We start from the raw sequence: 127,727 nt of genomic DNA, 5'->3' as shown, positions 1-127,727 counted from the left end.
ATCTGCAAATTTGTCGATTTTTATTTAAAACCTCTCGTAGAGACTCTCCCTTCATACTTAAAGGACACGACGGGTGTTCTTACTTGCTTTGACGGCGTCTCTGTGGACTCTGACACTTTATTGGTTACAGCGGATGTGGAGACCCTATACACGTGTATTGATCATTTTGACGGTCTGGAGGCGGTCCGCCTCTTCCTCGGGGCCTCCAACCTGGGCGACCCTCTCTGCGATTTTATACTTGAGCTGCTGCGGTTTATCTTGACCCACAACTTTTTCATTTTCAAGGACCAATTTTACCTCCAGCTACGTGGCACGGCTATGGGCGCGGCCTGCGCGCCCTCGTATGCCAATCTCTTCCTGGGGGCCTGGGAGAGATCCCTTTTTGGCGACGAGGGGACGTGGGCCGCCACCCATATTTTATGCTGGTATAGGTATATTGATGATATCCTTTTCTTGTGGAGGGGTACACCGCAGCAGCTCAAAAGGTTTATGAGTGAGATTAACAGTAATGATTTGAATATCCGCCTAACATATCAAGCGGATGCAGCTAAAATCAACTTCCTGGACGTCAGCTTGGAGGTGGATTCTGACCTCTCCATTAGAACTGACGTATTTAGGAAGCCGACTGCTGTAAACTCACTCATTCATGCCTCTTCCGCACATAAACCCGCAACCATTGGGGCCGTCCCGGTTGGACAGTACCTGAGGGTGAGGCGGATCTGCTCCTCCTCTAAGGCCTTTGAAGACCAGGCTAAATCTCTTCAATCTCGATTTCTCGAACGCGGCTATAGTAAGCGTTCGATTAAAAGAGGATATAATAGAGCCAAAGCAACACCCCGCTCCCAACTTCTATATGGCCAGAGAATCAATAGGTCCACTGACAAGCAGACTCGCTTTATCTCTACATATAATACAAAGTGGAACGAGATGCGCACTATCCTTAAGAGACACTGGCCCATCTTATTGACAGAACCTGCCCTGGTGGACACCCTTGGAGATTCTCCGTCCATGACGTCGAGGAGGGCAAAAAATCTTAACGACATGATAGTCAAGAGTCATTACGTCCCTCCTAATAAAACTTTTCTTTCAACATTTCAACCCACTCTAGGGTGTTTTCCATGTGGTCACTGCTTGGCATGCAGCAATGTCCTACGCACCCGGACTTTTGACTCTGCGTCAGGGGATAAACAATTTGTCATCCGACACCGTATCTCCTGCAGTTCCACCAATGTGGTTTATTACGCTACGTGTGGATGTCCACTCATTTATGTTGGTCTTACATCCAGGGAACTCAGGGTCAGAGTCCGGGAACACGTTAGGGACATTGCTGCGGCCAAGTCCGTGACGGACCCCTCTGAATTAAAAACTCTTCCCTGTCATTTTCGCCTCTTTCATGATTGTAATCCATCATCATTACTTATTCGGGGCATTGACATTGTCCATCTCGGGGCAAGAGGGGGTAATGTGAAACGTATATTGGCCCAGACAGAAACTAAGTGGATAGTTACACTGGATACTCTGTCCCCTAATGGTCTGAACGAGACCATTAGTTATGCTCCATTTTTATGAACTTCCCTGCGTGTACCTCCTCCTGGTGACATTTTCTCTTTGGTCTGCTCTGCGTATTTGTTGTATTTCTTTGTAGCAGTTTTTAATTATTAATTTTTTCTTTATTATTTTCCATTTTTTATTCTATTTTCATTTTTTTCTTTGGTGTGGTTTTTATGTTTCTTAATTTTTGTTTTTCCATATTTCTGTTCACTAATTTTTATATAGGTCCTTTCTACCCTCTCAAGATATATAGCCACGCACCAACCTCGTCTTCGCAATCACTAGCTTCGATTCTCTGCATGCATCATAACTAAGGATGGAGATTGTTATATGTATCCATCTAACTCAACGATTTCCCTGTATTCCATGTATTATGAATCATTGGTGCTTCAGTATGTGATTATTATTCAGTGCTAATTTATTGATTTATATGGAGAGGTGTCCCATTCATTGTGATATGCTTCTTTCAACAGAGCGACCCCCATGCTCTGTTCTTTTTAGTGTATCCTCTGCTTTGTTGCCGCCCACATTCTGTGCGCGTGCGCGTGGTTCGACCTTGCCCCGTGCAGCTGCGCCCGGCGTCTTCCCTTCTGCGACTATCCAGCCCTTTGCTGCGTACTCCCAGAAGTGACAGCCATGTTGCAGCTGCGGGACCTGCTTGTTCCACTGCGCATGCGCCGCAGTATGGATGTGATTGGCCACCCGACGGTCACGTGGTGCACCACCTGACCTCCCACATGATGTATTTTAAGGTCCTGTCTCCACATCATTACACCTTCCCTTGAGAAAGCCGATCAATATACACGCGAAACGCGCGTCGGGAAGCAGGCTTTCCCTTCTATTTTTTGGATTACTGACCTAGGGTAAGCATTGTCTAGCTGCTATCCTCCCCTACTGTGGGGTTTTTTCCTACATGCCCCAATGAGGGGTTTCACTACTTTTCCCATTTTGCTATTTGGACTTCCTTTGGCTGACATATTACTTAACCTGGATACTGCCTTAATTTATAGTCCATTTGTAGGGCTCTACTTTGTGGAGCCCCATTGCCACAGTTAGGGGTTCGGGGATTTATGCACTTTATGGATGCAAGTTATATCTATTTGACTCATTTATGTATCATTCCGTTGTTACTAATCCCCCCTCCCCCCCCCCTAGTACTGTCAGTATTCGCTGCTACTGCTCCTAGCCCCCTTGCACATGTCTTTTTATTATATGTTCTTGTGTTGTCTTAAATTTTGTGTCAATAAAATTTATACCTTTTTATCTTTGCTATAAAAGCTCCGCTCTTTTCTCTTGGTGGTATACAAACTTATATCATTAGTAGAGATGAGCGTTGTTTTACTCGAACTGTTCGCCAATCTCAAATTCGAGCTGTTTTGGGCGGTGTTCGAGCCGTTCGGCGAACACGAACAATTTGAGAAAAATTCGGCTGTTCGAGGTTATGTTCGATAAATGTTCGTGCACCAAAATCATAACTGGATTTTTTCTCAGTAATGATGAAAATTAATGTTAATACGCAGTTTGAGTGTACAGCGGGGTGGGGGGAGGGGCAGGGGATGGATCTCTGCAGGAACAATGAAGATCTCCATTTTTTTTTCTCTTTCCCGCATTTACAGTGGGGAGGTGCAATCTGTCAGCCTATCAGCAGCGCACACACGGAGCGAAGTGCTTTTTTTCACACAAGCAAGGGCATGTGTCATTGGCAGTGTATGTCACATGTCCTTGCCCTATAAGACCAAGCCATTTTCCCCGTCGCCACCATTTTCTCACTGCTGCAGCTGCGTGTTAGATGGCACCACTGTTGCTGTGTGCGCTATACCTTGTTAATTTCAAGCCAATTTTCGCACAAATATACAGATAGCTTGGGAGTAGGGAATAGTTGTGATTGCAGTCCTTTTAAGGACTAGGTTACAGCATTTCCTACGACTTTTATCAGGGAGGTCTGTGCTCTTAAATAGATAGGTTGTGGGAGTAAAGACTAATTGTAATTGGAGTCCTTTTCAGGACTAGGTTACATGAGTTCCTATCAGTTTTTGCCAGGCAGGTCTGTGCCAGTGCTGTGCAAGTTTTTTTCACAGCATTTGGCTGAATCTAGCAAAGCTAATCCTTTTTGGCCTATTGCAGAGTGTGTTAGTCAGTGGAGTAGCCTATCTGTGTTGCAAAATATACCACCTGTGTATAGAATACCAATTTTTTTACTGCACCTAGTGATGTAAAATCTTTTGGGCATAGCATCATTCTATTAGTCCATCTATACTGACCTTCATCAGGTTGCAAATTAAAACTAATTTTTATCTGCATCTACAGTACCTCTGAAAAAATATTTGGGCTTCTAGCAGTGTGTGGGACTTGTTCTATTAGTCCATCTATACTGACCTCCATCAGGTTGCAAACTGAATATATTTTTTTCTGCATCTACCTCTGAAAAAATATTGGGCTTCTAGCTGTGTGTGGGTCTTGTTCTATTAATCCATCTATACTGACCTCCATCAGGTTGCAAACTGAATATAATTTTTTTCTGCATCTAGCTCTGAAAAAATATTTGGCCTTCTAGTAGTGTGTCGGCCTTTCTCTATTAGTCCATCTATACTGACCTCCATCAGGTTGCAAATTAAAACTAATTTTTATCTGCATCTACAGTACCTCTGAAAAAATATTTGGGCTTCTAGCTGTGTGTGGGACTTGTTGTATTAGTCCATCTATACTGACCTCCATCAGGTTGCAAACTGAATATATTTTTTTCTGCATCTACCTCTGAAAAAATATTTGGCCTTCTAGTAGTGTGTCGGACTTTCTCTATTAGTCCATCTATACTGACCTCCATCAGGTTGCAAATTAAAAATAATTTTTATCTGCATCTACAGTACCTCTGAAAAAATATTTGGGCTTCTAGCTGTGTGCGGGACTTGTTGTATTAGTCCATCTATACTGACCTCCATCAGGTTGCAAACTGAATATATTTTTTTCTGCATCTACCTCTGAAAAAATATTTGGCCTTCTAGTAGTGTGTCGGACTTTCTCTATTAGTCCATCTATACTGACCTCCATCAGGTTGCAAATTAAAACTAATTTTTATCTGCATCTACAGTACCTCTGAAAAAATATTTGGGCTTCTAGCAGTGTGTGGGACTTGTTCTATTAGTCCATCTATACTGACCTCCATCAGGTTGCAAACTGAATATATTTTTTTCTGCATCTACCTCTGAAAAAATATTTGGCCTTCTAGTAGTGTGTCGGACTTTCTCTATTAGTCCATCTATACTGACCTCCATCAGGTTGCAAATTAAAACTAATTTTTATCTGCATCTACAGTACCTCTGAAAAAATATTTGGGCTTCTTGCAGTGTGTGGGACTTGATTTATTAGTCCATCTATACTGACCTCCATCAGGTTGCAAACTGAATATATTTTTTTCTGCATCTACCTCTGAAAAAATATTGGGCTTCTAGCTGTGTGTGGGTCTTGTTCTATTAATCCATCTATACTGACCTCCATCAGGTTGCAAACTGAATATATTTTTTTCTGCATCTACCTCTGAAAAAATATTTGGCCTTCTAGTAGTGTGTCGGACTTTCTCTATTAGTCCATCTATACTGACCTCCATCAGGTTGCAAATTAAAACTAATTTTTATCTGCATCTACAGTACCTCTGAAAAAATATTTGGGCTTCTAGCAGTGTGTGGGACTTGTTCTATTAGTCCATCTATACTGACCTCCATCAGGTTGCAAACTGAATATATTTTTTTCTGCATCTACCTCTGAAAAAATATTTGGCCTTCTAGTAGTGTGTCGGACTTTCTCTATTCGTCCATCTATACTGACCTCCATCAGGTTGCAAATTAAAACTAATTTTTATCTGCATCTACAGTACCTCTGAAAAAATATTTGGGCTTCTAGCAGTGTGTGGGACTTGTTCTATTAGTCCATCTATACTGACCTCCATCAGGTTGCAAACTGAATATATTTTTTTCTGCATCTACCTCTGAAAAAATATTTGGCCTTCTAGTAGTGTGTTGGACTTTCTCTATTAGTCCATCTATACTGACCTCCATCAGGTTGCAAATTAAAACTAATTTTTATCTGCATCTACAGTACCTCTGAAAAAATATTTGGGCTTCTAGCTGTGTGCGGGACTTGTTGTATTAGTCCATCTATACTGACCTCCATCAGGTTGCAAACTGAATATATTTTTTTCTGCATCTGCCTCTGAAAAAATATTTGGCCTTCTAGTAGTGTGTCGGACTTTCTCTATTAGTCCATCTATACTGACCTCCATCAGGTTGCAAATTAAAACTAATTTTTATCTGCATCTACAGTACCTCTGAAAAAATATTTGGGCTTCTAGCAGTGTGTGGGACTTGTTCTATTAGTCCATCTATACTGACCTCCATCAGGTTGCAAACTGAATATATTTTTTTCTGCATCTACCTCTGAAAAAATATTTGGCCTTCTAGTAGTGTGTCGGACTTTCTCTATTAGTCCATCTATACTGACCTCCATCAGGTTGCAAATTAAAACTAATTTTTATCTGCATCTACAGTACCTCTGAAAAACTATTTGGGCTTCTAGCTGTCTGTGGGACTTGTTGTATTAGTCCATCTATACTGACCTCCATCAGGTTGAAAATTCAAAATAATTTTTTTCTGCATCTAACCCAGCCAATAGTTTTGGCCTAATACCACAGTTTGGCCACTCAGCTCTGCTCGGTTACCATCCATTGTTTTTTTGTGCAAACAACTCCAGAGTTGTGAATTAGTTAACCACCAAAATGAGTGGAAAAAGGCCTGCTGCTGGTGGAAAGGGGAATAGGCGTGTTGGGAAGGGGAAAAAAGGTTGTGTCCGTGGGGTAGGTGTTAAAGCAACAGTAACATCTGCAGAAGAAAGACCATCTTCCAGCCAAACTAAAATGTCTACTTCTTTTAGCGGACAATGTGATAAGATCCCTTTCTTACGGCCACGCCAATCGCTACAAATTCCAGATGAGGCACAAAAACAGCAGGTGCTTCAACGGATATCAAGTGCTCCTTTAAGTGGGCTCTCCTCCACATCAACTTCAACATCACAAATACTCCAGTCCTCAAAGGTGTCACCCAAATCGCACTTGCTTCCTCACAGCTCCCAAATCTCCAGCTGCCCGTCTGAGTATGAGGTAGAACAGATGGTTGAGTCTGCAGAGCTGTTTACTCATAATATAGCCTGGGAATCAGAGGTCGACTCCAGCGCTTCTGTGAATCCAGACGAGGAAATGATCTGCACTGATGCCCAGAATCTTTATGAGTCGGATCCAGGACCAGACGCAGAAGGTTCTGACCATAATGTAGACCCTCATTCCCAAACTGTAACTCCTGTTGGTGGAGACAATGAGGAAGACGATGATAAGACTCAAATACCTGATTGGAGCGACAACTTTAGTTTTTTGTCAGGGCAGGAACAGGTTGGCTCTGAGGACGACGGGGGTGATAACGCACAGGGTGATGATGATGAGGTCGGAGATCCCACTTACTGTCAACCCACAGTCAGCCAAGAGATGAGGTCAGCAGAGGAGGTGGAGGAAGATGCTAGTGACGACGAGGTCAGGTTGCGCCTTCCTGGACAGAGACGTAGTACTGGAAGCACGTCAACAACTGCATCCTCAAACACAACTCTGCCTCTCACCACAAGTCGTGGTGGCTCTTCAGGTCGCATGGGTGCTAAGCCTTGCATAGCCTGGGCATTTTTTCAGATCGATAAAGATGACCCAACTCGTGTTATCTGTAACATTTGTCAGCAAAAGCTAAGTAGAGGCCAAAAAATACATAGTTTGAGTACTTCATGCATGAACCGGCACATGGACATGAAGCATAAGTTGCAGTGGGAAGCTCAGTGTGCTACAATGCGGTCTAGCCAGCCGGGCCAACCACCATCTGCCATATCTTGTGCATCCGCGGCCTCTTCATCCTCTGTGACTGGGGGGACAGCAGTCACACCTGTTTTGGGGCGCAGACCTGCCACCTCTTTACCCGCAACAGCCAGCGTGATTGGCAGGTCATCATTTTCTTTGGAGGTGGTAACACCAGCTGGTGTTGAGCGCTGTCCGACATCGATAGCACCACCTTTGGATGAAGGCAACCTAACATGTCCGCCTGCATCTTCCTCACAGACCGGCAGTTTGCCGGGGACACCCTTATCAACCCCGTCTAAGCACAATAGCCAGCCCTCGGTCCCTCAGATGTGGACAAGTAAAAGACCATTTCCTCCTAGCCATGAGAAAGCTAAGAGGTTGAATTTCACCATCTGCAAGCTCTTGGCTAAAGAAATGCTGCCTTTCCGCCTGGTGGACACAGAGGATTTTCGAGACCTTATGTCCATTGCAGTGCCCCAGTACCAGATGCCCAGTCGGCACTACTTCTCAAAGAAAGGTGTGCCTGCGCTCCACCAGCATGTCGCACACAACATCACCGCTTCTTTGAGAAACTCTGTGTGTGACAGGGTGCATTTCACCACAGACACTTGGACGAGTAGGCATGGACAGGGGCGTTACATGTCGCTGACTGGGCACTGGGTAACTATGGTGACAGCAGGACAAGGGGCTGCTGTCCAAGTCTTGCCGTCCCCACGAGTTGTGCGTCAATCCTCTTTATGTCAAAGTTCCTCCACTGCTTCTGCCTCCTCAACCTCCTCTCGGTCTTCCACCTGCACCCAAAGCCTGTCTGGTCATGCCACAAGCTTTCTAACTGCGCAGAAGGGATTCTGCACACCTCCTTACTATGCTGGCAGTAGGGCTCAACGTCATCAGGCGGTTTTTACATTGAAATGTCTGGGAAATGTGAGTCACACAGCTGAGGAGTTGTGGTCAGCTCTGGAGAACCAATTTCATGAATGGTTGTCTCCACTGGACCTGAAACCAGGGAAGGCCGTGTGCGACAATGCTGCAAACCTGGGTGCGGCCCTTCGCCGGGGCAATGTCACACACGTGCCTTGTATGGCTCACGTGTTGAACCTGGTTGTCCAGCAATTTTTAGCCCACTATCCCAGACTAGATGGCCTTCTGCAGAGGGCACGGTCGCTGTGTGATCACTTCCGCCGTTCACATCCCGCAGCTCAGCGACTTACATCTCTACAGAAGTCGTTGGGCCTGCCACTTCACCGGCTAAAATGCGATGTGCCTACCCGGTGGAATTCAACTCTGCACATGTTGCAGCGACTGTGGCAGCACCGACAAGCCCTGGTGCAATACGTTCTGACGTATAGCCTGGGCCAACGAGATTCAGAGGTGGGGCAAATCACGCTGGAGGAGTGGTCTCAGATCAGGGACCTATGCACCCTTCTGCACAGTTTTGAAATGGCGACGAAGATGTTTAGTGCTGACGATGCCATTATCAGCATGACTATTCCGGTGATTTACATGCTGGAGCACATGTTAAACAGAATTCGGAGTCAGGTGGTGGCACAAGAGGAGGTGGAGGAAGTAGAGGAGGAGGAGTTGTATGCGGAAGGGCTAACATCTGCAAGGTCCAGAAGGTCGGCAGCACCAAGGCGGCAGGCATGTGAGGGTGGGGGAGATGGTTTTACCAGGGCGCATGGTAGCAGCCAAACTAGTGAGGAAGGTGCAGGAGCCCAGGAAGAAGTGGAGGACGAACTGATGGAAGACTCATCAGATGAGGGAGACCTTGATCACATTTCTGTTGTGCGAATTTGGGGGGAGAGGACAGAGGAAGGAAGCATGATTGTTACCTCGCCACCAACACAACAGGGACTTGGTGCTCCTGGATGCGCAACACACATGAGTGCCTTCTTGCTGCACTACCTGCAACATGACCCTCGAATTGTGAGAATTAGAAATAATCCTGACTACTGGGTTGCCACACTGTTAGATCCCCGGTACAAAAGTAAATTTGTAGAAATTATTCCTGCCATAGAAAGGGATGCACGCATGCAGGAGTATCAGCAGAGACTGTTGCAGAATCTTACATGTGCTTTTCCACAAAATACCAGTGGTGCACGTAGTGAATCTCACAGTTCCAACTTGCCAACCGTGGGACCGTCAAGTGTTCAGCACTCAAACCGTAACAGAACCACAGTATCTGCTGGTAACATCAATTTTGCGGAATCATTTCACCACTTTTTTAGCCCATCCTTTGCAAGGCCACAGGAGACAAGAAGTCTGACACATAGTCAACGCCTAGAGACGATGGTACAGGAGTATCTCCAAGTAAACATTGAAGCCACGACTGTGTCACTGGACCCTTGCTCATTTTGGGCTTCCAATCTGGATAAATGGCCGGAGCTAGCCACTTACGCCTTGGAGATCTTGTCATGCCCCGCAGCCAGCGTTCTGTCTGAACGTGTGTTCAGCGCTGCTGGTGGTGTGCTGACAGATAAGCACACGCGGCTCTCCACTGATAATGTAGACAGACTCACGTTCATAAAGATGAACAAATCATGGATCCGAAACGACTTTTCTACCCCTGTGTCATCCTGGGGAGAGTAAAAGCTTGATGATTGGTTAAAATCACCCTACCAAACGTTTTAAGCTTTCAAATTACTAATCATGTTTATCTGTATCTTGACTGGAAAATAATTTGGGCTTTGTAGCAGTGTGCAGCACTGATCCTATTAGGCCATCTATAATAAGCTCCACCAGATTTAAAATTAAAAATAATTTTTAGCTGCATCTAGCCCGGAAAATAATTTTGGGGCTCCGAGATGCGCAAGACACATAAGTGCCTTCTTGCTGCACTACCTGAAGCATGACCCTCATATTGTCAGAATTCGAAGTAATCATGACTACTGGGTTGCCACACTCTTAGATCCCCCAAACTTTTCGATCAACCTTTTCATTTTAATAAAGACCAAAAAAATGGTCATTTTTGAAATTATAAGCATTAGCAGGTTGTTAGAAACTGAAATCAAACAGTTTTCAACTCAAAACTTTATTCTAGGTGATGTTACATTTTCACATAGGACCCCTTGTTCGAAAGGAGCTTCTGAACTCTCTCGTCCATTGAATTTGTCAGGTTTTGGATGGTTTCTGCTTCAATTGTTTTGCATGAGGACAGAATACCCTCCCAGAGCTGTTGCTTAGATGTGAACTGCCTCCCGCCATCATAGACACACCTTTTAATGATGCTCCAAAGGTTCGGAATGGGGTAGAGATCAGGGGAGCATGGGGGTCACACCATAAGTTTGTCCCCTTTTATGCCCATATCAGCCAGAGATGCAGATGTTTTATGTGCAGCATGAGATGGTGCATTATCATGCAGAAAAATGATCTTGCTGTGAAATACACGGTTCTTCTTCTTGAACCATGGCAGGAAGTGCTGTTTGAGAAAATCCACATACATTATGGAGTTCATCTTTAGCGCCTTCAGGGATCCTAAAGGGGCCGACAATCTCTCTCCCCATGATTCCAGCCCAAAACATTACTCCACCTCCTCCTTGTTGGCGCTGTAACCGTGTTTGCGTGGGGTGTCCATCAACCAGCCATCCTCCACTCCATCCATCTGGACCATCGAGCGCTGCACGGCACTCATCCGTGAACAAAACAGTTTTGAAATCAGTCTTCATGTAATGTTTGGCCCACTGGAGCCGTTTCTGCTTGTGTGAAGTGGATAGAGGAGGTCGACAGGATGGCGTATGCACAGCTGCAAACCTCTGAAGGACCCTGCATCTTGTTGTTCGGGGGACGTTGGAGGCACAAGCAGCTTCAAAAACTTGTCTGCTGCTATGACAAGGCTTTTTTGCCGCTGCTCTTTCAACCTGACGTAATTGCCTGTAGGAAAGAGTCCTCAATTTGCCCTTATCAGCACGCACACGTGTGTACTGTGAATCAGCTACATACTTCTTGATTGCCAAGACACTTCATCCTGATCATAGCACAATGTTGATTGTAGTCATGCCTTGACCTAAACACTCCACAATTTGTTGCTTCTCAGCAGCCGACACATCCTTTTTCTTTCCCATTTTGGCAGAAAATGTAGGCTGCTTAATAATGTGAGAGAGCCTTCTTAAGTAGTCTTGCCTTTCATTGGACACACCTGCCAAACTAATTAGCACAGGTGTCTGCAATTGCTTACAGTGATATAAAGAGCCCTGACACACATCACCATCAATGAGTTTAACTGACAAACAAACAAATTCTTCCCTTATCACTCCTAAACACTTTTTGCATAATAATTTGGAACGCGGTGTACATGTGCTTTTCCACAAAACACCAGCGGTTCACGTAGTGAATCTTACAGTTCTAACTTGTCAACCGTGGTCTGTATGGAATTGTTCAATAAAGGGCCCAAAATTAAGATAACATAGATGGGAGAGGTCTCTATGAATAGGAATTCCTAAGTATTTGATACCCTGTGAGGGCCAGGCAAAGGGAAAGTTGGACTGGATGGAATCCTATATGGATTTGGGGAGGGAGACATCGAGGGCCTCAGACTTCGCTGCATTGATTTTAAAATTTTACCATGTAACAAAGTGATCTATTTCAGCCATAACAGCATGGATGGATATATGTGATTGAGTGATATATACTAGGACATCATCAGCAAATAGAGAGCACTTGTACTCGGTGCCTCCCACCTCAATCCACCTAATATTGGGGTTATGGCGAATTGATGAGAGCAGGTGCTCCGTCACTAGGATGTATAAGAGAGGGGACAGAGGACATCCCTGCCTTGTCCCATTGGTGATTGTGAAAGGTGATGAAAATGTTCTGACGCACCCCCTGGGCCTTGGGACACCCGGAGCCGGACCCTTTTTGGTGGATGCTGGTGGTTGTAGTCTTCGTGGCGGCGACCCGGTTCCGTGGCTCAGGGCGGTCAAACCAGTGGCGGAACTATTCATGTGGTTTTGATGTTTAATTGTCCGACTGCGCCACCCGTGGATTGCGGTCAGAGTGAACCGCCGCTACAGGGCAGACCGCTGAGGCTGGTGTTGTGGGTGCAGCAGAGCGTAGCATAACTCCCCACGGGAGGAGTATAGCCTCAGGGCAGTGTATGCGGAGGATGGGGGTGATGGTGCAGGGCAGCAGCAGTAACGACACGGAGTCAGTGATGCAGTCCAGGGCCTTTACTCACAGTTCTTATTATCCAGACCACGTCTGCAGGTGACGGCTGCCCACATCGTACTGTGCTCACCAGGTGAGGGGCTCAGACAACTCCCAGATAACTTTGGAGCACTTCACAGGACCCCCTTTGTGTGTCCTTTGTCTGGCCTTTCTTACCAACACTTCTGTCCGGCTGCCTTGGGCCTCCTCTTGGTAAACTTGGCGCCAGTTTCCCTGACCCTATGTGGTGCCTTCCTAGCGGGTGTAGCGAGGGGCTGCGCCACATAAAATGTCAGAGCCTCCGGTTTCTATCTGAGGGTCGTTTCCTGCCTCCACTAGTTTCGGGGACCGGTCTCCCCCTTTGGCCTGACCCCTACACGCAGGTGGATTCGGGCGTGCGGTGGCGACTCGCCCATCCGCACCCCTGGGATCCCTTCATTCCTCGTTCCTGGAGCCTTCTCCGCTCCTCTTCCTTCCTTCTCCCTCTTCCAGGCCTGGGCCTCTGTTACTAGGCCCGCCTCCGGAGCAGAGCTCATGCAGGGCCCCTGCTCCCTGCCACTTCTGCTCAGACTTCTCTGCACTGAACTAAGATGGTGCCCACCTTTTATACTCCCTTCTCAATGCACCCAGGAACTGCTTCCTCCCTGCTCCTGCACTACAGGGTTCCCCTTCCTCAGTGTTCTCTCCCCCCACTCCAGCCAGGGACAGGGACTGTCGTGCCCATCTCAGGGGCATATTGGTCGCCCTGCCCCACGGCAATGTGGTGTAATGCATGCAGGTGTCGGGTCCTGATCCACACTCCATCCTTACCTGAGAGTGAGATATCACACCTCTGGGTGAGGTGCAATACGTCTGTAGCAACCGAGCCCTCAGGGTGCTACAGTTCCATTTATCTTCAGCCTAGGTGACGTATTGCGATACAGGGCCGTGATTTTGGCTATAAAAGGGTCCCCTAGACCCCTACCCCAAGCTTTTTAAGAGAATCATATATGGCGTGCCTGGAGACTCTATGGAATGCTTTCTCAGCATCCAACGAGAGTATCTAATTACAAATTTTTAACTGCATCTAGCCCAGGAAATACTTTGTGCCTAGTAGCAGTGTCTGCTAGTCAGCGGATTATCCCGGCTGTTAAGCAAGCTACACCACCTGTAGTTTAGACACTTAATTTTTTCAAAGGAAATGCTTCGGGACCATGGGATACTCAGTGAAGAGCATCAGGAGGCACCCCAAGGCATAGGGGCTGGGACTGGCAGTAGGATGCCTTGCGGTGGACAGCCGAGCTCGATCCTTATAAAAGCTTTTTAACTGCAGCAGCTTTAGTGGACGCTACTGGAGCTGGAATTACGCGGCTGCTGGCATGAGACTTGCCCTCCAATAAATCCTTGTAAATGGATTTAAAGTGTATTCATTCAAATTAGAGAGACAATTTAAATTAAAATGCTTAGAGCTGCCTCCACCACAGGGGGGCTCGCTCGACCCACCAGCGGACAGGCACCAGTATTGGGAGAGGGGGGCTGGCCATCAGGGTTCACCGCGGCTCTGGCACAAACCCGGCGACATGGAGGTGGCACGGGCAGGAGCGGACTGGCCGTGTCGGCTTCTCACTTTTTGGATTTTAGAAGGGCATGACATGCCTATATCTGTGTCTCCCCCTCCTTTTACTCCTCCACCTCTTTTATTTTCGCATGACTATATGTACTTGTCAGTTTTCCATGTGTTAGTTGTGTCTTCTGAGCAGTTTGTCAGCTTTTGGACACCTTTGAAGGTGTTTTCTATGTGTTTCTATGTGTTTTTGTTTGCCTGCCATTGGTTTTAACGGTGTTCGAAGGTGTTCGACGAACAGTTCGATGAACAGTTCGGCGAACACACGGGTGTTCGACGAACCGAACCGAACTCGAACACTACGGGGGTGGCTCAACACTAATCATTAGCAAATTTCTGATTTAAATAAGTTTGAACATCTGTATGAGGTAGCGTGGCTGAGCGGTCTAAGGCGCTGGATTAGGCTCCAGTCTCTCTGGAGGCGTGGGTTCAAATCCCACCACTGCCATTTTTTATTTGGATCTAATTTTTACCAAAAATTAGGAAACAGTTGAGGAAGTATAGGGGGTTGAGAATTTAGGAGACAGCGGTAATTTTATCCTATACTTTTGAACTACAAAAGGTGGAAAACCTGCGAAAACTGAGATTTTAAGATTGGACTGTAGAAAGGCAGTTTTTAATGGACTCAGTAAAAAGGAAGGAAAAGTAGGATGTTCTTAAGGAAAGAAATGTCCAGGAAGGATGGGAGATTTTGCTAAATTAAATTCTCACTGCACAATCAGTAACAATCCCAAAAAGAAGGAAGAATGGAAAGCATTTATGGAGACCAGGATGGCTGAATACTGAACTTAAAAGCCTGCTAAAAAGGAACAAAGAAATGAATATCAAATGAAAAGAAGTGTTCATATCTAAAGAAGAATATAATGCTGTCTGCTGGGAAAGGTGGGCTAGCGTTAGAAGAGTTAAAGCCAGTAATGAAGTGAGGCTTGCAAGAGGGACCAAAAGCAATAAGAAAGGATTTTGGAAGTAAGTCAAAAGTTAAAGAAAAGCCAAAGATGCTATAGGATTTTTAAAGGATGAAAAGGGTAAAGTGGTCAATAATGATGTTGAGAAGATTGAACTTTTAAATTCCTGTTTTGCTTCTGTGTTCTCTAAGAAAGCAAATGTAACATCAAGTGATCTTCACTGTGCTGTAGAAGAAAAGGAACATGTGAGCAAGTCATACATAACAATACGGCATATGAATAGTCATGTTGGCTTTAGGCATCAGAATTAATTACATAATTTACCATCTATGTTACATCGATGTCAGTTCAATCAATGATCAACGATTCTCAAAATTTGCCAATATCAATCTTGGTCAAATGAAGTCTAACTGCTAGCTCATATCCCTGCTGCCTTTTTAGGATTATCAATACAGGATGAGCAGAGTGATTAGCAAACATAAACAGAGCCATGCTGCTTCTGCTGCTTTCCAGTAAGTCACCCAAGTGATGGATTCATAGCTACACTGCTCTGCACTGCTGTATAATGTCTTCCTTGCTGCTGCTTCTGATTATCTGTTACGTACAGGCAGGGGTGTAGGAATCCTTCATGTTTGAGTGTCCTGTATGTGGTAGATCATAGCAAGTAATCTATACCACCTAATTCAGTGATATCTAAAAATCAGCAATTGAGCCAACAGAGGAAAGATTAGTTAAATATCTGGATACAAGTCATATGTTTTGGAAAATGGTGCCCCAGAGTCAATGTACAAACAAATCCCTAATAATTACGTTGCTCATGCATAATAACATTTGTATTTTTGTCTAATTAGATATACAATGTTTTCTGCCACTTATATCATTAGCAAATATCTGATTTAAATAAGTTTTAACATCCGTATGAGGTAGCGTGGCCGAGCGGTCTAAGGCGCTGGATTAAGGCTCCAGTCTCTCTGGAGGCGTGGGTTCAAATCCCACCACTGCCATTATTTATTTGGATCTAATTTTTACCAAAAATTAGGAAACAGTTGAGGAAGTAAAGGGGATAGAGATTTTAGGAGGCAGCGGTAATTCTATCCTATACTTTTGAACTACAAAAGGAGGAAAACCTGCGAAAACTGAGATTTTAAGATTGGACTGTAGAAAGGCAGTTTTTAATGGACTCAGTAAAAAGGAAGGAAAGGTAGGATGTTCTAAAGGAAAGTAATGTCCAGGAAGGATGGGAGATTTTGCTAAATTAAATTCTCACAGCACAATCAGTAACAATCCCGAAAAGAAGGAAGAATGGAAAGCATTTATGGAGACCAGGATGGCTGAATACTGAACTTAAAAGCTTGCTAAAAAGGAACAAAGAAATGAATATCAAATGGAAAGAAGAATATAATGCTGTCTGCAGGGAAAGCTGGGCTAGCATTAGAAGAGCTAAAGCCAGTAATGAATTGAGGCTTGCAAGAGAGACCAAAAGCAATAAGAAAGGATTTTGGAAGTAAGTCAAAAGTTAAAGAAAAGCCAAAGATGCTTTAGGATTTTTAAAAGATGAAAAGGGTAAAGTGGTCAATAATGATGTTGAGAAGACTGAACTTTTAATTTCCTATTTGGCTTCTGTGTTCTCTAAGAAAGTAAATGTAACATCAAGTGATCTTCACTGTACTGTAAAAGAAAAGGAACATGTGAGCAAGTCATACGTATGAATACAGCATGTGAATAGTCATGTTGGCTTTAGGCATCAGAATTAATTACATAATTTACCATCTATGTTACATCCATGTCAGTTCAATCAATGATCAACCATTCTTAAAAAATTTGCCAAAGTCAATCTTGGTCAAAAGAAGTCTAACTGCTAGCTCATATCCCTGCTGCCTTTTAGGATTATCAATACAGGATGAGTAGAGTGATTAGCAAACATAAACAGAGCCATGCTGCTTCTGCTGCTTTCCAGTAAGTCACCCTAGTGATGGATTCATAGCTACACTGCTCTGCACTGCTGTATAATGTCTTCCTTGCTGCTGCTTCTGATTATCTGTTACGTACAGGCAGGGGTGTAGTAATCCTTCATGTTTGAGTGTCCTGTATGTGGGAGATCATAGCAAATAATCTATACCACCTAATTCAGTGATATCTAAAAATTAGCGGATGAGCCAACAGAGGAAAGATTAGTTAAATATCTGGATACAAGTCATATGTTTTGTAAAATGGTGCCCCAAACTCAATGTACAAACAATTCCCTGATAATTACGTTGCTGTTGCATAATAACATTTGTCTTTTTGTCATATTGGATATAAAATATTTTCTGCCACTTACATCAAAAGCAAACTTCTGATATAAATAAGTTAAAACATATGTAAGAGGAAGCGTGGCCGAGCGGTCTAAGGCGCTGGATTTAGGCTCTAGTCTCTCTGGAGGCGTGGGTTCAAATCCCACCGCTGCCATTATTTATTTAGATCAAATTTTTACCAAAAATTAGGAAACGGTTGAGGAAGTAAAGGGGGTTGAGAACTTAGGAGGCAGCGATCATGCTATCCTATAATTTTGAACTACAAAAGGAGGAAAACCTGCGAAAACTGAGATTTTAAGATTCTACTGTAGAAAGGCAGTTTTTAATGGACTCAGTAAAAAGTAAGGAAAGGTAGGATGTTCTTAAGGAAAGAAATGTCCAGGAAAGATGGGAGATTTTGCTAAATTTAATTCTCACTGCACAATCAGTAACAATCCCGAAAAGAAGGAAGAATGGAAAGCATTTATTGAGACCAGGAAGGCTGAATACTGAACTTAAAAGCTTGATTAAAAGGAACAAAGAAATGAGTATCAAATGGAAAGAAGGGTTCATATCTAAAGAAGAATATATTGCTGTCTGCAGGGAAAGCTGGGCTAGCGTTAGAAGAGCTAAACCCCGTAATGAATTGAGGCTTGCAAGAGAGACCAAAAGCAATAAGAAAGGATTTTGGAAGTAAGTCAAAAGTTAAAGAAAAGCCAAAGATGCTATAGGATTTTTAAAAGATGAAAAGGGTAATGTGGTCAATAATGATGTTGAGAAGACTGAACTTTTAAATTCCTATTTGGCTTCTCTGTTCTCTAAGAAAGCAAATGTAACATCAAGTGATCTTCACTGTGCTGTAGAAGAAAAGGAACATGTGAAAAAGTCATACGTATGAATACTGCATATGAGTGTTCATGTTAGCTTTAGGCATCAGAATTAGTTACATAATTTACCATCTATGTTACATCCATGTCAGTTCAATCAATGATCAACCATTCTCAAAATTTGCCAAAATCAATCTTGGTCAAATGAGGTCTAACTGCTAGCTCATATCCCTGCTGCCTTTTTAGGATTATCAATACAGGATGAGCACAGTGATTACAAACATAAACAGAGCCATGCTGCTTCTGCTGCTTTCCAGTAAGTCACCCTAGTGATGAACTCATAGCTACACTGCTCTGCACTGCTGTATAATGTCTTACTTGCTGCTGCTTCTGATTATCTGTTACGTACAGGCAGGGGTGTAGGAATCCTTCATGTTTGAGTGTCCTGTATGTGGGAGATCATAGCAAGTAATCTATACCACCTAATTCAGTGATATCTAAAAATTAGCGGATGAGCCAACAGAGGAAAGATTAGTTAAATATCTGGAGACAAGTCATATGTTTTGCAAAATGGTGCCCCAGAGTCAATGTAAAAACAAATCCCTGATAACTACGTTGCTCATGCATAATAACATTTGTATTTTTTGTCTAATTAGATATACAATGTTTTCTGCCACTTATATCATTAGCAAATTTCTGATTTAAATAAGTTTGAACATCCGTATGAGGTAGCGTGGCCGAGTGGTCTTAGGTGCTGGAGAAAGGCTCCAGTCTCTCTGGAGGCGTGGGTTCAAATCCCATTGCAGCCATTATTTATTTGGATATAATTTTTACCAAAAATTAGAAAACAGTTGAGGAAGTAAAGGGGATTGAGAATTTAGGAGGCAGCGTTAATTCTATCCTATACTTTTGAACTACAAAAGTGGAAAACCTGTGAAAACTAAGATTTTAAGATTGGACTGTAGAAAGGCAGTTTTTAATGGACTCAGTAAAAAGGAAGGAAAGGTAGAATGTTATAAAGGAAAGAAATGTCCAGGAAGGATGGGGGATTTTGCTAAATTAAATTCTCACTGCACAATCAGTAACAATCCCGAAAAGAAGGAAAAATGGAAAGCATTTATGGAGACCAGGATGGCTAAATACTGAAATGAAAAGCTTGCTAAAAAGGAACAAAGAAATGAATATCAAATGAAAAGAAGGGTTCATATCTAAAGAATATAATGCTGTCTGCAGGGAAAGCTGTGCTAGCTTTAGAAGAGCTAAAGCCAGTAATGAAGTGAGGCTTGCAAGAGAGACCAAAGGCAATAAGAAAGGTTTTTGGAAGTAAGTCAAAAGTTAAAGAAAAGCCAAAGATGCTATAGGATTTTTAAAGGATGAAAAGGGTAAAGTGGTCAATAATGATGTTGAGAAAACTGAACTTTTAAATTCCTATTTTGCTTCTGTGTTCTCTAAGAAAGCAAATGTAACATCAAGTGATCTTCACTGTGCTGTAGAAGAAAATGAACATGTGAGCAAGTCATACATAAGAATACGGCATATGAATAGTCATGTTGGCTTTAGGCATCAGAATTAATTACATAATTTACCATCTATGTTACAATGATGTCAGTTCAATCAGTTATCAACGATTCTCAAAATTTGCCAAAATCAATCTTGGTCAAATGAAGTCTAACTGCTAGCTCATATCCCTGCTGCCTTTTTAGGATTATCAATACAGGATGAGCAGAGTGATTAGCAAACATAAACAGAGCCATGCTGCTTCTGCTGCTTTCCAGTAAGTCACCCTAGTGATGAACTCATAGCTACACTGCTCTGCACTGCTGTATAATGTCTTCCTTGCTGCTGCTTCTGATTATCTGTTACGTACAGGCAGCGGTGTAGGAATCCTTCATGTTTGAGTGTCCTGTATGTGGGAGATCATAGCAAGTAATCTATACCACCTAATTCAGTGATATCTAAAAATTAGCGGTTGAGCCAACAGAGGAAAGATTAGTTAAATATCTGGATACAAGTCACATGTTTTGCAAAATGGTGCCCCAGAGTCAATGTACAAACAAATCCCTGATAATTGCGTTGCTCATGCATAATAACATTTGTATTTTTGTCTAATTAGTTATACAATGTTTTCCGCAACTTATATCATTAGCAAATTTCTGATTTAAATAAGTTTGAACATCTGTATGAGGTAGTGTGGCCGAGCGGTCTAAGGCGCTAGATTAAGGCTCCAGTCTCTCTGGAGGCGTGGGTTCAAATCCCACCGCTGCCATTATTTATTTGGATCTAATTTTTACCAAAAATTAGGAATCAGTTGAAGAAGTATAGGGGGTTGAGAATTTAGGAGGCAGCAGTAATTTTATCCTATACTTTTGAACTACAAAAGGTGGAAAACCTGCGAAAACTGAGATTTTAAGATTGGACTGTAGAAAGGCAGTTTTTAATGGACTCAGTAAAAAGGAAGGAAAAATAGGATGTTCTAAAGGAAAGAAATGTCCAGGAAGGATGGGTATTTTGCTAAATTAAATTCTCACTGCACAATCAGTAACAATCCCGAAAAGAAGGAAGAATGGAAAGCATTTATGGAGACCAGGATGGCTGAATACTGAACTTAAAAGCTTGCTAAAAAGGAACAAAGAAATGAATATCTAATGAAAAGAAGGGTTCATATCTAAAGAAGAATATAATGCTGTCTGCAGGGAAAGGTGGGCTAGCGTTAGAAGAGCTAAAGCCAGTAATGAAGTGAGGCTTGCAAGAGAGACCAAAAGCAATAAGAAAGGATTTTGGAAGTAAGTCAAAAGTTAAAGAAAAGCCAAAGATGCTATAGGATTTTTAAAGGATGAAAAGGGTAAAGTGGTCAATAATGATGTTGAGAAGACTGTACTTTTAAATTCCTGTTTTGCTTCTGTGTTCATTAAGAAAGCAAATGTAACATCAAGTGATCTTCACTGTGCTGTAGAAGAAAAGGAACATGTGAGCAAATCATACATAAGAATACAGCATATGAATAGTCATGTTGGCTTTAGGCATCAGAATTAATTACATAATTTACCATCTATGTTACATCGATGTCAGTTCAATCAATGATCAACGATTCTCAAAATTTGCCAAAATCAAACTTGGTCAAATGAAGTCTAACTGCTAGCTCATATCCCTGCTGCCTTTTTAGGATTATCAATACAGGATGAGCAGAGTGATTAGCAAACATAAACAGAGCCATGCTGCTTCTGCTGCTTTCCAGTAAGTCACCCTAGTGACGAACTCATTGCTACACTGCTCTGCACTGCTGTATAATGTCTTCCTTTCTGCTGCTTCTGATTATCTGTTACATACAGGCAGGGGTGTAGGAATCCTTCATTTTTGAGTGTCCTGTATGTGGGAGATCATAGCAAGTTATCTATACCACCTAATTCAGTGATATCTAAAAATTAGCAATTGAGCCAACAGAGGAAATATTAGTTAAATGTCTGGATACAAGTCATATGTTTTGCAAAATGGTGCCCCAGAGTCAATGTACAAACAAATCCCTAATAATTACGTTGCTCATGCATAATAACATTTGTATTTTTGTCTAATTAGATATACAATGTTTTCTGCCACTTATATCATTAGCAAATATCTGATTTAAATACTTTTGAACATCCGTATGAGGTAGCGTGGCCGAGCGGTCTAAGGCGCTGGATTAAGGCTCCAGTTTCTCTGGAGGCGTGGGTTCAAATCCCACCGCTGCCATTATTTATTTGGATCTAATTTTTACCAAAAATTAGGAAACAGTTGAGGAAGTAAAGGGGATTGAGAATTTAGGAGACAGCGGTAATTCTACCCTATACTTTTGAACTACAAAAGGTGGAAAACCTGCGAAAACTGAGATTTTAAGATTGGACTGTAGAAAGGCAGTTTTTAATGGACTCAGTAAAAAGGAAGGAAAGGTAGAATGTTATAAAGGAAAGAAATGTCCAGGAAGGATGGGAGATTTTGCTAAATTAAATTCTCACTGCACAATCAGTAACAATCCCGAAAAGAAGGAAGAATGGAAAGCATTTATGGAGACCAGGATGGCTGAATCCTGAACTTAAAAGCTTGATAAAAAGGAACAAAGAAATGAATATCAAATGAAAAGAAGGGTTCATATCTAAAGAAGAATATAATGCTGTCTGCAGGGAAAGGTGGGCTAGCGTTAGAAGAGCTAAAGCCAGTAATGAAGTGAGGCTTGCAAGAGAGACCAAAAGCAATAAGAAAGGATTTTGGAAGTAAGTCAAAAGTTAAAGAAAAGCCAAAGATGCTATAGGATTTTTAAAGGATGAAATGGGTAAAGTGGTCAATAATGATGTTGAGAAGACTGAACTTTTAAATTCCTGTTTTGCTTCTGTGTTCTCTAAGAAAGCAAATGTAACATCAAGAGATCTTCTCTGTGCTGTAGAAGAAAAGGAACATGTGAGCAAGTCATACGTATGAATACGGCATATGAATAGTCATGTTGGCTTTAGGCATCAGAATTAACTACATAATTTACCATCTATGTTACATCCATGTCAGTTCAATCAATGATCAACCATTCTCAAAATTTGCCAAAATCAATCTTGGTCAAAAGAAGTCTAACTGCTAGCTCATATCCCTGCTGCCTTTTTAGGATTATCAATACAGGATGAGCAGAGTGATTAGCAAACATAAACAGAGCCATGCTGCTTCTGCTGCTATCCAGTAAGTCAACCTATTGATGAACTCACAGCTACACTGCTCTGCACTGCTGTATAATGTCTTCCTTGCTGCTGCTTCTGATTATCTGTTACGTACAGGCAGGGGTGTAGGAATCCTTCATGTTTGAGTGTCCTGTATATGGGAGATCATAGCAAGTAATCTATACCACCTAATTCAGTGATATCTAAAAATTAGCGGATGAGCCAACAGAGGAAAGATTAGTTAAATATCTGGATACAAGTCATATGTTTTGTAAAATGGTGCCCCAGAGTCAATGTACAAACAAATCCCTGATAATTACGTTGCTCATACATAATAACATTTGTCTTTTTGTATTATTGGATATAAAATATTTTCTGCCACTTACATCAAAAGCAAACTTTTGATATAAATAACATTAAACATATGTAAGAGGTAGCTTGGCCGAGCAGTCTAAGGTGCTGGATTTAGGCTTCAGTCTCTCTGGAGTCTTGGGTTCAAATGCCACCGCCGCTATCATTTATTTGGATCTAATTTTTACCAAAAATTAGGAAACAGTTGAGGAAGTAAAGGGGATAGAGATTTTAGGAGGCAGCGGTAATTCTATCCTATACTTTTGAACTACAAATGGGGGAAAACCTGCGAAAACTGAGATTTTAAGATTGGACTGTAGAAAGGCAGTTTTTAATGGACTCAGTAAAAAGGAAGGAAAGGTAGGATGTTCTAAAGGAAAGTAATGTCCAGGAAGGATGGGAGATTTTGCTAAATTAAATTCTCACTGCACAATCAGTAACAATCCCGAAAAGAAGGAAGAATGGAAAGCATTTATGGAGACCAGGATGGCTGAATTCTGAACTTAAAAGCTTGCTAAAAAGGAACAAAGAAATGAATATCAAATGGAAAGAAGAATATAATGCTGTCTGCAGGGAAAGCTGGGCTAGCATTAGAAGAGCTAAAGCCAGTAATGAATTGAGGCTTGCAAGAGAGACCAAAAGCAATAAGAAAGGATTTTGGAAGTAAGTCAAAAGTTAAAGAAAAGCCAAAGATGCTTTAGGATTTTTAAAAGATGAAAAGGGTAAAGTGGTCAATAATGATGTTGAGAAGACTGAACTTTTAATTTCCTATTTGGCTTCTGTGTTCTCTAAGAAAGTAAATGTAACATCAAGTGATCTTCACTGTGCTGTAGAAGAAAAGGAACATGTGAGCAAGTCATACGTATGAATACAGCATGTGAATAGTCATGTTGGCTTTAGGCATCAGAATTAATTACATCATTTACCATCTATGTTACATCCATGTCAGTTCAATCAATGATCAACCATTCTCAAAATTTGCCAAAATCAATCTTGTTCAAAAGAAGTCTAACTGCTAGCTCATATCCCTGCTGCCTTTTAGGATTATCAATACAGGATGAGTAGAGTGATTAGCAAACATAAACAGAGCCATGCTGCTTCTGCTGCTTTCCAGTAAGTCACCCTAGTGATGGATTCATAGCTACACTGCTCTGCACTGCTGTATAATGTCTTCCTTGCTGCTGCTTCTGATTATCTGTTACGTACAGGCAGGGGTGTAGGAATCCTTCATGTTTGAGTGTCCTGTATGTGGGAGATCATAGCAAATATTCTATACCACCTAATTCAGTGATATCTAAAAATTAGCGGATGAGCCAACAGAGGAAAGATTAGTTAAATATCTGGATACAAGTCATATGTTTTGTAAAATGGTGCCCCAGAGTCAATGTACAAACAAATCCCTGATAACTGCGTTGCTCATGCATAACAACATTTGTATTTTTGTCTAATTAGTTATACAATGTTTTCTGCAACTTATATCATTAGCAAATTTCTGATTTAAATAAGTTTGAACATCCGTATGAGGTAGCGTGGCTGAGCGGTCTAAGGCGCTGGATTAAGGCTCCAGTCTCTCTGGAGTCGTGGGTTCAAATCCCACCACTACCATTATTTATTTGGATCTAATTTTTACCAAAAATTAGGAAACAGTTGAGGAAGTATAGGGGATTGAGAATTTAGGAGACAGCGGTAATTCTATCTTATACTTTTGAACTACAAAAGGTGGAAAACCTGCGAAAACTGAGATTTTAAGATTGGACTGTAGAAAAGCAGTTTTTAATGGATTCAGTAAAAAGGAAGGAAAAGTAGGATGTTCTTAAGGAAAGAAATGTCCAGGAAGGATGGGAGATTTTGCTAAATTAAATTCTCACTGCACAATCAGTAACAATCCCAAAAAGAAGGAAGAATGGAAAGCATTTATGGAGACCAGGATGGCTAAATACTGAACTTAAAAGCTTGCTAAAAAGGAACAAAGAAATGAATATCAAATGAAAAGAAGGGTTCATATCTAAAGAATATAATGCTGTCTGCAGGGAAAGCTGGGCTAGCATTAGAAGAGCTAAAGCCAGTAATGAAGTGAGGCTTGCAAGAGAGACCAAAAGCAATAAGAAAGGATTTTGGAAGTAAGTCAAAAGTTAAAGAAAAGCCAAAGATGCTATAGGATTTTTAAAGGATGAAAAGGGTAAAGTGGTCAATAATGATGTTGAGAAGACTGAAGTTTTAAATTCCTGTTTTGCTTCTGTGTTCTCTAAGAAAGCAAATGTAACATCAAGTGATCTTCACTGTGCTGTAGAAGAAAAGGAACATGTGAGCAAGTCATACATAAGAATACGACATATGAATAGTCATGTTGGCTTTAGGCATCAGAATTAATTACATAATTTACCATCTATGTTACATCGATGTCAGTTCAATCAATGATCAACGATTCTCAAAATTTGCCAAAATCAATCTTGGTCAAAAGAAGTCTAACTGCTAGCTCATATCCCTGCTGCCTTTTTAGGATTATCAATACAGGATGAGTAGAGTGATTAGCAAACATAACCAGAGCCATGCTGCTTCTGCTGCTTTCCAGTAAGTCACCCTAGTGATGGATTCATAGCTACACTGCTCTGCACTGCTGTATAATGTCTTCCTTGCTGCTGCTTCTGATTATCTGTTACGTACAGGCAGGGGTGTAGGAATCCTTCATGTTTGAGGGTCCTGTATATGGGAGATCATAGCAAGTAATCTATACCACCTAATTCAGTGATATCTAAAAATTAGCGGATGAGCCAACAGAGAAAAGATTAGTTAAATATTTGGATACAAGTCATATGTTTTGTAAAATGGTGCCCCAGAGTCAATGTACAAACAAATCCCTGATAACTGCGTTGCTCATGCATAATAACATTTGTATTTTTGTCTAATTAGTTATACAATGTTTTCCGCAACTTATATCATTAGCAAATTTCTGATTTAAATAAGTTTGAACATCTGTATGAGGTAGTGTGGCCGAGCGGTCTAAGGCACTGGATTAAGGCTCCAGTCTCTCTGGAGGCGTGGGTTCAAATCTCACCGCTGCCATCATTTATTTGGATCTAATTTTTACTAAAAATTTGGAAGCAGTTGAGGAAGTATAGGGGGTTGAGAATTTAGGAGGCAGCGGTAATTTTATCTTATACTTTTGAACTACAAAAGGTGGAAAACCTGTGAAAACTAAGATTTTAAGATTGGACTGTAGAAAGGCAGTTTTTAATGGACTCAGTAAAAAGGAAGGAAAGGTAGAATGTTATAAAGGAAAGAAATGTCCAGGAAGGATGGGAGATTTTGCTAAATTAAATTCTCACTGCACAATCAGTAACAATCCCGAAAAGAAGGAAGAATTTATGAGACCAGGATGGCTAAATACTGAACTTAAAAGCTTGCTAAAAAGGAACAAAGAAATGAATATCAAATGAAAAGAAGGGTTCATATCTAAAGAATATAATGCTGTCTGCAGGGAAAGCTGGGCTAGCATTAGAAGAGCAAAAGCCAGTAATGAAGTGAGGCTTGCAAGAGCCTTCCTTTTTGGCTTCTCTATTCTCTAAGAAAGCAAATGTAACATCAAGTGATCTTCACTGTGCTGTAGAAGAAAAGGAACATGTGAGCAAGTCATACGTATGAATACTGCATATGGATAGTCATGTTGGCTTTAGGCATCAGATTTAACTACATAATTTACCATCTATGTTACATCCATGTCAGTTCAATCAATGATCAACCATTCTCAAAATTTGCCAAAATCAATCTTGGTCAAAAGAAGTCTAACTGCTAGCTCATATCCCTGCTGCCTTTTTAGGATTATCAATACAGGATGAGTAGAGTGATTAGCAAATATAAACAGAGCCATGCTGCTTCTGCTGCTTTCCAGTAAGTCACCCTAGTGATGGATTCATAGCTACACTGCTCTGCACTGCTGTATGATATCTTCCTTGCTGCTGCTTCTGATTATCTGTTACGTACAGGCAGCGGTGTAGGAATCCTTCATGTTTGAGGGTCCTGTATATGGGAGATCATCGCAAGTAATCTATACCACCTAATTCAGTGATATCTAAAAATTAGCGGATGAGCCAACATAGGAAAGATTATTTAAATATCTGGATACAAGTCATATGTTTTTAAAAAGGTGTCCCAGAGTCAATGTACAAACAATTCCCTGATAATTACATTGCTGTTGCATAATAACATTTGTCTTTTTGTATTATTGGATATAAAATATTTTCTGCCACTTACATCAAAAGCAAACTTTTGATATAAATAACCTTAAACATATGTAAGAGGTAGCGTGGCCGAGTGGTCCAAGGTTCTGGATTTAGGCTCCAGTCTCTCTGGAGGTGTGTGTTGAAATCCAAAGACTGCTATTATTTATTTGGATCTAATTTTTACCAAAAATTAGGAAACGGTTGAGGAAGTAAAGGGAATTGAGAACTTAGGAGGCAGCGATCATGCTATCCTATAATTTTGAACTACAAAAGGAGGAAAACCTGCGAAAACTGAGATTTTAAGATTGGACTGTAGAAAGGCAGTTTTTAATGGACTCAGTAAAAAGGAAGGAAAGGTAGGATGTTCTAAAGGAAAGAAATGTCCAGGAAGGATGGGAGATTTTGCTAAATTTAATTCTCATTGCTCAATCAGTAACAATCCCGAAAAGAAGGAAGAATGGAAAGCATTTATTGAGACCAGGATGGCTGAATACTGAACTTAAAAGCTTGCTGAAAAGGAACAAAGAAATGAGTATCAAATGGAAAGAAGGGTTCATATCTAAAGAAGAATATAATGCTGTCTGCAGGGAAAGCTGTGCTAGCGTTAGAAGAGCTAAAGCCAGTAATGAATTGAGGCTTGCAAGAGAGACCAAAAGCAATAAGAAAGGATTTTGGAAGTAAGTCAAAAGTTAAAGAAAAGCCAAAGATGCTATAGGATTTTTAAAAGATGAAAAGGGTAATGTGGTCAATAATGATGTTGAGAAGACTGAACTTTTAAATTCCTGTTTTGCTTCTGTGTTCTCTAAGAAAGCAAATGTAACATCAAGTGATCTTCACTGTGCTGTAGAAGAAAAGGAACATGTGAGCAAGTCATACGTATGAGTACGGGATATGAATAGTCATGTTGGCTTTAGGCATCAGAATTAACTACATAATTTACCATCTATGTTACATCCATGTCAGTTCAATCAATGATCAACCATTCTCAAAAAAATTTGCCAAAATCAATCTTGGTCAAAAGAAGTCTAACTGCTAGCTCATATCCCTGCTGCCTTTTTAAGATTATCAATACAGGATGAGTAGAGTGATTAGAAAACATAAACAGAGCCATGCTGCTTCTGCTGCTTTCCAGTAAGTCACCCTAGTGATGGATTCATAGCTACACTGCTCTGCACTGCTGTATAATGTCTTCCTTGCTGCTGCTTCTGATTAACTGTTACGTACAGGCAGGGGTGTAGGAATCCTTCATGTTTGAGGGTCCTGTATATGGGAGATCATAGCAAGTAATCTATACCACCTAATTCAGTGATATCTAAAAATTAGCGGATGAGCCAACAGAGGAAAGATTAGTTAAATATCTGGAGACAAGTCATATGTTTTGCAAAATGGTGCCCCAGAGTCAATGTAAAAACAAATCCCTGATAACTACGTTGCTCATGCATAATAACATTTGTATTTTTTGTCTAATTAGATATACAATGTTTTCTGCCACTTATATCATTAGCAAATTTCTGATTTAAATAAGTTTGAACATCCGTTTGAGGTAGCGTGGCCGAGTGGTCTTAGGTGCTGGAGTAAGGCTCCAGTCTCTCTGGAGGCGTGGGTTCAAATCCCATTGCAGCCATTATTTATTTGGATATAATTTTTACCAAAAATTAGAAAACAGTTGAGGAAGTAAAGGGGATTGAGAATTTAGGAGGCAGCGTTAATTCTATCCTATACTTTTGAACTACAAAAGTGGAAAACCTGTGAAAACTAAGATTTTAAGATTGGACTGTAGAAAGGCAGTTTTTAATGGACTCAGTAAAAAGGAAGGAAAGGTAGAATGTTATAAAGGAAAGAAATGTCCAGGAAGGATGGGGGATTTTGCTAAATTAAATTCTCACTGCACAATCAGTAACAATCCCGAAAAGAAGGAAAAATGGAAAGCATTTATGGAGACCAGGATGGCTAAATACTGAAATGAAAAGCTTGCTAAAAAGGAACAAAGAAATGAATATCAAATGAAAAGAAGGGTTCATATCTAAAGAATATAATGCTGTCTGCAGGGAAAGCTGTGCTAGCTTTAGAAGAGCTAAAGCCAGTAATGAAGTGAGGCTTGCAAGAGAGACCAAAGGCAATAAGAAAGGTTTTTGGAAGTAAGTCAAAAGTTAAAGAAAAGCCAAAGATGCTATAGGATTTTTAAAGGATGAAAAGGGTAAAGTGGTCAATAATGATGTTGAGAAAACTGAACTTTTAAATTCCTATTTTGCTTCTGTGTTCTCTAAGAAAGCAAATGTAACATCAAGTGATCTTCACTGTGCTGTAGAAGAAAATGAACATGTGAGCAAGTCATACATAAGAATACGGCATATGAATAGTCATGTTGGCTTTAGGCATCAGAATTAATTACATAATTTACCATCTATGTTACAATGATGTCAGTTCAATCAGTTATCAACGATTCTCAAAATTTGCCAAAATCAATCTTGGTCAAATGAAGTCTAACTGCTAGCTCATATCCCTGCTGCCTTTTTAGGATTATCAATACAGGATGAGCAGAGTGATTAGCAAACATAAACAGAGCCATGCTGCTTCTGCTGCTTTCCAGTAAGTCACCCTAGTGATGAACTCATAGCTACACTGCTCTGCACTGCTGTATAATGTCTTCCTTGCTGCTGCTTCTGATTATCTGTTACGTACAGGCAGCGGTGTAGGAATCCTTCATGTTTGAGTGTCCTGTATGTGGGAGATCATAGCAAGTAATCTATACCACCTAATTCAGTGATATCTAAAAATTAGCGGTTGAGCCAACAGAGGAAAGATTAGTTAAATATCTGGATACAAGTCATATGTTTTGCAAAATGGTGCCCCAGAGTCAATGTACAAACAAATCCCTGATAATTGCGTTGCTCATGCATAATAACATTTGTATTTTTGTCTAATTAGTTATACAATGTTTTCCGCAACTTATATCATTAGCAAATTTCTGATTTAAACAAGTTTGAACATCTGTATGAGGTAGCGTGGCCGAGCGAACTAAGGCGCTAGATCAAGGCTCCAGTCTCTCTGGAGGCGTGGGTTCAAATCCCACCGCTGCCATTATTTATTTGGATCTAATTTTTACCAAAAATTAGGAATCAGTTGAAGAAGTATAGGGGGTTGAGAATTTAGGAGGCAGCAGTAATTTTATCCTATACTTTTGAACTACAAAAGGTGGAAAACCTGCGAAAACTGAGATTTTAAGATTGGACTGTAGAAAGGCAGTTTTTAATGGACTCAGTAAAAAGGAAGGAAAAATAGGATGTTCTAAAGGAAAGAAATGTCCAGGAAGGATGGGTATTTTGCTAAATTAAATTCTCACTGCACAATCAGTAACAATCCCGAAAAGAAGGAAGAATGGAAAGCATTTATGGAGACCAGGATGGCTGAATACTGAACTTAAAAGCTTGCTAAAAAGGAACAAAGAAATGAATATCTAATGAAAAGAAGGGTTCATATCTAAAGAAGAATATAATGCTGTCTGCAGGGAAAGGTAGGCTAGCGTTAGAAGAGCTAAAGCCAGTAATGAAGTGAGGCTTGCAAGAGAGACCAAAAGCAATAAGAAAGGATTTTGGAAGTAAGTCAAAAGTTAAAGAAAAGCCAAAGATGCTATAGGATTTTTAAAGGATGAAAAGGGTAAAGTGGTCAATAATGATGTTGAGAAGACTGAAGTTTTAAATTCCTGTTTTGCTTCTGTGTTCTCTAAGAAAGCAAATGTAACATCAAGTGATCTTCACTGTGCTGTAGAAGAAAAGGAACATGTGAGCAAGTCATACATAAGAATACGACATATGAATAGTCATGTTGGCTTTAGGCATCAGAATTAATTACATAATTTACCATCTATGTTACATCGATGTCAGTTCAATCAATGATCAACGATTCTCAAAATTTGCCAAAATCAATCTTGGTCAAAAGAAGTCTAACTGCTAGCTCATATCCCTGCTGCCTTTTTAGGATTATCAATACAGGATGAGTAGAGTGATTAGCAAACATAACCAGAGCCATGCTGCTTCTGCTGCTTTCCAGTAAGTCACCCTAGTGATGGATTCATAGCTACACTGCTCTGCACTGCTGTATAATGTCTTCCTTGCTGCTGCTTCTGATTATCTGTTACGTACAGGCAGGGGTGTAGGAATCCTTCATGTTTGAGGGTCCTGTATATGGGAGATCATAGCAAGTAATCTATACCACCTAATTCAGTGATATCTAAAAATTAGCGGATGAGCCAACAGAGGAAAGATTAGTTAAATATTTGGATACAAGTCATATGTTTTGTAAAATGGTGCCCCAGAGTCAATGTACAAACAAATCCCTGATAACTGCGTTGCTCATGCATAATAACATTTGTATTTTTGTCTAATTAGTTATACAATGTTTTCCGCAACTTATATCATTAGCAAATTTCTGATTTAAATAAGTTTGAACATCTGTATGAGGTAGTGTGGCCGAGCGGTCTAAGGCACTGGATTAAGGCTCCAGTCTCTCTGGAGGCGTGGGTTCAAATCTCACCGCTGCCATCATTTATTTGGATCTAATTTTTACTAAAAATTTGGAAGCAGTTGAGGAAGTATAGGGGGTTGAGAATTTAGGAGGCAGCGGTAATTTTATCTTATACTTTTGAACTACAAAAGGTGGAAAACCTGTGAAAACTAAGATTTTAAGATTGGACTGTAGAAAGGCAGTTTTTAATGGACTCAGTAAAAAGGAAGGAAAGGTAGAATGTTATAAAGGAAAGAAATGTCCAGGAAGGATGGGAGATTTTGCTAAATTAAATTCTCACTGCACAATCAGTAACAATCCCGAAAAGAAGGAAGAATTTATGAGACCAGGATGGCTAAATACTGAACTTAAAAGCTTGCTAAAAAGGAACAAAGAAATGAATATCAAATGAAAAGAAGGGTTCATATCTAAAGAATATAATGCTGTCTGCAGGGAACGCTGGGCTAGCATTAGAAGAGCAAAAGCCAGTAATGAAGTGAGGCTTGCAAGAGCCTTCCTTTTTGGCTTCTCTATTCTCTAAGAAAGCAAATGTAACATCAAGTGATCTTCACTGTGCTGTAGAAGAAAAGGAACATGTGAGCAAGTCATACGTATGAATACTGCATATGGATAGTCATGTTGGCTTTAGGCATCAGATTTAACTACATAATTTACCATCTATGTTACATCCATGTCAGTTCAATCAATGATCAACCATTCTCAAAATTTGCCAAAATCAATCTTGGTCAAAAGAAGTCTAACTGCTAGCTCATATCCCTGCTGCCTTTTTAGGATTATCAATACAGGATGAGTAGAGTGATTAGCAAATATAAACAGAGCCATGCTGCTTCTGCTGCTTTCCAGTAAGTCACCCTAGTGATGGATTCATAGCTACACTGCTCTGCACTGCTGTATGATATCTTCCTTGCTGCTGCTTCTGATTATCTGTTATGTACAGGCAGCGGTGTAGGAATCCTTCATGTTTGAGGGTCCTGTATATGGGAGATCATCGCAAGTAATCTATACCACCTAATTCAGTGATATCTAAAAATTAGCGGATGAGCCAACATAGGAAAGATTATTTAAATATCTGGATACAAGTCATATGTTTTTAAAAAGGTGTCCCAGAGTCAATGTACAAACAATTCCCTGATAATTACATTGCTGTTGCATAATAACATTTGTCTTTTTGTATTATTGGATATAAAATATTTTCTGCCACTTACATCAAAAGCAAACTTTTGATATAAATAACCTTAAACATATGTAAGAGGTAGCGTGGCCGAGTGGTCCAAGGTTCTGGATTTAGGCTCCAGTCTCTCTGGAGGTGTGTGTTGAAATCCAAAGACTGCTATTATTTATTTGGATCTAATTTTTACCAAAAATTAGGAAACGGTTGAGGAAGTAAAGGGAATTGAGAACTTAGGAGGCAGCGATCATGCTATCCTATAATTTTGAACTACAAAAGGAGGAAAACCTGCGAAAACTGAGATTTTAAGATTGGACTGTAGAAAGGCAGTTTTTAATGGACTCAGTAAAAAGGAAGGAAAGGTAGGATGTTCTAAAGGAAAGAAATGTCCAGGAAGGATGGGAGATTTTGCTAAATTTAATTCTCATTGCTCAATCAGTAACAATCCCGAAAAGAAGGAAGAATGGAAAGCATTTATTGAGACCAGGATGGCTGAATACTGAACTTAAAAGCTTGCTGAAAAGGAACAAAGAAATGAGTATCAAATGGAAAGAAGGGTTCATATCTAAAGAAGAATATAATGCTGTCTGCAGGGAAAGCTGTGCTAGCGTTAGAAGAGCTAAAGCCAGTAATGAATTGAGGCTTGCAAGAGAGACCAAAAGCAATAAGAAAGGATTTTGGAAGTAAGTCAAAAGTTAAAGAAAAGCCAAAGATGCTATAGGATTTTTAAAAGATGAAAAGGGTAATGTGGTCAATAATGATGTTGAGAAGACTGAACTTTTAAATTCCTGTTTTGCTTCTGTGTTCTCTAAGAAAGCAAATGTAACATCAAGTGATCTTCACTGTGCTGTAGAAGAAAAGGAACATGTGAGCAAGTCATACGTATGAGTACGGGATATGAATAGTCATGTTGGCTTTAGGCATCAGAATTAACTACATAATTTACCATCTATGTTACATCCATGTCAGTTCAATCAATGATCAACCATTCTCAAAAAAATTTGCCAAAATCAATCTTGGTCAAAAGAAGTCTAACTGCTAGCTCATATCCCTGCTGCCTTTTTAAGATTATCAATACAGGATGAGTAGAGTGATTAGAAAACATAAACAGAGCCATGCTGCTTCTGCTGCTTTCCAGTAAGTCACCCTAGTGATGGATTCATAGCTACACTGCTCTGCACTGCTGTATAATGTCTTCCTTGCTGCTGCTTCTGATTAACTGTTACGTACAGGCAGGGGTGTAGGAATCCTTCATGTTTGAGGGTCCTGTATATGGGAGATCATAGCAAGTAATCTATACCACCTAATTCAGTGATATCTAAAAATTAGCGGATGAGCCAACAGAGGAAAGATTAGTTAAATATCTGGAGACAAGTCATATGTTTTGCAAAATGGTGCCCCAGAGTCAATGTAAAAACAAATCCCTGATAACTACGTTGCTCATGCATAATAACATTTGTATTTTTTGTCTAATTAGATATACAATGTTTTCTGCCACTTATATCATTAGCAAATTTCTGATTTAAATAAGTTTGAACATCCGTTTGAGGTAGCGTGGCCGAGTGGTCTTAGGTGCTGGAGTAAGGCTCCAGTCTCTCTGGAGGCGTGGGTTCAAATCCCATTGCAGCCATTATTTATTTGGATATAATTTTTACCAAAAATTAGAAAACAGTTGAGGAAGTAAAGGGGATTGAGAATTTAGGAGGCAGCGTTAATTCTATCCTATACTTTTGAACTACAAAAGTGGAAAACCTGTGAAAACTAAGATTTTAAGATTGGACTGTAGAAAGGCAGTTTTTAATGGACTCAGTAAAAAGGAAGGAAAGGTAGAATGTTATAAAGGAAAGAAATGTCCAGGAAGGATGGGGGATTTTGCTAAATTAAATTCTCACTGCACAATCAGTAACAATCCCGAAAAGAAGGAAAAATGGAAAGCATTTATGGAGACCAGGATGGCTAAATACTGAAATGAAAAGCTTGCTAAAAAGGAACAAAGAAATGAATATCAAATGAAAAGAAGGGTTCATATCTAAAGAATATAATGCTGTCTGCAGGGAAAGCTGTGCTAGCTTTAGAAGAGCTAAAGCCAGTAATGAAGTGAGGCTTGCAAGAGAGACCAAAGGCAATAAGAAAGGTTTTTGGAAGTAAGTCAAAAGTTAAAGAAAAGCCAAAGATGCTATAGGATTTTTAAAGGATGAAAAGGGTAAAGTGGTCAATAATGATGTTGAGAAAACTGAACTTTTAAATTCCTATTTTGCTTCTGTGTTCTCTAAGAAAGCAAATGTAACATCAAGTGATCTTCACTGTGCTGTAGAAGAAAATGAACATGTGAGCAAGTCATACATAAGAATACGGCATATGAATAGTCATGTTGGCTTTAGGCATCAGAATTAATTACATAATTTACCATCTATGTTACAATGATGTCAGTTCAATCAGTTATCAACGATTCTCAAAATTTGCCAAAATCAATCTTGGTCAAATGAAGTCTAACTGCTAGCTCATATCCCTGCTGCCTTTTTAGGATTATCAATACAGGATGAGCAGAGTGATTAGCAAACATAAACAGAGCCATGCTGCTTCTGCTGCTTTCCAGTAAGTCACCCTAGTGATGAACTCATAGCTACACTGCTCTGCACTGCTGTATAATGTCTTCCTTGCTGCTGCTTCTGATTATCTGTTACGTACAGGCAGCGGTGTAGGAATCCTTCATGTTTGAGTGTCCTGTATGTGGGAGATCATAGCAAGTAATCTATACCACCTAATTCAGTGATATCTAAAAATTAGCGGTTGAGCCAACAGAGGAAAGATTAGTTAAATATCTGGATACAAGTCATATGTTTTGCAAAATGGTGCCCCAGAGTCAATGTACAAACAAATCCCTGATAATTGCGTTGCTCATGCATAATAACATTTGTATTTTTGTCTAATTAGTTATACAATGTTTTCCGCAACTTATATCATTAGCAAATTTCTGATTTAAATAAGTTTGAACATCTGTATGAGGTAGCGTGGCCGAGCGGTCTAAGGCGCTAGATCAAGGCTCCAGTCTCTCTGGAGGCGTGGGTTCAAATCCCACCGCTGCCATTATTTATTTGGATCTAATTTTTACCAAAAATTAGGAATCAGTTGAAGAAGTATAGGAGGTTGAGAATTTAGGAGGCAGCAGTAATTTTATCCTATACTTTTGAACTACAAAAGGTGGAAAACCTGCGAAAACTGAGATTTTAAGATTGGACTGTAGAAAGGCAGTTTTTAATGGACTCAGTAAAAAGGAAGGAAAAATAGGATGTTCTAAAGGAAAGAAATGTCCAGGAAGGATGGGTATTTTGCTAAATTAAATTCTCACTGCACAATCAGTAACAATCCCGAAAAGAAGGAAGAATGGAAAGCATTTATGGAGACCAGGATGGCTGAATACTGAACTTAAAAGCTTGCTAAAAAGGAACAAAGAAATGAATATCTAATGAAAAGAAGGGTTCATATCTAAAGAAGAATATAATGCTGTCTGCAGGGAAAGGTAGGCTAGCGTTAGAAGAGCTAAAGCCAGTAATGAAGTGAGGCTTGCAAGAGAGACCAAAAGCAATAAGAAAGGATTTTGGAAGTAAGTCAAAAGTTAAAGAAAAGCCAAAGATGCTATAGGATTTTTAAAGGATGAAAAGGGTAAAGTGGTCAATAATGATGTTGAGAAGACTGTACTTTTAAATTCCTGTTTTGCTTCTGTGTTCATTAAGAAAGCAAATGTAACATCAAGTGATCTTCACTGTGCTGTAGAAGAAAAGGAACATGTGAGCAAATCATACATAAGAATACAGCATATGAATAGTCATGTTGGCTTTAGGCATCAGAATTAATTACATAATTTACCATCTATGTTACATCGATGTCAGTTCAATCAATGATCAACGATTCTCAAAATTTGCCAAAATCAAACTTGGTCAAATGAAGTCTAACTGCTAGCTCATATCCCTGCTGCCTTTTTAGGATTATCAATACAGGATGAGCAGAGTGATTAGCAAACATAAACAGAGCCATGCTGCTTCTGCTGCTTTCCAGTAAGTCACCCTAGTGACGAACTCATTGCTACACTGCTCTGCACTGCTGTATAATGTCTTCCTTGCTGCTGCTTCTGATTATCTGTTACATACAGGCAGGGGTGTAGGAATCCTTCATTTTTGAGTGTCCTGTATGTGGGAGATCATAGCAAGTTATCTATACCACCTAATTCAGTGATATCTAAAAATTAGCAATTGAGCCAACAGAGGAAATATTAGTTAAATGTCTGGATACAAGTCATATGTTTTGCAAAATGGTGCCCCAGAGTCAATGTACAAACAAATCCCTAATAATTACGTTGCTCATGCATAATAACATTTGTATTTTTGTCTAATTAGATATACAATGTTTTCTGCCACTTATATCATTAGCAAATATATGATTTAAATAAGTTTGAACATCCGTATGAGGTAGCGTGGCCGAGCGGTCTAAGGCGCTGGATTAAGGCTCCAGTTTCTCTGGAGGCGTGGGTTCAAATCCCACCGCTGCCATTATTTATTTGGATCTAATTTTTACCAAAAATTAGGAAACAGTTGAGGAAGTAAAGGGGATTGAGAATTTAGGAGACAGCGGTAATTCTACCCTATACCTTTGAACTACAAAAGGTGGAAAACCTGCGAAAACTGAGATTTTAAGATTGGACTGTAGAAAGGCAGTTTTTAATGGACTCAGTAAAAAGGAAGGAAAGGTAGAATGTTATAAAGGAAAGAAATGTCCAGGAAGGATGGGAGATTTTGCTAAATTAAATTCTCACTGCACAATCAGTAACAATCCCGAAAAGAAGGAAGAATGGAAAGCATTTATGGAGACCAGGATGGCTGAATCCTGAACTTAAAAGCTTGATAAAAAGGAACAAAGAAATGAATATCAAATGAAAAGAAGGGTTCATATCTAAAGAAGAATATAATGCTGTCTGCAGGGAAAGGTGGGCTAGCGTTAGAAGAGCTAAAGCCAGTAATGAAGTGAGGCTTGCAAGAGAGACCAAAAGCAATAAGAAAGGATTTTGGAAGTAAGTCAAAAGTTAAAGAAAAGCCAAAGATGCTATAGGATTTTTAAAGGATGAAATGGGTAAAGTGGTCAATAATGATGTTGAGAAGACTGAACTTTTAAATTCCTGTTTTGCTTCTGTGTTCTCTAAGAAAGCAAATGTAACATCAAGAGATCTTCACTGTGCTGTAGAAGAAAAGGAACATGTGAGCAAGTCATACGTATGAATACGGCATATGAATAGTCATGTTGGCTTTAGGCATCAGAATTAACTACATAATTTACCATCTATGTTACATCCATGTCAGTTCAATCAATGATCAACCATTCTCAAAATTTGCCAAAATCAATCTTGGTCAAAAGAAGTCTAACTGCTAGCTCATATCCCTGCTGCCTTTTTAGGATTATCAATACAGGATGAGCAGAGTGATTAGCAAACATAAACAGAGCCATGCTGCTTCTGCTGCTATCCAGTAAGTCAACCTATTGATGAACTCATAGCTACACTGCTCTGCACTGCTGTATAATGTCTTCCTTGCTGCTGCTTCTGATTATCTGTTACGTACAGGCAGGGGTGTAGGAATCCTTCATGTTTGAGTGTCCTGTATATGGGAGATCATAGCAAGTAATCTATACCACCTAATTCAGTGATATCTAAAAATTAGCGGATGAGCCAACAGAGGAAAGATTAGTTAAATATCTGGATACAAGTCATATGTTTTGTAAAATGGTGCCCCAGAGTCAATGTACAAACAAATCCCTGATAATTACGTTGCTCATACATAATAACATTTGTCTTTTTGTATTATTGGATATAAAATATTTTCTGCCACTTACATCAAAAGCAAACTTTTGATATAAATAACATTAAACATATGTAAGAGGTAGCTTGGCCGAGCAGTCTAAGGTGCTTGATTTAGGCTTCAGTCTCTCTGGAGTCTTGGGTTCAAATGCCACCGCCGCTATCATTTATTTGGATCTAATTTTTACCAAAAATTAGGAAACAGTTGAGGAAGTAAAGGGGATAGAGATTTTAGGAGGCAGCGGTAATTCTATCCTATACTTTTGAACTACAAAAGGTGGAAAACCTGTGAAAACTAAGATTTTAAGATTGGACTGTAGAAAAGCAGTTTTTAATGGATTCAGTAAAAAGGAAGGAAAAGTAGGATGTTCTTAAGGAAAGAAATGTCCAGGAAGGATGGGAGATTTTGCTAAATTAAATTCTCACTGCACAATCAGTAACAATCCCAAAAAGAAGGAAGAATGGAAAGCATTTATGGAGACCAGGATGGCTAAATACTGAACTTAAAAGCTTGCTAAAAAGGAACAAAGAAATGAATATCAAATGAAAAGAAGGGTTCATATCTAAAGAATATAATGCTGTCTGCATGGAAAGCTGGGCTAGCATTAGAAGAGCTAAAGCCAGTAATGAAGTGAGGCTTGCAAGAGAGACCAAAAGCAATAAGAAAGGATTTTGGAAGTAAGTCAAAAGTTAAAGAAAAGCCAAAGATGCTATAGGATTTTTAAAGGATGAAAAGGGTAAAGTGGTCAATAATGATGTAGAGAAGACTGAAGTTTTAAATTCCTGTTTTGCTTCTGTGTTCTCTAAGAAAGCAAATGTAACATCAAGTGATCTTCACTGTGCTGTAGAAGAAAAGGAACATGTGAGCAAGTCATACATAAGAATACGGCATATGAATAGTCATGTTGGCTTTAGGCATCAGAATTAATTACATAATTTACCATCTATGTTACATCGATGTCAGTTCAATCAATGATCAACGATTCTCAAAATTTGCCAAAATCAATCTTGGTCAAAAGAAGTCTAACTGCTAGCTCATATCCCTGCTGCCTTTTTAGGATTATCAATACAGGATGAGTAGAGTGATTAGCAAACATAACCAGAGCCATGCTGCTTCTGCTGCTTTCCAGTAAGTCACCCTAGTGATGGATTCATAGCTACACTGCTCTGCACTGCTGTATAATGTCTTCCTTGCTGCTGCTTCTGATTATCTGTTACGTACAGGCAGGGGTGTAGGAATCCTTCATGTTTGAGGGTCCTGTATATGGGAGATCATAGCAAGTAATCTATACCACCTAATTCAGTGATATCTAAAAATTAGCGGATGAGCCAACAGAGGAAAGATTAGTTAAATATTTGGATACAAGTCATATGTTTTGTAAAATGGTGCCCCACAGTCAATGTACAAACAAATCCCTGATAACTGCGTTGCTCATGCATAATAACATTTGTATTTTTGTCTAATTAGTTATACAATGTTTTCCGCAACTTATATCATTAGCAAATTTCTGATTTAAATAAGTTTGAACATCTGTATGAGGTAGCGTGGCCGAGCGGTCTAAGGCGCTAGATCAAGGCTCCAGTCTCTCTGGAGGCGTGGGTTCAAATCCCACCGCTGCCATTATTTATTTGGATCTAATTTTTACCAAAAATTAGGAATCAGTTGAAGAAGTATAGGGGGTTGAGAATTTAGGAGGCAGCAGTAATTTTATCCTATACTTTTGAACTACAAAAGGTGGAAAACCTGCGAAAACTGAGATTTTAAGATTGGACTGTAGAAAGGCAGTTTTTAATGGACTCAGTAAAAAGGAAGGAAAAATAGGATGTTCTAAAGGAAAGAAATGTCCAGGAAGGATGGGTATTTTGCTAAATTAAATTCTCACTGCACAATCAGTAACAATCCCGAAAAGAAGGAAGAATGGAAAGCATTTATGGAGACCAGGATGGCTGAATACTGAACTTAAAAGCTTGCTAAAAAGGAACAAAGAAATGAATATCTAATGAAAAGAAGGGTTCATATCTAAAGAAGAATATAATGCTGTCTGCAGGGAAAGGTAGGCTAGCGTTAGAAGAGCTAAAGCCAGTAATGAAGTGAGGCTTGCAAGAGAGACCAAAAGCAATAAGAAAGGATTTTGGAAGTAAGTCAAAAGTTAAAGAAAAGCCAAAGATGCTATAGGATTTTTAAAGGATGAAAAGGGTAAAGTGGTCAATAATGATGTTGAGAAGACTGAAGTTTTAAATTCCTGTTTTGCTTCTGTGTTCTCTAAGAAAGCAAATGTAACATCAAGTGATCTTCACTGTGCTGTAGAAGAAAAGGAACATGTGAGCAAGTCATACATAAGAATACGACATATGAATAGTCATGTTGGCTTTAGGCATCAGAATTAATTACATAATTTACCATCTATGTTACATCGATGTCAGTTCAATCAATGATCAACGATTCTCAAAATTTGCCAAAATCAATCTTGGTCAAAAGAAGTCTAACTGCTAGCTCATATCCCTGCTGCCTTTTTAGGATTATCAATACAGGATGAGTAGAGTGATTAGCAAACATAACCAGAGCCATGCTGCTTCTGCTGCTTTCCAGTAAGTCACCCTAGTGATGGATTCATAGCTACACTGCTCTGCACTGCTGTATAATGTCTTCCTTGCTGCTGCTTCTGATTATCTGTTACGTACAGGCAGGGGTGTAGGAATCCTTCATGTTTGAGGGTCCTGTATATGGGAGATCATAGCAAGTAATCTATACCACCTAATTCAGTGATATCTAAAAATTAGCGGATGAGCCAACAGAGGAAAGATTAGTTAAATATTTGGATACAAGTCATATGTTTTGTAAAATGGTGCCCCAGAGTCAATGTACAAACAAATCCCTGATAACTGCGTTGCTCATGCATAATAACATTTGTATTTTTGTCTAATTAGTTATACAATGTTTTCCGCAACTTATATCATTAGCAAATTTCTGATTTAAATAAGTTTGAACATCTGTATGAGGTAGTGTGGCCGAGCGGTCTAAGGCACTGGATTAAGGCTCCAGTCTCTCTGGAGGCGTGGGTTCAAATCTCACCGCTGCCATCATTTATTTGGATCTAATTTTTACTAAAAATTTGGAAGCAGTTGAGGAAGTATAGGGGGTTGAGAATTTAGGAGGCAGCGGTAATTTTATCTTATACTTTTGAACTACAAAAGGTGGAAAACCTGTGAAAACTAAGATTTTAAGATTGGACTGTAGAAAGGCAGTTTTTAATGGACTCAGTAAAAAGGAAGGAAAGGTAGAATGTTATAAAGGAAAGAAATGTCCAGGAAGGATGGGAGATTTTGCTAAATTAAATTCTCACTGCACAATCAGTAACAATCCCGAAAAGAAGGAAGAATTTATGAGACCAGGATGGCTAAATACTGAACTTAAAAGCTTGCTAAAAAGGAACAAAGAAATGAATATCAAATGAAAAGAAGGGTTCATATCTAAAGAATATAATGCTGTCTGCAGGGAACGCTGGGCTAGCATTAGAAGAGCAAAAGCCAGTAATGAAGTGAGGCTTGCAAGAGCCTTCCTTTTTGGCTTCTCTATTCTCTAAGAAAGCAAATGTAACATCAAGTGATCTTCACTGTGCTGTAGAAGAAAAGGAACATGTGAGCAAGTCATACGTATGAATACTGCATATGGATAGTCATGTTGGCTTTAGGCATCAGATTTAACTACATAATTTACCATCTATGTTACATCCATGTCAGTTCAATCAATGATCAACCATTCTCAAAATTTGCCAAAATCAATCTTGGTCAAAAGAAGTCTAACTGCTAGCTCATATCCCTGCTGCCTTTTTAGGATTATCAATACAGGATGAGTAGAGTGATTAGCAAATATAAACAGAGCCATGCTGCTTCTGCTGCTTTCCAGTAAGTCACCCTAGTGATGGATTCATAGCTACACTGCTCTGCACTGCTGTATGATATCTTCCTTGCTGCTGCTTCTGATTATCTGTTATGTACAGGCAGCGGTGTAGGAATCCTTCATGTTTGAGGGTCCTGTATATGGGAGATCATCGCAAGTAATCTATACCACCTAATTCAGTGATATCTAAAAATTAGCGGATGAGCCAACATAGGAAAGATTATTTAAATATCTGGATACAAGTCATATGTTTTTAAAAAGGTGTCCCAGAGTCAATGTACAAACAATTCCCTGATAATTACATTGCTGTTGCATAATAACATTTGTCTTTTTGTATTATTGGATATAAAATATTTTCTGCCACTTACATCAAAAGCAAACTTTTGATATAAATAACCTTAAACATATGTAAGAGGTAGCGTGGCCGAGTGGTCCAAGGTTCTGGATTTAGGCTCCAGTCTCTCTGGAGGTGTGTGTTGAAATCCAAAGACTGCTATTATTTATTTGGATCTAATTTTTACCAAAAATTAGGAAACGGTTGAGGAAGTAAAGGGAATTGAGAACTTAGGAGGCAGCGATCATGCTATCCTATAATTTTGAACTACAAAAGGAGGAAAACCTGCGAAAACTGAGATTTTAAGATTGGACTGTAGAAAGGCAGTTTTTAATGGACTCAGTAAAAAGGAAGGAAAGGTAGGATGTTCTAAAGGAAAGAAATGTCCAGGAAGGATGGGAGATTTTGCTAAATTTAATTCTCATTGCTCAATCAGTAACAATCCCGAAAAGAAGGAAGAATGGAAAGCATTTATTGAGACCAGGATGGCTGAATACTGAACTTAAAAGCTTGCTGAAAAGGAACAAAGAAATGAGTATCAAATGGAAAGAAGGGTTCATATCTAAAGAAGAATATAATGCTGTCTGCAGGGAAAGCTGTGCTAGCGTTAGAAGAGCTAAAGCCAGTAATGAATTGAGGCTTGCAAGAGAGACCAAAAGCAATAAGAAAGGATTTTGGAAGTAAGTCAAAAGTTAAAGAAAAGCCAAAGATGCTATAGGATTTTTAAAAGATGAAAAGGGTAATGTGGTCAATAATGATGTTGAGAAGACTGAACTTTTAAATTCCTGTTTTGCTTCTGTGTTCTCTAAGAAAGCAAATGTAACATCAAGTGATCTTCACTGTGCTGTAGAAGAAAAGGAACATGTGAGCAAGTCATACGTATGAGTACGGGATATGAATAGTCATGTTGGCTTTAGGCATCAGAATTAACTACATAATTTACCATCTATGTTACATCCATGTCAGTTCAATCAATGATCAACCATTCTCAAAAAAATTTGCCAAAATCAATCTTGGTCAAAAGAAGTCTAACTGCTAGCTCATATCCCTGCTGCCTTTTTAAGATTATCAATACAGGATGAGTAGAGTGATTAGAAAACATAAACAGAGCCATGCTGCTTCTGCTGCTTTCCAGTAAGTCACCCTAGTGATGGATTCATAGCTACACTGCTCTGCACTGCTGTATAATGTCTTCCTTGCTGCTGCTTCTGATTAACTGTTACGTACAGGCAGGGGTGTAGGAATCCTTCATGTTTGAGGGTCCTGTATATGGGAGATCATAGCAAGTAATCTATACCACCTAATTCAGTGATATCTAAAAATTAGCGGATGAGCCAACAGAGGAAAGATTAGTTAAATATCTGGAGACAAGTCATATGTTTTGCAAAATGGTGCCCCAGAGTCAATGTAAAAACAAATCCCTGATAACTACGTTGCTCATGCATAATAACATTTGTATTTTTTGTCTAATTAGATATACAATGTTTTCTGCCACTTATATCATTAGCAAATTTCTGATTTAAATAAGTTTGAACATCCGTTTGAGGTAGCGTGGCCGAGTGGTCTTAGGTGCTGGAGTAAGGCTCCAGTCTCTCTGGAGGCGTGGGTTCAAATCCCATTGCAGCCATTATTTATTTGGATATAATTTTTACCAAAAATTAGAAAACAGTTGAGGAAGTAAAGGGGATTGAGAATTTAGGAGGCAGCGTTAATTCTATCCTATACTTTTGAACTACAAAAGTGGAAAACCTGTGAAAACTAAGATTTTAAGATTGGACTGTAGAAAGGCAGTTTTTAATGGACTCAGTAAAAAGGAAGGAAAGGTAGAATGTTATAAAGGAAAGAAATGTCCAGGAAGGATGGGGGATTTTGCTAAATTAAATTCTCACTGCACAATCAGTAACAATCCCGAAAAGAAGGAAAAATGGAAAGCATTTATGGAGACCAGGATGGCTAAATACTGAAATGAAAAGCTTGCTAAAAAGGAACAAAGAAATGAATATCAAATGAAAAGAAGGGTTCATATCTAAAGAATATAATGCTGTCTGCAGGGAAAGCTGTGCTAGCTTTAGAAGAGCTAAAGCCAGTAATGAAGTGAGGCTTGCAAGAGAGACCAAAGGCAATAAGAAAGGTTTTTGGAAGTAAGTCAAAAGTTAAAGAAAAGCCAAAGATGCTATAGGATTTTTAAAGGATGAAAAGGGTAAAGTGGTCAATAATGATGTTGAGAAAACTGAACTTTTAAATTCCTATTTTGCTTCTGTGTTCTCTAAGAAAGCAAATGTAACATCAAGTGATCTTCACTGTGCTGTAGAAGAAAATGAACATGTGAGCAAGTCATACATAAGAATACGGCATATGAATAGTCATGTTGGCTTTAGGCATCAGAATTAATTACATAATTTACCATCTATGTTACAATGATGTCAGTTCAATCAGTTATCAACGATTCTCAAAATTTGCCAAAATCAATCTTGGTCAAATGAAGTCTAACTGCTAGCTCATATCCCTGCTGCCTTTTTAGGATTATCAATACAGGATGAGCAGAGTGATTAGCAAACATAAACAGAGCCATGCTGCTTCTGCTGCTTTCCAGTAAGTCACCCTAGTGATGAACTCATAGCTACACTGCTCTGCACTGCTGTATAATGTCTTCCTTGCTGCTGCTTCTGATTATCTGTTACGTACAGGCAGCGGTGTAGGAATCCTTCATGTTTGAGTGTCCTGTATGTGGGAGATCATAGCAAGTAATCTATACCACCTAATTCAGTGATATCTAAAAATTAGCGGTTGAGCCAACAGAGGAAAGATTAGTTAAATATCTGGATACAAGTCATATGTTTTGCAAAATGGTGCCCCAGAGTCAATGTACAAACAAATCCCTGATAATTGCGTTGCTCATGCATAATAACATTTGTATTTTTGTCTAATTAGTTATACAATGTTTTCCGCAACTTATATCATTAGCAAATTTCTGATTTAAATAAGTTTGAACATCTGTATGAGGTAGCGTGGCCGAGCGGTCTAAGGCGCTAGATCAAGGCTCCAGTCTCTCTGGAGGCGTGGGTTCAAATCCCACCGCTGCCATTATTTATTTGGATCTAATTTTTACCAAAAATTAGGAATCAGTTGAAGAAGTATAGGAGGTTGAGAATTTAGGAGGCAGCAGTAATTTTATCCTATACTTTTGAACTACAAAAGGTGGAAAACCTGCGAAAACTGAGATTTTAAGATTGGACTGTAGAAAGGCAGTTTTTAATGGACTCAGTAAAAAGGAAGGAAAAATAGGATGTTCTAAAGGAAAGAAATGTCCAGGAAGGATGGGTATTTTGCTAAATTAAATTCTCACTGCACAATCAGTAACAATCCCGAAAAGAAGGAAGAATGGAAAGCATTTATGGAGACCAGGATGGCTGAATACTGAACTTAAAAGCTTGCTAAAAAGGAACAAAGAAATGAATATCTAATGAAAAGAAGGGTTCATATCTAAAGAAGAATATAATGCTGTCTGCAGGGAAAGGTAGGCTAGCGTTAGAAGAGCTAAAGCCAGTAATGAAGTGAGGCTTGCAAGAGAGACCAAAAGCAATAAGAAAGGATTTTGGAAGTAAGTCAAAAGTTAAAGAAAAGCCAAAGATGCTATAGGATTTTTAAAGGATGAAAAGGGTAAAGTGGTCAATAATGATGTTGAGAAGACTGTACTTTTAAATTCCTGTTTTGCTTCTGTGTTCATTAAGAAAGCAAATGTAACATCAAGTGATCTTCACTGTGCTGTAGAAGAAAAGGAACATGTGAGCAAATCATACATAAGAATACAGCATATGAATAGTCATGTTGGCTTTAGGCATCAGAATTAATTACATAATTTACCATCTATGTTACATCGATGTCAGTTCAATCAATGATCAACGATTCTCAAAATTTGCCAAAATCAAACTTGGTCAAATGAAGTCTAACTGCTAGCTCATATCCCTGCTGCCTTTTTAGGATTATCAATACAGGATGAGCAGAGTGATTAGCAAACATAAACAGAGCCATGCTGCTTCTGCTGCTTTCCAGTAAGTCACCCTAGTGACGAACTCATTGCTACACTGCTCTGCACTGCTGTATAATGTCTTCCTTGCTGCTGCTTCTGATTATCTGTTACATACAGGCAGGGGTGTAGGAATCCTTCATTTTTGAGTGTCCTGTATGTGGGAGATCATAGCAAGTTATCTATACCACCTAATTCAGTGATATCTAAAAATTAGCAATTGAGCCAACAGAGGAAATATTAGTTAAATGTCTGGATACAAGTCATATGTTTTGCAAAATGGTGCCCCAGAGTCAATGTACAAACAAATCCCTAATAATTACGTTGCTCATGCATAATAACATTTGTATTTTTGTCTAATTAGATATACAATGTTTTCTGCCACTTATATCATTAGCAAATATATGATTTAAATAAGTTTGAACATCCGTATGAGGTAGCGTGGCCGAGCGGTCTAAGGCGCTGGATTAAGGCTCCAGTTTCTCTGGAGGCGTGGGTTCAAATCCCACCGCTGCCATTATTTATTTGGATCTAATTTTTACCAAAAATTAGGAAACAGTTGAGGAAGTAAAGGGGATTGAGAATTTAGGAGACAGCGGTAATTCTACCCTATACCTTTGAACTACAAAAGGTGGAAAACCTGCGAAAACTGAGATTTTAAGATTGGACTGTAGAAAGGCAGTTTTTAATGGACTCAGTAAAAAGGAAGGAAAGGTAGAATGTTATAAAGGAAAGAAATGTCCAGGAAGGATGGGAGATTTTGCTAAATTAAATTCTCACTGCACAATCAGTAACAATCCCGAAAAGAAGGAAGAATGGAAAGCATTTATGGAGACCAGGATGGCTGAATCCTGAACTTAAAAGCTTGATAAAAAGGAACAAAGAAATGAATATCAAATGAAAAGAAGGGTTCATATCTAAAGAAGAATATAATGCTGTCTGCAGGGAAAGGTGGGCTAGCGTTAGAAGAGCTAAAGCCAGTAATGAAGTGAGGCTTGCAAGAGAGACCAAAAGCAATAAGAAAGGATTTTGGAAGTAAGTCAAAAGTTAAAGAAAAGCCAAAGATGCTATAGGATTTTTAAAGGATGAAATGGGTAAAGTGGTCAATAATGATGTTGAGAAGACTGAACTTTTAAATTCCTGTTTTGCTTCTGTGTTCTCTAAGAAAGCAAATGTAACATCAAGAGATCTTCACTGTGCTGTAGAAGAAAAGGAACATGTGAGCAAGTCATACGTATGAATACGGCATATGAATAGTCATGTTGGCTTTAGGCATCAGAATTAACTACATAATTTACCATCTATGTTACATCCATGTCAGTTCAATCAATGATCAACCATTCTCAAAATTTGCCAAAATCAATCTTGGTCAAAAGAAGTCTAACTGCTAGCTCATATCCCTGCTGCCTTTTTAGGATTATCAATACAGGATGAGCAGAGTGATTAGCAAACATAAACAGAGCCATGCTGCTTCTGCTGCTATCCAGTAAGTCAACCTATTGATGAACTCATAGCTACACTGCTCTGCACTGCTGTATAATGTCTTCCTTGCTGCTGCTTCTGATTATCTGTTACGTACAGGCAGGGGTGTAGGAATCCTTCATGTTTGAGTGTCCTGTATATGGGAGATCATAGCAAGTAATCTATACCACCTAATTCAGTGATATCTAAAAATTAGCGGATGAGCCAACAGAGGAAAGATTAGTTAAATATCTGGATACAAGTCATATGTTTTGTAAAATGGTGCCCCAGAGTCAATGTACAAACAAATCCCTGATAATTACGTTGCTCATACATAATAACATTTGTCTTTTTGTATTATTGGATATAAAATATTTTCTGCCACTTACATCAAAAGCAAACTTTTGATATAAATAACATTAAACATATGTAAGAGGTAGCTTGGCCGAGCAGTCTAAGGTGCTGGATTTAGGCTTCAGTCTCTCTGGAGTCTTGGGTTCAAATGCCACCGCCGCTATCATTTATTTGGATCTAATTTTTACCAAAAATTAGGAAACAGTTGAGGAAGTAAAGGGGATAGAGATTTTAGGAGGCAGCGGTAATTCTATCCTATACTTTTGAACTACAAAAGGTGGAAAACCTGTGAAAACTAAGATTTTAAGATTGGACTGTAGAAAAGCAGTTTTTAATGGATTCAGTAAAAAGGAAGGAAAAGTAGGATGTTCTTAAGGAAAGAAATGTCCAGGAAGGATGGGAGATTTTGCTAAATTAAATTCTCACTGCACAATCAGTAACAATCCCAAAAAGAAGGAAGAATGGAAAGCATTTATGGAGACCAGGATGGCTAAATACTGAACTTAAAAGCTTGCTAAAAAGGAACAAAGAAATGAATATCAAATGAAAAGAAGGGTTCATATCTAAAGAATATAATGCTGTCTGCATGGAAAGCTGGGCTAGCATTAGAAGAGCTAAAGCCAGTAATGAAGTGAGGCTTGCAAGAGAGACCAAAAGCAATAAGAAAGGATTTTGGAAGTAAGTCAAAAGTTAAAGAAAAGCCAAAGATGCTATAGGATTTTTAAAGGATGAAAAGGGTAAAGTGGTCAATAATGATGTAGAGAAGACTGAAGTTTTAAATTCCTGTTTTGCTTCTGTGTTCTCTAAGAAAGCAAATGTAACATCAAGTGATCTTCACTGTGCTGTAGAAGAAAAGGAACATGTGAGCAAGTCATACATAAGAATACGGCATATGAATAGTCATGTTTGCTTTAGGCATCAGAATTAATTACATAATTTACCATCTATGTTACATCGATGTCAGTTCAATCAATGATCAACGATTCTCAAAATTTGCCAAAATCAATCTTGGTCAAAAGAAGTCTAACTGCTAGCTCATATCCCTGCTGCCTTTTTAGGATTATCAATACAGGATGAGTAGAGTGATTAGCAAACATAACCAGAGCCATGCTGCTTCTGCTGCTTTCCAGTAAGTCACCCTAGTGATGGATTCATAGCTACACTGCTCTGCACTGCTGTATAATGTCTTCCTTGCTGCTGCTTCTGATTATCTGTTACGTACAGGCAGGGGTGTAGGAATCCTTCATGTTTGAGGGTCCTGTATATGGGAGATCATAGCAAGTAATCTATACCACCTAATTCAGTGATATCTAAAAATTAGCGGATGAGCCAACAGAGGAAAGATTAGTTAAATATTTGGATACAAGTCATATGTTTTGTAAAATGGTGCCCCACAGTCAATGTACAAACAAATCCCTGATAACTGCGTTGCTCATGCATAATAACATTTGTATTTTTGTCTAATTAGTTATACAATGTTTTCCGCAACTTATATCATTAGCAAATTTCTGATTTAAATAAGTTTGAACATCTGTATGAGGTAGCGTGGCCGAGCGGTCTAAGGCGCTAGATCAAGGCTCCAGTCTCTCTGGAGGCGTGGGTTCAAATCCCACCGCTGCCATTATTTATTTGGATCTAATTTTTACCAAAAATTAGGAATCAGTTGAAGAAGTATAGGGGGTTGAGAATTTAGGAGGCAGCAGTAATTTTATCCTATACTTTTGAACTACAAAAGGTGGAAAACCTGCGAAAACTGAGATTTTAAGATTGGACTGTAGAAAGGCAGTTTTTAATGGACTCAGTAAAAAGGAAGGAAAAATAGGATGTTCTAAAGGAAAGAAATGTCCAGGAAGGATGGGTATTTTGCTAAATTAAATTCTCACTGCACAATCAGTAACAATCCCGAAAAGAAGGAAGAATGGAAAGCATTTATGGAGACCAGGATGGCTGAATACTGAACTTAAAAGCTTGCTAAAAAGGAACAAAGAAATGAATATCTAATGAAAAGAAGGGTTCATATCTAAAGAAGAATATAATGCTGTCTGCAGGGAAAGGTAGGCTAGCGTTAGAAGAGCTAAAGCCAGTAATGAAGTGAGGCTTGCAAGAGAGACCAAAAGCAATAAGAAAGGATTTTGGAAGTAAGTCAAAAGTTAAAGAAAAGCCAAAGATGCTATAGGATTTTTAAAGGATGAAAAGGGTAAAGTGGTCAATAATGATGTTGAGAAGACTGTACTTTTAAATTCCTGTTTTGCTTCTGTGTTCATTAAGAAAGCAAATGTAACATCAAGTGATCTTCACTGTGCTGTAGAAGAAAAGGAACATGTGAGCAAATCATACATAAGAATACAGCATATGAATAGTCATGTTGGCTTTAGGCATCAGAATTAATTACATAATTTACCATCTATGTTACATCGATGTCAGTTCAATCAATGATCAACGATTCTCAAAATTTGCCAAAATCAAACTTGGTCAAATGAAGTCTAACTGCTAGCTCATATCCCTGCTGCCTTTTTAGGATTATCAATACAGGATGAGCAGAGTGATTAGCAAACATAAACAGAGCCATGCTGCTTCTGCTGCTTTCCAGTAAGTCACCCTAGTGACGAACTCATTGCTACACTGCTCTGCACTGCTGTATAATGTCTTCCTTGCTGCTGCTTCTGATTATCTGTTACATACAGGCAGGGGTGTAGGAATCCTTCATTTTTGAGTGTCCTGTATGTGGGAGATCATAGCAAGTTATCTATACCACCTAATTCAGTGATATCTAAAAATTAGCAATTGAGCCAACAGAGGAAATATTAGTTAAATGTCTGGATACAAGTCATATGTTTTGCAAAATGGTGCCCCAGAGTCAATGTACAAACAAATCCCTAATAATTACGTTGCTCATGCATAATAACATTTGTATTTTTGTCTAATTAGATATACAATGTTTTCTGCCACTTATATCATTAGCAAATATATGATTTAAATAAGTTTGAACATCCGTATGAGGTAGCGTGGCCGAGCGGTCTAAGGCGCTGGATTAAGGCTCCAGTTTCTCTGGAGGCGTGGGTTCAAATCCCACCGCTGCCATTATTTATTTGGATCTAATTTTTACCAAAAATTAGGAAACAGTTGAGGAAGTAAAGGGGATTGAGAATTTAGGAGACAGCGGTAATTCTACCCTATACTTTTGAACTACAAAAGGTGGAAAACCTGCGAAAACTGAGATTTTAAGATTGGACTGTAGAAAGGCAGTTTTTAATGGACTCAGTAAAAAGGAAGGAAAGGTAGAATGTTATAAAGGAAAGAAATGTCCAGGAAGGATGGGAGATTTTGCTAAATTAAATTCTCACTGCACAATCAGTAACAATCCCGAAAAGAAGGAAGAATGGAAAGCATTTATGGAGACCAGGATGGCTGAATCCTGAACTTAAAAGCTTGATAAAAAGGAACAAAGAAATGAATATCAAATGAAAAGAAGGGTTCATATCTAAAGAAGAATATAATGCTGTCTGCAGGGAAAGGTGGGCTAGCGTTAGAAGAGCTAAAGCCAGTAATGAAGTGAGGCTTGCAAGAGAGACCAAAAGCAATAAGAAAGGATTTTGGAAGTAAGTCAAAAGTTAAAGAAAAGCCAAAGATGCTATAGGATTTTTAAAGGATGAAATGGGTAAAGTGGTCAATAATGATGTTGAGAAGACTGAACTTTTAAATTCCTGTTTTGCTTCTGTGTTCTCTAAGAAAGCAAATGTAACATCAAGAGATCTTCACTGTGCTGTAGAAGAAAAGGAACATGTGAGCAAGTCATACGTATGAATACGGCATATGAATAGTCATGTTGGCTTTAGGCATCAGAATTAACTACATAATTTACCATCTATGTTACTTCCATGTCAGTTCAATCAATGATCAACCATTCTCAAAATTTGCCAAAATCAATCTTGGTCAAAAGAAGTCTAACTGCTAGCTCATATCCCTGCTGCCTTTTTAGGATTATCAATACAGGATGAGCAGAGTGATTAGCAAACATAAACAGAGCCATGCTGCTTCTGCTGCTATCCAGTAAGTCAACCTATTGATGAACTCATAGCTACACTGCTCTGCACTGCTGTATAATGTCTTCCTTGCTGCTGCTTCTGATTATCTGTTACGTACAGGCAGGGGTGTAGGAATCCTTCATGTTTGAGTGTCCTGTATATGGGAGATCATAGCAAGTAATCTATACCACCTAATTCAGTGATATCTAAAAATTAGCGGATGAGCCAACAGAGGAAAGATTAGTTAAATATCTGGATACAAGTCATATGTTTTGTAAAATGGTGCCCCAGAGTCAATGTACAAACAAATCCCTGATAATTACGTTGCTCATACATAATAACATTTGTCTTTTTGTATTATTGGATATAAAATATTTTCTGCCACTTACATCAAAAGCAAACTTTTGATATAAATAACATTAAACATATGTAAGAGGTAGCTTGGCCGAGCAGTCTAAGGTGCTGGATTTAGGCTTCAGTCTCTCTGGAGTCTTGGGTTCAAATGCCACCGCCGCTATCATTTATTTGGATCTAATTTTTACCAAAAATTAGGAAACAGTTGAGGAAGTAAAGGGGATAGAGATTTTAGGAGGCAGCGGTAATTCTATCCTATACTTTTGAACTACAAAAGGTGGAAAACCTGTGAAAACTAAGATTTTAAGATTGGACTGTAGAAAAGCAGTTTTTAATGGATTCAGTAAAAAGGAAGGAAAAGTAGGATGTTCTTAAGGAAAGAAATGTCCAGGAAGGATGGGAGATTTTGCTAAATTAAATTCTCACTGCACAATCAGTAACAATCCCAAAAAGAAGGAAGAATGGAAAGCATTTATGGAGACCAGGATGGCTAAATACTGAACTTAAAAGCTTGCTAAAAAGGAACAAAGAAATGAATATCAAATGAAAAGAAGGGTTCATATCTAAAGAATATAATGCTGTCTGCATGGAAAGCTGGGCTAGCATTAGAAGAGCTAAAGCCAGTAATGAAGTGAGGCTTGCAAGAGAGACCAAAAGCAATAAGAAAGGATTTTGGAAGTAAGTCAAAAGTTAAAGAAAAGCCAAAGATGCTATAGGATTTTTAAAGGATGAAAAGGGTAAAGTGGTCAATAATGATGTAGAGAAGACTGAAGTTTTAAATTCCTGTTTTGCTTCTGTGTTCTCTAAGAAAGCAAATGTAACATCAAGTGATCTTCACTGTGCTGTAGAAGAAAAGGAACATGTGAGCAAGTCATACATAAGAATACGGCATATGAATAGTCATGTTGGCTTTAGGCATCAGAATTAATTACATAATTTACCATCTATGTTACATCGATGTCAGTTCAATCAATGATCAACGATTCTCAAAATTTGCCAAAATCAATCTTGGTCAAAAGAAGTCTAACTGCTAGCTCATATCCCTGCTGCCTTTTTAGGATTATCAATACAGGATGAGTAGAGTGATTAGCAAACATAACCAGAGCCATGCTGCTTCTGCTGCTTTCCAGTAAGTCACCCTAGTGATGGATTCATAGCTACACTGCTCTGCACTGCTGTATAATGTCTTCCTTGCTGCTGCTTCTGATTATCTGTTACGTACAGGCAGGGGTGTAGGAATCCTTCATGTTTGAGGGTCCTGTATATGGGAGATCATAGCAAGTAATCTATACCACCTAATTCAGTGATATCTAAAAATTAGCGGATGAGCCAACAGAGGAAAGATTAGTTAAATATTTGGATACAAGTCATATGTTTTGTAAAATGGTGCCCCAGAGTCAATGTACAAACAAATCCCTGATAACTGCGTTGCTCATGCATAATAACATTTGTATTTTTGTCTAATTAGTTATACAATGTTTTCCGCAACTTATATCATTAGCAAATTTCTGATTTAAATAAGTTTGAACATCTGTATGAGGTAGTGTGGCCGAGCGGTCTAAGGCACTGGATTAAGGCTCCAGTCTCTCTGGAGGCGTGGGTTCAAATCTCACCGCTGCCATCATTTATTTGGATCTAATTTTTACTAAAAATTTGGAAGCAGTTGAGGAAGTATAGGGGGTTGAGAATTTAGGAGGCAGCGGTAATTTTATCTTATACTTTTGAACTACAAAAGGTGGAAAACCTGTGAAAACTAAGATTTTAAGATTGGACTGTAGAAAGGCAGTTTTTAATGGACTCAGTAAAAAGGAAGGAAAGGTAGAATGTTATAAAGGAAAGAAATGTCCAGGAAGGATGGGAGATTTTGCTAAATTAAATTCTCACTGCACAATCAGTAACAATCCCGAAAAGAAGGAAGAATTTATGGAGACCAGGATGGCTAAATACTGAACTTAAAAGCTTGCTAAAAAGGAACAAAGAAATGAATATCAAATGAAAAGAAGGGTTCATATCTAAAGAATATAATGCTGTCTGCAGGGAAAGCTGGGCTAGCATTAGAAGAGCAAAAGCCAGTAATGAAGTGAGGCTTGCAAGAGCCTTCCTTTTTGGCTTCTCTATTCTCTAAGAAAGCAAATGTAACATCAAGTGATCTTCACTGTGCTGTAGAAGAAAAGGAACATGTGAGCAAGTCATACGTATGAATGCTGCATATGAATAGTCATGTTGGCTTTAGGCATCAGATTTAACTACATAATTTACCATCTATGTTACATCCATGTCAGTTCAATCAATGATCAACCATTCTCAAAATTTGCCAAAATCAATCTTGGTCAAAAGAAGTCTAACTGCTAGCTCATATCCCTGCTGCCTTTTTAGGATTATCAATACAGGATGAGTAGAGTGATTAGCAAATATAAACAGAGCCATGCTGCTTCTGCTGCTTTCCAGTAAGTCACCCTAGTGATGGATTCATAGCTACACTGCTCTGCACTGCTGTATGATATCTTCCTTGCTGCTGCTTCTGATTATCTGTTACGTACAGGCAGCGGTGTAGGAATCCTTCATGTTTGAGGGTCCTGTATATGGGAGATCATCGCAAGTAATCTATACCACCTAATTCAGTGATATCTAAAAATTAGCGGATGAGCCAACATAGGAAAGATTATTTAAATATCTGGATACAAGTCATATGTTTTTAAAAAGGTGTCCCAGAGTCAATGTACAAACAATTCCCTGATAATTACATTGCTGTTGCATAATAACATTTGTCTTTTTGTATTATTGGATATAAAATATTTTCTGCCACTTACATCAAAAGCAAACTTTTGATATAAATAACCTTAAACATATGTAAGAGGTAGCGTGGCCGAGTGGTCCAAGGTGCTGGATTTAGGCTCCAGTCTCTCTGGAGGTGTGTGTTGAAATCCAAAGACTGCTATTATTTATTTGGATCTAATTTTTACCAAAAATTAGGAAACGGTTGAGGAAGTAAAGGGAATTGAGAACTTAGGAGGCAGCGATCATGCTATCCTATAATTTTGAACTACAAAAGGAGGAAAACCTGCGAAAACTGAGATTTTAAGATTGGACTGTAGAAAGGCAGTTTTTAATGGACTCAGTAAAAAGGAAGGAAAGGTAGGATGTTCTAAAGGAAAGAAATGTCCAGGAAGGATGGGAGATTTTGCTAAATTTAATTCTCATTGCTCAATCAGTAACAATCCCGAAAAGAAGGAAGAATGGAAAGCATTTATTGAGACCAGGATGGCTGAATACTGAACTTAAAAGCTTGCTGAAAAGGAACAAACAAATGAGTATCAAATGGAAAGAAGGGTTCATATCTAAAGAAGAATATAATGCTGTCTGCAGGGAAAGCTGTGCTAGCGTTAGAAGAGCTAAAGCCAGTAATGAATTGAGGCTTGCAAGAGAGACCAAAAGCAATAAGAAAGGATTTTGGAAGTAAGTCAAAAGTTAAAGAAAAGCCAAAGATGCTATAGGATTTTTAAAAGATGAAAAGGGTAATGTGGTCAATAATGATGTTGAGAAGACTGAACTTTTAAATTCCTGTTTTGCTTCTGTGTTCTCTAAGAAAGCAAATGTAACATCAAGTGATCTTCACTGTGCTGTAGAAGAAAAGGAACATGTGAGCAAGTCATACGTATGAGTACGGGATATGAATAGTCATGTTGGCTTTAGGCATCAGAATTAACTACATAATTTACCATCTATGTTACATCCATGTCAGTTCAATCAATGATCAACCATTCTCAAAAAAATTTGCTAAAATCAATCTTGGTCAAAAGAAGTCTAACTGCTAGCTCATATCCCTGCTGCCTTTTTAAGATTATCAATACAGGATGAGTAGAGTGATTAGCAAACATAAACAGAGCCATGCTGCTTCTGCTGCTTTCCAGTAAGTCACCCTAGTGATGGATTCATAGCTACACTGCTCTGCACTGCTGTATAATGTCTTCCTTGCTGCTGCTTCTGATTAACTGTTACGTACAGGCAGGGGTGTAGGAATCCTTCATGTTTGAGGGTCCTGTATATGTGAGATCATAGCAAGTAATCTATACCACCTAATTCAGTGATATTTAAAAATTAGCGGATGAGCCAACAGAGGAAAGATTAGTTAAATATTTGGATACAAGTCATATGTTTTGTAAAATGGTGCCCCAGAGTCAATGTACAAACAAATCCCTGATAACTGCGTTGCTCATGCATAATAACATTTGTATTTTTGTCTAATTAGTTATACAATGTTTTCCGCAACTTATATCATTAGCAAATTTCTGATTTAAATAAGTTTGAACAACCGTATGAGGTAGTGTGGCCGAGCGGTCTAAGGCTCTGGATTAAGGCTGCAGTCTCTGTGGAGGCATGGGTTCAAATATCACCGCTGCCATTATTTATTTGGATCTAATTTTTACTAAAAATTTGGAAACAGTTGAGGAAGTATAGGGGGTTGAGAATTTAGGAGGCAGCGGTAATTTTATCCTATACTTTTGAACTACAAAAGGTGCAAAACCTGCGAAAACTGAGATTTTAAGATTGGACTGTCGAAAGGCAGTTTTTAATGGACTCAGTAAAAAGGAAGGAAAAGTAGGATGTTCTAAAGGAAAGAAATGTCCAGGAAGGATGGGAGATTTTGCTAAATTAAATTCTCACTGCACAATCAGTAACAATCCCAAAAAGAAGGAAGTATGGAAAGCATTTATGGAGACCAGGATGGCTGAATACTGAACTTAAAAGCTTGCTAAAAAGGAACAAAGAAATGAATATCAAATGAAAAGAAGGGTTCATATCTAAAGAAGAATATAATGCTGTCTGCAGGGAAAGGTGGGCTAGCGTTAGAAGAGCTAAAGCCAGTAATGAAGTGAGGCTTGCAAGAGAGACCAAAAGCAATAAGAAAGGATTTTGGAAGTAAGTCAAAAGTTAAAGAAAAGCCAAAGATGCTATAGGATTTTTAAAGGATGAAAAGGGTAAAGTGGTCAATAATGATGTTGAGAAGACTGAACTTTTAAATTCCTGTTTTGCTTCGGTGTTCTCTAAGAAAGCAAATGTAACATCAAGTGATCTTCACTGTGCTGTAGAAGAAAAGGAACATGTGAGCAAGTCATACATAAGAATACGGCATATGAATAGTCATGTTGGCTTTAGGCATCAGAATTAATTACATAATTTACCATCTATGTTACATCGATGTCAGTTCAATCAATGATCAACGATTCTCAAAATTTGCCAAAATCAATCTTGGTCAAATGAAGTCTAACTGCTAGCTCATATCCCTGCTGCCTTTTTAGGATTATCAATACAGGATGAGCAGAGTGATTAGCAAACATAAACAGAGCCATGCTGCTTCTGCTGCTTTCCAGTAAGTCACCTTAGTGACGAACTCATTGCTACACTGCTCTGCACTGCTGTATAATGTCTTCCTTGCTGCTGCTTCTGATTATCTGTTACGTACAGGCAGGGGTGTAGGAATCCTTCATGTTTGAGTGTCCTGTATGTGGGAGATCATAGCAAGTAATCTATACCACCTAATTCAGTGATATCTAAAAATTAGCGGTTGAGCCAACAGAGGAAAGATTAGTTAAATATCTGGATACAAGTCATATGTTTTGCAAAATGGTGCCCCAGAGTCAATGTACAAACAAATCCCTGAAAATTACGTTGCTCATGCATAATAACATTTGTATTTTTGTCTAATTAGATATATAATGTTTTCTGCCACTTATATCATTAGCAAATATCTTATTTAAATAAGATTATAATCCATAAGAGGTAGCGTGGCCGAGCAGTCTAAGTCTCTGGAGTAAAGCTCCAGCCTCTCTGTAGGCGTGGGTTCAAATCCCACCGCTGCCATTATTTATTTGGATCTAATTTTTACCAAAAATTAGGAAACAGTTGAGGAAGTAAAGGGGTTTGAGAATTTAGGAGACAGCTGTAATTTTATCCTATACTTTTGAACTACAAAAGGTGGAAAACCTGCGAAAACTGAGATTTTAAGATTGGACTGTAGAAAGGCAGTTTTTAATGGACTCAGTCAAAAGAAAGGAAAGGTAGAATGTTCTAAAGGAAAGAAATGTCCAGTAAGGATGGGAGGTTTTGATAAATTAAATTCTCACTGCACAATCAGTAACAATCCCGAAAAGAAGGAAGAATAGAAAGTATTTATGGAGACCAGGATGGCTGAATACTGAACTTAAAAGCTTGCTAAAAAGGAACAAAGAAATGAATATCAAGTGAAAAGAAGGGTTCATATCTAAAGAAGAATATAATGCTGTCTGCAGGGAAAGGTGGGCTAGCGTTAGAAGAGATAAAGCCAGTAATGAATTGAGGTTTGCAAGAGAGACCAAAAGCAATACGAAAGGATTTTGGAAGTAAGTCAAAAGTTAAAGAAAAGCCAAAGATGCTATAGGATTTTTAAAGGATGAAAAGGGTAAAGTGGTCAATAATGATGTTGAGAAGACTGAACTTTTAAATTCCTGTTTTGCTTCTGTGTTCTCTAAGAAAGCAAATGTAACATCAAGTGATCTTCACTGTGCTGTAGAAGAAAAGGAACATGTGAGCAAGTCATACGTATGAATACGGCATATGAATAGTCATGTTGGCTTTAGGCATCAGAATTAACTACATAATTTACCATCTATGTTACATCCATGTCAGTTCAATCAATGATCAACTATTCTCAAAATTTGCCAAAATCAATCTTGGTCAAAAGAAGTCTAACTGCTAGCTCATATCCCTGCTGCCTTTTTAGGATTATCAATACAGGATGAGCAGAGTGATTAGCAAACATAAACAGAGCCATGCTGCTTCTGCTGCTTTCCAGTAAGTCACCCTAGTGATGAATTCATAGCTACACTGCTCTGCTCTGCTGTATAATGTCTTCCTTGCTGCTGCTTCTGATTATCTGTTACGTCCAGGCAGGGGTGTAGGAATCCTTTATGTTTGAGGGTCCTGTATATGGGAGATCATAGCAAGTAATCTATACCACCTAATTCAGTGATATCTAAAAATTAGTGGATGAGCCAACAGAGGAAAGATTAGTTAAATATCTGGATACAAGTCATATGTTTTGTAAAATGGTGCCCCAGAGTCAATGTACAAACAAATCCCTGATAACTGCATTGCTCATGCATAATAACATTTGTATTTTTGTCTAGTTAGTTATACAATGTTTCCCGCAACTTATATCATTAGCAAATTTCTGATTTAAATAAGATTGAACATCTATATGAGGTAGCGTGGCCGAGCGGTCTAAGGCGCTGGATTAAGGCTCCAGTCTCTCTGGAGGTGTGGGTTCAAATCCCACTGCTGCCATTATTTCTTTGGATCTAATTTTTACCAAAAATTAGGAAACAGTTGAGGAAGTAAAGGGGATTGAGAATTTAGGAGACAGCGGTAATTCTATCCTATACTTTTGAACTACAAAAGGTGGAAAACCTGCGAAAACTGAGATTTTAAGATTGGACTGTAGAAAGGCAGTTTTTAATGGACTCAGTAAAATGGAAGGAAAGGTAGAATGTTCTAAAGGAAAGAAATGTCCAGGAAGGTTGGGAGGTTTTGATAAATTAAATTCTCACTGCACAATCAGTAACAATCCCGAAAAGAAGGAAGAATGGAAAGCATTTATGGAGACCAGGATGGCTGAATACTGAACTTAAAAGCTTGCTAAAAAGGAACAAAGAAATGAATATCAAGTGAAAAGAAGGGTTCATATCTAAAGAAGAATATAATGCTGTCTGCAGGGAAAGGTGGGCTAGCGTTAGAAGAGATAAAGCCAGTAATGAATTGAGGTTTGCAAGAGAGACCAAAAGCAATACGAAAGGATTTTGGAAGTAAGTCAAAAGTTAAAGAAAAGCCAAAGATGCTATAGGATTTTTAAAGGATGAAAAGGGTAAAGTGGTCAATAATGATGTTGAGAAGACTGAACTTTTATATTCCTGTTTTGCTTCTGTGTTCTCTAAGAAAGCAAATGTAACATCAAGTGATCTTCACTGTGCTGTAGAAGAAAAGGAACATGTGAGCAAGTCATACGTATGAATACGGCATATGAATAGTCATGTTGGCTTTAGGCATCAGAATTAACTACATAATTTACCATCTATGTTACATCCATGTCAGTTCAATCAATGATCAACCATTCTCAAAATTTGCCAAAATCAATCTTGGTCAAAAGAAGTCTAACTGCTAGCTCATATCCCTGCTGCCTTTTTAGGATTATCAATACAGGATGAGCAGAGTGATTAGCAAACATAAACAGAGCCATGCTGCTTCTGCTGTTTTCCAGTAAGTCACCCTAGTGATGAATTCATAGCTACACTGCTCTGCACTGCTGTATAATGTCTTCCTTGCTGCTTCTGATTATCTGTTACGTACAGGCAGGGGTGTAGGAATCCTTCAAGTTTGAGGGTCCTGTATATGGGAGATCATAGCAAGTAATCTATACCACCTAATTCAGTGATATCTAAAAATTAGTGGATGAGCCAACAGAGGAAAGATTAGTTAAATATCTGGATACAAGTCATATGTTTTGTAAAATGGTGCCCCAGAGTCAATGTACAAACAAATCCCTGATAACTGCATTGCTCATGCATAATAACATTTGTATTTTTGTCTAGTTAGTTATACAATGTTTCCCGCAACTTATATCATTAGCAAATTTCTGATTTAAATAAGATTGAACATCTATATGAGGTAGCGTGGCCGAGCGGTCTAAGGCGCTGGATTAAGGCTCCAGTCTCTCTGGAGGCGTGGGTTCAAATCCCACCGCTGCCATTATTTCTTTGGATCTAATTTTTACCAAAAATTAGGAAACAGTTGAGGAAGTAAAGGGGATTGAGAATTTAGGAGACAGCGGTAATTCTATCCTATACTTTTGAACTACAAAAGGTGGAAAACCTGCGAAAACTGAGATTTTAAGATTGGACTGTAGAAAGGCAGTTTTTAATGGACTCAGTAAAATGGAAGGAAAGGTAGAATGTTCTAAAGGAAAGAAATGTCCAGGAAGGATGGGAGGTTTTGATAAATTAAATTCTCACTGCTCAATCAGTAACAATCCCGAAAAGAAGGAAGAATGGAAAGCATTTATGGAGACCAGGATGGCTGAATACTGAACTTAAAAGCTTGCTAAAAAGGAACAAAGAAATGAATATCAAGTGAAAAGAAGGGTTCATTTCTAAAGAAGAATATAATGCTGTCTGCAGGAAAAGGTGGGCTAGCGTTAGAAGAGATAAAGCCAGTAATGAATTGAGGTTTGCAAGAGAGACCAAAAGCAATACGAAAGGATTTTGGAAGTAAGTCAAAAGTTAAAGAAAAGCCAAAGATGCTATAGGATTTTTAAAGGATGAAAAGGGTAAAGTGGTCAATAATGATGTTGAGAAGACTGAACTTTTAAATTCCTGTTTTGCTTCTGTGTTCTCTAAGAAAGCAAATGTAACATCAAGTGATCTTCACTGTGCTGTAGAAGAAAAGGAACATGTGAGCAAGTCATACGTATGAATACGGCATATGAATAGTCATGTTGGCTTTAGGCATCAGAATTAACTACATAATTTACCATCTATGTTACATCCATGTCAGTTCAATCAATGATCAACCATTCTCAAAATTTGCCAAAATCAATCTTGGTCAAAAGAAGTCTAACTGCTAGCTCATATTCCTGCTGCCTTTTTAGGATTATCAATACAGGATGAGCAGAGTGATTAGCAAACATAAACAGAGCCATGCTGCTTCTGCTGCTTTCCAGTAAGTCACCCTAGTGATGAATTCATAGCTACACTGCTCTGCTCTGCTGTATAATGTCTTCCTTGCTGCTGCTTCTGATTATCTGTTACGTACAGGCAGGGGTGTAGGAATCCTTCATGTTTGAGGGTCCTGTATATGGGAGATCATAGCAAGTAATCTATACCACCTAATTCAGTGATATCTAAAAATTAGTGGATGAGCCAACAGAGGAAAGATTAGTTAAATATCTGGATACAAGTCATATGTTTTGTAAAATGGTGCCCCAGAGTCAATGTACAAACAAATCCCTGATAACTGCATTGCTCATGCATAATAACATTTGTATTTTTGTCTAATTAGTTATACAATGTTTCCTGCAATTTATATCATTAGCAAATTTCTGATTTAAATAAGTTTGAACATCTATACGAGGTAGCGTGGCCGAGCGGTCTAAGGCGCTGGATTAAGACTCCAGTCTCTCCGGAGGCGTGGGTTCAAATCCCGCCACTGCCATTATTTATTTGGATCTAATTTTTACCAAAAATTAGGAAACAGTTGAGGAAGTAAAGGGGATTGAGAATTTAGGAGACAGCGGTAATTCTATCCTATACTTTTTAACTACAAAAGGTGGAAAACCTGCAAAAACTGAGATTTTAAGATTGGACGGTAGAAAGGCAGTTTTTAATGGACTCAGTAAAATGGAAGGAAAGGTAGAATGTTCTAAAGGAAAGAAATGTCCAGGAAGGATGGGAGGTTTTGCTAAATTAAATTCTCACTGCACAATCAGTAACAATCCCGAAAAGAAGGAAGAATGGAAAGCATTTATGGAGACCAGGATGGCTGAATACTGAACTTAAAAGCTTGCTAAAAAGGAACAAAGAAATGAATATCAAGTGAAAAGAAGGGTTCATATCTAAAGAAGAATATAATGCTGTCTGCAGGGAAAGGTGGGCTAGCGTTAGAAGAGCTAAAGCCAGTAATGAATTGAGGTTTGCAAGAGAGACCAAAAGCAATACGAAAGGATTTTGGAAGTAAGTCAAAAGTTAAAGAAAAGCCAAAGATGCTATAGGATTTTTAAAGGATGAAAAGGGTAAAGTGGTCAATAATGATGTTGAGAAGACTGAACTTTTAAAATCCTGTTTTGCTTCTGTGTTCTCTAAGAAAGCAAATGTAACATCAAGTGATCTTCACTGTGCTGTAGAAGAAAAGGAACATGTGAGCAAGTCATACGTATGAATACGGCATATGAATAGTCATGTTGGCTTTAGGCATCAGAATTAACTACATAATTTACCATCTATGCTACATCCATGTCAGTTCAATCAATGATCAACCATTCTCAAAATTTGCCAAAATCAATCTTGGTCAAAAGAAGTCTAACTGCTAGCTCATATCCCTGCTGTCTTTTTAGAATTATCAATACAGGATGAGTAGAGTGATTAGCAAACATAAACAGAGCCATGCTGCTTCTGCTACTTTCCAGTAAGTCACCCTAGTGATAAATTCATAGCTACACTGTTCTGCACTGCTGTATAATGTCTTCCTTGCTGCTTCTGATTATCTGTTACGTACAGGCAGGGGTGTAGGAATCCTTCATGTTTGAGGGTCCTGTATATGGGAGATCATAGCAAGTAATCTATACCACCTAATTCAGTGATATCTAAAAATTAGTGGATGAGCCAACAGAGGAAAGATTAGTTAAATATCTGGATACAAGTCATATGTTTTGTAAAATGCTGCCCCAGAGTCAATGTACAAACAAATCCCTGATAACTGCATTGCTCATGCATAATAACATTTGTATTTTTGTCTAGTTAGTTATACAATGTTTCCCGCAACTTATATCATTAGCAAATTTCTGATTTAAATAAGTTTAAACATCTATATGAGGTAGCGTGGCCGAGCGGTCTAAGGCGCTGGATTAAGGCTCCAGTCTCTCTGGAGGCGTGGGTTCAAATCCCACCGCTGCCATTATTTATTTGGATCTAATTTTTACCAAAAATTAGGAAACAGTTGAGGAAGTAAAGGGGATTGAGAATTTAGGAGACAGCGATAATTCTATCCTATACTTTTGAACTACAAAAGGTGGAAAACCTGCGAAAACTGAGATTTTAAGATTGGACTGTAGAAAGGCAGTTTTTAATGGACTCAGTGAAATGGAAGGAAAGGTAGAATGTTCTAAAGGAAAGAAATGTCCAGGAAGGATGGGAGGTTTTGATAAATTAAATTCTCACTGCACAATCAGTAACAATCCCGAAAAGAAGGAAGAATGGAAAGCATTTTTGGAGACCAGGATGGCTGAATACTGAACTTAAAAGCTTGCTAAAAAGGAACAAAGAAATGAATATCAAGTGAAACGAAGGGTTCATATCTAAAGAAGAATATAATGCTGTCTGCAGGGAAAGGTGGGCTAGCGTTAGAAGAGCTAAAGCCAGTAATGAATTGAGGTTTGCAAGAGAGACCAAAAGCAATACGAAAGGATTTTGGAAGTAAGTCAAAGTTAAAGAAAAGCCAAAGATGCTATAGGATTTTTAAAGGATGAAAAGGGTAAAGTGGTCAATAATGATGTTGAGAAGACTGAACTTTTAAATTCCTGTTTTGCTTCTGTGTTCTCTAAGAAAGCAAATGTAACATCAAGTGATCTTCACTGTGCTGTAGAAGAAAAGGAACATGTGAGCAAGTCATACGTATGAATACGGCATATGAATAGTCATGTTGGCTTTAGGCATAAGAATTAACTACATAATTTACCATCTATGTTACATCCATGTCAGTTCAATCAATGATCAACCATTCTCAAAATTTGCCAAAATCAATCTTGGTCAAAAGAAGTCTAACTGCTAGCTCATATCCCTGCTGCGTTTTTAGGATTATCAATACAGGATGAGCAGAGTGATTAGCAAACATAAACAGAGCCATGCTGCTTCTGCTGCTTTCCAGTAAGTCACCCTAGTGATGAATTCATAGCTACACTGCTCTGCTCTGCTGTATAATGTCTTCCTTGCTGCTGCTTCTGATTATCTGTTACGTACAGGCAGGGGTGTAGGAATCCTTCATGTTTGGGGGTCCTGTATATGGGAGATCATAGCAAGTAATCTATACCACCTAATTCAGTGATATCTAAAAATTAGTGGATGAGCCAACAGAGGAAAGATTAGTTAAATATCTGGATACAAGTCATATGTTTTGTAAAATGGTGCCCCAGAGTCAATGTACAAACAAATCCCTGATAACTGCATTGCTCATGCATAATAACATTTGTATTTTTGTCTAATTAGTTATACAATGTTTCCTGCAATTTATATCATTAGCAAATTTCTGATTTAAATAAGTTTGAACATCTATACGAGTTAGCGTGGCCGAGCGGTCTAAGGCGCTGGATTAAGGCTCCAGTCTCTCTGGAGGCGTGGGTTCAAATCCCACCACTGCCATTATTTATTTGGATCTAATTTTTACCAAAAATTAGGAAACAGTTGAGGAAGTAAAGGGGATTGAGAATTTAGGAGACAGCGGTAATTCTATCCTATACTTTTGAACTACAAAAGGTGGAAAACCTGCGAAAACTGAGATTTTAAGATTGGACGGTAGAAAGGCAGTTTTTAATGGACTCAGTAAAATGGAAGGAAAGGTAGAATGTTCTAAAGGAAAGAAATGTCCAGGAAGGATGGGAGGTTTTGATAAATTAAATTCTCACTGCACAATCAGTAACAATCCCGAAAAGAAGGAAGAATGGAAAGCATTTTTGGAGACCAGGATGGCTGAATACTGAACTTAAAAGCTTGCTAAAAAGGAACAAAGAAATGAATATCAAGTGAAAAGAAGGGTTCATATCTAAAGAAGAATATAATGCTGTCTGCAGGGAAAGGTGGGCTAGCGTTAGAAGAGCTAAAGCCAGTAATGAATTGAGGTTTGCAAGAGAGACCAAAAGCAATACGAAAGGATTTTGGAAGTAAGTCAAAGTTAAAGAAAAGCCAAAGATGCTATAGGATTTTTAAAAGATGAAAAGGGTAAAGTGGTCAATAATGATGTTGAGAAGACTGAACTTTTAAATTCCTGTTTTGCTTCTGTGTTCTCTAAGAAAGCAAATGTAACATCAAGTGATCTTCACTGTGCTGTAGAAGAAAAGGAACATGTGAGCAAGTCATACGTATGAATACGGCATATGAATAGTCATGTTGGCTTTAGGCATCAGAATTAACTACATAATTCACCATCTATGTTACATCCATGTCAGTTCAATCAATGATCAACCATTCTCAAAATTTGCCAAAATCAATCTTGGTCAAAAGAAGTCTAACTGCTAGCTCATATCCCTGCTGCCTTTTTAGGATTATCAATACAGGATGAGCAGAGTGATTAGCAAACATAAACAGAGCCATGCTGCTTCTGCTGCTTTCCAGTAAGTCACCCTAGTGATGAATTCATAGCTACACTGCTCTGCTCTGCTGTATAATGTCTTCCTTGCTGCTGCTTCTGATTATCTGTTACGTACAGGCAGGGGTGTAGGAATCCTTCATGTTTGAGGGTCCTGTATATGGGAGATCATAGCAAGTAATCTATACCACCTAATTCAGTGATATCTAAAAATTAGTGGATGAGCCAACAGAGGAAAGATTAGTTAAATATCTGGATACAAGTCATATGTTTTGTAAAATGGTGCCCCAGAGTCAATGTACAAACAAATCCCTGATAACTGCATTGCTCATGCATAATAACATTTGTATTTTTGTCTAATTAGTTATACAATGTTTCCCGCAATTGATATCATTAGCAAATTTCTGATTTAAATAAGTTTGAACATCTATATGAAGTAGCGTGGCCGAGCGGTCTAAGGCGCTGGATTAAGGCTCCAGTCTCTCTGGAGGCGTGGGTTCAAATCCCACCGCTGCCATTATTTATTTGGATCTAATTTTTACCAAAAATTAGGAAACAGTTGAGGAAGTAAAGGGGATTGAGAATTTAGGAGACAGCGGTAATTCTATCCTATACTTTTGAACTACAAAAGGTGGAAAACCTGCGAAAACTGAGATTTTAAGATTGGACTGTAGAAAGGCAGTTTTTAATGGACTCAGTAAAATGGAAGGAAAGGTAGAATGTTCTAAAGGAAAGAAATGTCCAGGAAGGGTGGGAGGTTTTGATAAATTAAATTCTCACTGCACAATCAGTAACAATCCCGAAAAGAAGGAAGAATGGAAAGCATTTATGGAGACAAGGATGGCTGAATACTGAACTTAAAAGCTTGCTAAAAAGGAACAAAGAAATGAATATCAAGTGAAAAGAAGGGTTCATATCTAAAGAAGAATATAATGCTGTCTGCAGGGAAAGGTGGGCTAGCGTTAGAAGAGCTAAAGCCAGTAATGATTTGAGGTTTGCAAGAGAGACCAAAAGCAATACGAAAGGATTTTGGAAGTAAGTCAAAAGTTAAAGAAAAGCCAAAGATGCTATATGATTTTTAAAGGATGAAAAGGGTAAAGTGGTCAATAATGATGTTGAGAAGACTGAACTTTTAAATTCCTGTTTTGCTTCTGTGTTCTCTAAGAAAGCAAATGTAACATCAAGTGATCTTCACTGTGCTGTAGAAGAAAAGGAACATGTGAGCAAGTCATACATAAGAATACGGCATATGAGAAGTCATGTTGGCTTTAGGCATCAGAATTAATTACATAATTTACCATCTATGTTACATCGATGTCAGTTCAATCAATGATCAACGATTCTCAAAATTTGCCAAAATCAATCTTGGTCAAATGAAGTCTAACTGCTAGCTCATATCCCTGCTGCCTTTATAGGATTATCAATACAGGATGAGCAGAGTGATTAGCAAACATAAACAGAGCCATGCTGCTTCTGCTGCTTTCCAGTAAGTCACCCTAGTGATGGATTCATAGCTACACTGCTCTGCACTGCTGTATAATGTCTTCCTTGCTGCTGCTTCTGATTATCTGTTACGTACAGGCAGGGGTGTAGGAATCCTTCATGTTTGAGGGTCCTGTATATGGGAGAACATAGCAAGTAATCTATACCACCTAATTCAGTGATATCTAAAAATTAGTGGATGAGCCAACAGAGGAAAGATTAGTTAAATATCTGGATACAAGTCATATGTTTTGTAAATTGGTGCCCCAGAGTAAATGTACAAACAAATCCGTGATAACTGCGTTGCTCATGCATAATAACATTTGTATTTTTGTCTAATTAGTTATACAATGTTTCCCGCAACTTATATCATTAGCAAATTTCTGATTTAAATAAGTTTGCATATCTGTATGAGGTAGCGTGGCCGAGTGGTCTAAGGCGCTGGATTAAGGCTCCAGTCTCTCTGGAGGCGTGGGTTCAAATCCCACCGCTGCCATTATTTATTTGATTCTAATTTTTACCAAAAATTAGGAAACAGTTGAGGAAGTATAGGGGGTTGAGAATTTAGGAGGCAGCGGTAATTTTATCCTATACTTTTGAACTACTAAAGGTGGAAAACCTGAGAAAACTGAGATTTTAAGATTGGACTGTAGAAAGGCAGTTTTTAATGGACTCAGTAAAAATGAAGGAAAGGTAGAATGTTCTAAAGGAAAGAAATGTCCAGGAAGGATGGGAGATTTTGCTAAATTAAATTCTCACTGCACAATCAGTAACAATCCCGAAAAGAAGGAAGAATGGAAAGCATTTATGGAGACCAGGATGGCTGAATACTGAACTTAAAAGCTTGCTAAAAAGGAACAAAGAAATGAATATCAAGTGAAAAAAGGGTTCATATCTAAAGAAGAATATAATGCTGTCTGCAGGGAAAGCTGGGCTAGCGTTAGAAGAGCTAAAGCCAGTAATGAATTGAGGCTTGCAAGAGAGACCAAAAGCAATAAGAAAGGATTTTGGAAGTAAGTCAAAAGTTAAAGAAAAGCCAAAGATGCTATAGGATTTTTAAAGGATGAAAAGGTAAAGTGGTCAATAATGATGTTGAGAAGACTGAACTTTTAAATTCCTGTTTTGCTTCTGTGTTCTCTAAGAAAGCAAATGTAACATCAAGTGATCTTCACTGTGCTGTAGAAGAAAAGGAACATGTAAGTAAGTCATACGTATGAATACGGCATATGAATAGTCAAGTTGGCTTTAGGCATCAGAATTAACTACATAATTTACCATCTGTGTTACATCCATGTCAGTTCAATCAATGATCAACCATTCTCAAAATTTGCCAAAATCAATCTTGGTCAAAAGACGTCTAACTGCTAGCTCATATCCCTGCTGCCTTTTTAGGATTATCAATACAGGATGAGCAGAGTGATTAGCAAACATAAACAGAGCCATGCTGCTTCTGCTGCTTTCCAGTAAGTCACCCTAGTGATGGATTCATAGCTACACTGCTCTGCACTGCTGTATAATGTCTTCCTTGCTGCTGCTTCTGATTATCTGTTACGTACAGGCAGGGGTGTAGGAATCCTTCAAGTTTGAGTGTCCTGTATGTGGGAGATCATAGCAAGTAATCTATACCACCTAATTCAGTGATATCTAAAAATTAGCGGTTGAGCCAACAGAGGAAAGATTAGTTAAATATCTGGATACAAGTCATATGTTTTGCAAAATGGTGCCCCAGAGTCAATGTACAAACAAATCCCTGATAATTACGTTGCTCATGCATAATAACATTTGTATTTTTGTCTAATTAGATATACAATGTTTTCTGCCACTTATATCATTAGCAAATATCTGATTTAAATAAGTTTGAACATCCGTATGAGGTAGCGTGGCCGAGTGGTCTAAGGCGCTGGATTAAGGCTCCAGTCTCTCTGGAGGCGTGGGTTCAAATCCCACCGCTGCCATTATTTATTTGGATCTAATTTTTACCAAAAATTAGGAAACAGTTGAGGACGTAAAGGGGATTGAGAATTTAGGAGACAGCGGTAATTGTGTCCTATACTTTTGAACTACAAAAGGTGGAAAACCTGCGAAAACTGAGATTTTAAGATTGGACTGTAGAAAGGCAGTTTTTAATGGACTCAGTAAAAATGAAGGAAAGGTAGAATGTTCTAAAGTAAAGAAATGTCCAGGAAGGATGGGAGATTTTGCTAAATTAAATTCTCACTGCACAATCAGTAACAATCCCGAAAAGAAGGAAGAATGGAAAGCATTTATGGAGACCAGGATGGCTGAATACTGAACTTAAAAGCTTGCTAAAAAGGAACAAAGAAATGAATATCAAGTGAAAAAAGGGTTCATATCTAAAGAAGAATATAATGCTGTCTGCAGGGAAAGCTGGGCTAGCGTTAGAAGAGCTAAAGCCAGTAATGAATTGAGGCTTGCAAGAGAGACCAAAAGCAATAAGAAAGGATTTTGGAAGTAAGTCAAAAGTTAAAGAAAAGCCAAAGATGCTATAGGATTTTTAAAGGATGAAAAGGGTAAAGTGGTCAATAATGATGTTGAGAAGACTGAACTTTTAAATTCCTGTTTTGCTTCTGTGTTCTCTAAGAAAGCAAATGTAACATCAAGTGATCTTCACTGTGCTGTAGAAGAAAAGGAACATGTGAGCAAGTCATATGTATGAATACAGCATATGAATAGTCATGTTGGCTTTAGGCATCAGAATTAACTACATAATTTACCATCTATGTTACATCCATGTCAGTTCAATCAATGATCAACCATTCTCAAAATTTGCCAAAATCAATCTTGGTCAAAAGAAGTCTAACTGCTAGCTCATATCCCTGCTGCCTTTTTAGGATTATCAATACAGGATGAGTAGAGTGATTAGCAAACATAAACAGAGCCATGCTGCTTCTGCTGCTTTCCAGTAAGTCACCCTTGTGATGAACTCATGGCTACATTGCTCTGCACTGCTGTATAATGTCTTCCTTGCTGCTGCTTCTGATGATCTGTTACGTACAGGCAGGGGTGTAGGAATCCTTCATGTTTGAGGGTCCTGTATATGGGAGATCATAGCAAGTAATCTATACCACCTAATTCAGTGATATCTAAAAATTAGCGAATGAGCCAACAGAGGAAAGATTAGTTAAATATCTGGATACAAGTCATATGTTTTGTAAAATGGTGCCCCAGAGTCAATGTACAAACAAATCCCTGATAACTGCGTTGCTCATGCATAATAACATTTGTATTTTTGTCTAATTAGTTATACAATGTTTTCCGCAACTTATATCATTAGCAAATTTCTGATTTAAATAAGTTTGAGCATCCGTATGAGGTAGCGTGGCCGAGCAGTCTAAGGCGCTGGATTAAGGCTCCAGTCTCTCTGGATGTGTGGGTTCAAATCCCACCGCTGCCGTTATTTATTTGGATCTAATTTTTACCAAAAATTAGGAAACAGTTGAGGAAGTATAGGGGATTGAGAATTTAGGAGGCAGCGGTAATTTTATCCTATACTTTTGAACTACAAAAGGTGGAAAACCTGCGAAAACTGAGATTTTAAGATTGGACTGTAGAAAGGCAGTTTTTAATGGACTCAGTAAAAAGGAAGGAAAAGTAGGATGTTCTAAAGGAAAGAAATGTCCAGGAAGGATGGGAGATTTTGCTAAATTAAATTCTCACTGCACAATCAGTAACAATCCCGAAAAGAAGGAAGAATGGAAAGCATTTATGGAGACCAGGATGGCTGAATACTGAACTTAAAAGCTTGCTAAAAAGGAACAAAGAAATGAATATCAAGTGAAAAAAGGGTTCATATCTAAAGAAGAATATAATGCTGTCTGCAGGGAAAGCTGGGCTAGCGTTAGAAGAGCTAAAGCCAGTAATGAATTGAGGCTTGCAAGAGAGACCAAAAGCAATAAGAAAGGATTTTGGAAGTAAGTCAAAAGTTAAAGAAAAGCCAAAGATGCTATAGGATTTTTAAAGGATGAAAAGGGTAAAGTGGTCAATAATGATGTTGAGAAGACTGAACTTTTAAATTCCTGTTTTGCTTCTGTGTTCTCTAAGAAAGCAAATGTAACATCAAGTGATCTTCACTGTGCTGTAGAAGAAAAGGAACATGTGAGTAAGTCATACGTATGAATACGGCATATGAATAGTCAAGTTGGCTTTAGGCATCAGAATTAACTACATAATTTACCATCTGTGTTACATCCATGTCAGTTCAATCAATGATCAACAATTCTCAAAATTTGCCAAAATCAATCTTGGTCAAAAGACGTCTAACTGCTAGCTCATATCCCTGCTGCCTTTTTAGGATTATCAATACAGGATGAGCAGAGTGATTAGCAAACATAAACAGAGCCATGCTGCTTCTGCTGCTTTCCAGTAAGTCACCCTAGTGATGGATTCATAGCTACACTGCTCTGCACTGCTGTATAATGTCTTCCTTGCTGCTGCTTCTGATTATCTGTTACGTACAGGCAGGGGTGTAGGAATCCTTCAAGTTTGAGTGTCCTGTATGTGGGAGATCATAGCAAGTAATCTATACCACCTAATTCAGTGATATCTAAAAATTAGCGGTTGAGCCAACAGAGGAAAGATTAGTTAAATATCTGGATACAAGTCATATGTTTTGCAAAATGGTGCCCCAGAGTCAATGTACAAACAAATCCCTGATAATTACGTTGCTCATGCATAATAACATTTGTATTTTTGTCTAATTAGATATACAATGTTTTCTGCCACTTATATCATTAGCAAATATCTGATTTAAATAAGTTTGAACATCCGTATGAGGTAGCGTGGCCGAGTGGTCTAAGGCGCTGGATTAAGGCTCCAGTCTCTCTGGAGGCGTGGGTTCAAATCCCACCGCTGCCATTATTTATTTGGATCTAATTTTTACCAAAAATCAGGAAACAGTTGAGGACGTAAAGGGGATTGAGAATTTAGGAGACAGCGGTAATTGTGTCCTATACTTTTGAACTACAAAAGGTGGAAAACCTGCGAAAACTGAGATTTTAAGATTGGACTGTAGAAAGGCAGTTTTTAATGGACTCAGTAAAAATGAAGGAAAGGTAGGATGTTCTAAAGGAAAGAAATGTCCAGGAAGGATGGGAGATTTTGCTAAATTAAATTCTCACTGCACAATCAGTAACAATCCCGAAAAGAAGGAAGAATGGAAAGCATTTATGGAGACCAGGATGGCTGAATACTGAACTTAAAAGCTTGCTAAAAAGGAACAAAGAAATGAATATCAAGTGAAAAAAGGGTTCATATCTAAAGAAGAATATAATGCTGTCTGCAGGGAAAGCTGGGCTAGCGTTAGAAGAGCTAAAGCCAGTAATGAATTGAGGCTTGCAAGAGAGACCAAAAGCAATAAGAAAGGATTTTGGAAGTAAGTCAAAAGTTAAAGAAAAGCCAAAGATGCTATAGGATTTTTAAAGGATGAAAAGGGTAAAGTGGTCAATAATGATGTTGAGAAGACTGAACTTTTAAATTCCTGTTTTGCTTCTGTGTTCTCTAAGAAAGCAAATGTAACATCAAGTGATCTTCACTGTGCTGTAGAAGAAAAGGAACATGTGAGCAAGTCATACGTATGAATACAGCATATGAATAGTCATGTTGGCTTTAGGCATCAGAATTAACTACATAATTTACCATCTATGTTACATCCATGTCAGTTCAATCAATGATCAACCATTCTCAAAATTTGCCAAAATCAATCTTGGTCAAAAGAAGTCTAACTGCTAGCTCATATCCCTGCTGCCTTTTTAGGATTATCAATACAGGATGAGTAGAGTGATTAGCAAACATAAACAGAGCCATGCTGCTTCTGCTGCTTTCCAGTAAGTCACCCTTGTGATGAACTCATAGCTACATTGCTCTGCACTGCTGTATAATGTCTTCCTTGCTGCTGCTTCTGATGATCTGTTACGTACAGGCAGGGGTGTAGGAATCCTTCATGTTTGAGGGTCCTGTATATGGGAGATCATAGCAAGTAATCTATACCACCTAATTCAGTGATATCTAAAAATTAGCGAATGAGCCAACAGAGGAAAGATTAGTTAAATATCTGGATACAAGTCATATGTTTTGTAAAATGGTGCCCCAGAGTCAATGTACAAACAAATCCCTGATAACTGCGTTGCTCATGCATAATAACATTTGTATTTTTGTCTAATTAGTTATACAATGTTTTCCGCAACTTATATCATTAGCAAATTTCTGATTTAAATAAGTTTGAGCATCCATATGAGGTAGCGTGGCCGAGCAGTCTAAGGCGCTGGATTAAGGCTCCAGTCTCTCTGGATGTGTGGGTTCAAATCCCACCGCTGCCGTTATTTATTTGGATCTAATTTTTACCAAAAATTAGGAAACAGTTGAGGAAGTATAGGGGATTGAGAATTTAGGAGGCAGCGGTAATTTTATCCTATACTTTTGAACTACAAAAGGTGGAAAACCTGCGAAAACTGAGATTTTAAGATTGGACTGTAGAAAGGCAGTTTTTAATGGACTCAGTAAAAAGGAAGGAAAAGTAGGATGTTCTAAAGGAAAGAAATGTCCAGGAAGGATGGGAGATTTTGCTAAATTAAATTCTCACTGCACAATCAGTAACAATCCCAAAAAGAAGGAAGAATGGAAAGCATTTATGGAGACCAGGATGGCTGAATACTGAACTTTAAAGCTTGCTAAAAAGGAACAAAGAAATGAATATCAAATGAAAAGAAGGGTTCATATCTAAAGAAGAAAATAATGCTGTCTGCAGGGAAAGGTGGGCTAGCATTAGAAGAGCTAAAGCCAGTAATGAAGTGAGGCTTGCAAGAGAGACCAAAAGCAATAAGAAAGGATTTTGGAAGTAAGTCAAAAGTTAAAGAAAAGCCAAAGATGCTATAGGATTTTTAAAGGATGAAAAGGGTAAAGTGGTCAATAATGATGTTGAGAAGAATGAACTTTTAAATTCCTGTTATGCTTCTGTTTTCTCTAAGAAAGCAAATGTAACATCAAGTGATCTTCACTGTGCTGTAGAAGAAAAGGAACATGTGAGCAAGTCATACATATGAATACGGCATATGAATAGTCATGTTGGCTTTAGGCATCAGAATTAATTACATAATTTACCATCTATGTTACATCGATGTCAGTTCAATCAATGATCAACAATTCTCAAAATTTGCCAAAATCAATCTTGGTAAAATGAAGTCTAACTGTTAGCTCATATCCCTGCTTCCTTTTTAGGATTATCAATACAGGATGAGCAGAGTGATTAGCAAACATAAACAGAGCCATGCTGCTTCTGCTGCTTTCCAGTAAGTCACCCTAGTGATGGATTCATAGCTACACTGCTCTGCACTGCTGTATAATGTCTTCCTTGCTGCTGCTTCTGATTATCTGTTACGTACAGGCAGGGGTGTAGGAATCCTTCATGTTTGAGTGTCCTGTATGTGGGAGATCATAGCAAGTAATCTATACCACCTAATTCATTGATATCTAAAAATTAGGGGATGAGCCAACAGAGGAAAGATTAGTTAAATATCTGGATAGAAGTCATATGTTTTGTAAAATGGTGCCCCAGAGTCAATGTACAAACAATTCCCTGATAATTACGTTGCTGTTGCATAATAACATTTGTCTTTTTGTCTTATTGGATATAAAATATTTTCTGCCACTTGCATCAAAAGCAAACTTCTGATATAAATAACTTTAAACTTCTGTTAGAGGTAGCATGGCTGATCGGTCTAAGACTCTGGATTTAGGCTCCAGTTTCTCTGGAGGTGTGGGTTCAGATCCCACCACTACCATTATTTATTTGGATCCAATTTTTACCAAAAATTAGGAAACGGTTGAGGAAGTAAAGGAGATTGAGAACTTAGGAGGCAGCGATCATGCTATCCTATAATTTTCAACTACAAAAGGATGAAAACCTGCGAAAACTGAGATTTTAAGATTGGACTGTAGAAAGGCAGTTTTTAATGGACTCAGTAAAAAGGAAGGAAAGGTAGGATGTTCTAAAGGAAAGAAATGTCCAGGAAGGATGGGAGATTTTGCTAAATTAAATTCTCACTGCACAATCAGTAACAATCCCGAAAAGAAGAAAGAATGGAAAGCATTTATGGAGACCATGGTGGCTGAATACTGAACTTAAAAGCTTGCTAAAAACGAACAAATGAATGAATATCAAATGGAAAAAAGGGTTCATATTAGTGTTGAGCGAGCACTAAAATGCTTGGGTGCTCAAAGCTCGGGCCAAGCTCACTGTGATACTCGGGTGCTCGACCCGAGCATCGAGCCCAATGTTAGTCTACAGGCAGGGGTGTAGGAATCCTTCAAGTTTGAGTGTCCTGTATGTGGGAGATCATAGCAAGTAATCTATACCACCTAATTCAGTGATATCTAAAAATTAGCGGTTGAGCCAACAGAGGAAAGATTAGTTAAATATCTGGATACAAGTCATATGTTTTGCAAAATGGTGCCCCAGAGTCAATGTACAAACAAATCCCTGATAATTACGTTGCTCATGCATAATAACATTTGTATTTTTGTCTAATTAGTTATACAATGTTATCCACAACTTATATCATTAGCAAATTTCTGATTTAAATAAGTTTGAAATTCCGTATGAGGTAGCCTGGCCGAGCGGTCTAAGGTGCTGGATTAAGGCTCCAGTCTCTCTGGAGGCATGGGTTCAAATCTCACCGCTGCCATTATTTATTTGGATCTAATTTTTACCAAAAATTGGGAAACAGTTGAGGAAGTATAGGGGGTTGAGAATTTAGGAGGCAGCGGTAATTTTATCCTATACTTTTGAACTACAAAAGGTGGAAAACCTGCAAAAACTGAGATTTTAAGATTGGACTGTAGAAAGGCAGTTTTTAATGGACTCAGTAAAAAGGAAGGAAAAGTAGGATGTTCTAAAGGAAAGAAATGTCCAGGAAGGATGGGAGATTTTGCTAAATTAAATTCTCACTGCACAATCAGTAACAATCCCAAAAAGAAGGAAGAATGGAAAGCATTTATGGAGACCAGGATGGCTGAATACTAAACTTAAAAGCTTGCTAAAAAGGAACAAAGAAATGAATATCAAATGCAAAGAAGGGTTCATATCTAAAGAAGAATATAATGCTGTCTGCAGGGAAAGGTGGGCTAGCGTTAGAAGAGCTAAAGCCAGTAATGAAGTGAGGCTTGCAAGAGAGACCAAAAGCAGTAAGAAAGGATTTTGGAAGTAAGTCAAAAGTTAAAGAAAAGCCAAAGATGCTATAGGATTTTTAAAGGATGAAAAGGGTAAAGTGGTCAATAATGATGTTGAGAAGACTGAACTTTTAAATTCCTGTTTTGCTTCTGTGTTCTCTAAGAAAGCAAATGTAACATCAAGTGGTCTTCACTGTGCAGTAGAAGAAAAGGAACATGTGAGCAAGTCATACATATGAATACGGCATATGAATAGTCATGTTGGCTTTAGGCATCAGAATTAATTACATAATTTACCATCTATGTTACATCGATATCAGTTCAATCAATGATCACCGATTCTCAAAATTTGCCAAAATCAATCTTGGTCAAATGAAGTCTAACTGCTAGCTCATATCCCTGCTTCCTTTTTAGGATTATCAATACAGGATGAGCAGAGTGATTAGCAAACATAAACAGAGCCATGCTGCTTCTGCTGCTTTCCAGTAAGTCACCCTACTGATGGATTCATAGCTACACTGCTCTGCACTGCTGTATAATGTCTTCCTTGCTGCTGCTTCTGATTATCTGTTACGTACAGGCAGGGGTGTAGGAATCCTTCAAGTTTGAGTGTCCTGTATATGGGAGATCATAGCAAGTAATCTATACCACCTAATTCAGTGATATCTAAAAATTAGGGGATGAGCCAACAGAGGAAAGATTAGTTAAATATCTGGATAGAAGTCATATGTTTTGTAAAATGGTGCCCCAGAGTCAATGTACAAACAATTCCCTGATAATTACTTTGCTGTTGCATAATAACATTTGTCTTTTTGTCTTATTGGATATAAAATATTTTCTGCCACTTGCATCAAAAGCAAACTTCTGATATAAATAACTTTAAACTTCTGTTAGAGGTAGCGTGGCTGATCGGTCTAAGACTCTGGATTTAGGCTCCAGTTTCTATGGAGGCGTGGGTTCAGATCCCACCACTACCATTATTTATTTGGATCCAATTTTTACCAAAAATTAGGAAACGGTTGAGGAAGTAAAGGAGATTGAGAACTTAGGAGGCAGCGATCATGCTATCCTATAATTTTCAACTACAAAAGGATGAAAACCTGCGAAAACTGAGATTTTAAGATTGGACTGTAGAAAGGCAGTTTTTAATGGACTCAGTAAAAAGGAAGGAAAGGTAGGATGTTCTAAAGGAAAGAAATGTCCAGGAAGGATGGGAGATTTTGCTAAATTAAATTCTCACTGCACAATCAGTAACAATCCCGAAAAGAAGAAAGAATGGAAAGCATTTATGGAGACCATGGTGGCTGAATACTGAACTTAAAAGCTTGCTAAAAACGAACAAATGAATGAATATCAAATGGAAAAAAGGGTTCATATTAGTGTTGAGCGAGCACTAAAATGCTCGGGTGCTCGAAGCTCGGGCCAAGCTCACTGTGATACTCGGGTTCTCGACCCGAGCATCGAGCCCAATGTTAGTCTATGGGAGACCCGAACATTTTTGCGGCGGCTCCCCCGGCAGTCTGTAGAAAGCCTAAAAAGTGCCCAAAACGACAGTGACAGTGCTCAAATGACATTGGGACAGCATGGGGATCGCCCCTGGAAGTATTTCTGCCCCCCAGGTCACTGCTGTCAACAACGTGGTCAGAGGTATTAAGCCACTTTTACAGGCTCACAATAAAACGTTCAAAAACGAAAGTGAAAGTGCTTTCCTGTGAAATATGTTAACCCCTTAACGACCATGGGTCTTTCTGTTTTTGTGTTTTCCTTTTTTGCTCCCCTTTTTCCCAGAGCCAGAACTTTTTTAATTTTCGTTCAATATGGCCATGTGAGGGCTTATTTTTTGCGGGATGAGTTGTTCTTTTAAACAGCGTCACTGGTTTTACCATATCTTGTGCTGGAAAATGGAAAAAAAATTCCAAGTGCAGTGAAACTGCAAAAAAAATGCAATTCCACAGTTGTTTTTGGGTCCTTTTTTTACCACGTTCACAGATTGCTAAAACTGACCTGCCATCATTATTTTCCAGGTCGTTATGAGTTCATAGACACCTAGCATGTATAGGTTCTTTTTTATTTAAGTGGTGAAAAAAAAATCCAAAGATTGCTAAAAAAAAACAAAAAAAATGACGCCATTTTCCTAGACCCTTAGCTTCTCCATTTTTCGGAATCTGGGGCCAGGTGAGGGCTTATTATTTGCGTGCCGGGCTGATGTTTTTATTGATACCATTTTGGGGTAGATCCGATGTTTTGATTGCCCGTTATTGCATTTTATTGCAAAGTTGTAGCGACAAAAAAAACTTAATTCTGGCGTATAACATTTTTTTCTCGTTATGCCGATTACTGATTGTATTAATTCTTCTTTTATATTGATAGATCGGGCGATTCTGAACGTGGCGATACCAAATATGTGTATGTGGTTTTTTTTTTATATATATATATATATATTTTATTTTAATGGGGCGAAATGGGGGTGACTTAAACTTTTATATATTTTTTATTTTATTTATATTTTAAAAACTTTTTTTTACACTTTCTGCTTGCTTCTATAGTCTCCAGAGGAGATTAGAAGCAACAGTTGTCTAATTGCTTCAACTGCATACAAGCGATGAGCAGATCGCTTGTATGCAGGAGAAATGCTCACTTGCTATGAGCGCTGACACCTAGGTGGCGCTCATAGCAATTGAGACATGACAACCACAGGCGTCTGCTGCAGACCCTGAGTTGTCATGCCCACCCAATGGTGACCCGCGATCACGTGACGGGGTCACTGATGGGCGGGGCTTAGGACTCCCGGAAGCACGAGTCAAATGCCACTGTCAGAGATTTAACATGTTAACAGCCGCGGGTGGATTGTGATTCCAATAATCAGCTGACATGTGCTCGCTTCAGTGCGGGCTCACCGCTGGAGCCCCCGCTGAACCGGCCTTCCCGACCTGGTGCATACTATTACTGACCAGGTCGGAAAGGGGTTAAGGAACATCCTTTCCAGGGTAAAGACTTGTGTATAAGGTAAAATAAATAACCAAAAACAAAAATACTCCTCCACACCTTGGGCTATGTTCACAAGTAGCATTTTTTATGTGTTTTTGCACATTTGTATTGCTTTCAACCGTGACAAATGCATTCACCGGGAAATGTCATTTTAACATTTCACAACCTTATCTGGCCATGTGCTGTGTGACACATGCATACAGTGCTAAAAAGACATGGGAACAGCATGGGGAAGACCCCTGGAAGCATCTCTGACACCCAGGTCACAGCCTAAAAGTGTGCCCATCAGAAGTGATCCTTGCCGCATCAGCAGATGCAGACTTGCAACTATCCCCATGCAAGTCCTTGTCCCAGGGCAGTGTTCAATTGTACCTCCCCCATAACTTGCAATACAAGCGCAAGTATGCAGCCTGCCACCCACCCACCCCCAGGCTGCAATACCATACTGCTAGCTTGCTTGCACTTGAAATTGGGCCTTTTAGGCATGTGGAGGTGGAATCTGGCCACCACGTCATGGCTGCGTCGGTAGCCTGGCATTCATACTCAGTCCCCAGCCGCCCGGCGGCCGGGTGTCCACGCTTGGCACCCAGCTGCCAGGGGGCGGCCGGGTGTCCATACTCAGTCCCCAGCCGCCCCGCGGCCGGGTGCCCACACACAGTCACCAGCGGCGTGGGGATGGCCGGGTGTCCATAAACGGTCCCCAGCCACCCCTATTTGTCCCGGTGTGCCTTATACACAAGCGCGCATACCAAAATATTACCTGTGCCCTCCCCAGTGCATTTAGTGGGAAGGACAGCCTAACCACAAACACATGGACAAGTGAATGTGGCCAGGAATGGTCCATCTCACTGACACCTTCACACTGGGTTAATATTGTGGAAGCCGGGACACAGTTGGACACTGGGATGCAACACGTCCTCCAGACATAGAGGATTGCGGGTCCTGGGTCAATCAGGCTTCAACACAAAGTTCAGAAGGTAGACAGCAGCAGTGGTCGGCCTCCTATACAACGAGTAAATTATTCATGATCATGAGGCCATCCACCTCCTTAGCTTTCTGTTCATTGGAATGCAAGCGCATGTATGTAGTAGCAGCTAGGCCTGAGGTGGTCAGCGTTTTGGCGCATATTCTACCTCCTTCGAGGATTGCTGGATATTTTTCTGCTACTATCCCAGTTCTATGACTCACGTTAAAACAAAGCTTCAGGTGATAAATGATGGATGAGGTGGTGGCAAAGGAGAAAGAGCAGGAGGAACAGGGACCATTCACATCAATATCAGGCCAGCCAACCACACATGTCTTGTAGGATATGTTTCTGTAACAAAAGGAGCGGTTCGGCTACACAGTTATAGGGCATACAGTGAGTGCAATGCCTACCAAAAATTTCCAACATTGACAGTGTTCCCCTGCCTCTGCTGGATTGGAGTTGCTTCTCTCTCGCCTGTATGCCTTAGTTGGGCAGCGAACTGTGACCTCTGCCGCTACCGTGTTCAGATGGGAATTTTTTTAATAGTTCTGCAGCAAGGGCATTCTGGTACTGCCCCATTTTTATAGACCTCTCCAACTCAGGAATAAGAGAGTGAAAGTTCTCCTTGTAGAGGGGGTCTAAAAGTGTCATCAACCAGTAATGACTGTCACCCAACATTTTGACAATGCGAGGGTCACGGTTAAGCCAGCGTAACATAAAGTTAGCCATGGGTGCCAGACTGGTAACGGGCAAGACTTCCGTGTCCTCACCAAGGTGACGACTGAGTGATCACTAAAATGCTGGGGTGCTCGAAGCTCGGGCCGAGCTTACCGTGATACTCGGGTGCTCGACCCAAGCAACGAGCCCAATGTTAGTCTATGAGAGACCCGAGCATTTTTGCGGCAGCACCCCCGGCAGTCTGTAGAAAGCCTAAAAAGTGCCCAAAACGATAGTGACAGTGCTCAAAAGACATGGGGGCAGCATGGGGATCGCCCCTGGAAGCATTTCTGCCCCCCAGGTCACTGCTGTCAACAACGTGGTCAGAGGTATTAAGCCACTTTTGCGGGCTCACAATAAAACGTTCAAAAACGAAACTGAAACGGTTTTCCTGTGAAATATGTTAAGAAATTCACTTTCCACGGTAAAAACTTGTGTATAAGGGAAAATAAATAACCAAAATCAAAAATACTCCTCCACACATTGGGCTATGTTCACAAGTAGCATTTTTCATGCGTTTTTGCACTTTTGTATTGCTTTCAACCGTGACAAATGCGTTCACCTGGAAATGTCATTTTAACATTTTACAACCTTATCTGGCCATGTGCTGTGTGACACATGCAAACAGTGCTGAAAAGACAAGGGATCAGCATGGGGAAGACCCCTGGAAGCATCTCACCCCCAGGTAACTGTCTAAAAGTGTGCCCATCAGAAGTGATCCTTGCCGCATCAGAAGATGCAGACTTGCAACTATCCCCGTGCAAGTCCTTGTCCCAGGGCAGTGTTTAATTGTACCTCCCCCATTCCTTGCAATGCAAGCGAAAATATGCAGCCAACCACCCACCCACCCGCAGGCTGCAATACCATACTGCTAGCTTTCACTTGAAATGGGGCCTTTTAGTTTGGAGGAGGCCGAAGCTGGCCACTACCTCATGGCCTCTTTGGCAGCGAGGTATCCATACTCTGTCCCCAGCCGCCCGGCGGCCGGGTGTCCACGCTCGGTCCCCAGCCACCCTGATTTCTCCTGTCACCTTCCCCCACACTTTTCTTAGCCTGGCCTGCTTTAGGGCAGCATTGGACGAGCCCACCAGAGAACCAGACTCCTCCGGTGGGCCCTGGCTTCTCCATCAGGGGAGTTGAGAGTGCCTAGGTGAGGAGCATGATGATGATGATAGAAGTTAGCATCTGCTTTGTTTTCTTGGAATGCAAGCGCATGTATGTAGTAGCGGCTAGGCCTGAGGTGGTCCGCGTTTTGGCGCATATCCTACCTCCTCCGAGGATTGCTAGATGTTTTCCTGCTACTATCCCAGTTCTATGACTCCCGTTAAAACAAAGCTTCAGGTGATAAATGAAGGATGAGGTGGTGGCAAATGAGAAATAGCAGGAGGAACAGGGACCATTCACATCAATATCAGGCCAGTCAACCAGATATGTCTTGTAGGATATGTTTCTGTAACAAAAGGAGCGGTTCGGCTACACAGTTATAGGGCATACAGTGAGTGCAATGCCTACCAAAAATTTCGAGCCACTCCAATGCCCCTTGGAAATGACAAGGAGGTCAGAGGACATTAACTAAACCTTTTTTTCGATTTATAGCAACTGGGTCTCCCGTGCACTGTTGGCCTAAGCAGTGAAAGGAAGGCTTTCCAAAAATTATGAGCAACTGCAATGCCCCTTACAAGAGCCATGTGTGGCACTCCAGGGGTCTGGTCACCACAGTAATAGAGATATTACGTCGGAGAGCAAGTGGGAGGTTTCCTGCTCAGGATCCCTTAAACATGCAACATCCTCCTGCCCCAATACTGGGAGGGGAGAATTCTGCCCTTATAAACTGGATCTGGGGCAGGGTTGAGTGAGTCAGAGAACAGTCAGAGTCAGAGTGAGAGCAAGGGAAAGTAACAGCAAGGAGCTCTGTAGGAGCTAGGAGCTAAAGACCAGGGGCTGGAAGCTGAGCAGAGCTCGCCCTGGCAGAAGACAATAGGAACCGGACACAGGAGTCCAAAGCTGTGAGGACTTATATATCCAGCAGCAGAAACCAGCCGGCAGGGAATTTCAGGTCCTCTGGCCATAGAAGCCCGGAGGCTCAGTCACAAGCAAGGGACCAGCACCGCCGTCGTGGAGCGGAGGCTAACAGAAGGCCCCAAGTCACCAGCCATACGGGTGAGCACTACACGGCACACTCAGGGACGTGGGCTACTTCTACCCGCTTACAGCAAGGTAGCCAGGAAGAGTGCAGACAGACCGGGAGGCCTAAAACTCCACCTTGCCAGGGGAACTCCAGCTTGATCACAGACTGACCAGGCCTCTTATGCTAGCCAGTACTACCGGGAGGGTCTACCTTATAATCATCAGTAAAGACCCTGAACTGCACTGAAAAGACTCTGAGTCGTTCCTGCTGCGCTCGTGCACCATCACCCCCATCAACCACACTCACTGCCCTGAGGCTATACTCCTCCCGAGGGGAGTTATCCCATTCTATGCTGCGCACACAACACCAGCCTCAGCGGTCTGCCTCGCAGCGGTGGTACTCCCTGACCGCAATCCACGGGTGGCACAGTCGGACAATTAACCTCAAAACCTAAGAAAGACTGCCACTGGTTTGACCAGCCTGAGCCACAGGACCGGGTCTCCGCCACGGAGACTACAGACCCCAGAGACGCGGCACTGGGTATCCCACACACATGTACACACGGCCCAGGGGGCGAGTCACATGCAGTACAGCATATTACAAACATAAGTCCCATTATTGGGGAGTGGGTGTCCCATAGTATTTGCTTATGCCTTGCAAGCAAAAGCTGCCAAAAATTAGGACGGATCAACTTGCAATGCCCCTTACAAGAGCCATGCAGTACAGCATATTACAAACATAAGTCACATTATTGGGAAGTGGGTGTCCCATAGTATTTGCTTATGCCTTGCAAGCAAAAGCTGCCAAAAATTAGGACGAAGCAACTTGCAATGCCCCTTACAAGAGCCATGCAGTACAGCATATTATAAACATAAGTCCCATTATTGGGGAGTGGGTGTCCCATAGCATTTGCTTATGCATGCAAGCAAAAGCTCCCAAAAATTAGGATGGAGCAAATTGCAATGTCCCTTACAAGAGCCATGCAGTACAGCATATTACAAACAAAACTTTTTGACAGTTAGGGTGATTAATGAGTGGAACAGGCTGCCACGAGAGGTGGTGAGTTCCCCTTCAATGGACGTCTTCAAACAGAGGCTGGACAGATATCTGTCTGAGATGATTTAGTGAATCCTGCTTTGAGCAGGGGGTTGGACCAGATGACCCAGGAGGTCCCTTCCAACTCTACCATTCTATGATTCTATGATTCTATGATTTAAACATAAGTCCCATTATTGGGGAGTGGGTGTCCCATGGTATTTGCTTATGCTTTCCCAGCATAGCTGCCAAAAATTAGGACGGAGGAACTTGCAATGCTGGCACCCTGGTGGTATAGTGGTGGTGGAGGCTGAGGATAAGGAGAAGAAGATTAAACAGCCGAAACGAGGAAGCGTATACCCATGTGTGGGTGTGAAGCGGTGCATGTGAATACACCTCCCGAAATAACACAGTGGATTTGACTTTGTGTTACTCTGCTGTTATTTGGTGGTGATGAGAAGTCAGGCCCAATCCAGCCCTTGCTCATTTTGATAAGGGTCAGCTTGTCAGCATTGTCAGTTGACAGGCGAGTGCGCTTATCAGTTATAATTCCCCCAGCGGCACTAAAAACACGCTCCGATAACACGCTAGCGGCAGGGCAGGCCAGGACCTCCAAGGTGTACAAAGCGAGTTAATTCCAAGTGTCCAGCTTGGATACCCAATAATTATAAGGCACAGAGGAATCACGGAGGATGCTGGTACGATCGGCAAGGTACTCCCTCACCATCTTTTGAAACTTTCCACTCCTTGTGAGAGTACCCCGCGCCTCAGGGCCTGAAAGCTGGTCGGGTGTCAGAAAACTGTCCCAGAACGTTGACAGTGTTCCCCTGCCTCTGCTGGATTGGAGTTGCATCTCTCTCGCCTGTACGCCTTGGTTGGGCAACGAACTGTGACCTCTGCCGCTAGCGTGTTCAGATGGGAATTTTTTTAAGAGTTCTGCAGCAAGGACCTTCTGGTATTGCCCCATTTTTGTAGACCTCTCCACCTCAGGAATAAGAGAGTAAAAGTTCTCCCTGTAGCGGGAGTCTACAAGTGTCACCAACCAGTAATGACTGTCACCCAACATTTTGACAACGCGAGGGTCACGGTTAAGGCAGCGTAACATAAAGTCAGCCATGCGTGCCAGACTGGTAACGGGCAAGATTTCCGTGTCTTCACCAAGATGATGACTGACCATGCTCTCCTCCTCCTCCTCCTCTTCCTCCTCCCCCCTGTCCTCAGGCCACCCACGCTGAACCGACGGTATGACACTTGTACAGGTACTACCGTCTACAATGCATGATAGATGCTCCTGTTCTTCCTCCTCCTCCTCCTCTCCCTCATTGTCCCCCAATGCATGTTGGGATGAGATGAGGCTGGGCTATGTGTAATCGCCCGCTACGGCTTCTTGATCCATCTCATCATACTCTGGCTGCAATGCCTCCTCTTTAATTCTCTGCAGAGAGCGTTGCAAGAGACAGACAAGTAGGATGCTGACACTAATGATGGCGTCATCGCCACTCACCATCTTGGTGGCCTCCTCAAAGTTTGTCAGGATGGTACATATGTCAGACATCCAGGTCCACTCCTGAGGTCTTATGTGTGGAGTCTGACCTGAATATCGACGGCCTTGTTGCAGCTGGTACTCCACAACTGCTCTCTTCTGCTCACAAATCCTTTGCAACATGTGGAGGGTAGAGTTCCAACGTGTGGGGACATCACACACCAGTCGGTGTGCCGGAAGCTGCAAACGCTGCTGCAACACAGCAAGGGTGGCGGAAGCTGTAGCCGACTTGCGAAAATGAGCTGACAGGCGGCGTACTTTCACGAGCAGATCTGGCAACTCGGGGTACGATTTAAGAAACCGCTGAACCACGAGGTTAAGCACATGAGCCAGGCATGGTACATGTGTGATCTCACCTCGCCTCAGAGCCGCCACCAGGTTACGGCCATTGTCACACACGACCATACCGGGATGTAGGTTCAGCGGTCTCAGCCACAGATCTGCCTGCTCTTTCACAGCTGTCCACAACTCACAAGCAGTGTGAGGTTTATCACCTAAGCTTATGAGTTTCAGCACAGCTTGTTGCCGCTTGGCGGAGGCAGTACTGCAATGCTTCCAGCTTGTAACTGATGTGGTGATATCTGAGATGGAGGCTGAACATGAGGAGGAGGAGGATGCGCAGGAGCTGTACACTGTGGGGGCAACTCTGACTGACATTGGGCCCGCAATCCTCGGTGTCGGGAGTATGTGTTCCGTCACAAGGTCTGACTGGGTCCCGGCTTCCACTATGTTTACCCAGTGTGCCGTCAGAGAGATGTACCGTCCCTGGCCACAAGCACTTGTCCACGTGTCTGTTGTCAGGTGGACTCTCCCAGTAACTGCGTTGTTGAGGGCATGGCAGATGCTTTGGACACGTGCTTGTGTAGTGCGGGGATGGCACACCGGGCAAAATAGTGTCGGCTGGGGACCGAGTACGGCCACCGCCATAAGATTGCGGAAGGATTCCGTCTCCACCAGCCTAAAAGGCAGCATTTCCAATGCAAGCAGTCGTGAAACGTGCGAATTTAGGACTGTGGCCTGTGGGGCGTTAGCTGCGAATTTCCGCTTTCGTTCAAAGGTCTGGGATATGGACAATTGAACGCTGCAGTGGGACGTGGACGTTGATGCTGTTTCTTGAGAAACTGTCATAACAAGTGAAGACTGAGAGGAGGGGGCATCTTTACATGCAGTATGGACAGGTGATTGCCTTGCACACACAACAGGGGGTTCTATTGCACGCACAACAGTGGAAGAAGCAGTGGTGACACCCGCTGACACTGGTCGTGGACCCTGGGTTTCACCCCACAAAGTCGGGTGCTTTGCTGCCATGTGCCTGATCATGATGGTGGTGGTCAGGCTGGTAGTTTTGTCACCCCTGCTGATGCTGGCATGGCAGGTGGAACATATGGGCTTTTTGGGGTTATCAGCAGAGTCTTTAAAAAAATTCCAGACTCTGGAAGGCCTACCGCTTGTACTGGCAACGTCCCTCGTGTTGGTGTTACGGGGAACGGTTGCGTGCCTTCTGTCTGCGGCCACCACACTGCTTCTTCCTGCATGTTGGGGTGCTCTGCCTCCCTCCCCCTGTGTGCTGCTGGCCTCACTCTGCATGTCCTCCTTCCACGTTGGGTCAGTTACTAGATCATCCACCACCTCCTCCTCTTCCACTTGCGCAACACGATCCTCCTCCTCACTTCCTGGCAATTGTGTCTCGTCATCGTCCACCTCTTGTGACAGATTGCCAAAGTCGACTTCCTGTGGCCGTGGCTGTTCAAATATCTGGCATCGCAACATGGGATCTCCTCTTCCACCACTTCAAGCGTATCAGGCGAGGGGCCCAAATATGGAAATGGACCAGTGAACAGCTCTTCAGAGTGTCCAAGTGTGGGATCACTTGCTGTCTGATGACACTCGGCATGGTGGGAGGAAGGAGCATCAGGGTGAGGAGGAGTATGTGGTCGAGACTCACGGCTACTAAGAGTTGACCGTGTGGAAGACAGACCGAAGGTGGTGGTGCCCAGTTAACTGGAAGTATTGTCTGCTATCCATTTAATAACCTGTTCACACTGATCAGTTCTCAATACTGGTGTTGTTCTGTGCTTCCCTAGTAATTCGGTCAAGAAGTGGGAGCGAGAAGATGTGGCAATTGGTTGTGGCACATTTTCACCATGGCCACGACCCCGTCCTCTGCACGAACCATCACCAGAACATCCACTTCCACGTCCCTTGCCACGCGCCTTGCCCATTGTAAATGAAGTAAAATAGCTTACACTTGCACTATCAATGGAAAAAGGGTAATAAAGAGTAGATTAGAACCGTGGAAGAGGAAAACCACAGTTATTGTTTACTGGGGTATATCACACTTTTTTAAATAGAGATATTTGCGGCTGAACAGTGAGCGACACATTCAAACTGCTTTTTTTTTCGATACGAAAGGCCCAAAACTGGATAGTATAGCGATTTGACCCATGGAACTGCGAAACCACACTGGGATGTCGGGCCTACACAAGACTATTTTCAACAGATATATTTTTGTGTCACAGCAGTCAGGAGACACTACTGTTTTTCTTTACGGAAAAAACGACCAAAACCTGAATAATAGAGATATTTTACCGTGGAACAGCAAAACCACAGTTATAATTTACTGGTGTATACCAGGCTTTTTAAAATATATATATATTTGCGGCTGAACAGTGAGCGACACACTCAAACTGTTTTTTTTAGATACAAATGGCCCAAAAGTGGATAATACAGAGGTTTGTACTGTGGAACTGCAAAACCGCACTTGTATTTCTCGGGCCTACACCAGACTATTTTCAACAGATATATTTGTGTCTGAAAAATCAGGGAGACAATATTTTTTTTTTTTTTACAGCAAAAAATGCAAAAAGCAGGATAATAGAGATTTTTACCGTGGAACAGCAAAAGCACACTTCTGTCTCTCTGCCCTACACCAGACTATTTTCAACAGATATATTTGTGTCTGAAAAATCAGGGAGACACTATTATTATTTTTATACAGCAAAAAATGCCAAAACAGGATAATAGAGATGTTTTACCATGGAACATCAAAACAACAGTAATAGTTTACTGGTGTATACCAGGCTTTTTAAAATATATATATATATTTGCGGCTGAACAGTGAGCGACACACTCAAACTGTTTTTTTTAGATACAAATGGCCCAAAAGTGGATAATACAGAGGTTTGTACCGTGGAACTGCAAAACCACACTTGTATTTCTCGGGCCTACACCAGACTATTTTCAACAGATATATTTGTGTCTGAAAAATCAGGGTGACACTATTTTTTATTTTTTTTTACAGCAAAAAATGCAAAAAGCGGGATAATAGAGATTTTTTTACCGTGGAACAGCAAAAGCACACTACTGTCTCTCTGGCCTACACCAGACTATTTTCAACAGATATATTTGTGTCTGAAAAATCAGGGAGACACTATTATTATTTTTATACAGCAAAAAATGCCAAAAACAGGATAATAGAGATGTTTTACCGTGGAACATCAAAACCACAGTAATAATTTACTGCTGTATACCAGGCTTTTTAAAATATATATATATTTGAGTCTGAACAGTGAGCGACACACTCAAACTGTTTTTTTTAGATACAAATGGCCCAAAAGTGGATAATACAGAGGTTTGTACCGTGGAACTGCAAAACCACACTTGTATTTCTCGGGCCTACACCAGACTATTTTCAACAGATATATTTGTGTCTGAAAAATCAGGGAGACACTATTTTTTATTTTTTTTTACAGCAAAAAATGCAAAAAGCGGGATAATAGAGATTTTTTTACCGTGGAACAGCAAAAGCACACTACTGTCTCTCTGGCCTACACCAGACTATTTTCAACAGATATATTTGTGTCTGAAAAATCAGGGAGACACTATTATTATTTTTATACAGCAAAAAATGCCAAAAACAGGATAATAGAGATGTTTTACCGTGGAACATCAAAACCACAGTAATAATTTACTGTTGTATACCAGGCTTTTTAAAATATATATATATTTGAGTCTGAACAGTGAGCGACACACTCAAACTGTTTTTTTTAGATACAAATGGCCCAAAAGTGGATAATACAGAGGTTTGTACCGTGGAACTGCAAAACCACACTTGTATTTCTCGGGCCTACACAAGACTATTTTCAACAGATATATTTGTGTCTGAAAAATCAGGGAGACACTATTTTTTTTTTTTTTATAGCAAAAAATACAAAAAGCAGGATAATAGAGATTTTTTACCATGGAAAAGCAAAAGCACACTTCTGTCTCTCTGGCCTACACCAGACTATTTTCAACAGATATATTTGTGTCTGAAAAATCAGGGAGACACTATTATTATTTTTATACAGCAAAAAATGCCAAAAACAGGATAATAGAGATGTTTTACCATGGAACATCAAAACCACAGTAATAATTTACTTGTGTATACTAGGCTTTTTAAAATATATATATATTTGTGGCTGAACAGTGAGCGACACACTCAAACTGTTTTTTTTAGATAGAAATGGCCCAAAAGTGGATAATAGAGAGCTTTGTACCGTGGAACTGCAAAACCACACTTGTATTTCTCGGGCCTAGACCAGACTATTTTCAACAGATATATTTGTGTCTGAAAGATCAGGGAGACACTATTTTTTTTTTTTTTTACAGCAAAAAATGCAAAAAGCAGGATAATAGAGATTTTTTACCGTGGAAAAGCAAAAGCACACTTCTGTCTCTCTGGCCTACACCAGACAATTTTCAACAGACATATTTGTGACTGAAAAATCAGGGAGACACTATTATTATTTTTATACTGGAAAAAATTCCAAAAACAGGATAATAGAGATGTTTTACCGTGGATCATCAAAACCACAGTAATAATTTACTGGTGTATACCAGGCTTTTTAAAATATATATATATATTTGCGGCTGAACAGTGAGCGACACACTCAAACTGTTTTTTTTTAGATACAAATGGCCCATAGAACTGCAAAACCACACTTCTATTTCTCTGGCCTACACCAGACTATTTTCAACAGATATATTTGCATCTGAAAAATCAGAGGCACACTTTTTTTTTTGGGGGGGGGGCACCAAAAGGTTAATTAGATGGGTATTTGTACATTGTGAAGGACGAAAAAAAAAAGAGGATTTAGATTAAAAAAAAGGATTTTTCCTGGCCCCCGGGACCTGGAGCTAAGTCCAGCAATATCAGCAACAGGAGCAGCACACAGGACTGTAATGCAGCGTTTGCTGTTATAACCACTGTGTCTCCTATACAGCCTGCCTGCCTGGGCCTGCCTGATATACCTGGGATGGACATTAGTCCTGAGAAGGACTGTTTGTTTGATCTGGCAGCCTTTACAGACCCTATACTAACTATTTTGCAGGATATATCTCTCCCTAAATCAGCAGCGCTGTCCCTACACTGTCTGATCCAGAGCGACTGTGTCCAAGATGGCGGCGCCCGGTTTTAAATACTCTACGTGACGCTGTGCGGCCAGCCAATCACTGTAATGCCCACAAACAACATGGCTGCGGCATTACAGTGACTGGCTGGCAATCCCTGCATGTTCATTGGCTCTGTAAACAGCGCCAAACATGCAGGGCGGAGACACGAGCTCCCGCCCGAGTAACCCGGAAATGCTCGGTGCTCGCCGAACATCCCAAGTAGCGTGATGCTCGGGCGAGTAACAAGCAGTGTCGAGCATGTTTGCTCAACACTAGTTCATATCTAAAGAAGAATATAATGCTGTCTGCAGGGAAAGCTGGGCTAGCGTTAGAAGAGCTAAAGCCAGTAATGAAGTGAGGCTTGCAAGAGAGATCAAAAGCAATAAGAAAGGATTTTGGAAGTAAGTCAAAAGTTAAAGAAAAGCCAAAGATGCTATAGGATTTTTAAAGGATGAAAAGGGTAAAGTGGTCAATAATGATGTTGAGAAGACTGAACTTTTAAATTCCTATTTGGCTTCTGTGTTCTCTAAGAAAGCAAATGTAACATCAAGTTATCTTCACTGTGCTGTAGAAGAAAAGGAACATGTGAACAAGTCATATGTAAGAATACTGCATATGAGTGGTCATGTTGGCTTTAGGCATCAGAATTAATTACATAATTTACCATCTATATTACATCCATGTCAGTTCAATCAATGATCAACCATTCTCAAAATTTGCCAAAATCAATTTTGGTCAAGAAAAGTCTAAATGCTAGCTCATTTCCCTATTGCATTTTTAGGGTTATCAATACAGGATGAGCAGATTGATTAGCATACATAAACAGAGCCATGCTGCTTCTGCTACTTTCCAGTAAGTCACCCTAGTGCTGAACTCATAGCTACATTGCTCTGTACTGCTGTATAATGTCTTCCTTGCTGCTGCTTCTGATTATCTGTTACATACAGGCAGGGGTGTAGGAATCCTTCATGTTTGAGTGTCCTGTATATGGGAAATCATAGCAAGTAATCTATACCACCTAATTCAGTGATATCTAAAAATTAGCGGATGAGCCAACAGAGGAAAGATTAGTTAAATATCTGGATACAAGTCATATGTTTTGTAAAATGGTGCCCCAGAGTCAATGTACAAACAAATCCCTGATAACTACATTGCTCATGCATAATAACATTTGTATTTTTGTCTAATTAGATATACAATGTTTTCTGCCAATTTTATCATTAGCAAATTTCTGATTTAAATAAATTTGAACATCCGTATGAGGTAGCGTGGCCGAGTCGTCTAAGGTGCTGGAGTTAGGCTCTAGTCTCCCTGGAGGCGTGCGTTCAAATCCTATTGCTGCTGTTAATTATTTGGATCTGATTTTTACGAAAAATTAGGAAACAGTTGATGAAGTAAAGGGAATTGAGAATTTAGGAGGCAGCGGTAATTCTATCCTATACTTTTGAACTACAAAAGGTGGAAAACCTGCGAAAACTGAGATTTTAAGATTGGACTGTGGAAAGGCAGATTTTAATGGACTCAGTAAAAAGGAAGGAAAGGTAGGATGTTCTAAAGGAAAGAAATGTCCAGGAAGGATGGGAGATTTTGCTAAATTAAATTCTCACTGCACAATCAGTAACAATCCCGAAAGAAGGAACCAGGATAGCTGAATACTGAACTTAAAAGCTTGCTAAAAAGGAACAAAGAAATGAATATCAAATGGAAAGAAGGGTTCATATCTAAAGAAGAATATAATGCTGCCTGCAGGGAAAGCTGGGCTAGCGTTAGAAGAGCTAAAGCCAGTAATGAAGTGATGCCTGCAAGAGAGACCAAAAGTAATAAGAAAGGATTTTGGAAGTAAGTCAAAAGTTAGAGAAAAGCTAAAGATGCTATAGGATTTTCAAAGAATGAAAAGGGTAAAGTGTTCAAGAATGATGTTGAGAAGACTGAACTTTTAAATTCCTATTTTGCTTCTGTGTTCTCTATGAAAGCAAATGTAACATCAAGTGATCTTCACTGTGCTGTAGAAGAAAAGGAACATGTGAGCAAGTCATACGTATGAATACGGCATATGAATAGTCATGTTGGCTTTAGGCATCAGAATTAACTACATAATTTACCATCTATGTTACATCCATGTCAGTTCAATCAATGATCAACCATTCTCAAAATTTGCCAAAATCAATCTTGGTCAAAAGAAGTCTAACTGCTAGCTCATATCCATGCTGCATTTTTATAGTTATCAATACAGGATGAGCAGAGTGATTAGCAAACATAGACAGAGCCATGCTGTTTCTGCTGCTTTCCGGTAAGTCACCCTAGTGATGAACTCATAGCTACACTGCTCTGCACTGCTTGATAATGTCTTCCTTGCTGCTGCTTCTGATTATCTGTTGCGTACAGGCAGGGGTGTAGGAATCCTTCATGTTTGAGTGTCCTGTATATGGGAGATCATAGCAAGTAATCTATACCACCTAATTCAGTGATATCTAAAAATTAGCGGATGAGCCAACAGAGGAAAGATTAGTTAAATATCTGGATACAAGTCATATGTTTTGTAAAATGGTGCCCCAGATTCAATATACAAACAAATCCCTGATAATTACGTTGCTGTTGCATAATAACATTTGTCTTTTTGTCTTATTGGATATAAAATATTTTCTGCCACTTACATCAAAAGCAAACTTCTGATATACATAACTGTAAACATCTGTAAAATGTAGCGTGGCCGAGTGGTCTAAGGCGCTGGATTTAGGCTCCTGTCACTCTGGAGGCATGGGTTCAAATCCCACCACTGCCATAATTTATTTGGATCTAATCTTTACCAAAAAATAGGAAATGGTTGAGGAAGTAAAGGGATTGAGAACTTAGGAGGCAGCAATCATGCTATCCTATAATATTGAACTACAAAAGGAGGAAAACCTGCGAAAACTGATATTTTTAGATTGGACTGTAGAAAGGCAGTTTTTAATGGACTCAGTAAAAAGGAAGGAAAGGTAGGATGTTCTAAAGAAAAGAAATGTCCAGGAAGGATGGAATATTTTGCTAAATTAAATTCTCACTGCACAATTAGTAACAATCCCGAAAAGAAGGAAGAATGGAAAGCATTTATGGAGACCAGGATGGCTGAATACTGAACTTAAAAGCTTGCTAAAAAGGAACAAATAAATGAATATCAAATGGAAAGAAGGGTACACATCTAAAGAAGAATATAATGCTTTCTGCAGGGAAAGCTGGGCTAGCGTTAGAAGAGCTAAAGCCAGTAATGAATTGAGGCTTGCAAGAGAGACCAAAAGCAAAAAGATAACATTTTGGAAGTAAGTCAAAAGTTAAAGAAAAGCCAAACGCGCTATAGGATTTTTAAAAGATGAAAAGGGTAAAGTGGTCAATAATGATGTTGCGAAGACTGAATTTTTAAATTCCTATTTGGCTTCTGTGTTCTCTAAGAAAGCAAATGTAACATCAAGTGATCTTCACTGTGCTGTAGAAGAAAAGTAACATGTGAATAAGTCATACGTATGAATACTGCATATGAGTGGTCATGTTGGCTTTAGGCAACAGAATTAATTACATAATTTACCATCTATGTTACATCCATGTCAATTCAATCAATGATCAACCATTCTCAAAATTTGCTAAAATCAATCTTGGTCAAAAGAAGTCTAACTGCTAGCTCATATCCCTGCTGCCTTTTTTGGGTTATCAACACAGGATGAGCAGAGTGAATAGCAAACATAAACAGAGCCATGCTGCTACTGCTGCTTTCCAGAAAGTCACCCTAGTGATGGATTCATAGCTACACTGCTCTGCACTGCTGTATAATGTCTTCCTTGCTGCTGCTTCTGATTATCTATTACGTACAGGCAGGGGTGTAGGAATCCTTCATGTTTGAGTGTCCTGTATATGGGAGATCATAGTGAGTATCTATACCACATAATTCAGTGATGTCTAAAAATTAGCGGATGAGCCAACAGAGGAAAGGTTTGTAAAATATCTGGATACAAGTCATATGTTTTGTAAAATGGTGCCCCAGAGTCAATGTACAAACAATTCCCTGATAATTACGTTGCTCATGCAAAATAAGATTTGTATTTTTGTCTAATAAGATATACAATATTTTCTGCCACTTATATCATAAGCAAATTTCTGATTTAAATAAGTTTGAACATCCGTATGACGTAGCATGGCCAAGCAGTCTAAGGCGCTGGATTAAGGCTCCAGTCTCTCTGGAGGCGTGGGTTAATATCCCACCGCTGACATTATTTATTTGGATCTAATTTTTACCAAAATTTAGGAAACGGTTGAGGAAGTAAAGGGGTTTGAGAACTTAGGAGGCAGCGATCATGCTATCCTATAATTTTGAACTACAAAAGGAGGAAAACCTGCGAAAACTGATATTTTTAGATTGGACTGTACAAAGGCAGTTTTTAATGGACTCAGTAAAAAGGAAGGAAAGGTAGGATGTTCTAAAGAAAAGAAATATCCAGGAAGGAAGACAATTTTGCTTAATTAAATTCTCACTGCACAATCAGTAACAATCCCGAAAAAAGGAAGAATGGAAAGCATTTATGGAGACCAGGATGGCTGAATACTGAACTTAAAAGCTTGCTAAAAAGGAACCAAGAAATGAATATCAAATGGAAAGAAGGGTTCATATCTAAAGAAGAATATAATGCTGTCTGCAGGGAAAGCTGGGCTAGCGTTAGTAGAGCTAAAGCCACTAATGAAGTGAGGCCTGCAATAGAGAACAAAAGCAATAAGAAAGGATTTTGGAAGTAAGTCAAATGTTAAAGAAAATCCAAAGATGCTATAGGATTTTTACAGGATGAAAAGGGTAAAGTGGTCAATAATGAAGTTGAAAAGTCTGAACTTTTAAATTCCTATTTTGCTTCTGTGTTCTCTAAGAAAGCAAATGTAACATCAAGTGATCTTCACTTTGATGTAGAAGAAAAGGAACATGTGAACAAGCCATACGTTTGAATACTGCATATGAGTGGTCATGTTAGCTTTAGGCATCAGAATGAATTACATAATTTACCATCTATGCTACATCCATGTCAGTTCAATCAATGATCAACCATTCTCAAAATTTGCCAAAATCAATCTTAGTCAAAAGAAGTCTAACTGCTAGCTCATATCCCTGCTGCCTTTTTAGGGTTATCAACACAGGATGAGCAGAGTGATTAGCAAACATAAACAGAGCCAAGCTGATTTTGCTGCTTTCCAGTAAGGCACCCTAGTGATGGATTCAAAGCTACACTGCTCTGCACTGCTGTATAATGTCTTCCTTGCTGCTGCTTCTGATTTTCTGTAACGTAGACGCAGGGGTGTAGAAATCCTTCATGTTTGAGTGTCCTGTATGTGGGAGATCATAGCAAGTAATCTATACCACCTAATTAAGTGATATCTAAAAATTAGCGGATGAGCCAACACAGGAAAGATAAGTAAAATATCTGGATACAAGTCATATGTTTTGTAAAATGGTGCCGCAAAGTCAATGTACAAACAAATCCCTGATAATTACATTGCTGTTGCATTCTAACATTTGTCTTTTTGTCTTATTGGATATAAAATATTTTCTGCCACTTACATCAAAAACAAACTTCTGATATAAATAACTTAGAATATTTGTAAGCGGCAGCGTGGCTGAGCGGTCTAAGTCTCTGGATTAATTCTCCAGTCTCTCTGGATGCGTGTGTTAAAATCCCACCACTGCCATTATTTAATTGCATCCAATTTTTACAAAAAATTAGGAAACGGTTGAGGAAGTAAAGGGGATTGAGAACTTAGGAGGCAGCGGTCATGCTATCCTATAATTTTGAACTACAAAAGGAGGAAAACCTGCGAAAACTGAGATTTTAAGATTGGACTGTAGAAAGGCAGTTTTTAATGGACTCAGTAAAAAGGAAGGAAAGGTAGGATGTTCTAAAGGAAAGAAATGTCCAGGAAGGATGGGAGATTTTTCTAAATTAAATTCTCACTGCACAATCAGTAAAAATCCCGAAAAGAAGGAAGAATGGAAAGCATTTATGGAGACCAGGATGGCTGAATACTGAACTTAAAAGCTTGCTAAAAAGGAACAAAGAAATGAATATCAGATGGAAAGAAGGGTTCATATCTAAAGACGAATATAATGCTGTCTGCAGGGAAAGCTGGGATAGCGTTAGAAGAGCTAAAGCCAGTAATGAAGTGAGGCTTGCAAGGGAGACCAAAAGCAATAAGAAAGGATTTTGGAAGTAAGTCAAAAGTTAAAGAAAAGCCAAAGACGCTATAGGATTTTTAAAGGATGTAAAGGGTAAAGTGGTCAATAATGATATTGAGAAGACTGAACTTTTAAATTCCTATTTTGCTTCTGTGTTCTCTAAGAAAGCAAATATAACATGAAACAATCTTCACTGTGCTGTAGAAGAAAAGGAACATGTGAACAAGTCATACGCATGAATGCTGCATATGAGTGGTCATGTTGGCTTTAGGCATCAGAATGAATTACATAATTTACCATCTATGTTACATCCATGTCAGTTCAATCAATGATCAACCATTCTCAAAATTTGCCAAAATCAATCTTGGTCAAAAGAAGTCTAACTGCTAGCTCATATCCCTGCTGCCTTTTTAGGGTTATCAATACAGGATGAGCAGAGTGATTAGCAAACATAAACAGAGCCATGCTGCTTCTGCTGCTTTCCAGTAAGTCACCCTAGTGATGGATTCATAGCTACACTGCTCTGTACTGCTGTATAATGTCTTCCTTGCTGCTGCTTCTGATCATCTGTTATGTTCAGGCAGGGGTGTAGGAATCCTTCATGTTTGAGTGTCCTGTATATGGGAGATCATAGCAAGTAATCTATACCATCTAATTCAGTGATATCTAAAAATTAGCGGATGAGCCAACAGAGGAAACATTAGTAAAACATCTGGATACAAGTCATATGTTTTGTAAAATGGTGCCCCAGAGTCAATGTACAAACAAATCCCTGATAATTACGTTTCCCTGAAAATTAGTCTCTTTGTCTAATTGGATATATAATATTTTTTGCCACTTATGTCATTAGCAAATTTCTGATATAAATAACTTTGAACATCTGTATGAGGTAGCGTGGCCGAGCGGTCTAATGTGCTGGATTTATGCTCCAGACTCTCTGGAGGCGTGGGTTCAAATCCCACTGCTGTCATTATTAATTTGGATCTAATTTTTAACAAAAATTAGTAAACTGTTGATGTAGCAGAGGGAATTGAGAATGTAGGAGGCAGCGGTCATGCTATTCTGTAATTTTGAACTACAAAAGGTGGAAAACATGCGAAAACTGAGATTTTAACCCTCCGTCACATACAATAGGCCTGACAGGCACATCTCTTTTACTTTCATTTCTCCTTCCTCACCAGATTGTGAGGAAATCCCCTCCCTCCAGGTAGTCTCCTGTCTCTAGCAGCTCTGTGAAACCTCATATTACAGTTGGATTGCAGAGCTTCAGGAGTAGAGATGAGCGTTGTTCTACTCGAACTGTTCGCCAATCTCAAATTCGAGCTGTTTTGGGCGGTGTTCGAGCCGTTCGGCGAACACGAACGATTTGAGAAAAATTCGGCTGTTTGAGGTTATGTTCGATAACTGTTCGTGCACCAAAATCATAACTGGATTTTTTCTCAGTAATGATGAAAATTAATGTTAATACGCAGTTTGAGTGTACAGCGGGGTGGGGAGGGGCAGGGGATGGATCTCCTAAGGAATAATGAAGATCTCCATTTTTTTTTCTCTTTCCTGCATTTACAGTGGGGAGGTGCAATCTGTCAGCCTATCAGCAGCGCACACACGGAGCGAAGTGCTTTTTTCACACAAGCAAGGGCATGTGTCATTGGCAGTGTATGTCACATGTCCTTGCCCTATAAGACCAAGCCATTTTCCCCGTCGCCACCATTTTCTCACTGCTTCAGCTGCGTGTTAGATGGCACCGCTGTTGCTGTGTGCGCTATACCTTGTTAATTTCAAGCCAATTTTCGCACAAATCTACACATAGCTTGGTAGTACGGAATAGTTGTGATTGCAGTCCTTTTAAGGACTAGGTTACAGCATTTCCTACGACTTTTATCAGGCAGGTCTGTGCTCTTAAATAGATAGATTGTGGGAGTAAAGACTAATTGTAATTGCAGTCCTTTTCAGGACTAGGTTACATCAGTTCCTATCAGTTTTTGCCAGGCAGGTCTGTGCCAGTGCTGTGCAAGTTTTTTTCACAGCATTTGGCTGAATCTAGCAAAGCTAATCCTTTTTGGCCTATTGCAGAGTGTGTTAGTCAGTGGAGTAGCCTATCTGTGTTGCAAGATATACCACCTGTGTATAGAGTACCAATTTTTTTACTGCACCTAGTAAAGTAAAATCTTTTGAGCATAGCATCATTCTATTAGTCCATCTATACTGACCTCCATCAGGTTGCAAACTGAATATATTTTTTTTCTGCATCTACCTCTGAAAAAATATTGGGCTTCTAGCTGTGTGTGGGACTTGTTCTATTAATCCATCTATACAGACCTCCATCAGGTTGCAAACTGAATATAATTTTTTTCTGCATCTACCTCTGAAAAAATATTTGGGCTTCTAGCAGTGTGTGGGACTTGTTCTGTTAGTCCATCTATACTGACCTCCATCAGGTTGCAAACTGAATATATTTTTTTTCTGCATCTACCTCTGAAAAAATATTGGGCTTCTAGCTGTGTGTGGGACTTGTTCTATTAATCCATCTATACAGACCTCCATCAGGTTGCAAACTGAATATAATTTTTTTCTGCATCTACCTCTGAAAAAATATTTGGGCTTCTAGCTGTGTGTGGGACTTGTTCTATTAGTCCATCTATACTGACCTCCATCAGGTTGCAAACTGAAAATAATTTTTTGTCTGCTTCTAGCTCTGAAAAAATATTTGGCCTTCTAGCAGTGTGTGGGACTTTCTCTATTAGTCCATCTATACTGACCTCCATCAGGTTGCAAATTAAAAATAATTTTTATCTGCATCTACCTCTGAAAAAATATTTGGGCTTCTAGCTGTGTGTGGGACTTGTTCTATTAGTCCATCTATACTGACCTCCATCAGGTTGCAAACTGAATATAATTTTTTTCTGCATCTAGCTCTGAAAAAATATTTGGCCTTCTAGCAGTGTGTGGGACTTTCTCTATTAGTCCATCTATACTGACCTCCATCAGTTTGCAAATTAAAAATAATTTTTATCTGCATCCAGCTCTGAAAAAATATTTGGCCTTCTAGCAGTGTGTGGGACTTTCTCTATTAGTCCATCTATACTGACCTCCATCCGGTTGCAAATTAAAAATAATTTTTATCTGCATCCAGCTCTGAAAAAATATTTGGCCTTCTAACAGTGTGTGGGACTTTCTCTATTAGTCCATCGATACTGACCTCCATCAGGTTGCAAATTAAAAATAATTTTTTGTCTGCATCTAGCTCTGAAAAAATATTTGGCCTTCTAGCAGTGTGTGGGACTTTCTCTATTAGTCCATCTATACTGACCTCCATCAGGTTGCAAACTGAATATATTTTTTTTCTGCATCTACCTCTGAAAAAATATTGGGCTTCTAGCTGTGTGTGGGACTTGTTCTATTAATCCATCTATACAGACCTCCATCAGGTTGCAAACTGAATATAATTTTTTTCTGCATCTACCTCTGAAAAAATATTTGGGCTTCTAGCTGTGTGTGGGACTTGTTCTATTAGTCCATCTATACTGACCTCCATCAGGTTGCAAACTGAAAATAATTTTTTGTCTGCATCTAGCTCTGAAAAAATATTTGACCTTCTAGCAGTGTGTGGGACTTTCTCTATTAGTCCATCTATACTGACCTCCATCAGGTTGCAAATTAAAAATAATTTTTATCTGCATCTACCTCTGAAATAATATTTGGGCTTCTGGCTGTGTGTGGGACTTGTTCTATTAGTCCATCTATACTGACCTCTATCAGGTTGCAAACTGAATATAATTTTTTTCTGCATCTAGCTCTGAAAAAATATTTGGCCTTCTAGCAGTGTGTGGGACTTTCTCTATTAGTCCATCTATACTGACCTCCATCAGGTTGCAAATTAAAAATAATTTTTATCTGCATCCAGCTCTGAAAAAATATTTGGCCTTCTAGCAGTGTGTGGGACTTTCTCTATTAGTCCATCTATACTGACCTCCATCAGGTTGCAAATTAAAAATAATTTTTATCTGCATCCAGCTCTGAAAAAATATTTGGCCTTCTAGCAGTGTGTGAGACTTTCTCTATTAGTCCATCTATACTGACCTCCATCAGGTTGCAAATTAAAAATAATTTTTTGTCTGCATCTAGCTCTGAAAAAATTTTTGGCCTTCTAGCAGTGTGTGGGACTTTCTCTATTAGTCCATCTATACTGACCTCCATCAGGTTGCAAACTGAATATAATTTTTTTCTGCATCTAGCTCTGAAAAAATATTTGGCCTTCTAGCAGTGTGTGAGACTTTCTCTATTAGTCCATCTATACTGACCTCCATCAGGTTGCAAATAAAAAATAATTTTTTGTCTGCATCTAGCTCTGAAAAAATATTTGGCCTTCTAGCAGTGTGTGGGACTTTCTCTATTAGTCCATCTATACTGACCTCCATCAGGTTGCAAACTGAATATATTTTTTTTATGCATCTACCTCTGAAAAAATATTTGGGCTTCTAGCTGTGTGTGGAACTTTCTCTATTAGTCCATCTATACTGACCTCAATCAGGTTGCAAATTGAATATAATTTTTTTCTGCATCTAACCCAGCCAATAGTTTTGGCCTAATACCACAGTTTGGCCACTCAGCTCTGCTCGGTTCCCATCCATTGTTTTTTTGTGCAAACAACTCCAGAGTTGTGAATTAGTTAACCACCAAAATGAGTGGAAAAAGGCTGCTGGTGGAAAGGGGAATAGGCGTGTTGGGAAGGGGAAAAAAGGTGGTGTCCGTGGGGTAGGTGTTAACGCAACAGTAAGATCTGCAGAAGAAAGACCATCTTCCAGCCAAACTAAAATGTCTACTTCTTTTAGCGGACAATGTGATAAGATCCCTTTCTTACGGCCACGCCAATCGCTACAAATTCCAGATGAGGCACAAAAACAGCAGGTGCTTCAACGGATATCAAGTGCTCCTTTAAGTGGGCTCTCCTCCACATCAACTTCAACATCACAAATACTCCAGTCCTCAAAGGTGTCACCCCAATCCCACTTGCTTCCTCACAGCTCCCAAATCTCCAGCTGCCCGTCTGAGTATGAGGTAGAACAGATGGTTGAGTCTGCAGAGCTGTTTACTCATACTATAGCCTGGGAATCAGAGGTCGACTCCAGCGCTTCTGTGAATCCAGACGAGGAAATGATCTGCACTGATGCCCAGAATCTTTATGAATCGGATCCAGGACCAGACGCAGAAGGTTCTGATCATAATGTAGACCCTCATTCCCAAACTGTAACTCCTGTTGGTGGAGACAATGAGGAAGACGATGATGAGACTCAAATACCTGATTGGAGCGACAACTTTAGTTTTTTGTCAGGGCAGGAACAGGTTGGCTCTGAGGACGACGGGTGTGATAACGCACAGGGTGATGATGATGAGGTTGGAGATCCCACTTACTGTCAACCCACAGTCAGCCAAGAGATGAGGTCAGCAGAGGAGGTGGAGGAAGATGCTAGTGACGACGAGGTCAGGTTGCGCCTTCCTGGACAGAGACGTATTACTGGAAGCACGTCAACAACTGCATCCTCAAACACAACTCTGCCTCTCACCACAAGTCGTGGTGGCTCTTCAGGTCGCATGGGTGCTAAGCCTTGCATAGCCTGGGCATTTTTTCAGATCGATAAAGATGACCCAACTCGTGTTATCTGTAACATTTGTCAGCAAAAGCTAAGTAGAGGTCAAAAAATACATAGTTTGAGTACTTCATGCATGAACCGGCACATGGACATGAAGCATAAGTTGCAGTGGGAAGCTCAGTGTGCTACAATGCGGCCTAGCCGGCCGGGCCAACCACCGTCTGCCATATCTTGTGCATCCGCGGCCTCTTCATCCTCTGTGACTGGGGGGACAGCAGTCACACCTGTTTTGGGGCGCAGACCTGCCACCTCTTTACCCGCAACAGCCAGCATGATTGGCAGGTCATCATTTTCTTTGGAGGTGGTAACACTAGCTGGTGTTGAGCGCTGTCCGACATCGATAGCACCACCTTTGGATCAAGGCAACCTAACATGTCCGCCTGCATCTTCCTCACAGACCGGCAGTTTGCCGGGGACACCCTTATCAACCCCGTCTAAGCACAATAGCCAGCCCTCGGTCCCTCAGATGTGGACAAGTAAAAGACCATTTCCTCCTAGCCATGAGAAAACTAAGAGGTTGAATTTTACCATCTGCAAGCTCTTGGCTACAGAAATGCTACCTTTCCGCCTGGTGGACACAGAGGATTTTCGAGACCTTATGTCCGTCGCAGTGCCCCAGTACCAGATGCCCAGTTGGCACTACTTCTCAAAGAAAGGTGTGCCTGTGCTCCACCAGCATGTCGCACACAACATCACCGCTTCTTTGAGAAACTCTGTGTGTGACAGGGTGCATTTCACCACAGACACTTGGACGAGTAGGCATGGACAGGGGCGTTACATGTCGCTGACTGGGCACTGGGTAACTATGGTGACAGCAGGACAAGGGGCTGCTGTCCAAGTCTTGCCGTCCCCACGAGTTGTGCGTCAATCCTCTTTATGTCAAAGTTCCTCCACTGCTTCTGCCTCCTCAACCTCCTCTTCGTCTTCCACCTGCACCCAAAGCCTGTCTGGTCATGCCACAAGCTTTCTAACTGCGCAGAATGGATCCTGCACACCTCCTTACTATGCTGGCAGTAGGGCTCAACGTCATCAGGTGGTTTTTACTTTGAAATGTCTGGGAAATGTGAGTCACACAGCTGAGGAATTGTGGTCAGCTCTGGAGAACCAATTTCATGAATGGTTGTCTCCACTGGACCTGAGACCAGGGAAGGCCGTGTGCAACAATGCTGCAAACCTGGGTGCGGCCCTTCGCCGGGGCAATGTCACACACGTGCCTTGTATGGCTCACGTGTTGAACCTGGATGTCCAGCAATTTTTAGCCCACTATCCCAGACTAGATGGCCTTCTGCAGAGGGCACGGTCGCTGTGTGCTCACTTCCGCCGTTCGCACCCCGCAGCTCAGCGACTTACATCTCTACAGAAGTCGTTGGGCCTGCCACTTCACCGGCTAAAATGCGATGTGTCTACCCGGTGGAATTCAACTCTGCACATGTTGCAGCTACTGTGGCAGCACCGACAAGCCCTGGTGCAATACGTTCTGACGTATAGCCTGGGCCAACGAGATCCGGAGGTGGGGCAAATCACGCTGGAGGAGTGGTCTCAGATCAGGGACCTATGCACCCTTCTGCACAGTTTTGAAATGGCGATGAAGATGTTTAGTGCTGACGATGCCATTATCAGCATGACTATTCCGGTGATTTACATGCTGGAGCACATGTTAAACAGAATTCGTAGTCAGGTGGTGGCACAAGAGGAGGTAGAGGAAGCAGAGGAGGAGGAGTTGTATGCGGAAGGGCTAACATCTGCAAGGTCCAGACGGTCGGCAGCACCAAGGCGGCAGGCATGTGAGGGTGGGGGAGATGGTTTTACCAGGGTGCATGGTAGCAGCCAAACTAGTGAGGAAGGTGCAGGAGCCCAGGAAGAATTGGAGGATGAACTGATGGAAGACTCATCAGATGAGGGAGACCTTGATCACATTTCTGTTGTGCGAGGTTGGGGGGAGAGGACAGAGGAAGGAAGCATGATTGTTACCTAGCCACCAACACAACAGGGACTTGGTGCTCCTGGATGCGCAACACACATGAGTGCCTTCTTGCTGCACTACCTGCAACATGACCCTCGAATTGGGAGAATTAGAAATAATCCTGACTACTGGGTTGCCACACTGTTAGATCCCCGGTACAAAAGTAAATTTGCAGAAATTATTCCTGCCATAGAAAGGGATGCACGCCTGCAAGAGTATCAGCAGAGACTGTTGCAGAATCTTACATATGCTTTTCCACAAAACACCAGTGGTGCACGTAGTGAATCTCACAGTTCCAACTTGCCAACCGTGGGACCGTCAAGTATTCAGCACTCAAACCGTAACAGAACCACAGTATCTGCTGGTAACATCAATTTTGCGGAATCAATTCACCCCTTTATTAGCCCATCCTTTGCAAGGCCACAGGAGACAAGACGTCTGACACATAGTCAACGCCTAGAGACGATGGTACAGGAGTATCTCCAAGTAAACATTGAAGCCATGACTGTGTCACTGGACCCTTGCTCTTTTTGGGCTTCCAATCTGGATAAATGGCCGGAGATAGCCACTTACGCCTTGGAGATCTTGTCATGCCCCGCAGCCAGCGTTCTGTCTGAACGTGTGTTCAGCGCTGCTGGTGGTGTGCTGACAGATAAGCGCACGCGGCTCTCCACTGATAATGTAGACAGACTCACGTTCATAAAGATGAACAAATCATGGATCCGAAACGACTTTTCTACCCCTGTGTCATCCTGGGGAGAGTAAAAGCTTGATGATTGGTTAAAATCACCCTACCAACCGTTTTAAGCTTTCAAATTACTAATCATGTTTATCTGTATCTTGACTGGAAAATAATTTGGGCTTTGTAGCAGTGTGCAGCACTGATCCTATTAGCCCATCTATACTAAGCTCCACCAGATTTAAAATTAATAATAATTTTTAGCTGCATCTAGCCCGGAAAATAATTTTGGGGCTCCGAGATGCGCAAGACACATAAGTGCCTTCTTGCTGCACTACCTGCAACATGACCCTCATATTGTCAGAATTCGAAGTAATCATGACTACTGGGTTGCCACACTCTTAGATCCCCAAAACTTTTCGATCAACCTTTTCATTTTAATAAAGACCAAAAAAATTGTCATTTTTGAAATTATAAGCATTAGCAGGTTATTAGAAACTGAAATCAAACAGTTTTCAACTCAAAACTTTATTCTAGGTGATGTTACATTTTCACATAGGACCCCTTGTTCGAAAGGAGCTTCTGAACTCTCTCGTCCATTGAATTTGTCAGGTTTTGGATGGTTTCTGCTTCAATTGTTTTGCATGAGGACAGAATACCCTCCCAGAGCTGTTGCTTAGATGTGAACTGCCTCCCGCCATCATAGACACTCCTTTTGATGATGCTCCAGAGGTTCTGAATGGGGTAGAGGTCAGGGGAGCATGGGGGTCACACCATAAGTTTGTCCCCTTTTATGCCCATATCAGCCAGAGATGCAGATGTTTTATGTGCAGCATGAGATGGTGCATTATCATGCAAAAAAATGATCTTGCTGTGAAATACATGGTTCTTCTTCTTGAACCATGGCAGGAAGTGCTGTTTGAGAAAATCCACATACATTATGGAGTTCATCTTTAGCGACTTCAGGGATCCTAAAGGGGCCGACAATCTCTCTCCCCATTATTCCAGCCCAAAACATTACTCCACCTCCTCCTTGTTGGCGCTGTAGCCGTGTTTGCGTGGGGTGTCCATCAACCAGCCATCCTCCACTCCATCCATCTGGACCATCGAGCGCTGCACGGCACTCATCCGTGAACAAAACAGTTTTGAAATCAGTCTTCATGTAATGTTTGGCCCACTGGAGCCGTTTCTGCTTGTGTGAAGTGGATAGAGGAGGTCGACAGGATGGCATATGCACAGCTGCAAACCTCTGAAGGACCCTGCATCTTGTTGTTCGGGGGACGTTGGAGGCACCAGCAGCTTCAAAAACTTGTCTGCTGCTATGACAAGGCTTTTTTGCCGCTGCTCTTTTAACCTGACGTAATTGCCTGTAGGAAAGAGTCCTCAATTTGCCCTTATCAGCACGCACACGTGTGTACTGTGAATCAGCTACATACTTCTTGATTGCCAAGACACTTCATCCTGATCATCGCACAATGTTGATTGTAGTCATGCCTTGACCTAAACACTCCACAATTTGTTGCTTCTCAGCAGCCGACACATCCTTTTTCTTTCCCATTTTGGCAGAAAATGTAGGCTGCTTAATAATGTGAGACAGCCTTCTTAAGTAGTCTTGCCTTTCATTGGACACACCTGCCAAACTAATTAGCACAGGTGTCTGCAATTGCTTACAGTGATATAAAGAGCCCTGACACACATCACCATCAATGAGTTTAACTGACAAACAAACAAATTCTTCCCTTATCACTCCTAAACACTTTTTAAATAATAATTTGGAACACAGTGTACATGTGCTTTTCCACAAAACACCAGTGGTTCACGTAGTGAATCTTACAGTTCTAACTTGCCAACAGTGGTCTGTATGGAGTTGTTCAATAAAGGGCCCAAAATTAAGATAGCATAGATGGGAGAGGTCTCTATGAATAGGAATTCCTAAGTATTTGATACCCTGTGAGGGCCAGGCAAAGGGAAAGTTGGACGGGATGGAATCCTAAATGGATTTGGGGAGGGAGACATCGAGGGCCTCAGACTTCGCTGCATTGATTTTAAAATTTGACCATGTAACAAAGTGATCTATTTCAGCCATAACAGCATGGATGGATATATGTGATTGAGTGATATATACTAGTACATCATCAGCAAATAGAGAGCACTTGTACTCGGTGCCTCCCACCTCAATCCACCTAATATTGGGGTTATGGCGAATTGATGAGAGCAGGTGCTCCGTCACTAGGATGTATAAGAGAGGGGACAGAGGACATCCCTGCCTTGTCCCATTGGTGATTGTGAAAGGTGTTGAAAATGTTCTGATGCACCCCCTGGGCCTTGGGACACCCGGAGCCGGACCCTTTTTGGTGGATGCTGGTGGTTGTAGTCTTCGTGGCGGCGACCCGGTTCTGTGGCTCAGGGTGGTCAAACCAGTGGCGGAACTATTTATGTGGTTTTGATGTTTAAATGTCCGACTACGCCACCCGTGGATTGCGGTCAGAGTGAACCGCCGCTGCAGGGCAGACCGCTGAGGCTGGTGTTGTGGGTGCAGCAGAGCGTAGCACAACTCCCCACGGGAGGAGCATAGCCTCAGGGCAGTGTATGCGGAGGATGGGGGTGATGGTGCAGGGCAGCAGCAGTAACGACATGGAGTCGGTGATGCAGTCCAGGGCCTTTACTCACAGTTCTTATTATCCAGACCACGTCTGCAGGTAACGGCTGCCCACGCCGTACTGTGCTCACCATGTGAGGGGCTCAGACAACTCCCAGATAACTTTGGAGCACTTCACAGGACCCCCTTTGTGTGTCCTATGTCTGGCCTTTCTTACCAATTCTTCTGTTCGGCTGCCTCGGGCCTCCTCTTGGTAAACTTGGCGCCAGTTTCCCTGACCCTATGTGCTGCCCTCCTAGTGGGTGTAGCTAGGGGCTGCGCCACATAAAATGTCACAGCCTCCGGTTTCTAGCTGAGGGTCGTTTCCTGCCTCCACTAGTTTTGGGGACCAGTCTCCCCCTTTGGCCTGACCCCTCCATGCTGGTGGATTCGGGCGTGCGGTGGCGACTCGCCCGTCCGCACCCCTGGGATCCCTTCGTTCCTCATTCCTGGAGCCTTCTCTGCTCCTCTTCCTTCCTTCTCCCTCTTCCAGGCCTGGGCCTCTGTTACTAGGCCCGCCTCCGGAGCAGAGCTCATGCAGTGCCCCTGCTCATACTTCTCTGCACTGAACTAAGATGGTGCCCACCTTTTATACTCCCTTCTAAATGCACCCAGGAACTGCTTCCTCCCTGCTCCTGCACTACAGGGTTCTCCTTCCTCAGTGTTCCCTCCCCCCACTCCAGCCAGGAACAGGGACTGTCGTGCCCATCTCAGGGGCATATTGGTCGCCCTTCCCCACGGCAATGTGGTGTATTGCATGCAGGTGTCGGGTCCTAATCCACACTCCATCCTTACCTGAGAGTGAGATATCACACCTCTGGGTGAGGTGCAATACCTCTGTAGCAACTGAGCCCTCAGGGTGCTACAGTTCCATTTATCTTCAGCCTAGGTGACGTATTGCGATACAGGGCCATGATTTTGGCTATAAAAGGGTCCCCTAGACCCCTACCCCAAGTTTTTTAAGAGAATCATATATGGCGTGCCAGGAGACTCTATGGAATGCTTTCTCAGCATCCAAAGAGAGTATCTAATTACAAATTTTTAACTGCATCTAGCCCAGGAAATACTTTGTGCCTAGTAGCAGTGTCTGCTAGTCAGCGGATTATCCCGGCTGTTAAGCAAGCTACACCACCTGTAGTTTGAACACTTAATTTTTTCAAAGGAAATGCTTCGGGACCACGGGATACTCAGTGAAGAGCATCAGGAGGCACCCCAAGGCATAGGGGCTGGGACTGGCAGTAGGATGCCTTGCGGTGGACAGCCGAGCTCAATCCTTATAAAAGCTTTTTAACTGCAGCAGCTTTAATGGACGCTACTGGAGCTGGAATTACGCGGCTGCTGGCATGAGACTTGCCCTCCAATAGATCCTTGTAAATGGATTTAAAGTGTATTCATTCAAATTAGAGAGACAATTTAAATTAAAAAGCTTAGAGCTGCCTCCACCACAGGGGGGCTCGCTCGACCCACCAGCGGACAGGCACCAGTATTGGGAGAGGGGGGCTGGCCATCAGGGATCACCGCGGCTCTGGCACAAACCCGGCGACACGGAGGTGGCACGGGCAGGAGCGGACTGAACGTGTCGGCTTCTCACTTTTTGGATTTTAGAAGGGCATGACATGCCTATATTTGTGTCTCCCCCTCCTTTTACTCCTCCACCTCTTTTCTTTTCTCATGACTATATGTACTTGTCACTTTTCCATGTGTTAGTTGTGTCTTCTGAGCAGTTTGTCAGCTTTTGGACACCTTTGAAGGTGTTTTCTATGTGTTTCTATGTGTTTTTGTTTGCCTGCCATTGGTTTTAACGGTGTTCGAAGTTGTTCGACGAACAGTTCGACGAACAGTTCGGCGAACACACGGGTGTTCGATGAACCGAACCGAACTCGAACACTACGGGGGTGGCTCAACACTATTCAGGAGGACAGATATAACTGCGCTAATCTCTCAGGCTCATTGTATATGAACACGTCACACTCAATAAGCTTGGTATTTTATGTTTTTATTCATCACAATTGTTTATTTAGCTAGTTTTATGAATGTATAGCACAAAGTGTGAGGATATTTCATAGAAATAAGGCAGATTAAAAAAGAAAGTGTGCTGCTCAGGCATATACAGTAGTTCCCTAACACATATTCCTTCTCTTGCTTCAGATTATCTGCTGAAATGGAGAGGAAAATGTACAATTTATCAAAAAACCTTGATGTTGAGGAAGTAACAAACATGCTGTTAGATGATGCAGACCCCACACTGAATGAGGATTTAGGAGAGGAAAGTGAGCTTGATTCTCATGGTGAGGTGGAAGTATGTGAAGTGGATTCTGAAACAGAGCAAGATGGTGACAGTGATGAGGATGAAGATGTAGAATCTTATTATATGGGAAAAGATAAAAAAAACAATGGAACAAGAAGCCACTCCAGAAAAAACGAAGGGAACCTCAAAACATTATTACTCACCTTCCTGCAGTTATAGGAACTGCAAGTAATGCAAAAACTGCAGTTGAATGCTGGAATAGTTCATTCACAGATGACATTCTGGACTCTATTGTCACATATACCAACCAATATATAGACATTATAAAGGACAAGTTCATCTGCAACAGAACCATCAAGGCCACAGATGAAATAGAACTGCGTGCTTTTTTGGATTATTATACCTTGCAGGAGCTTATAGGGCAAATAGACAAAGTTTGGAGGAACTTTGGAGTAAACATGGGGATGGAGTTGAAAAATTTGGCCTTGCTATGTCCATAAACAGATTCAAGCTTCTAATTTGTTGCCTTCGGTTTGACGACAGAACTACCCGAACCGAACGTAAAACACATGACCGACTTGCTCCAGTCCGTGATATATTCCAAAAATTTGTTGAAAACTGTAAAAAAAGCTATTGCCCTGGGGAGAATCTCACTATTGACGAAATGCTCCCTGGTTTTCGTGGTAAATGTGCCTTTCGTCAATATATTCCATCAAAGCCTAACAAATGTGGAATAAAAATGTATGCCCTTGATGATGCCAGTAAGATCTACACTTACAACCTGGAAGTTTATGCAGGAAAACAACCATAAGGTCCTTACTGTGTCAGCAACAAACCCAGTGATGTTGTAAAAAGACGGGCTGAGCCCTTATTTGGATCGGCTCGCAATATAACAGCTGACAATTGTTTTTCAAATTGTGATCTGATTGATTATCTGAAAATGCAGAAGCTTTCATATGTCAGAACTGTAAGAAAAAATAAAAAAGAATTGCCTGCACAGTTTGTAAGTGTGAAAGGGAGACAACAGTACAGCAGTATGTTTGCATTCCATAATGGAAAGGTTTTGGCTTCCTATGTACCACAAGCATAAAAATTGTACTTTTCTATCAACACTTCATGATGATGATGCCATCAATCCTGGGACTGAGGCACAAAAAAACCCTGAGATAATTACATTTTATAATACAACCAAAGGGGGTGTTGATACAGCTGATCAGATGTGCTCAACTTTCAACGTCAGCAGAAACACCAAACGATGGCCAATGGTCTTATTTTTTGCTATGTTGAATTTGGGTGGTATAAATTCACAAGTCATTTACCTTGAAAACAAGCTTGAACCACTTTGTAGACGATTCTATCTGAAAAAATTGGCCCATGAACTAGTGCTTGGAGAGCTACGCAGAAGTATGAAAACAATCGGTATCCCCTCTCGCCTTCAAGTTCAACTAAAAAGATCCCGCCCAGAAGATGATAGTGAAAATTCACCACCTGCACCACCTCCCAAAAGAAGGAGATGCACCACCTGCACCACGGAAAGTGGAATCAGAAGGCTTTCTAATTATGAATGTCACAAATGTCATAATGCAATCTGCCTGACACATGCAAAAATGATGTGTAATTCTTGCTCTTTGCTCTGCAAGTGTAATTATTCTGGGGAAACTTCAGGATCTAATTCTGATTGAATATGTGTTTAATAGTACTTAAGGTACCTTAAAATTAAGTTTGTTTCCATAAATTTTCTTTGTAGAGTTTTTTGACAGAGTAGAACTGGGGACTATTTGGCGGGAGTTTTGAAATGTTTGTATTTCAGAGTTATTAGTTTTATGTTAAGTAAATAGTTTTTTTTGTACCTGATTATGTGTAGTCTCTTTTATTACATCCCTATGAAGGTCACTGATCACTTTTAGAGCACTGAAATTGCAAACATTAGATATTCTAGGTATTTTTCTAGACTGCGCCTGACAGTCACATTGTATGTGTACTCGTTAAAACCGATATTGTATGTGATGGAGGGTTAAGATTGAACTGTAGAAAGGCAGTTTTTAATGGACTCAGTAAAAAGGAAGGAAAGGTAGGATGTTCTAAAGAAAAGAAATGTCCAGGAAGGAAGAAATTTTGCTAAATTAAATTCTCACTGCACAATCAGTAACAATCCCGAAAAAAAGGAAGAATGGAAAGCATTTATGGAGACCAGGATGGCTGAATACTGAACTTAAAAACTTGCTAAAAAGGAAAAAAGAAATGAATATCAGATGGAAAGAAGGGTTCATATCTAAAGAAGAATATAATGCTGTCTGCAGGGAAAGCTGGGCTAGTGTTAGAAGAACTAAAGCCAGTAATGAAGTGAGGCTTGCAAGAGAGACCAAAAGCAATAAGAAAGGATTTTGGAAGTAAGTCAAAAGTTAAAGAAAAGCCAAAGATGCTATAGGATTTTTAAAAGATGAAAAGGGTAAAGTGGTCAATAATGATGTTGAGAAGACTGAACTTTTAATTTAAAATTTTGCTTCTGTGTTCTCTAAGAAAGCAAATGTAACATTAAGTGATCTTCACTGTGCTGTAGAAGAAAAGGAACATGTGAACAAGTCATACGTATGAATTCTGCATATGAGTGGTCATGTTGGCTTTAGGCATCAGAATTAATTACATAATTTACCATCTATGTTACATCCATGTCAGTTCAATCAATGATCATCCATTCTCAAAATTTGCCAAAATCAATCTTGGTCAAAAGAAGTCTAACTGCTAGCTCATATCCCTGTTGCCTTTTTATGGTTATCAATACAGGATGAGCAGAGTGATTTGCAAACATAAACAGAGCCATGCTGCTTCTGCTGCTTTCCAGTAAGTCACCCTAGTGATGAACTCATAGCTACATTGTTCTGCACTGCTGTATAATGTCTTCCATGCTGCTGCTTCTGATTATCTGTTACGTACAGGCAGGTGTGTAGGAATCCTTCATGTTTGAGTGTCCTGTATATGGGAGATCATAGCAAGTAATCTATACCACCTAATTCAGTGATATCTAAATATTAGTGGATGTGCCAACAGAGGAAAGATTAGTAAAACATCTGGATACAAGTCATATCTTTTGTAAAATGGTGCCGCAGAGTCAATGTACAAACAAATCCCTGATAATTACATTTCTGTTGCATAATAACATTTGTCTTTTTGTCTTATTGGATATAAAATATTTTCTGCCACTTACATGAAAAGCAAACTTCTGATATAAATAAATTAAACATCTGTATGAGGTAGCGTGGCCGAGTGGACTAAGGTGCTGGCTTTAGGCTCCAGTCTTTCTGTATGTGTGGGTTCAAATCCCACAGCTGCCATTATTTATTTGGATCTAATTTTTACCAAAAATTAGGAAACAGTTGAGGAAGTAAAGGGGATTGAGAACTTAGGAGGCAGCGGTCATGCTATCCTATAATTTTGAACTACAAAAGGTGGAAAACCTGCAAAAACTGAGATTTTAAGATTGGACTGTAGAAAGGCAGTTTTTAATGAACTCAGTAAAAAGGAAGGAAAGGTAGGATGTTCTAATGGAAAGAAATGTCCAGGAAGGATGGGAGATTTTGCTAAATTAAATTCTCACTGCACAATCAGTAACAATCCCGAAAAGAAGGAAGAATGGAAAGCATTTATGGAGACCAGGATGGCTGAATACTGAACTTAAAAGCTTGCTAAAAAGGAACAAAGAAATGAATATCAATTGGAAAGAAGGGTTCATATCTAAAGAAGATTATAATGCTGTCTGCAGGGAAAGCTGGGCTAGCGTTAGAAGATCTAAAGTCTGTAATGAATTGAGGCTTGCAAGAGAGACCAAAAGCAATAAGAAAGGATTTTGGAAGTAAGTTAAAAGTTAAAGAAAAGCCAAAGATGCTATAGGATTTTTAAAGGATGAAAAGTGTAAAATGGTCAATAGTGTTGAGCATTCCGATACTGAAATATCGGGTATTGGCCAATATTCGCGGTATCGGAATTCCGATACTTAATTCCGATACTTTTGCAATATCGTATACCGGAATCGGAAGTTCCCATAATGCAATCAGCCAGTTTAATTTTATTCAGCCAATGAGGATCCTAAAAAGTGTAGGCACATCCTGTTAGGCATGTAGGCATCTTAACTAATGGCATGGCTGTGATTGGCTGCTGAAATGATGTCATGATGCACTATAAAAGCCGCCGCCGCCATTTTGAGCTCACTCTGCTGTGAATTCAGTTAGGGATAGGACGCTGTTGTTCTGAGGGACAGTTTTAGCTATCTATTTGGTTTATTCTGCTTTACCCAAGCTACTTTATGAATCGCTGTGCCTTGCAGCTCTAGTGCACAGTTCTCTGTGCTGTTCACTGCTGTCTGCAAGGTCTGTGTGTGTGAGTGCAGCTCACCCTGTAGTGTGTGCTTCAGCCACGTCTGGTTGTAGTGCACTCAGTGTGTGTCACTGCCTCATACATTGTCCTTTTTTGCCAATTCATAATTTTTCCTGATTTCTCCTATTAGTGTGGTGGTTCCATCCGTATTCAGCTAAATTGGTTCCAAACACACTATATAGGAGTAGTTAGAGGAGCCTTTCTGCAGCAATGTGCCATGGAGCCCCAGCCAGATTAGTATTAGCCTATATTTTGAAGCCTCATCTATTGCATTGCAGGTTACCTTCCTACATTGTAATTTCTACAAAAAGTTTGTGATACTATCGCTATTACATCTTTGGGCACATCCAGCGCCTTTTTGTGACAAAAAAAAACTAAATAAAGTTCACCAAACACTCCACTTTACAGTTGTGTAGGCCACATTAGCTCATATTAAAGTCTAGTCAACACTTTATAAAATTAGTGTTTCTTATACCTGTTAGCAGCTGTTCAGGAATAAGCACACTAAGCCCTTAGTACTTATCGGCCTATCTTTATCAGTCTACCAAGATGAAGAAGGCAGGGAGTAAGGCATGTGGTCGTGGTCGTGGCCGTGGGCGTGCAGTTTCTGCAGGGAGAGGACGTGAGGATTCTGTGCCTGCAGGGAGAGGACGTGGGGATTCTGTGCCTGCTGCGGGCACCAGTGACTCAGCATCCCCCAGTTTTACCAGGCAACAGTCCTTTATGTGCAGCTTTGTAGGAGCTCGCTCTACCCCACTGCTGCGGGAGGACCAAATTGAAGCCATTGTCGAATGGATGGCAGCTTACGCATCGACTTCAATTAGTTCCAGATCCTCTTAGGTCCTGAGCACTGAAGAGCACCCATCTGTCTCTTCACCACCTGCCAAATTGCCCAGGCAGTCAGAGAGCCCTGGACAGGAGCCATCTCTACTTCTGTTCTCTGAATCTCTTGGCTTGGAAAGAGGGGGCCAGCCAAGCAGAATTCGAGAATTTGAAGAAGAAGTAGTATGCAGTGTTGCGCAACAGTTTTGTCTCTCTGAATCTGAAGAGGCGGGTGGGCCAGTGCCTATGGTCAGCAGCACACCTCAGTATGCATCTGATGATGAGACTCAGGTGCCACTTTCTGGTACGTACTGTGCTGTCGGGACTACCCAGGAGAAGCAGTTGTTTGAAGAGGGTGGTGTAGATGATGAGGTCCTTGACCCATCAGGGCGTGAGGGACAGGAAGGTGGTGGGAGCAGCTCTGAGGAAGAGATTCCCTGAACAGCCCAAAAAGGAGGGAGAGGGAGGGGGCAGACTTGTTTGCCTGTAGCCTCCACTTTGTCACCCATTAGGAGCATGGCTCTTCCAAAATTCAAAGCGGGCGCTCCCAAGACTTGCATTGCCTGGTCCTTTTTTGACACAGTTGCAGATGACATTTGCTTTGTCAAATGCAAGCTGTGTAATCAGAAGGTGAAAAGAGGGAAAAGTGTCAGCAACCTCAATACCACAAATATGTGGAAACATGTGCGGACCAAGCACGCGGTGGAGTTACAAAAACACACTGAAGACATAAACCAACCAACAGCGCCACCTACCACCTCTTCAGCTCGTGTTGTAGCCTCTTCCTCCAGCTCACACACAGCAGATTTGGCTTCCTCACGGGATCACCATGGAAGAATTTGTGGCACTTTTGTACAGAGACACAGTGTAATTCCACCCACAGCACCACTTTCCCAGCCATCCTCACACTCCCAGGCCAGTCTACAGCCATCGTTAGCACAGGCATGGGAGAAAAGGCGCCCATACTCGGCAAACCACCCCCGATCACAGGCTCTGAATGTGGCATTGCTAAACTACTGGCCCTTGAAATGCTATCATTCAGGCTGGTGGAGACTGACACCTTCCGTAACTTTATGGCATTGGCAGTCCCACAATACAACGTGCCCAGCCACTTTTATTTCAGCAGGCAAGCCGTCCTTGCCCTGCAACATCATGTGGAGGGAAAAATTAAACAAGCGCTACAAAACGCCGTCAGTAGCAAGGTCCACCTGACCACTGATGCGTGGACCAGTAAGCATGGACAGGGATGATACCTTTCCCTCACTGCCCATTGGGTAAATGTTGTGGAGCCGGATACAGATCTTGAGAGTGGCGCTGTACGTGTTCTGCCAACTCCAAGGATTGTAGGAATCCAGTCTGTACACATTGACTCCTCCTCATACTCCAGTTCCTCTGAATCAGCGCTGCAGGAGCCGTCACGGCCCACCTCCACATCGACCCGTGAACGGTTACCTGTTATGATGACCGATATGAGCACAGCCGTGGCCAAACGTCAACAGGCCGTATTAAAATTAATTTCTTTGGGGAATCGAAGCCACACAGCGCAGGAGCTCTGGAATGCCATCAAGCAGCAGAGCGACGTGTGGTTTGTGCCAGCGAATCTCCAGCCAGGCATGGTAGTCAGTGACAATGGCCAAAATCTGGTGCAGGTCTGGGCCTAGGCAACCTCACTCACATCCCATGTCTGGCATATGTGCTCAACTTGGTCGTGCAGAGTTTTTTGAGGGACTATCCGGATCTTGATGCACTGCTTCACAAGGTCCGCATAGAGTGCGCTCACTTGCGGCGTTCCAGCAACGCAAGATCACGCATTGCAGCTCCGCAGCGCCGATTACGTCTTCTGGAACATCGCATCATATGTGACCTACCCACCAGGTGGAATTCAACATTACATATGTTGGAGAGGTTCTGTGAGCAGCAGGCAGCAGTAATGGAGCACCAGCTGCAGCAGGCGCAAACAAGTCGCAGTGCGCGCCGTTCACACTTCACCACCACTGAGTGGGCCTCTATGAAGGACATTTGCCAGTTTTTGCGTGCCTTCGATTATTCCACGCGGATGGCGAGTGCGGATGATGCACTAGTCAGCATGACTATCCCCCTTATCTGCCTGCTTGAAAAAACACTGCAAGCACTAAGGGACGAGGTTTTGGAATAGGTGGAGGATGAGGAGTCACAAATGCCATCTGCTTCTCTACAGTCTGCGCAACGTGGTTCCTCACAAAAGCCTAGGCAGGGGACACTTTGTGAGGAGGATGAGGAGGAGTTAATGGATGGGGAAGACATCTGTCCAGAGGAGGAAGGTACACAATGCTCTAGTAGTCAGTATTTAGAGCAAGGGTGGGGTGATTCAGAGCAGGCAGAGATCACGCCTCAAGCAGGGGACAGCGTTTCTTGGCCAGTTGGCAGTCTGCAGCACATGGTTTATTTCATGCTGCAGTGCCTGAGAAACGACCACCGCATCGCCCATATTCTCAACACGGCTCATTATTGGGTGTCCACCCTCCTAGATCCTCGCTACTGGGACAACTTACAAAGCCTCATAACACCGTTGAACCGGGAGCGTAAAATGCGGGAGTACCATGACGCACTGGTGCATTCCATCATGTTCTCCATTCCAACCAAGAGCAGTGCTGCTAGTGCTTTACAAAGCAGCTCAGTGCGTTGAGGCAGTGGAGGAAGCTCTGCAAAAAGAGGGAGCAGAAGCAGCGCCTCAGTACAAGGCAAGACCAGTATGGCCGAAATGTGGCAAAGTTTTGTGTCCCCGCCGCCACAAATGTCTACACCATCACAGACGGCTCCAGTCAGCAGGAGGCAACGTTTCCGTCAGATGGTGACAGACAACAGGTCTTGTCCTCTTAGTGTACTCCCTAATGGCTCTTCTCCCTTCAAGTTTTGGATCTGTAAGCTGGATACATGGCCAGAGCTTAGTCAGTATGCATTGGAGGTGCTAGCTTGCCCTGCTGCTAGTGTATTATCGGAACGCGTCTTTAGTGCGCAGGTGATGTACTAAAAGACCGTCGCATGCGACTATCCTCCGATAACATTCACCGGCTTACTTTTCTCAAAATTATCAAGGCCTGGATCTCTCATGAATTTGCCAGTCCTCTTCCAGAATAAATAATTGGTTGGCAACAGTATCCAGGTCTCCTGTTGTGTTCATGTTTCTAACACCTGAACTGTAATCCCTGAGCTCCAACACCGCCAGTTGGCGCTCGGAAGTGCCGTCTGCACAGTCAACACTTGCTGCCGTATTATTGGGGTTCAGTAACGTCAGCTGTTCCCCTGCTGTGCGGACTGCAATTTCTCCTGCTCTGTCCACATTCTTACTACTACAGATTTTAAAGTTGCTCCAATTACACCTCTGGCTCCTCTGTTTTCAGTGTTATCCCTGAGCTCCAACACCACCAGTTGGTGCTCAGAAGTGCCGTCTGCACAGTCAACACTTGCTGCCGTGTAATTGGGGTTCAGTAACGTCAGCTGTTCCCCTGCTGTGTGGATGGCAATTTCTTCTGCATTCCACATTCTCACTACTACAGATTTTAAAGTTGCTCCAATTACACCTCTGGCTCCTCTGTTTTCAGTATTAACCCTGAGCTCCATCACCGCCAGTTGGCGCTCGGAAGTGCCGTCTGCACAGTCAACACTTGCTGCCGTGTTATTGGGGTTCAGTAACGTCAGCTGTTCCCCAGCTGTGTGTCCGGCAAATTCTCCTGCTTTGTCCACATCCACTGTACTACTGATTTAAAACTTTCTCCAATTACACCTCTGGCTCCTCTCATTTTAGTATTTACCCTGTGCTCCAATACCGCTAGTTGCTGCTCAGAAGTGCTGTCTACACAGTCAACGCTTGCTCCAGTGTTATTGGGGTTCAGTAACGTCAGCTGTTCCCCAGTTGTGTGCCCGGCAAATTCTCCTGCTCTGTCCACATTCACACTACTGCAGATTTTAAAGTTGCTCCAATTACGCCTCTCGCTCCACTCTGTTTTTAGTATTTACCCTGAGTTCCAGCACCGCAAGCTGTTTCCCAGCAGTGTCTTTGGCACGGGTACTCCCTCCTGCCCAGCCTGGTTCCAGCACGCCAGCTGTTTCCGGGTAGTGTCAACGTCACTTTGCCTTCAATGCCTTGTCCTGTCGTGTTGCGGTCGGGTTAGCCGACTCTATGGTGCCTGCAGTTTAGGTGACTCCTATGTGGGCTGCGGGATCTGGCAATGAAGGCTGGTTCCATAGTGCCTATAGGACAAGCACCCATTGTAGGACTGTGGGTTTTGGTAACTGCGGCCGGCTCGCGGCCTTGAAACTTTTTTTTACATGGGTACCTTATGCTACCCATCCGGGTTTCAGTACCGTAAGCTGGTCCTCGGTAGTTCCATTTGCTCTTGTACCTTCTGCTACCCATCCAGGTTCCAGTACCATCAGCTTGTTCTCGGTAGTGTCTTTGGCACAAGTACTCCCTCCTGCCCAGCCTGGTACCAGCACGCCAGCTGTTTCCGGGTAGTGTCAAGGTCACTTTGCCTCCAATGCATTGTTCTGTCATGTTGCGGTCGGGTTAGCCGACTCTATGGTGCCTGCAGTTTAGGTGACTCCTATGTGGGCTGCCGGATCTGGCAATGAAGGCTGGTTCCATAGTGCCAATAGGACAAGCACACCCTGTAGCACTGTGGATTTTGGTATCTGCGGCCGGCTCGCGGCCTTGAAACTTTTTTTTACATGGGTACTTTCTGCTACCCATCCGGGTTCCAGTACCGTCAGCTGGTTCTCGGCAGTGCCTTTGGCTTAGGTGCCTCCTTCTCGGTATCCAAGTTCCACGAATGTCTGCTGGTCCTTGGTAGTGCTTTCTGGCACAGGAACCTCCTGCTTACTAACCGAGTTCCAGTACTGTCAGCTGGTCTTTGGTAGTTCCATTGGATCTTGAACCTTCTGCTACCCATCCGGGTTCCAGTACCGTCAGCTGGTCCTCAGTAGTTAAATTTGCTCTTGTACCTTCTACTACCCATCTGGGTTCCAGTACTATCAGCTGGTTCTCGGCAGTGCCTTTGGCTTAGGTGCCTCCTTCTCGGTATCCAAGTTCCACCAACGTCTGCTGGTCCTTGGTTGTGCTTTCTGGCACAGGTACCTCCTGCTTAGTAACCGAGTTCCAGTACCGTCAGCTGGTCTTCAGTAGTTCCATTGGCTCTTGTACCTTCTGCTACCCATCCGGGTTCCAGTACCGTCAGCTGGTCATCGGTAGTTTCATTTGCTCTTTTACCTTCTACTACCCATCCGGGTTCCAGTACCGTCAGCTGGTTCTCGGCAGTGTCTTTGGCACGGGTACTCCCTCCTTCCCAGTTTTGTTCCAGCACGCCAGCTGTTTCCAGGTAGTGTCAACGTCACTTTGCCTCCAATGCATTGTCCTGTCGTGTTGCAGTCAGGTTTGCCGACTCTATGGTGCCTGCAGTTTAGGTGACTCCTATGTGGGCTGTGGGATCTGGCAATGAAGGCTGGTTCCATAGTGTCAATAGGACAAGCACCCCCTGTAGAACTGTGGGTTTTGGTAACTGCGGCCGGCTCGCGGCCTTAAAACTTTTTTTTACATGGGTACCTTCTCCTACACATCCGGGTTCCAGTACCGTCAGCTGGCTCTCGGCAGTGCCTTTGGCTTAGGTGCCTCCTTCTCGGTATCCAAGTTCCACCACCGTCTGATTGTCCTTGGTAGTGCTTTCTGGCACAGGTAACTCCTGCTTAGTAACCGAGTTCCAGTACCGTCAGCTGGTCTTCGGTAGTTCCATTGGCTCTTGTACCTTCTGCTACCCATCCGGGTTCCAGTACCGTAAGCTGGTCCTCGGTAGTTCCATTTGCTCTTGTACCTTCTACTACCCATCCGGGTTCCAGTACCGTCAGCTGGTTCTCGGCAGTGTCTTTGGCACGGGTACTCCCTCCTGCCCGGCAAGGTTCCAGCACGCCAGCTCTTTCCGGGTAGTGTCAACGTCACTTTGCCTCCAATGCGTTGTCCTGTCGTGTTGCGGTCGAGTTAGCCGACTCTATGGTGCCTGCAGTTTAGGTGACTCCTATGTGGTCTGCGGCATCTGGCAATGAAGGCTGGTTCCATAGTGCCAATAGGACAAGCACGCCCTGTAGGACAGTGGGTTTCGGTAACTGCGGCCGTCTCGCGGCCTTGAAACTTTTTTTTACATGGGTACCTTCTGCTACCCATCCAGGTTCTAGTACCGTCAGCTGGTTCTCGGCAGTGCCTTTGGATTAGGTGCCTCCTTCTCGGTATCCAAGTTCCACCAATGTCTGCTGGTCCTTGGTAGTGCTTTCTGGCACAGGTACATCCTGCTTAGTAACCGAGTTCCAGTACCGTCAGCTGGTCCTCGATAGTTCCATTGGCTCTTGTACCTTCTGCTACCCATCCGGGTTCCAGTACCGTCAGCTGGTCCTCGGTAGTTCCTCAGCCTTCTTGTACCTTCTGCTACATTTCCAAGTTCAAGATTTTTGAAATGGTTCTTGGTAATTACTCTGGATCTCCCTGATGAGTACCCTGAAGGCGAGGACCCTGAAGACCAACCCAAAGAAGACGAGGATCCCGAAGACGACGACCCTGAAGACGAGGAACCTGAAGACCACCCCGAAGAAGACGAGGATCATGAAGACCACCCCGAAGAAGACGAGGACCCCGAAGATGAGGACCCTGAAGACGAGGACCCTGAAGACCAACCCAAAGAAGACCAAGAAGATGACCCTGAAGAAGTTGACCAAGAGGACAAAGAAGAGAAGACAACCACCAAGATACAGAAGAACAAGGGACAGAAAACCAAGAAGCAGAAGTACAAGAAGCTGCAGAACAAAAAGCGGAAGAACATTAAGCATAAGACTAAAAATCAGAGCAAAAGATAATATCTAAATTATAAGCAGAAGATGACTAAGCAATGTATGGGGGTGAGTCCATTCCTCCTCATGGTGCCACTGGAAAAGACCTGCTGCTGCAGGCCAAACTGAGCGCGGACAAATCCTGTTGCAAATCTTTTGTGACGGGCAGAACGAAAGGTGTAATGTTCATACTTTTATAGATAACAACTACAGGAATAAAATAAGAATATGTCACAAATAAGAATATGAAGAATATGATGAAGAAGTAGAATATGAAGAAGAATAATAGTTGAATAAGAAGAATATGAAGAATGTAAAAAAAAAGAATAATACGAAGAAGGTGAAGAAGAAGATGAAGAAGGTGAAGAAGAAGTGGATGAAAAAGATGCTGATGCTGAGGATGATGAAGGAGAAAGTGTTGGAGAAGTAAAAAAGAAGGTGAAGAGCATGGAAGTAGTGAACATAAATATCTGACAAAATATAAAAATACTTAACATAGTCAATATTTCCATAACTCAGAACGTCTTTAAAAAAATATTAATTCCTGCTATTCCATTTGATTGGGCTAAACCTCTATGCCTTTATTGTCTCCCCCACCTCCCCCAATACATTCTACATTATTCTTAGTTGTTTTCCTTCATGGAGAATTAACCTACAATGAAAGAAAGGGTTTATTTTCATTCCGATATTTCTGTCCCATTGACATGCATTGGTTTCCGGTATCGGAATCGGCGATATCCAATACTTTTCGGGTATCGGTCCAATCCAATCCGATCCGATATTTGCCGATATCGGAAGGTATCACTCAACACTAATGGTCCGACCGCATCACTCGACTGAAACTGCCCTGACCAAAGTCACCAACGACCTACTAAATGCCAAATCCAAGCGACACTACTCCATCCTCCTCCTTCTGGACCTGTCATCTGCCTTTGACACAGTGGACCATTCCCTCTTACTCCAGATTCTCTCATCTCTTGGCATCACGGACTTGGCTCTATCTTGGATCTCCTCATACTTAACAGACAGGACATTCAGCGTCTCCCACTCACGCACCACCTCCTCATCTCGCCCCCTATCTGTCGGTGTCCCCCAAGGTTCAGTTCTAGGACCTCTGCTCTTCTCCATCTACACCTTCGGCCTGGGACAGCTCATAGAGTCTCACGGCTTTCAGTATCACCTCTATGCTGACGACACACAGATCTACCTCTCTGGACCCGATATCTCCTCCCTACTAACCAGAATCCCACAATGTCTGTCTGCCATCTCATCCTTCTTCTCCGACAGGTTTCTAAAACTCAACATGGATAAAACAGAGTTCATCATCTTTCCACCCTCTCATTCACATCCCCCATCCGACCTATCTATCAACGTCAATGGCTGTTCACTCTCCCCAGTCCCACAAGCTCGCTGCCTTTGGGTAACCCTGGACTCTGATCTCTCCTTCAAGCCACATATTCAAGCCCTTTCCACCTCCTGCCGACTCCAACTCAAAAACATCTCCCGGATCCGTGCATTCCTCAGCAAAGACTCTGCAAAAACACTAGTGCATGCCCTCATCATATCCCGCCTCGACTACTGCAACCTCCTGCTCCGTGGCATCCCTTCCAACACTCTTGCACCTCTCCAATCTATCCTAAACTCTGCTGCTCGACTAATCCACCTGTCCCCCCGCTATTCCCCGGCCTCTCCTCTCTGTCAATCCCTTCACTGGCTCCCTATTGCCCAGAGAATTCAGTTCAAAACTCTAACCATGGCATACAAAGCCATCCACATCCTGTCTCCCCCATACATCTGTGACCTAGTCTCCCGGTACTTACCTGCACGCAACCTCCGATCCTCACAAGATCTCCTGCTCTACTCCCCTCTTATCTCCTCCTACCACAATCATATACAAGATTTCTCCCGTGCTTCCCCCCTACTCTGGAACTCTCTACCCCAACATATCAGACTCTCGCCGACCGTGGAAACCTTCAAAAGGAACCTGAAGACCCACCTCTTCCGACAAGCCTACAACCTGCAGTAAACACCACTGCACGACCAGCTCTACCCTCACCTACTGTATCCTCACCCATCCCTTGTAGACTGTGAGCCCTCGTGGGCAGGGTCCTCGCTCCTCCTGTACCAGTCGCTGACTCGTTTTGTTAAGATTATGTAAATGCTTTGGTTATGTATATCCCTATCACATGTAAAGCGCCATGGAATAAATGGCGCTATAATAATAAATAATAATAATAATAATAATAATAGTGGTCAATAATGATGTTGAGAAGACTGAACTTTTAAATTCCTATTTTTCTGTGTTCTATAAGAAAGCAAATGTAACATCAAGTGATCTTCACTGTGCTGTAGAAGAAAAGGAACATGTGAACAAGTCATACGTATGAATACTGCATATGAGTGGTCATGTTGGCTTTAGGCATCAGAATTATTTACATAATTTACGATCCTTGTTACATCTATGTCAGTTAAATCAATGATCAATCATTCTCAAGATTTGCCAAAATCAATCTTGGTCAAAAGAAGTCTAACTGCTAGCTCATATCCCTGCTGCCTTTTTAGGTTTATCAACACAGGATGAGCAGAGTGATTAGCAAACATAAACAGAGGACTGCTGCTTCTGCTGCTTTCCAGTAAGTCACCCTAGTGATGGATTCACAGCTACACTGCTCTGCACTGCTGTATAATGTCTTCCTTGCTGCTGATTCTGATTATCTGTTACGTACAGGCAGGGGTGTAGGAATCCTTCATGTTTGAGTGTCCTGTAAATGGGAGATCATAGCAGGTAATCTATACCACCTAATTCAGTGATATCTAAAAATTAGCGGATAAGCCAACAGAGGAAAGATTAGTTAAATATCTGGATACAAGTCATATGTTTTGTAAAATGGTGCCCCAGAGTCATTGCACAAACAAATCCCTGATAATTATGTTGCTGTTGCATAATAACATTGGTCTTTTTGTCGAATTGGATATAAAATATTTTCTGCCACTTACATCAAAAGCAAACTTCTGATATAAATAACTTTGAGCATCTATATGAGGTAGCGTGGCCGAGTGGTCTAAGGTGCTGGATTTAGGCTCCAGTCTCTCTGGAGGAGTGGGTTCAAATCCCACTGCTGCCATTATTTATTTGGATCAAATTTTTACCAAAAATTAGGAAACGGTTGAGGAAGTAAAGGGGATTGAGAACTTAGGAGGCAGCGATCATGCTATCTTATCATTTTGTACTACAAAAGGAGGAAAACCTGCGAAAACTGAGATTTTAAGATTGGACTGTAGAAATGCAGTTTTTAATGGACTCAGTAAAAAGGAAGGAAAGGTAGG

The 127,727-nt window shown here is 40.9% G+C and overlaps 29 non-coding genes across 29 annotated transcripts; all 29 read left to right on the top strand.

The window, feature by feature from the left end:
* Positions 1-16,004: 16,004 nt before the first annotated feature.
* TRNAL-AAG (transfer RNA leucine (anticodon AAG)) lies at positions 16,005-16,086 on the top strand. Its single transcript has one exon. It is a non-coding gene; the product is annotated as a tRNA-Leu (tRNA).
* Positions 16,087-17,448: 1,362 nt separating this feature from the next.
* TRNAL-UAG (transfer RNA leucine (anticodon UAG)) lies at positions 17,449-17,530 on the top strand. The gene has a single exon. It is a non-coding gene; the product is annotated as a tRNA-Leu (tRNA).
* A 2,836-nt stretch (positions 17,531-20,366) lies between these two features.
* On the top strand, positions 20,367-20,448 carry TRNAL-AAG (transfer RNA leucine (anticodon AAG)). Its single transcript has one exon. It is a non-coding gene; the product is annotated as a tRNA-Leu (tRNA).
* A 1,378-nt stretch (positions 20,449-21,826) lies between these two features.
* On the top strand, positions 21,827-21,908 carry TRNAL-AAG (transfer RNA leucine (anticodon AAG)). Its single transcript has one exon. It is a non-coding gene; the product is annotated as a tRNA-Leu (tRNA).
* A 2,821-nt stretch (positions 21,909-24,729) lies between these two features.
* On the top strand, positions 24,730-24,811 carry TRNAL-AAG (transfer RNA leucine (anticodon AAG)). Its single transcript has one exon. It is a non-coding gene; the product is annotated as a tRNA-Leu (tRNA).
* Positions 24,812-26,187: 1,376 nt separating this feature from the next.
* TRNAL-AAG (transfer RNA leucine (anticodon AAG)) lies at positions 26,188-26,269 on the top strand. The gene has a single exon. It is a non-coding gene; the product is annotated as a tRNA-Leu (tRNA).
* A 5,616-nt stretch (positions 26,270-31,885) lies between these two features.
* Positions 31,886-31,967, top strand: TRNAL-AAG (transfer RNA leucine (anticodon AAG)). The gene has a single exon. It is a non-coding gene; the product is annotated as a tRNA-Leu (tRNA).
* Positions 31,968-36,123: 4,156 nt separating this feature from the next.
* On the top strand, positions 36,124-36,205 carry TRNAL-AAG (transfer RNA leucine (anticodon AAG)). The gene has a single exon. It is a non-coding gene; the product is annotated as a tRNA-Leu (tRNA).
* Positions 36,206-37,583: 1,378 nt separating this feature from the next.
* Positions 37,584-37,665, top strand: TRNAL-AAG (transfer RNA leucine (anticodon AAG)). The gene has a single exon. It is a non-coding gene; the product is annotated as a tRNA-Leu (tRNA).
* Positions 37,666-40,502: 2,837 nt separating this feature from the next.
* On the top strand, positions 40,503-40,584 carry TRNAL-AAG (transfer RNA leucine (anticodon AAG)). The gene has a single exon. It is a non-coding gene; the product is annotated as a tRNA-Leu (tRNA).
* A 1,378-nt stretch (positions 40,585-41,962) lies between these two features.
* On the top strand, positions 41,963-42,044 carry TRNAL-AAG (transfer RNA leucine (anticodon AAG)). Its single transcript has one exon. It is a non-coding gene; the product is annotated as a tRNA-Leu (tRNA).
* A 4,156-nt stretch (positions 42,045-46,200) lies between these two features.
* On the top strand, positions 46,201-46,282 carry TRNAL-AAG (transfer RNA leucine (anticodon AAG)). The gene has a single exon. It is a non-coding gene; the product is annotated as a tRNA-Leu (tRNA).
* Positions 46,283-47,660: 1,378 nt separating this feature from the next.
* TRNAL-AAG (transfer RNA leucine (anticodon AAG)) lies at positions 47,661-47,742 on the top strand. The gene has a single exon. It is a non-coding gene; the product is annotated as a tRNA-Leu (tRNA).
* Positions 47,743-50,579: 2,837 nt separating this feature from the next.
* Positions 50,580-50,661, top strand: TRNAL-AAG (transfer RNA leucine (anticodon AAG)). The gene has a single exon. It is a non-coding gene; the product is annotated as a tRNA-Leu (tRNA).
* A 1,378-nt stretch (positions 50,662-52,039) lies between these two features.
* Positions 52,040-52,121, top strand: TRNAL-AAG (transfer RNA leucine (anticodon AAG)). Its single transcript has one exon. It is a non-coding gene; the product is annotated as a tRNA-Leu (tRNA).
* A 2,837-nt stretch (positions 52,122-54,958) lies between these two features.
* Positions 54,959-55,040, top strand: TRNAL-AAG (transfer RNA leucine (anticodon AAG)). The gene has a single exon. It is a non-coding gene; the product is annotated as a tRNA-Leu (tRNA).
* Positions 55,041-60,660: 5,620 nt separating this feature from the next.
* TRNAL-AAG (transfer RNA leucine (anticodon AAG)) lies at positions 60,661-60,742 on the top strand. Its single transcript has one exon. It is a non-coding gene; the product is annotated as a tRNA-Leu (tRNA).
* Positions 60,743-62,118: 1,376 nt separating this feature from the next.
* TRNAL-AAG (transfer RNA leucine (anticodon AAG)) lies at positions 62,119-62,200 on the top strand. Its single transcript has one exon. It is a non-coding gene; the product is annotated as a tRNA-Leu (tRNA).
* Positions 62,201-63,579: 1,379 nt separating this feature from the next.
* On the top strand, positions 63,580-63,661 carry TRNAL-AAG (transfer RNA leucine (anticodon AAG)). The gene has a single exon. It is a non-coding gene; the product is annotated as a tRNA-Leu (tRNA).
* A 1,376-nt stretch (positions 63,662-65,037) lies between these two features.
* TRNAL-AAG (transfer RNA leucine (anticodon AAG)) lies at positions 65,038-65,119 on the top strand. Its single transcript has one exon. It is a non-coding gene; the product is annotated as a tRNA-Leu (tRNA).
* Positions 65,120-66,497: 1,378 nt separating this feature from the next.
* On the top strand, positions 66,498-66,579 carry TRNAL-AAG (transfer RNA leucine (anticodon AAG)). The gene has a single exon. It is a non-coding gene; the product is annotated as a tRNA-Leu (tRNA).
* Positions 66,580-67,957: 1,378 nt separating this feature from the next.
* Positions 67,958-68,039, top strand: TRNAL-AAG (transfer RNA leucine (anticodon AAG)). Its single transcript has one exon. It is a non-coding gene; the product is annotated as a tRNA-Leu (tRNA).
* A 1,379-nt stretch (positions 68,040-69,418) lies between these two features.
* On the top strand, positions 69,419-69,500 carry TRNAL-AAG (transfer RNA leucine (anticodon AAG)). Its single transcript has one exon. It is a non-coding gene; the product is annotated as a tRNA-Leu (tRNA).
* A 1,377-nt stretch (positions 69,501-70,877) lies between these two features.
* TRNAL-AAG (transfer RNA leucine (anticodon AAG)) lies at positions 70,878-70,959 on the top strand. Its single transcript has one exon. It is a non-coding gene; the product is annotated as a tRNA-Leu (tRNA).
* A 1,378-nt stretch (positions 70,960-72,337) lies between these two features.
* TRNAL-AAG (transfer RNA leucine (anticodon AAG)) lies at positions 72,338-72,419 on the top strand. Its single transcript has one exon. It is a non-coding gene; the product is annotated as a tRNA-Leu (tRNA).
* A 1,378-nt stretch (positions 72,420-73,797) lies between these two features.
* On the top strand, positions 73,798-73,879 carry TRNAL-AAG (transfer RNA leucine (anticodon AAG)). Its single transcript has one exon. It is a non-coding gene; the product is annotated as a tRNA-Leu (tRNA).
* Positions 73,880-75,257: 1,378 nt separating this feature from the next.
* On the top strand, positions 75,258-75,339 carry TRNAL-AAG (transfer RNA leucine (anticodon AAG)). Its single transcript has one exon. It is a non-coding gene; the product is annotated as a tRNA-Leu (tRNA).
* A 24,731-nt stretch (positions 75,340-100,070) lies between these two features.
* TRNAI-UAU (transfer RNA isoleucine (anticodon UAU)) lies at positions 100,071-100,152 on the top strand. Its single transcript has one exon. It is a non-coding gene; the product is annotated as a tRNA-Ile (tRNA).
* Positions 100,153-127,443: 27,291 nt separating this feature from the next.
* Positions 127,444-127,525, top strand: TRNAL-UAG (transfer RNA leucine (anticodon UAG)). The gene has a single exon. It is a non-coding gene; the product is annotated as a tRNA-Leu (tRNA).
* The last annotated feature ends 202 nt before the right edge of the window (positions 127,526-127,727 follow it).

This window comes from Phyllobates terribilis, unplaced genomic scaffold (genome assembly GCF_046119375.1).
Source record: "Phyllobates terribilis strain yellow unplaced genomic scaffold, ASM4611937v1 Scaffold_11__3_contigs__length_659146591, whole genome shotgun sequence".
Lineage (NCBI taxonomy): Eukaryota > Metazoa > Chordata > Amphibia > Anura > Dendrobatidae > Phyllobates > Phyllobates terribilis.
This window is presented reverse-complemented; position numbering and strand designations above follow the sequence as displayed.